This window comes from Microcebus murinus, chromosome 4 (assembly GCF_040939455.1).
Source record: "Microcebus murinus isolate Inina chromosome 4, M.murinus_Inina_mat1.0, whole genome shotgun sequence".
In the NCBI taxonomy this organism is placed as follows: Eukaryota; Metazoa; Chordata; class Mammalia; order Primates; family Cheirogaleidae; genus Microcebus; species Microcebus murinus.
In genome coordinates, this window is record NC_134107.1 from 37,527,366 (window position 1) to 37,671,544 (window position 144,179).

General features: G+C 37.4%; 2 protein-coding genes across 3 annotated transcripts; both read right to left on the reverse strand.

The window, feature by feature from the left end:
* Positions 1-20,514: 20,514 nt before the first annotated feature.
* On the reverse strand, positions 20,515-88,687 carry BBOX1 (gamma-butyrobetaine hydroxylase 1). 2 transcript variants are annotated; one of them, XM_012744653.3, is made up of 8 exons: positions 88,586-88,687; positions 79,237-79,490; positions 77,886-78,000; positions 57,862-58,060; positions 33,290-33,395; positions 28,010-28,206; positions 22,402-22,568; positions 20,515-21,044 (listed from the first exon to the last, which is right to left on the reverse strand). In XM_012744653.3, exons 2-8 carry the CDS (start codon positions 79,453-79,455, stop codon positions 20,884-20,886), a joined length of 1,164 nt encoding a protein of 387 aa, XP_012600107.1. In that variant the 5' UTR covers positions 79,456-79,490; positions 88,586-88,687; the 3' UTR covers positions 20,515-20,883. The 2 variants fall into 2 exon arrangements, with proteins under 2 accessions (XP_012600107.1, XP_012600105.1); XM_012744651.3 differs by lacking the exon at positions 88,586-88,687 and adding an exon at positions 88,188-88,333.
* Positions 88,688-123,132: 34,445 nt separating this feature from the next.
* On the reverse strand, positions 123,133-125,709 carry FIBIN (fin bud initiation factor homolog). The gene has a single exon (XM_012744654.2). It carries the CDS (start codon positions 125,298-125,300, stop codon positions 124,656-124,658), a length of 645 nt encoding a protein of 214 aa, XP_012600108.1. The 5' UTR covers positions 125,301-125,709; the 3' UTR covers positions 123,133-124,655.
* Between the last annotated feature and the right edge of the window lie 18,470 nt (positions 125,710-144,179).

Here is a 144,179-nt window from a genome sequence, read left to right on the forward strand (position 1 = left end):
CAATATTCTTAAATTTACATATGTAAAGTCATGCAAGCTGCAACTTCCCTGTCAAAATTACTGGCTGCCAAAATTATAGTTGTGCCTTCAGCTGTACCTATTGATATTTAGAATTTTAAAATTTTTATAAAGTAAATTTTGTAGAATGTAATGTGTTTACTGCCTTTGTGAAGTGGTATATAATTGTGTAATTTCTGTGTGCTTGGGCTTTCAATGCAGTATTTACATGAAGCAACACATATTGATGTTGTGGGGGGGGGAGAGGAAAACTGCACCAGTGCTAAGAATTGTCACAGGCCTACTTTCTAGGGAATAGTGAACCTAGAGTCAGGGATAGGTTTTGGGGATGTCCTTAAATCACCAAAATTGTGTACAAAATTATGTGTAAATGGGAGAAGAGAGTCCATGGTACTTATCAGACCTTCAAAGGGTGTGTGGCCAAAGAAGCTTTATGATACAATGACATGATACAGAAGCAATTTATGTAACCAAAATGTTTGTACCCCTGTAATATTCTGAAAAAAAAAAAAAAAGTGATAAAGAATGTCAGAAGCTCAGATGGAGAAGGACTTTTCAAAGTCACATGCTGATAGGAGCAGGAGAGCTTTGGAAACCTGAGGTCACTCATTCAGGGTCATGGACTATGTATGTTCTGGACAATATTCATGTCATTTTGGCCCCACTCTGCTTCCCAGTCCTGTGCGCTATTCCTCCCTTGCAAGACTGTGCATCTGCTTTTATCTCATTGTCCAGTCAACATTTATTCATTCTCCTATTGTCCTTTCTGATATGTATCCCATGTCCCCACCTTTAGTGAGTGCCATTGTCCTCTCTATCTTACAACTGAGTTTACTCAGCATACCCCAACCCAAGCAAATGCATCCTATACACACCACACACATGGGTTTGTTCCTTTTGGTCATTAGAAATCACATTTTTTCTTCTGTGTGCAGAGATGTGCTTGGTATGAGCTCTCTATGAATGGAGAGAACATGGCAAAATCCAGAGGTTAAAAACTTTGCAATTCTTGGCAATGGAGGGACAGGATTCAGTGGATTCGGGAGGGAAATTATCCCCTGCCAGGCAACACTAGGGAGATCTATTTTTCTATTTTCACCTAGCTTGTGAAAGGAAATAGTGTTTGATAAAACCTTTGGGTTAATTTCTAGTGTAGACCACTAGATGGAGGCCCTGCCTAAAGAACGCACTCAAAGGCCAGGGCGCTGTAATCTGCAAGTTTCCTCTTCAGAAAGCTGAATTAAGAGCACCAGGTGAAACACGAATTTATCCAAAGGGCTCTGTAATCATATCTTGCTGTGGAACATACTTCCTCTGTCACTGCTTGAGCAGTTCTCCATTTTCTTACTCAGAGATTGCCCCAAATATGGGTCACTCAGTGCTGCATGGTTCATTATACTTAAACAACTATATGAATTTTTTTTTTCCTTTTTAAAGGCTTTTTCCTTCTGAATGTCAGAATGGCCAGCTTAGTCCTTATTTTCCATTTCATGAGCTTAAGTGCTGCCTGTCCTGTGAAGAGTTTTATTCTTCCTTAAAAGAACCCTTGTAAACACAGGTACTCCTCCCACTGTGGGATTTTGAGCCTAAATAGACAGTAAATAAACTCAAACCAATCCAAAGATGGCTAACCTCTCTTTCTGGGGGTGGAGTTGAGTTTTTCTGACCGATACTGGTTACTCCATAACTAAGGCACTTGGGACAGGCTTCATTTTTATTGTGAGGATTACTAGAAGCGAGTGTGCATTTACCCTGCGAATAAAACTCCATTAACTTAAACATATTATAGATCAACTTATTGAACTATAAACTCACAAATATTTGGCATTTTCACCAAATAAATCTTCACACTTGAGATATACAAGTCAACTGCCGATTCACAGGGTTTGCCTGTTTCCCTTTTGCGTGTAAGAAAGCAATTAACTTTACATTTGACAAAGAATGATTTGTTTTCTAGCTTAGCCAGATGAAGGATTAGGCTCTACTAATGTTAGCCTTGGGAAAGCTTGAGACCAGGTAGCCTCCGAATCCCTCCTTGCTAGGCTGGCCACGGTCAAGGTGGCTAAAAGAACATTGGAGGCTGAAGACATTCCTCTCCAGTGTCCTCGATACTCAGTGTCCCTGTCACGGCTTGGCTTCCCTTTTACCTGTGCACCTCTTACAGTCAGCAGCAGAGGACATTTGTCAATTTGCCTGCTTGCCCACAACCCCGGTCAACGACTGGGAAGAGGGCAATGTTATCCTACCCCAGAGGACTAGACAAGGGATGGTTCTATAAGGATTGACCAGGGTAACCTAAACTACTCCAAGTATTTAAAATATAGGAAGTTTAACAAAAGTAATTAAAACACAAGTGATGAAACAGCTGTGAAGTCTAAGTGGGCAGGAAGGCAACCTATAGATTAGTATATGAGAAGTCTTGTTACTACCCCAGGCTGGAAGGGACAAAGAGAATAGGTGGTGGTCGCTGAGCCTAGGGGCTGAAATCATCAGTTAGAAACTGGAACCACAAAAGGCCTGCCAGCAGGAACTAGAGCCCTGGGGTAGATACATTGTCTACTTGAGATGCTACGGAGACAAAGCTGGGAAGGGACATACCTTGGCTTTTCCCTGGGTTGGCTCTCTAATCTCCCAATAGTGCTTAACAGTGACATAGTATTAGACCCAGATATATGCTCCAAGAATATTCTGCTCAGTTATATTTTATTGCTCACATTATTAGTTTTAAAAAGCTTTAAAAATTATTTAATGTACACAGACTTATTGTAACTTTTCAAAATGGATTTCTAGAGGAATTTTTTAAATACTTGCTAAAACAAATCAAAAATGGATTTTTAAAAATAGTTTAAAATTGATCTGTCAATATAATAAAACTTCATTATATTGTAATAGAAAGCAATTTGTTGGTCAGCAAATAAGTTTTATTTAATAATGAGACCTAATTCTCCCAAGAAGGCTTCCATGACTGTTAGCCTCAGAATAGCTCTTTGCTGACTCTGAGTCCCCCAAGAGCAGTCGTGGGGGAAGTGCCCAGAGCTCTTATCTCATCTCTCTTCTCCTTTATCCTAACCACTAGGAACATCTTATCTCCTCAGCAGGGAGCTTTAACCCCCAGGGCTCAGAGAGACCTGCATTGTACTTGTTATAGTTTTGTGATGCACAGCAGACTACTAGCAATGCTAAAACCTGGAAATTACTGAGAGAACAAATTGGTAGGTCCCTGAAGGAGAAAAACATTTCCCTTCTCTTGTCTGGATTACGGGCTATCTATTCCTGTAGATTATACCTCTATGCTTTCCAGTTATGAAATTTAGATAACCAGAAAAGATAAAACAAACAAAAAAATAGGCTAGAAAACTTAAAAATGCTAAAGCCATTAAAATGAACAAAACCAGGACAAAACAAGTCAAATCAAATCACGATGAGGCCCTAAGAAGAATGGAGATAAGAAAGCAGTATAAATAATAACAAAGAGATAAAATAAACCAAGGATAATGAAAGTACAGTAAAAGAGCTAACACAAAAGGAATAAAAGATTCAAAAAATAAATCCAGCTAAAATGATACAAAAGTATAGGTGTGGGTTTGTAAAAATCACATCAATTAAAGAGAACGTGAAGTCGGCAGTATTAGGAGGTCCATGTCTTACCTGGTCACATGAAAACAATTTTGGTCTTACTGGCTAACTGAGATCTATAAATTCTAGAGGCCTTGCAGGACCCATGGAAAGGACTCCAGGGCAGAGGACTGCCAGGACGATGAGGTGAATGCTGGAAGGCAGCTTAAACCCACTAAGAAAAACTCTCTTAGGCCAGACTATTTAGGCCACAGATCCTGGTACAGTAGATGGTTCCTTAGAAAAAAACAGCAAACACATTACATGTGACCAAAATGTTTGTACCCCCATAATATCCTGAATTAAAAATAAATAAAATAAAATAAAAAACACCTAGTCCAATCTCCTTTCTACAGATTTGCAAACTAAGACCTACATTGAAGAGAAAGGAGTCATGTCAATGATGGGAGAGGTGACAGGTAGAGCCACAGATAACATTGCTGGTGAGACATTATGATTGGTAGCCCTGTACAATGAAAGATCCCGCCATCAGCACTTTCTTAAGAAGTCTTTTTCCTTATACCCAAAGTGTGGCACTGACACAGGTGTGTTCCATGTACCTCGCTTGAACAGCGGTTTCTCATTAAGGTCACAGTTAGCCCAGCTGGCCTAGGAGTGACTCAAGTTGAGGCAGCTGTGGCAAGTGGGGAGGGTAGTCCTGCAGGACCCTGGCTGGGCTTGGTGCAGCTGCTGAGAAAGCTCAGTGAGGGGGAAGAAAGTCGCAGAGCGCACAAGCATTCTTGGCTGGCCCCGGCTTTGCCTGGGGATCTCTGGCTGGCTGCCTCTGGGAAGGGAGCAGTGGACACAGATCTGGTGATGGGGGTCAAGGCACATACTTACGGTAAGACTCAAAAGTCCCTGTGGGTCTCCTAGGTTGTGCCAGTTCTGGAGCAAGGGAATGCATTAGCTTCCTATTGCTGCTGTAAGAAATTACCACACATTTAGTGGCTTAAAACAACACAAATTTCTTGTCTTACACTTCTGAAAGTCAGAAGTCTGAAATGAGTCTTAACTGGGGCTAAAATTAAGGTGGAAGCAGGGTGCATTTCTTCTAGAGGTTCTAGGGGAGAATAAATTTCTTGGGTTTTCTAGTTTCCGGGGCCCGCCTACATCCCTTGGCTCATGGCTCCTTTCTCCATGTTCAAGGTCAGTAACATAGTATCATCAAATCCCCCATCCTCTGGCCCCCTCCACTTTTCTCTCCACTATCTCTGCTTCCTACTCTGATTCTCAGGCATCCCTTTTTTAAGGACCTTTGTGATTACACTGAGCTCACTTGGATAATCCAGGATAATCTCCCCTTCTCGAAATCCTTAATCACAGCAACAAAGTCCTTCCTGCCACATAAAACGACTCATTCACAGATTCAGGGGATTAGAATGTGGATGTCTTTGGGAGGCTATTATTCAGCTTACCAAAGAGTTTTTCATTTCCTATAATTTCAGCAGATGGCACACTGTCCTTACAGAATTGCCCACTCTGAAGCTGTTCTTCAGCTCCTGGTCCTCACTGCTCTCCTGTTGGGAGGTGGAGTAAGCCCTGTCTTGTGGCTTCCTTAAGTAGTGAGGATTGAGTCAGCTGCTTTAGGACTAGCATGTGACTTCATTTTCTTTGGAAGTCTCAGCAGCTTAAGTCTCTGACTGCTTAGACCAGGCATCCTCAAACTATGGCCTATGGGCCGCATGTGGCCTACTGAGGACATTTATCCAGCTTACCGTGTGTTTTTGTTGCCGCTGCCTGTCCTGCTTAGCAGCCAACTCCTCTAGGGCCCACAGTGCACATGTGTGGAATGTGTGCTGCACTCTCCAACGGCCTCCAATGGTCTGAAGGACAGTGAACTGGCCCCCTGTTTAAAAAGTTTGAGGACCCCTGGCTTAGACAGAAGGGAGCTGAGCATTGGATAAAAACTTTATGGTACCAGACATGTTCACTGAGCAAATGGATACTCAGTGCTTACAGGGTACTGAATACTGTGCTGGGCCGTAGAGCCTCATTGGTAAGGCTGATTGTTCTCAGATATTGTTGATTTTGTTTTTTTTTTACTGTCTCCCTCTGTGTGCTAGAATCTAAACTACATTAGAGCACAGATTTTGTCTTATTTACTACTAAGCCCTGATGCCCAACTTTTCAGGGGTGTTGATGGTAAATTTTGAATAAATTTTAGCTGGTTCAGGGAAAATCTTGAGAAAAATCTTTGACCTCAGTGAGCTTGTAGTTTAATATGCTTAATCAGTGGTTGGCTAATTATGGCCCTTAGAAAAATCTAGCCCACTGGTTGCTTTTATAAATAGTTTTATTGGAACACAGTTGTGCCCATTTATTTACATAATATCTTTGGCTGTTTTGTGCTTTAACAGTAGAGTTGAGTGGTTGTAACAGACTGTATTGGTCTCAATTCGGGGCTACATATTTACTAACTAGCTTTTACAGAAAAAGTCTGCCATTCCAAATAAATGGTAACTATACTGAGTATAATAAGATCTATAACAGGATGCCTTAGGAGCTCATGAGAAAGGCAATAATTTTGTTATTCTTGGAGTTTCTCATGTTGCCAATGTCAGCATCCCTTTAGAGAGGTCCTTTAGGTTATAATCATCTGTCCATAGTGGTTGTCATGAAGAACCCATTGTTCCAGTCTTTGTGGTACCTTTAGTTCCTGCATGTTTGTAGCTTTCCAGTCACCTTTGAGAATCTTTGCTGTGGTGGGAACTGTAGTGTCTAGGATCTAGATTCCTTGGGTGGGCCATTCTGTCTCCTTTTCTAAGGTCTTTCCACCTTCCTGCTGTACTGTTGAGGAATAGGGTTTCAATTCCTGCTGTGTGTAAATTTTCCTATTTTCCCCCAATGTCCTACAATTGTTTCCTATGACCTCATCATTTCTCTCTCTGTCCCCTCACTTTTCAGGTGGTCTAACATAATCTAATTTCTTCAAAAGATTTAGACATTTATAAAATACTTCAACTTCTAATTTTCTCCTATCAGAATTGCCAAGGCAAGGAATTGCAAGGCTTGGTTACCAGTTTGGAATAGACATTAGGTGGAAATGGAAGTAACAAACAAAAATTGATATTGATATTTTAGGAACTTACCCTGCCTTCTTTGCATAAGCAGTGTGGACTATATCCAGAAGGAAATACATTTTAAAGGAGAGAACAGTTTTAAGGAAGAGAGTGGCAGGATCAACTATCAGCATGATATTTAATAATTTGCAAGTGGTATCCACATTAACTACTGGCTGAGCAGCTGGATTTGTGTTTTGGAAGTTGATCTGGCTGTCAAGGGCAGAATGGATGGGAGGTATCCCTTCAAGATCAGAGAAGTCCAGGCATGAGAGTATTACACTAGTCTAGGAAAGAGATGATAAGGGCCTCTACTTGGAAGTTGACAGTGGGAATGGAGTGGAGTGTACAGAATCTAGCACCATTATAGATGTAGACTCAAAGGGAATTGGTAAGCAATTAGATGCTGAGAGTGAGGGAGGAGAGGCATGGGTTGCTTATAATTTGTGGGCTTGGGCAATGGGATGGATGTTAGAAATCTCAAGAGACAGGGTGGAGAAGCAGGTGTGAAGTATGTGGGAAGATGTGGAATTAACTTTGGATGGGGAATTGGAACTTCTGCGCCACCTCTGCAGTCCTTTTTTTTTAATTGCTTAGTAAATCATCCCAGGAAAGAGAAGGCTCCTTATGCAGGAATGGCGAACATCCCTGCATCAAAGAAACCATTCTGTTTTATGCAAGCCCAGTTTAGGGGCTTGGAAGCCTGCATACCATGATGAGAACATAACTGTTTCCTATGTTGCTTTTTGCTAGCCTGCCAGTATTTCTGTATGTGAATTTTATTTTATTAAATTTGGAGTTCTTCTGGTATAATCTCTTTCTCCTCTGTTTTAGATCCATGTAGTTCTATGTGGCATTTAAGATTACATAAAACTACAATAAAACCTTTCCATTCTGATTCTATTAAGAGTTATGTTTTCTTAATTTTTTCCCCTTCAAAATAAGTTTTATAAACTACATAAAACACAACACATGCTTGTTGTATTTATTGTGATTCTATATAGAGAGATTTCCTGACAGAAAAACACAGATAAAAAGCACAGGACAAAGATATAAAAAGAATATTTAAAACTATATTTCTTCCTCTTTCTCCTTTCTCTACTTCCCTATCCTGTTCTTTTTCTCCCTTCTCTTCCTTTTTCCCACTTTAGTAAGTACTAATTACCATGCAGTAGCCTAAATGCCCTTCTTTGCCTAGTATTCCCAAAATAGAAAATAGAGGAGGGGTTAAATGATGCGTTTATTAAAAAAAATCAAAACTTTTCCAATAAAATTGTGACTATGATTCAGTCCAAATTCCTTTTTATATAAGTGGCTGAATCAAACTTAGAAGCTCTTTAGGGAGTAAAATGAAATATTAGAAAGCAAAATCCTTCTGGTAATTTAACAGTATTATAGCCTGTGTTTTTGTCTTTCCATTTGATCCAAAGCCAGAGGTGGGCAGATTGCTGAACATATCAATGTGATTTTGGAGACAGTTATTATTTTTCAGTTAATATTAGTAGCCAATAATATTCATTGGATGTGCCACAGTTTTTTCTTTAATAGTTAATTTTTTTTTTTTTTTTTAGTTTTAGAATATTACAGGGGTACAAAAGTTTTGGTCACATTAATTGTCTTTGCACTGCCCAGAGTCAAAGCTATAAGCATACCTATCCCCTAGACAGTGCGCACCCCACCCATTGCGTGTAAATTTACCTGGCCTCTCCTCCTCCCCCCTCCCTTCCATTCATCCCTGAGGAATATTACTTCCATATGTGCACATAAGTGTTCATTGATTAGTACCAATTTAATGATGAGTACATGTGGTGTTTGTTTTTCCACTCTTGTGATACTCGCTTAGAAGAATGGGCTCTAGCTCCATCCAGAATGACACAAGAAGTATTAGTTTCCATTTTTTTATGGCTAGGTACTACAGTTATATCCACATGTAGGTTTTCATGTGGACATAAGTTTCATTTCATTTGGATAAATACCAAGGAGTGCAATTGCTGGGATAGTATGGTATAGTTTATTTTTTAAGACTCTAAGATGTACTCTGTGCACTTCAGTCAAACCCTGATGACAACTAGGCAAATCAACTCATCCAAAATAAATGATTTGACTGAATAAATATAATTGTTATGATTAAATGTTTTGGTCTCTCAACTTCCAAGACATGTGTTTGATGCAATTACTAGGATATTCATCGAGCAAGGAATTTTGTCCTGAGACAACAGTTACTTGATGACTCTGGGTCAGAGGTAGAGGCAAATAAATGCATTGACCTGAAAGTATTAATATGTAGCAGTCAAAGTAAAATCATCTTTTGAGAAAGAGGAAGCCTTCCTCAAATGCACTTTAGTCTCATCTGTGGGCATATGCAAGCCACAGCATTTCATTTTTTCCAGTAACTTTAACACCTTTTGTTTTTACCACTCTCTCTTGTGTTAATTTCTTAGACTTAGCTAATTTCTTCCCACTTTTTTTAACTTTGAAATTTTTTGATCAGCTTCGTTGAAGACTATTTCATATACAATAAACCACAGCCATCTGAAGTATATGGTACGCAGGTGAGTTTTTACACCAGGAAAACCACAGCCACAATCAAGTCACAGAACATTCCCATCACCCCCCAAAGTTTTCTCATGTCCTTTTGCAGTGCAGCCTTCTCTCTGCCCCAGGCAATCCACTGATCTGTTTTCTCTCCTTATAGGGTAGTTTGCATTTTCTAGAATTTTTGTATTGATGGAATCACACTATGTATTCATTGATTTTTTTTTTAAATATTCATCTGTGCTGTTATATGTAACATAAATTTGTTCCTTTTAATTGCAGAGCAGTATTTCATTGTATAAATATACCACATTTTATTTATCCGGTCACCTGTTGATGATCCCTATGTATCTGGTTTTTGGCCATTGGCTATTGTGAATAATGCTTCTATGAACATTTGTGGGCAAGTATTTGTGTGGACATATGTTTTCATTGATCTTGGATAAATACATCTAGGAGTTGAATGTCTGGGTCCCATGGTAAATATGTTACAACTTTCGCTTTGAGTACTTATAGGTATTTTAAAGACATCATGAAAGAAAAACTCGTTTTTACATTTACCCAGTTTTTACTATTTGGATGCTTTTGTTCTTTCTTAAAGACCTGTGTTTACCTCCATCAAATTCGTTCTGTCACTTCCTTTAAGCAAGTCTTTTAGTGTGGATCTTCTGGCAGTGGATTCTTTCAGTTTATTTTACATGAAAGTGGCTTTTTTTAAACCTTTATTTGTAAAGGCTACAAAATTCTAGGCAGACAGTTTGCTTTTAGTTATTGAAAGCAAATGATGCTGTTTTCTGGTACTCATGATGTCTAAGTCTAATGGTTATTTGAATCCTTGTTCCCCTTTCTGTAATGTGCTTATCTCTGGTTGCTTTCATTTTTTTTTCCTCCTTATGTTTGGTTTCAGCAATTTGACATGATGTGCCTAGATGTGATTTTCTTCATGCTTATCCTGTTTAATGTTTGCTGAAGTTCTGGAATCTGTGGATCAGTATATATGTCCTTTACCATATTTGGAATTTTCCAGCTATTCTTCAAATAGGTTTTCCTTCTCCATTCTGTCTTCTTTGTTTTTTGGGCTAAAATCACACATATTATTGGCATTTTGAGATTATTCCATGTTCCTGAGTCTCTCTGTGTTATTTTTCAATCTTTTCTCCTTCTCTTTTTCAGTTTAGATAATTTTTAATGATTTATCTTCAAGTTTACTGAATATTTCTTTTGTTATTTTCTCTTATGATCTTCAGCCCATTCAGCTAATTTATTTCCGGTGTTGTATATTTTAATTATAAAACTCCAATTTATTTCCTTTTTTAAATTTTCTATGTTTTTACTGAGATTTCTTCTCTTTTGATTCTTTAAACTATATTTTCCTTCTTTTTATGAGCATAGTTAGAATAGCTTGTTGAAAGTCATTGTCTGATAATCCCAAAATCTGGGTGTTTTGGGGGTTGACTTCTGATGTTTTTCTTTTCACATTTTACTGGTTCTTCATATTTTGAATAATTTTGGATTGTTTCCTGAATATTGTGACTTTATGTTAAGACTCTGTATACTGTTTTAATCCTCTAAGGAGATTGATGTTTTTGTTCTAGCAGGCACTTAACTTGCTTAAACTCAGACTGGAAAGTCTGTTCCACCTATAGTGGAAGTTTAAATCTCAGATTAGTTCTTTTAGTTTGAGATGAGTTGTTTGAGTGTATTCAGCACATATATTTCAGAATTCTTACCTATTATTTGGGGACCTCCTTCATTAGATTTCTACCGTCTAAAATTGCCTCTTCTATTTCTTGTGACCATGGATTCTCCAGGCTCCATCACTCAGTTCCTCAAGTGAGCAAGATGTAGGACTTTCTGAGAATGAGTCTCCTTATATCATGTCATGATGGCTTCTAGCAGTTCATCTGAGAAATGATGAGGGCATGAATTAGAACAGAAACTGGGAAGCTCTTTTTGTTGTTTGAATAAGATCTGGTTTTGGTAGCCTCAGAATCATTCTTCTTTTCAGGCAGGTATCAGTTCACATGCAGATTCTTCTAGATGCCACAGAGTTAAGCTGCTGCTATCTAGAACAATTGCTTAAGCACTGCTGTTGAAAGAGATGTATCATTTATAATAATTTCCACCTGCCTTCTTTTCTCCCTAGAGGAAACCTATGGCAACAATTTAGTTGCGTCTTGCCAGTTATTCATATATATGTATGTATACATATATGTAAACATATATAATAATAATGCATTCTGATTCAGTTTCTTCACCAGATAATCCTAGTAGGGAACAATTTAGTGATGGCTTCAGATGTGGGCTTATTCAAACTTGAGATCAGGTCTTTTTTTAACTCCTGGGAGAGAAGGTACATTATTCATCACCACCAATACTTTCAATTGTATCCAAGAAAATGTAGAGGACATTCCAGAGATGATTAAATGGTGGCTTTCATGAAACTTTCATTTTAATTCTAGTTGAATCCAGTATTTCGAAGGTACTGCCTAAAACTTGAAAACGAATTATTAATGTACAGGGGTGAAAAATAAAAACTACTAAGTAAGTTTTCTTTTCACTTGTGTATTTATATTCATTGCATCATTTTCCCTGTCTGTCTTTGCTCCACCGTTGATATAAGAATGAAGTCTATATATCTGACTTCCCTCAAAATAACTAGAGTGGGAAGAACTGCAATTTTATGTAAGTGTATTAAAAAGGAAATGTGATTTATGCCTTAAAACAAAACTGCATATCTATGTTCATTGCATCTTTTGTACCCTCCTACCCCACTTCTCATCAAAGTATTAGGTCTCTCTGTGTGTGACTTAACCCAGAACAACTTGGGTGGCAAGAGCTGTCATTTTGCATAAGTGCATTAAAAGGAAAACTTTATGGTTTATATCTTTTAATATATAGTGAAAAATAAGCAGCTGGGTCAGCACATTGAGATTAATATTTCTTAGAATCCGTAGCAATACTTGAGTTGATCAAGCATCAGTGACAGTTATGTTTTCCATATGGCTTCCAGATTTGTAAAGCTTAGCTCAGGGCTTCTGCTTACATCATAAGCAAATAAGTGAAAGCACTCTTTTTGCCCTCCATGTAAATGTCTTATTATTATATTGATTTCAGTAATTTGAGAGCATTTATAACCACAGCATCTTCCCAGCCACATGATAGGATGACCACTGGAAGTGCTACTTTCTGTAAAAATAAAAGGAAGAGAAAATTCCTCTCTTATATCCATCAAATGCAAATTTTGGATCATTTCTAAAAGAGAAAGAATTTGTACCCAAAAGTGGGCTATTAAAGGTCCCTAAAGCTTTTTCAGTCAGAAGTGAAATGAGTCCTTTGGACCAAGTGATCCGAATGCTGCTTCTTAAAGTGTGCTTCAAGGACCACCTACTGCCAAATCCCTGCGATGCTAGTTAAATATCCACATTCTTAGACCTAGGCCAATTGAATCTAAATGGGAGTGGGCTGGGGGTCAACATTTTCAATAAGCTTCCCAGGTGAGTCTAATGTACTCCACAGTTTGAGAACTTTTGTACTGATTCAGATTCTCATGCTTGTTAGACCCTCCAATGGCCTCTGTGCCCTTTCACATTTGTTCCTGAATCAGTTCTGGGCTTACTTCAGAGGAAATGTAAAGTGAATCCATTGGTCAGACATTTGGAAACTGCCAGGAGCCAAGCTAATTCCACATGAAATTGAAATCCTCACAGTGTGAAACAGTCCAACGAGAACTGAACTGGAAACCAGAACTCGTGTTTGAATTCTGGCTCTCTCACTCACTATATATGGCCATGGAAAGTAATTTCTCTTCTGTGATTATGTTTGCTTGTTCATAAAATGATCAGCATTTTCCAAACGTTAGTCAACTGAGTACTACCTTCGAAATAGTGCCACCTGCACTATTAGTAATATTTTTCTTTTAATAGTTATTAAAGTTTAATTTGAAAAGGAACTTTATGTTATTATTACAAATGGAAAACCAACATCACTTACCATGATTAGACAGTTTTAACTATAAAATATGTAACAATTAAGAATTGTAAAAATGTCTATCCCTGAAGCTCTAAAATAATCTTAACTACTACTAACTATATTGTTATCATACTTTTAGAAATAGTGAATTTAATGGTATTTGAGACTATTTTCTACTTTATAGGTCAAGGATTTATTGGAATGTCATGCAAAGGGTTATTTCATTATTTCTAGGGGGAAAGGGAGTCCAAGCTTATGAAGCAATTTCTGAAAAATCAACCTTGGGTGATTGTCAGGCAAAAATTTCATAATAAAAGTTATGAAAAAACAATAGCTCCCCCAAATGGCTTTTAATGTTACTCATATATTTAATTAAATGCTCATATCAAGTATACAGTATTTAAGCAAGAAATATTTTCCTCAATAACATCTGCTACCTCCATCTGTTTCTTTTTTTCAAATCTTTAGAACTAAATTGGAATTAGAAAAAAATATTACAGTTTTGACAGAAATGAAATTTCAACTCTCTTCACAGTATACTCATTGTGCTTTCTTTAGGTTAATGGATGGTGGAGATGAGGAAAGTGGGTGTTTGTGGTGATGAATCTGAGGATAATACCATATAAAGGAGAACTTTCTATTAATAATAATTTTAGAGTATACTCTAGGACCTTACACTGTCCTATTCATACTGTTCATCTTAATGATAAAAAGGGGGCAGCCTCCATTAAGACTTGCCCAATGACCATCACTAAAGGCATTTATTATGGTTTGTGTACATGAAAACAAAATAATTGGTTAATCAAAACTAGATCATAAAAATTAACAACTTTCTGTGGGACTAACTGATCCCCTTGTTCACCAGCAGCATTAAAGAAGTTAAGGTGATCACAAACTTATCTTATTTGGATATAGTGTTCTACCGAACAGAATGAAAAGGCTGGGTCTTCTACTGGGAAAAGAGTAGCACAATCTTGCCTTTTTCAGAGTATAAGCAAGATAAGAGATTGGAAGTGTTTTGAAAACCTGTAAAGGCTAATAACCTAAGAGGTTATATGGTTTTTCCCTTCCAAGAGTTAATAAGAACTTTATAACAATGGTTTCTTAACTTTTTTTTTTTATGGGGATCCCAGTTACCTATAAAAATCTGATAAAATCATGATACTCAGAAAAACATGTGTGGCACACACCACATGCACAAATACACAGCACTTAAAATTTCAGGGTGTTCATGAACCTCCTCAAGTCAAACCCCTGAGCCTAGAATCCCATGAAATAGAGAGCAAGATTTTTTGGTTTTATAATGACTGGAGTTTGATATCAACATGCTAATACTTATCATGCCTGATAGCAACATTATTAACATAGAAAAGCCTCAGTGCTATCTACTAACATTAAATAAAAGAAAAAAGTCCTGTGATTTGATCACGTTATTCCATGTTTCAACCAAAAGAAGCTGGAATAAAGCTTGTTCTCCTCAGAGATATGACTGATAGATTAATGTAACCAAATACTAATACTTGAGAACCCACCTACTGCTCAAGGTATTGTGATGTTTTATTTTACCTTCACTTCTCCATTCTCTGATGCTCTTCCTTTTTGAAATGTAAATCTGAGTTTCTGGCCCACATCATCTTCCTTCTCCCTGAAGAACTTTTAACATTTTTTTGCAAGGAAAATCTATTGGTAACAAATTCCCTCAATTTTTGTTTGCAAATGTCTCTATTTTCTTTCACTTTTAAAGGATTGTTTCTCTGGGTACAGAATTCTAGGTGGATTTTTTTTCTTGTATCACTTTAAATATTTTGCTCGACTCTCTTCTTCCTTGCTTGCAAGGTTTCTGATGATTAGTATGATATAATTCTTATCCTTGCTCCACTGTAGGTAAGGTGTTTTCTCCCTGACTTCTAACGAGATTTTTTTATTTTTGATTTCTGAAGTTCGAATATGATATACCTAGGTGTGGTTTTCTTGGTTGTCATTGGCATTTATCCTGCTTGTTATTCTCTGAACTTCTTGGGTCTGTGATTTGGTGTCTGACATTAGTTTGGGAGACATTTGTCATTATTGCTTCAAATATTGTCTCTGTTTCTTTCATCTCTTTCTGGTATTCCTATTTCACATGTGTCCAAGGCATAAGGTTTGTTTTGTTTTGTTTTTTTGCTTGATGCTGTCATGCTTTCTTCCCTCCTTTATTATTATTTTTTTCTTTTTATTCCTCTAATTGGCTAATTTCAAATGACTTGTCTTCGAGTTTCCTGATTCCTCTTCATGATTGAATCTGCTGGTAAAACTCTCTATTGATTTTCAGTTCTGTCATTGTGTTCTTCAGTGCTAGGATTTCTTTTTGGGTCTTTTTTATGGTTTTGATTTTGTTATTAAACTTCTAATTTTGTTCATGTATTGCTTTCCTGATTTTGTTTAGTTGTATATCTTGTTTTCTTGCATCTTGTTGAGCTTCTTTAAGATGATTATTTTCATAATTTGTCAGGCAATTAATAGATTTTCATTTCTTTGGGGCTGATTAATAGAACTTTATTAATTTCCTTTGATGGTGTCATGTTTGCCCTCTTTCTTTGCGATCCATGAAGTCTTGTATTGGTGTTTGTGCATTTGGAGGAACAAATACCTCTTCCAGTTTTTATAGACTAGTTTTGGCAGTTAAAGACTTTCACCTATTGGGTCCTTACCATAATGAGATTATCTCCAGGATCACAGTTGAGCGGTGTTGGGCCAGGTTGTGTGACTGCTGATGGGTTTGCAGTGTGTTCTGTGATTGGTGGGCCATTACTAGACATTGGGAAGATGTGGATCTTGTCTGGTCCCTGGCCCCTGGGTGGACTGGACTGCTTCTAGGACCTGGGACAATAAGGTTGAAACTGGGACAGGGTCCATTTTAGGATCTGCAGCAGGGCTCTTGCCAGGTTACTGGGTGAATTTCTGAGTTGGTTCCTGGGCAGGCAGAACTAGAACTAACTCACAGGGCTCCTTCAGAATCTACAGCTGAGACTGGGATCTGCAGATATGCCTCAGGTGCATGGTTATGTGTGCCAACTGCTGGATTTCTGGAAGCCATTTTCTAGGGCTGCTTCAGGATCTGCAGTCTGACTGAGGTTGGCAGGCCTGCTTCCTGGGACATGGATGGGTATGTCTCTTGGCTTGTACCTGGATGGGCAGGAACACTCCTGATCTGCAGCTGAGAGAGGGCTGGAGCCACCCTGCAGGCTGTTTTAGAAGCAGTTGTGAGACTGAGGTGGGCAATTCTACATCCAGGAACATGGACAGGCATGCCTCCTGATGGACCACTGTATAGGCAGGACTGTTCTAAGACCATGGCTGGGAGGGGCTGGCGCTGGGTCATGGCTGCTTCAGGGTCCTCAGCTGGTACTGGAGTCAGCAGGCCTGTTTCCTAAGGCATAGGGTTGAGGGTGTGACTCCTCCTGGGTCCTTTGGGAGATGGTGCTGGTTATAGGACCAAGGCCAAACATGTATCTGTGTCTACAGGAATATGGGGCTGTGTCTGGGTCTGTCTCTGCGATCATAGTCAGCGAGCCTGACACCTAGATATAGACCTGCCTTCTCAAAATAGCCCTTCTTGGTCTTGGCTCAGCTGGGGTTTTCCAGCTGCTTCTCTGGAGCAGCTCCCACAAAGACACTTTTGTTTGTGGGCGGTAGCCACATTATTGTTTCTGTGGGAGAATTTGGTGGGGTACCTCCTATCATCTTGCTGACCCATCTTGAGCTGAACTTTGAAGTAGGAAGAGAAGTTTTCAAGGTATAAAGGTAGTAGAGAGGGCTATTCCAGATAGCTGGAAAATATGTGCAGAGACCCAGAGGTTTGCTCCAAGCCATAAAGTCCAACACAATTATATTTTTATTACAAGAAATTTTGGCTCAAATCTATCCCCAAGATGATACTTAGCATAAAAGAATAGTTTTATTTATAAAATATCTCTTACTTCATAGTTTAAATTCCTGAAGAGAAATTACGCTCAGCATCACTCAGTTTTTCTATAGAATTCCTTATTTTGCTTAAATTCTCTCTAAAAATTTTCATGTGCTTACCTTTTAATGGTTAGGTAGTGGGAGAGATAGAAACCAATGAAGATACTTTGTGACATATCATTCTGGTGACCTGTGGAGTTATTTTGATTAACTAGCCAAGCAGCTAACATTCTCCAAGTCAATTCAGAGAAGTCTAGCAGAGAGTAAGAATCCATACTGCCAAATCGAGGTAAATTCTAATCCAAGTTATATCAGGTCTATTATGAGTTTGGGGTGAAGTCAAATCTTTAGATGGTTACATCCAGGAAACCTAATCATCTTCAGTCAGCACTAGCTGCTGTAGCCCATAATATGTCATGTTCTATATAACACTTCAGAAATTGTTGCAACTGCATTCAATCCTTCTGTGTCTCCTTTCCAGGGCAGAAATAATATTTGCAACAGAGAAGAAATAGCCAGTCCATAGGGTGGTGGCTTGGAATGCTGTCTTCTAGAGACAAAATATGGTATGCAAGAGGTTTATCTGATTTTGAATATAAGCCTTACTGATTTTCTAAGTTCTGAGTGTAACTGATTCCACAAGCTAAGCCAATATCATTTGCTTATTATCATCAAACCCTTAGGGTTGTGACTTTGGTCACATCATTAAATGTCTCCAGGAAAACAAATGATTTCAACTACCATCTATATACTTTCCAAAAGTAGATCTCTAATCCAGATCTCTGTCCTGTGTCTATGTGTATATATATCCAACTGCCAAATGGATTAGCTCAGGGGCAGCTCAAGCTCAGATTATTCAAAACTGAATTCATTTTCTTGTTGAACTAGCTTGATTCTGCTATTGTGGCTTCTTTTCCTGTGCATAACCAATTTTCATTAACTAGAAACCCCTGAGATGACCTGGACATCTTTCTCGTTCTTTATATGGAATGGGTCAAGTCCTGTAGATTTAGCCTTCTAAATATCTCTTAATTCCCTTTCCCAGTCTTCTTATTTAATCCTTCTTAATTTTTTATCTGGCTTCCTACAGTAACCTCATAACTAGATTTATGGCCTTTAGTCTTGCCCATTTATAATTCACTCCACAGCGAAGCCAGATGGATCTTTAAAAATGCAAGGCACTTAATGCTTAAAAACCTTTAAAAGGCTCCTCATTGCTTGCAAGATAAAATACTAACTCTTTTATGCAACATGCATTTAGACATTTCATGACTTGGCCCCTGTCTCTGTTTCCAGCCTCACATATCTGCTTTCACCCCAACCACTCTCTCCCTCTACAACATTTGTTATTGTAACTAATAATAGTTAATGTCTATTGAGTGCTTACCCTGATCCTGGAGCTATGCTAAATGTTTTATATCAATATTTTCCAAACTTCACTGATGATCTATATCACCTGGGATCCTTGCTAAAAATATAATTCCTGGTCCTCATCCCAGATCCACTGAATCATAATCTTCAGGGAATGGTCTGGGAAGCTGTATTTTTTTTTTAAAGGCACGATGGGTGTGACTTATTATCTGAGAAATTTGGGAAAACACTGTTTCACATGAACTTTCATTTAATCCTCATAAAAATTTAATGGGAGAAGAACTGTTATTAGTCTTATTTATAGATAAAAAAGGAGGCTTAAGGAGAAAAGTTATTTATTTGTCCAAAGACACATGGTTAACTGATTTTTATTATTTTGATTTGAACCTAGGCATCCAACTCCAGAATTTACACCACTGCCATGATCTTGATCTTCTGTCACTTGAAAGTCAACACATGCCCTGTTTTCACTCTCAATTCTCTGTGCTTCTTCTGCCTTTAACTTGGAGTCATTTCCTCATCTTTGCCTGGAAAACTAATATTAACTCTCATATTCAACCCAGGCTAAAGCTTTCCTTAGCCTCTCTGGTTCGCCTTTGTGGCCTTCCTGTGAACCATTCTGTTAACATGGCACATCATCACCTTTATCTTTATTTGCTTCCCTACCAGACTGTAAGAAGGCACATTTCAAGTCCTTCTATATCCTTAGTCTATAAGAATGCCTGATTTATACCATATATCTGCCAAATGAACAAAAGCGTAAGAAGTCACTTTAGCTGGGTAAGTGCATGGGTTTAGATGCTATGAATGGATGAATCAAGGGTCACTCCAGAAAATTACTTGTTTTTAAGTGTTGACTGTTGCCCTGTAGAACAAGGCCATTGAACTCGCCTGTTTTTATTCTAGGAGCATTTTAGGAGAGATGGGATTGAGAACTCAAGCCATTCCTGTTGCAGTTCAAAGGAGTCAAACTAAAGTAGCCCAAATCAAAGCCAGCTGATAGGGAAGGATAATGAAGGCCCCAGAAAGGGACTGTTACAAGGGAAGGGGCATCGGGACTGGTGATGTGGACTTGATACCAAAGTTCAGAGTGTCGAGGGGTGTGACCACACAGTCTAAAGGTGCTCTTGATACAGACTTCCAGTGCCACGAGCACACTTTGTTGGTATGGAGCAAAAGTTAAAACATGGGTGGAAGTAGTGTTCTCACTTGGCCTTAAGGCAACAGGTAGAGCTCTGCAGTGGTGGCAGTGATTAAGACTTTTAGAATAGGATGTTTGGTTAGGTCAAAACATCTTTTGAGAGGAGGGGAACCTACAGTGTTCTGATTTCAAGATTGTTCTTTTTTAAGCACCAATGGAGGCAAGAAAGCTTCACTTTCTCTGCTGCACCCCTTTTAATAAAAGGATTTGTTCTGTAAAATTTGGATTCAGTCACAAGGCCAACCTCAAGGATCCAGAAGACCACATGTGGCCCCAAGGCTGCAGGTTCCTACCTTGTTGGACTCAACAGGAGTGAGACTTCCATGGCTGGTAGTGACACTTGCCTTTCATTGCTGGGACAAGGCAGTGGCTATGAAAGAGGCAGAGACCAACAGGTGAGGCCGTCCAGAGATTAGCAGACATCCTGTTTATTCCAGAGTGGTGCATGCATCTTGGTTTTTCCTTTCCCAGTTGTTAGTTGGAGGCAAGGAATGAGGAGAACAGATTCACAGACAGGTGTAAGCAATTCTGGCAGTCCTTGAGAGTGTTTATTTGGGGGAAGAGAGAATTAGTGAAACTAGAGTTTCTCATAATTTGGCATGCTTTGGTTTTGTTGTCATAATTTAGGTATTAAAAGGAAATGCTGAGATCACCAAGCAGGTGAGGTCTGGAAACTTGAGTAATTGAATTTTATAATAAAAGTAAATAAAACAGATCTTTGAAAATATGAAGCTTTTTCCCAAGCAGGCTAAAGATGGGTCATATGAAATCATGAAAAATGAGACTCTGTGGGCAACAGAGCAGAGGCATGTTTTATTTGAAGCATAAAGTTTATTTGAAACAAAGGCTTTATGTAAAGAAAGGTTTTATTTGATACAAAAACTATTTGTAGCCATTCTGGAGACACTCATATATGGGCAAAAGAAATTAGAGCATGCATGCAACAGAACAGAAGGAATGCTTTATTTGGAACAGTGCACACTGCTAAAACATCTAAAAAGTTGACATTGTATATGATTACAACGAAAAGAATACTTTTCTGAGAGAGGTTACATGTTCAATGTTAAAGAAATTATAGGTAAATGACACAGATCATGGTCTGTGAATAACTGCCACATCTTACAAACTACACCCATTGGAATCTTACTAAAATGATAGACGGGATTTTCAGTTTCCATTCTCAACACTCTGCCTTAAGATACGAAGCCTTGACATGACCACATCCCAGTCAGCATAAGCTCCTTCTAGATGGCGAGATATCTCAGTTCCTGCTTCATAGCTACGTCGGCCGTGAAGTAAACGCCAGTTATCAAAAGTAATCACGTCCCCTAAATAAAAGGGTTTTTCCAATGTGAATAATCATGTGTTTAAGTGACTTGCAGAGCTAGAAAATTTAACAAGCAAAATACTACTGCTACTTGGTTCACATTAAGAATTACTTATTTCTTTACATAAAACTGCATGTTCACTTTTCTACACAAATCAGGACACTGGATGCAAACTGCTTTAGGCTATAAACTACATTGCTGGATAGGCTCCTGTAGACAGTTTAAACATTTATACCCCTGTAATATTCTGAAATAATAAATAATTTATAGTGATGCTCCCAGCTTTCAAAAAAATCATTGAAAATATTATCTGTGTGTAAAACTTTTGAATTATTTTTACTTATTGAAACTTATCTTTTAATTAGAAATGTTTCTTCCCAGTTTAAAAGCTTCAAATAACAGACAGGTCAGTGACATTCTTGGTTTGTCTTCTATGTTCCTAGTATTTTATGTATATTATTTCTAAGCCTCATAAGAATCCTAAAGAGAATGTATTATCTCATCTCTTCATACATAAAAAAAAAAAAAACCCAAGTCTTTGAGAAATTGAGTGATTTGCTAAAAGCTACACTGCCATTAAATGGTTTGAGCTTGGATTTCAACTGCTTTTTAATATTTTTTGCCTATAATGTTTTCATTTTACATGTTGCCACTCTTAAAATCAGCCTGCTGTGACCACATGGCAGTGGATACATGGAGATTCCTATTTTACCTTATTATTCCAAAGAGCAATCAAAAAATAATCGCAAGTGAAAAGGATCAGGGAGAAATTATGCTTTTTCCTATAGGTACCAAAAGCCTCAAATTTAATGGCACTTTGCTGTAAAGAGATGGTCCAGAGAAAAAAGTAATGCTTTTTGCTTATATATTTCAAGTAACTGGAATACTTCAAGAATTACTTTATTTCTGGTAGTATTATCTTTGCTAGTAAGCCTAATGAATAAACATTACTCATGTACTTTACAGTGAGAATCATGAGGATAATTTTATTTCTCTACCAGGACAGAATTAAATGCAAACCTCAATTTGTATTGATAGGCTATCAGGATAGAAACATAAAACATCAGTCTTAATATCGCACATGAGATTTTGTTTGGCCTATGGATTGCCTTTCAAGTATTTATTCTTTAGGGTGGAAGCCTTTAATTTTAGAGTGCTTAAGATTATCTAGTAGCTTATAAGAATAAACATAGATGAGGGCCAGGAGTCTGCTATTTAAGTAAGTCTGTGGCTCACCAAGAGCCTGTTGTAAGTGTTCCATGTGCCATACTTGGAAAAAAAACTGCACTGGATTCTAGATGGTTAAGGTCGAAGAAAACCCATGCTTTCAGTTGTTTGAGAAAATGTATTCACTGACCTGGATTCATCTTGAAGGTAAACTTGAATTCTTTGCTATTCATGAGGCCAACAAACTCCTTCAGAGCAGCATAAAAGGGCTGAACTCTTTCAATAGGTACATCAAATATTGTGTCCCTAGTTGCATTATTGAAGTTGATGCGAACCACTTGTCCTTTATCATCTAACCTGTGATTTTTAAGAGAAAAAGTTAATATATAATTTCCAAAGTATCTGTTTACATTTGTAAGGGTCAATTCCTCTTGGAAGATATTTCTGAAACACTGTATTTAAAAATCCAAACATGTATACAGAAGATCTTAAGGTTATCTGTGGTACAATGTATTCCTTTGTTTTTTCATTTATTCACTTAGCAAGTGTTTTTTGAAATCTTACTACCTAAGTTCTAGGAGGATTCAACTTAAAAAAAATGTTACTGAGAGATTCAAGTTAAAATTTTTGTTATGCTTAGTGAAATGTATTCATTCATTGTTCTTTAAAACAGGTTTTATATGTTAAAATCCTTTTACGTTGTAAGTTTATAGGTCAATTGCTTTATGTGTTTCATCTATTGGGGTTCTAAGTATGGTTTTATTGGGAGTGTGTGATGGGAAGAAAGTTTTGTTCTTTAAAAGTTTGAAATACATGGTTCTAATTCAATTTTTATTTATAGATGGGGAAACTGAAGCACAGAAAAAATAAGAGACTGCCCTTTAGGTCCATTCTTTCTGCCTATCTACCTATACTACCTGTCTTAGTATATAGGCTTCTAGAAGACTGGTACTGTATCTAATTCGATGTTGTATTCCCAGCAATCAACATAAAGTCTGGACATGATAGGAAGTTAATAAATATTCATTGCATATGCAACTCTGTGTATTTTTCAGTACCCTGGGAGAATACCAAGATCTTTTTAGTACCACGAGAGAGCTTAATGTTGTGTTCTCTATACCTTTATTTAGAATATGGATTATGATCATGACAACATAAAGTAATACAGCTTTTAATGTAAGAAAAGATAGCATCATTTCTTGGATTTGAGCTATGCTAATTATAATTAGTGAGACATAGACATAACCCAGATGTAGAGGCAAAAAGGAAGAGAAAACTTTTTTTTTTTAGCTTATTGGGAAGGTGGACTTTTAGCTAGTCCTAAAGTGTCAACCAAGTTTATCTTTAGGTGAAACAGAAGGAATAGATGTAAACTGAAAGTGGTCAAGGATGGTGGCAAAGTGCCTAGGATTACTCCCAGGAGCAACGTCCCTGGAGGGTGAGCCCAGGAAGTGGTTATTAGAGCCAGCAACTGACTGGGGCCCAGGCCTGGTGAGTCAGACCAATCTCATTGTCACACATGCCTGGGTTTGGTGATTCTTGCTTGGAGTCTGGGTCACACTTAGCTGACCAGCCACACAGAGTGAACACTGTCAACAAATGAGGGTACAGGAGGAGGGGTGCAATTGACTGTCATATACAAATTGTGACTATCAGGGCCTCTGTGCATCATGCCTCAGATGAATGTTAGATTCTCTGAACCAACGGCTACTGTAATGGTAAACTCCAAAGTTGGTGATTAGCACCAATCCTTTGCTTAATGGTGGTGTCCAACTACCTATTGAGCCCACACTGGGAAAGAAAGTAAAAGAAAGGAACAGATTTTCAAAAAGGCTTTTGGAGTTTTGAAACATGAATTTACATATAGTGATAACAATACAAATATGACTCAATAGGTAATGAAGCACCGCCACCCCCCCACATACATATTTCCACATAAATAAAGACTATTCTCGGCCTGCAGGATGTGGCTTTATGAACAAAGAATCAAGGAAAAGGTAAGTCAGTAGAAAAGACTATGAGCCTCCAGAATATAGGAGCATAAAGGAGAGTATATGACCTTTTAACTTCCCCTTTAGAGTTCATGCTGCTGGTTTCAGACCTCCTTCACAGCATTTCAGGCCTTTTGCCTTTTAAACTTAAGATTCTAGTCCTACTGCTCCTGACCCACTTTCCTCTTTTATCCTTGTTATATATTCTGTAAAAGTAATGTTACCCTCTTGTAAAATGCCATGTTATTGATGAGATGTTGTGATTGGGAACTTCTGGGGGGATCTGCCATTCCACCTGCCCTCATGATCTGTTCCTCCCAGCATAATCTCACAGTTACTTTATTTGAATGGTTATGCAGTTATGAGCTAACCATTTGAGTCCATGTGTATATACTCATAGATCAGTGAAAGGAACTTTGTGATGAAGAAACAAAATGGAAATCAGAATTAGGTGCTAATGGTACACTACATTAAGCTTTCATCTTTATGAGTACACATATATAGATAAATAATAAACTTTTTTGTGTATAACTTAATCCCTGATTCCTTTTACCTGGTGTTTACTTTCTATCTCAGAAGACAAGACACAAATTCTTCATTTAGCATTCTCAGCAAAGAAATGAGGGAAAAGGGAAAGAAAATTTGGTTTAAAAGTCGAGAGGGGACATTATTCTTAAAATTGAAGAATGTTAGAGGAGGTGAGTGACTGGTACTTTGAAGATCAACCTAAGATGTAGTAAGCAGGAACATCTATACCTAACAGAATGAAAGGAAGGGTCTAATGTAAGGTTGCATGCCAAGGAAGGGTAAAAAACCAAAAGAAATGAGAGTAACTGGCTGTATATTAGCTATAGATAAAGGACAGATATTTAAATGTAAACCAAGAATATGGTGACTGTGAACCAGCAAAAGCAAAGTGTTATCAATGACTGCTGACAGAAGAACCCAATGAAAGGATTATAGAGTCATCTCTCATCAGAGTTATTGCTGTAAATACTCCTCATTAGTTACAATATTGCATCTCATTGATAGATGGAATTCTTTATGCAACTTCTTGAATTTGTTATGGGAATGTAACTAACAGTGTTGTCTACCATGTCATATTTTATGAGAATCCTCAGGAAAAGTCTATTTCAGACATATGAAGCATCTTGAATCTTACAACTGATTACGTTCTCTCTTTGCTTTGGTTTCTAGAAACGCAGAGCTGAAATAGAAATCTATCACTAGTAAACATGTTGTACTTGATGCAAATCATAGCTAGCTAAATTTATTTTGCATTTTCTAAGCTAGGCTCCAGAGTAGGAGCTTCCATATTAACTCTATAATTACTACTTCAAAGATACGTGGTAGGTATTGATTTTTTTGTTTTTTAACTTAAAAAGATACTGTGGATTAAGCAAGAGTGAATTATTAGATGAGAGATGATCAGCTGGCAAGTAAAACACTTGGATTCACATGATTAAATTTGTAGGAAATAGGATTGCTTAATCCCACCATCATTATTTTTGCCCCAGTTTCTTGAGTGGCCTATTTTTTTTTTTTTTTTATTGCACTGAATTATAATGAATTCAGTCAGCAGCCTAAAATATGTTTTTGTACTAGACAGGACATAAAAATTTAACCACAAGGAAAATTAAATTAACCCAACACTCAGGAAAAGGAGGCCCTCCGTTAACCAAAAACTGTCTTTATTTCATCTCCTGTTGTTAGAAATATATTTCTACATGGATTAGTGTTACCCACTTTATATTCTCTAGGGATATTGCAGAGACTTTGCAAATGGCCAAATTCCAGAATGTTACTACAAAAGTTTCAAAGCCATGTTAAGTCATGATTCAGATGGTAGATATTCAGTTAATCTCAACTGATAGCTAAATTTTTGCCTCTGTTCTGTAATCTTGCAGAATTTATAATCCTGTCATATATCAACAAAATTTTTACTTGTCATGGATTTTGAAGGTAAAGTTTGACTAGTTAAGACTATGATGTCATTACATAACTAAAAATCTTGAGTTATTCTCTATCCTACCTCAGTGACTGATAGCTCAGGAAATGCCTCAGGTTTTCCTGAACTAGAATTTATTCTTGATGTCTATCTTTCTCTCAGACCCCTCATCCCATCTACCAGGAAAATAATCTGTGTCTACCTGCAACACAGTAGTCAGGGTGATCCACTTAAAATATAATTAAATTTATATAAATGTAAATGTCTTTCCTTTGGTCAGAATCTTGCAGCAGCTCCCTATTTCACTTAAAGTGTTCTTATAATGGTTAACAAGACTCTACATAAACTGGTCCCTCTCTGCTCTCCTTCCCCCTCTCTGCTCTCCTTCCCCAATACTCTTACCCCTCACTCTGCTCTAGTCCCACTGGCCTCCTTGCTGTTCCTTGAACACCCCAGACATGTTCTTAGGACATTCTAAGAACTTTTGCTCTAGAAGCTTCTGGAAAACACTTCTCTTCATACCTTTAAACTTTTGCTCAAATCTCATTCATTAAAGCTTTCCCTCACCATATTAAATGATGCAAGTTCCCATGCTTGCTGAGTGTTTGGCCCTACAGATTCTGATTATCCTGCCCTACTTTTTACTTTTTTCTTAGGCACTTGACATTTTTTAACATTCATTATAATTTGCCTATTGGTTTAAAAGTTTTTAATTCTCTCCTCCCCCATTAGAATGTAAACTATATGAAAGAAGAGATCTTTGTTTTGTCCAATTATGTATCCCAAGTACCAAGATGAGTGGCTGGCCTCAATAAATATTTGTTAAATGAATAAATGAAAGCTGTATGTGTCTATCAGAGGGCTGGGTTATATACTGGCGGGTTGATTATTTATTAAATGAGTTTATTTTCATACTATTTGGCTATTTCTCTTAAAAGAAGAATATAAACTCAGTTTTAAAATTGGAAACACTATCCCTCTCTCATTAACTAGGGTCTAATTAAACTATGTCCTAGAAACACAATGGAAGATATTTCTCAAAGGATAAATCTGTGGTCTCTGTAGGTACCTAGAAAAATCATGATAAAACCATGTTAAATGGGAAAAAAGAACACAAAATGTTAAAATGTTCCGTGTAGGGAATATATGGTCTTTTTTGGCTTAGCATGTCTTTGGGAAGACTCCCTGTTTCATTCTCAGTCCATGTGGTTCAGAAGAGGCTGGCCATGTTCCAGAGTTGAACATGTGACCTGGACATGACCAATCAGAATTCTTCAACACCCCCCCCCCCATGGTGATTGCTTCAAGGACAGACTTGGACAGGAATTGGACAGTGACTCATCTAGCTGTGTTGTAGCTATTGGGAAATAAATGCATTCTTTGTGCTATGATTACTAGCTCCAAGGACAATAAAAACTTGGAGCTTCTGCTGATCATCTTTGAAATGAAACCAACAGAAGATGACAAAACTAAGTAGAAACAAGAGACCAATTTTAGATGACATTGTTTAACTCTTGAATCTACCTATTTTGAGTTATATTTTCTCACTTCTGGCTGAATGGGTTCTGACTGGTATAATCACATTGATTACAACTATGTACAACTTATATTTTAAAAATGAAGTATACATGAAGTCTTAGTTACTTTTCCTCTAATATTAAGAACAGATTTCTTGTAATATGATAGAAATTGTTATGGTGAAAAGACTTTTTTTCCCTTTTAGTCTAAATTTGGATTAAATGGTTTCAAAAATAAATCTCTAGAGTTCATTGAAGCTTTGTGCTGTTTAAACTTTTGGTTAATAGAGCTTTTGTCATCAATTGATTTATTGCTATGGAATATTTAGAAATAGTACTTACTCTATAATTTTGTGTTTTGATTGTACAGAGAAATCACAGTAGTCCACTCCAATGTCTGTAAAGTCCACAAAGGTGGAGGACAAAATCTGGAATGCCCAGGGATTTTTTTCCTTGAGCTTTTGGCATACATTAAACCCATCTACAATTTCTGAATCACCTCCTGTGACTGTTTGCTTTATGCAATGCAGAAGTTGAACCTATTAAAAGAAGATCATAAACATTATTAAAGAAATATTTAATTTAATATAAATATTAAAACTAATATTTAAATAATATCAAATAAAATAAGTAATATGCATGTGCTTTTTTTATTTTTATTTTATTTTATTTTATTTATTTTTATTTTTATTTTTTTTATTTTTTTTTGAGACAGAGTCTCACTTTTGTTGCCGTGGTGTCAGCCTAGCTCACAGCAACCTCAAACTCCTGGGCTCAAGCAATCCTCCTGCCTCAGCCTCCCAAGTAGCTGGGACTACAGGCATGTGCCACCATGCCCGGCTAGTTTTTTTTTGTATATATATTTTTAGTTGGTCAATTAATTTCTTTCTATTTTTAGTAGAGACGGGGTCTCGCTCAGGATGGTTTCGAACTCCCAACCTCGAGCAATCCGCCCGCCTCGGCCTCCCAGAGTGCTAGGATTACAGGCGTGAGCCACCGCGCCCGGCCGCATGTGCTTTTTTTGATATTGTGTTAAAGAAAGATTTAAAAAGCTATGAATGAACCACAGTCATCAAACCTTTTTTATTTGTCTCTTGTGTCAGCAGAGAAAAGAGTCGGGGAGGAAGACATTGCTTATAATCAATCCTGTGTAGTTCAAACATGATACAGTTGAAGACACAGGCATAATAATGTTCATTAGTAAACAAAAGGCACAGCTCATGAAAGCTGCAGAGAGTGAGCACTCCAACTGGAGTAGGTAGGGAAGGATTTACAGAGAAGGTGAGATTTAAGCTGGGCAAAGGAAGATGAATAAGATTTGGGAAATGTGGAATGGAATGAGAGGTGACAGTGATAATGATGTGAAAAAACGGCACAGTTCACTGGGTAACAAAACATTTGGCTGCAGCAGGGCCACATAAATGGGAAGAGTAGATCAGGATGGAAGAGTCATTTGAGGCCTCCTCATGCACAGTCTTAAATATCTGATGGATTTTTGAACTTGTACAAAGAAGGGAATCATTGGAGGCTTTTGAATGTGAATGTATGTAGTCATAACTGAGCTGCAAAGTATTAATCCAGTGGTGTTACATAGGATACTTTTTTTTCTTTTTTTCAGAGGGAACTGGTCAGAGAATCTTGAAAGTCTAAAGAGAATCTCAGATTTATGGGTAAGAAGGGAATGAGGTAGGGTAGGACTATGAGGATGGATAAACCTAAAAGGATAGTAAATATAAATTATTTTAACTAAGATTTTGGGAAAATGTTTAATATTTCATTTTGAAAGCAAAACATAGTAAAATTAAAAAAAAATATATTGAATGGAGGTTTTCATTGGTTTTGTGACTCCTTTTGATTAAGTCAGCATGGGTGAGTGATTTTGAATACCTAAATTTAGACTCTAGTTTTCTACTTGAAGATGCTAATGCTATTTAGCTGTAACACTTCATTCTTACTGAAATAAAATAAAAACCATTGTCTGATTAAGTTATTATAGAACAGAGTAGGCAAATATGATCAAATACCTAGACTAGGGGGGCTATCAATCTTAGTAGAAAAAATATCCATTTAGCTTGATTTTTTCTGTAGATGGTCTAGAGCAGTGCTGTGCATCAGAACTTGCTGTGATGTTGGAAATGTTCTTCTGAGCTGTCCAATCCAGTAGTCCCTAACTCCACATGGCCACTGTGAACTTGAAATGTAGCTAGTGTGACTGAGTAACTAAAATTTACATTTTATTTGACCTTAATTTAAACTAGAATTTAAACGACCATTTGTGGCTAGTGACTATCATATTAGACAGTGCTGGTCTAGAACATAAACCCGGCCTCTTCTCTAAAATCACATGAGTTTCTCCCAATTTTTATAATTTTGTATATACTTGTTCTCAGATTGTCATTGTGTTATGGTATTAATTACTCCTGACAACAATCCTTAAAATTTGATACTTTTATCTCCATTTCACAGATGAAAAGACTGAGACACAAAGGTGTCTGGCCAGCTGATAGGAATTTGGCTAAAACGTGATAAAACTGGTAGTCAAATCTTGGCCCATTTGCATCAAAATTTACATAAAGCAAGTGTCTTTCCTACAAAGGGGGAAATCCCTTTATATTACTCTTAATAATCCAGTATTATGTGGTATGTATGTATGTGCTTTACACATTTAGAGGAAATATTCATCCTTATTTTATGATGTTCAGAGATAACTGGTCTAAATTAATAATGGTTCATGCCGGGCGCGGTGGCTCATGGCTGTAATCCTAGCACTCTGGGAGGCCGAGGCGGGCGGATTGCTCAAGGTCAGGAGTTCGAAACCAGCCTGAACAAGAGCAAGACCCTGTCTCTACTATAAATAGAAAGAAATTAATTGGCCAACTAATATATAGAGAAAAAATTAGCAGGGCATGGTGGCGCATGCCTGTAGTCCCAGCTACTCGGGAGGCTGAGGCAGGAGGATTGCTTGAGCCCAGGAGTTTGAGATTGCTGTGAGCTAAGCTGACCCCACGGCACTCACTCTAGCCTGGGCAACAAAGTAAGACTCTGTCTCAAATAAATAAATAAATAAAAATTAATTAATTAATAATGGTTCAATCCTTAAATTAATGCTATTTTGTCAAACTTGAAAAAATATGTGCATACAACAATCAGTCATTGTAGAAAATCATCTCACCAGGGCAATGAGGGATGAAGGAACATGATGAAAAAGAAGAGATAGGGTGACCTCAAATCTACCAAATTCCAAGAAAGCAAAACAATAATAGCATAACTTTGTCTTTGGGAAAATCAGAGTTCTCTAGTTCCTTTAATATTTTGTAATAATGAATTTACAGAATATTTCAATGTTAATCTTTAGAAAGGTCAGCTACTGTTATTTACATATGGGTAGGCCAAGTAATATATTGTACAAAAGTATAACTTTTGCACAGTTACACTTTCAATACCATTTTATGAAAGAAGAAAGATGATGGAACCTGACAACACTTTCACCACTAATTTAGAAGGTAGATATAAACCTGCTATGTATAAAACCCAATTTTATTTCATGTGAATCGTTCTGAACCAAAAATATTTTTTCTACATATTACTTTATAGCAAGCATGTGACTTTTGGTCCAGAGGAAGACAATGAACAAAGTAACATAAAGATGTGTTCCCTTAACCCTGTCTCTATGATCCAAATTGATCAAACCAAACTCTCAACAGGTAACTCACTACCCAGACCATTTCATCTGTACAGAAAATACATTGGCAGCTTCTATTTGCCATAGAAATCTCAAACTTTGATGCAAAAACTCCTGAATAATTCAAAATGGAAACTTGAACAATGGTACAAACAAGTGCCTGCATTTTATTCTTCTACTAGAACCTAGACATTTTAGGAACCATCTGTTACTTAAAAATCTCCTATCAAGTCATTCAGCTTTGAATGTTTCATTTGCTGATGGAGACAGGTGCAACAAAGTTTGCCTCTTATAAAATATCTGTTATGTTTCTATGATACCCAAGGTACTGTATTAAGTCTCGAGTTATAAAGATGCAAGGTGCTGTATTAAGTCTTGAGATAATAAGTTTTGAGATATAAACCAGTACAAGGTTCAGTTCCTGTCTTTAAAGAGTTTTTAAAAGTATGACAATGTCTATAAATATTCTTTTTCATTATATAAATTATGGTATTTAGAACTCAGGACTGGTATGGTGTGATGCAAAATTAGATGAAGGCCTGAGTTCAAGTCCAAGTTCCCCATTAATGAGACACCATCTTATAAAAGTATTTAACCTTGTGCTTCATTTCCTTATTTAAGATAAAAAGACATGATTCATCCTGTCTGCCTTAAAGGAACATTAAGAAGAATCAAATGAAGTAATGCAAATAAAAAGGCTTTAAAAAAGTATAAAATGCTATGAAAATGTCAAGCATTATATTAAACTTCAGAAATATTTATGACATCATTTAACCACTTTTCCTTAGGCTTTCAATTTTAACTGAGAAACAAAACTTACACCCACAAAAGAAGATAATTTAAAAATTCAAACAGAACTGTCAGTTTTCTGATTTCATTCTTCCAGCTCTATTCCATCCACCATCTTCAATCTTTCTTTGGCAGATGAGCCGAGCTGATTAGTTTGGCTTTTAACCCCAGTGTTTCAGAAAAATCTCTGAGCCACATTTAGAATAAGACCCCATTGTACGTCTCCTTTCCTCCCAACCCTCCCCCCAAAAGGTGTCTACAGGGATCATTTTACTCTCATCATATAATTCAAAGAAATCTTGCAGTGTTTTATAATCAACAAAATAATGTAAAACACGTGAGGTCAAATACTAGATAAGCTTAGCTAATACTGGTGACAACAATGGGTAAGAACAAGAGCACAGAGAAAACATGTTCTGTCAAGATGATGAAAAAAAGGATTAATTTTGATTTTGGCCCATTTCTCCTTTATTAAGTTGAGAATTGCCCAAATTTTCATTTACCTTTGAAGATACAGAGTTCTATGTGTTCATTTAGTCCACCTGAGCTCTAAAAATAGGGACAACATTATCTTTTAAAAGGTAGTTTTCTGACCATTTGTTTTTTCATTTAGAAAACTGGTGATATTGTAAAAAATGGTGAGGCAGAATGTCCATCCAGAAATTCTCCTGGGGATTGGTGGTTCCATACTGAGCATCATCCAGCTTGACAAGGGATCTGACAGATGGGATGTGGGGTGGTTTCCCAAAATAGCCGTGGTTACTCTGTTCTTTTTATTCATACCTTGCCTACTTCCTTATCTCTTGAATCTGGGCTAGATTTATGAATTTCTTAGACCAATGACATATTGCAGAAGTGACTAGCCTCAGCCTCAGGAAGCTGTGGAGCTCTCTGGAAACTCTGCCAGTGACCATGTGCATTAAAAGAAAGAAAGAAACAAATGTTTTTAAAAGGATGCATGAAAATTTCCTATCCTTTAGGAATGTTATATTCAAGTTTAGGTATAGAGATTTTGTGAGCTTGGTTTGTGTTTGGAGAAAGATTTATGTAAGACAAATTAGCTGGTGAAACATATAATCTTCTGGACTCAAAATATAGAAGGATATTGGTCCTTGGCCTGCCTTGTGGAAAATATGTTGAGGTTACCTTACCCCAGGTGGGTGATGGAGGGCCGGATAATCAGTGTGAAAGCTTAGCTTCCCAGTTGTGTAAGCCACATTGTTTGCATCGATTTTGTCTTGCACTTGCCAAGTATGTCTGTAAAATACAAGAAACACATGTTTAAACTGGTTGTCACTAAGCCAGAGGAAATGTGTTAGAATGAATTTGATATGTGGGGGGAAATGGAAACTTTTCAGTTTATAAAATAATTACCATAATGCCTATGAGCCAGAAAGGGAGTCTGACTTTTCTTTGTCTGCTGTGACTATTTCAGAATTAGCATCTCCTCATTTCTCCTCTCCTCTCAACAAGAGTATATTAGTCAGACACATTAGTCTGTCCTACAGAGTTCATAAAATTTATATGGAATTGTAGGTTATCTTTTTTAATAGCCTTAATGCATTCTAAAAAATGATTTAGTGATCTAAAATTCACATAAAATAAATCATTTTAAAGTGAACAATGCAGTGTGATTTAGTACATTTACAATGTTGGCAACTAACACCTCTGTATACCTAGTTTCAAAACATTTCTGTCACTCCAAGCCAAAGCATTTTACCCAGTAAGCAGTTTCTTTTCATTCTGATCATCTCCAAGACCTTGACCATCACTTAATTTTCTGTTTCTATGGATTTACCTATTTTGGATATTATATATAAATGAAATTATGCAGTATATAACCCCTTGTGTCTTGTTTCTTAGCATAGTATTTTCAAGATTGATCTATGTTGTAGCAGGGATATAGTACATCATTTCTTTTATGGCTGAGTAATATTCTATTATATGGATATACTACAATTTGTTTATCCATTTGTCCAGTGATGGGCATTTGGGCTGTTTCTATTTTTTGGTTATTGTGAATAGTGCTGGTATAAATATGTATGTACATGTACTTATTGAAGTACTGGTTGTCAATTTTCTGGTTATATACATAGAAGTGAAATTATAGGATCATATTATCAACGCTATGATTAACTTTTTGAGAAATTACCAAACTGTTTTCCATAGTGGCTGTCATTTTACATTCCCACTAGCAATGTGTAGAGGTTCCAATTCCTCTGTATCCTCACCTACACTTATTTTCTATTTAAATTTTTTTTATTCATCCTAGTGAGTATGAAGTGGTATCTCATTGTGGTTTTTTATTTGTATTTTCCTAATGATTAATGATGATCAGTATCTTTTCATGTGCTTATAGACCATTTGTATAATTTCTTTGAAGAATCATCTATTAAATTTCTTTGCTCAGTTTTATTTTATTTTTTTATTTCAGCATAATATGGGGGTACAAATGTTAAGGTTTCATACATTGTTCTTGCCTTCCTTCCTCTTTGCTCAGTTTTAAATTGATTTGTCTTTTTTGTTGGGTTGTAAGGGTTATTTATATATCTTGGGTACTACATCCTTATCAGACATGATTTGGATTGGCAAATATTTCCATCCATATGATTTGCAAATATTTCCACACATTCTGTATGTAATCTTTTCAATTTCTTGCTAATATCCTTTGATGTCCAAAAGTTTTAAGTTTTTATAAATCCCAATTTATCTATTTTTCTTTTGCTAATCATGCTTTTGATTTTATATCTAGGAATCCATTGCTCAATCCAAGGTCATGAAGATTTACCTCTATGTTTTCTTCTAAGAGTTTTTTAGTTTTAGCTCTTATATTTAAATCATTGGTTGATTTTGAGTTAATTTCTATATATGATGTAAGTTAGGGGTCCAACTTCATTCTTATGCATATGAATATTCAGTTGTTCCAGCACAATTTGTTAAAGAGATTGTTCTTTCCCTATTGAATGATATTGGCACTTTTGTTGAATATGAATTGATTATAGAGCATGGGTTTGTTTCTGGACTCTCAATTCTATTCCATTGGTCTATGTGTCTATTCTTATGCCAGTATCATGCTATTTTGATTACCATAGACTAGTAGTAAGTCTCAAAATCAGGAAGTATGAATCATTCAATTGTTTTTCTTTTTAAGTATTATTTTGTCTGCTTGGAGATGTTCACAATTTCATATATATTTGAGAATAATTGGCTTTTCTATTTCTAAAAAAAGGACATGGGAATTTTGGAAGGGATTGCATTGACTCTGTGTAGACTTCTTTGGGTACTACTGACAACTTAATATTATGTTTTCTAATCCATGAATACAGGATATCCTTCCATTTAGTTAGGTCTTCTTTAATTTCTCAGCAATGGTTTATGGTTTTCACTGTACACATTTTTGACTATTTTGGTTAAATTTACTCATATCCCACATGTAGGGATATTTTTTCATAATGAGCAAAAGTAGGATTTTTTTACCTGTTCTTTGGGATTAAGGATAAAACTGGCTATTTTATTCTGTTTTTCTCATTTAAAATTAGGATGGAAAACTTGGTATATGTCTTTCACTAAAAGTAAAACAGCCATACATATGTGGCCATGAACTGGAAACAGACTGAGTGAAAGGAGATGAGGGGTATATATAGCCTCCTGCAACTCATTTCAAGTATGAGTCAGGCAATCCATTATATCGCAGTGACTGTAGCCAAGAAATACATGTTCTCTATGAAGTTCATGTCATTCCATAGCTCATATATAATACAGATCCAGACTTTTGTCAACATGGGCATTTCAAGAATAATCAACCTGTGAGAAGGGATTTAAAAAGACCAAAAAAGGGAGGGGGCGGAGCAAGATGGCGGATGAATAACACCGCCAGACAGAGGGTCTCTGCAGAAAAGACCGATTCTAGCAGAAACTAGAGGAAAGAAGCAAGAAGACGAGCATACAGCGGACAAGGGCCGGAAGGAGGGGTACCTGAGACCCCGGGAGACTCCACGGGAGGAGGCTGCGGAGGAGAACTGGAGGCTGAGACCACCGGAGCAGCCCGGAGACCAGCGGCAAGGGTAGGTGGATCTGCTGTTTCCCCTCCCCTGCATTCGGGACTGCTGGTGGGCTCCCCAGCGGGTGGAGAGACCTGCGGACATCAGCCCAGAGACTGCCGCCGCCTGCCAACGGTGAGCCTGTAGCAGACGTGGCACCAGGTTCCAAACTTCCTCCGGGCACCTCCGTGTGCACGGACCCGAGCCGCGCGGCAGGCGCCATATTGCCTCCTCCTCCCCTCCGCCGACCCTACCCGCGGCTGCCCAGAGAGACAATACAGCCACCAGCCGGAGGCACCTCCAGGGAACGGGACCTTCCCGTTTGGGACCCCGCCCGCCCTCCCAGGTGCTGCTGGCACCTTGTTCCCAGGAAAACGGTGCCGACTCAGAGGCTGAGAGACATAGACCCAGCTTGGGCTCCCTGTGGGTGAATTAGGACCGGAAATCCTCTCCCTGGTGGGAATACAGTTTGAACTCTGGGACCCAGAGGTCGGACCTGCAGACCAGAGCCCCTGCACTGAGGGCTAGCATTGCCCAGGGCACAGAAGGGTTATATGTGAACAGCCTACTGAGGTCTGTGTGCCTCCAGGGGCGGATCGGGTCCTAGAGGGCAACCCTCCTCCCAGGAGGAGGCCGTGCGCCCAACCCAGGTGGCGTTCCTGTGCAGGGAATCTCGCCGCCGGCATCACAGTCCGGGGAGGCCTGGTAGCTTGTGGTCTGGCCTGCTGGCAGAGGCCCAGGAGTAGCTGCGGAGTTGGGGAGGGTGGAAAGAAGCGAGGCCTGCTGCAGACTGTGGGTCTCAGACAGCCCCACCCCCACACCCAGACTTTCTGGCTGAGCAGGATCATTCCAGCCCCGCCCTGACAGCTCTCCCTGGAAGCAGAGAACAGAACTTTGACCCCTGCTAACGGCCTGAGGGCAAGCTTACCCAACCCAGCTCCGCCCAGAACAAGAGCTGATAACAGGACTCAAAATCAACACCATAGCCTGTTCCTCCAAGCAAACGCCACCTACTGACAGGGACAGCATCTTTCAATATACAGGGAGTGGTCCAATTTCACCCACAGGCACCACCTAACGCCTCAGAAACTAAACAAGGTGTGTGAATACCCAAACAATAACCTAAGGAAAGAAACAACAACTGATCGACATGGGAAGAAATCAGAGAAAGAACTCAGGAAATATGAAGAACCAAACGGAAAACACACCCCCAAAGAGGAGCACCAGCCCCCTAGAAACGGTCACCGACCAAAATCAGGCAACCAATATGACAGAAGAGGAATTTCGTATGTGGAACATAAGAACACTCACCCAGCTGCAACAACAACTCAATAACCAACACCAAGAAACCACAAAAAATCTCCAGGATATGAGAAAAGAAATAGACACATTGAAGAAAAGTGTAGCCGAACTCCTGGAAATGAAGAATCAATTCAAGGAACTACAAAATACAGTGGAAAGTCTCAAGAACAGGGTAGATGAAACAGAAGAAAGAATCTCAGAGCTTGAAGATAACTCCCTCCAATTAAATAAATCAGTCACAGAAATAGAGCAGAAAAACAAGAGAAAAGAGCAAAGCCTACAAGAGCTGTGGGATTATGTGAAGAAACCTAATGTGAGGGTCATAGGGTTACAAGAAGGGGAAGAAGACAACACTCAAGGGTTGGACAAGCTGTTTGAAGATATAGTAGAGGAAAATTTCCCAGGCCTTGCTCAAAATCTCGATATACAAGTTCAAGAAGCCCAGAGGACCCCTGGGAGATTCAATGCAAACAGGAAGACGTCACGTCATGCAGTCATCAGACTGACCAAAGTATCAACTAAAGAGGCCCTTCTAAGAGCTGTAAGACAAAAGAAGCAAGTGACATACAAGGGAAAGCCAATTCGAATAACATCAGACTTCTCTAATGAGACTTTACAAGCAAGGAGAGACTGGGGCCCCATTCTCACTCTTTTGAAACAAAACAATGCCCAGCCTAGAATATTATTCCCTGCAAAACTAAGCTTCATATATGAAGGAGAAATAAAAACATTCTCAGACAAGCAAAGGCTCAGAGAATTCACCAAGACAAGACCAGCCCTACAAGAAGTACTTAAAACAGCGTTATGCACGGAACATCATAATAATAACCCACGAATATAAAAACAACCAAAACCCAAAGATATTAAAGGCCAGATATTACAATGGCTCAAAACAGAAATCATAGCAACAACATCCAACCCAACAGAATGATCAGTAATCTACCTTACCTATCAGTTCTCTCAATAAATGTGAATGGCTTAAACTCTCCACTCAAGAGACATAGGCTGGCTGAATGGATAAGAAAATACAGGCCAAATATATGCTGTCTTCAGGAAACACATTTAACCTGCAAGGATGCACATAGACTAAAAATAAAAGGGTGGAGATCAATATTCCAAGCAAATAGAAGCCAAAAGAAGGCTGGTGTGGCAGTTCTAATTTCAGACGATTTAGTTTTTAAACCAACAAAAGTAGTAAAAGACAAAGAGGGTCATTATATAATGGTGAAGGGCACAGTCCAACAAGAAGAGATAACAATTTTAAATATATATGCACCCAACTTAGGTGCACCCAGATTCATAAAGCAAACCTTACTGGAGCTAAGCAAATGGATTAATAGCAACTCCATAATAGCCGGGGATTTCAACACCCCACTGACGGCACAAGACAGATCCTCCAAACAGAAAATTAATAAAGAAATAATGGACTTAAACAAAACTCTAGAACAATTGGGTCTGACAGACATCTACAGAACATTCTACCCAAAATCCACTGAATATACGTTCTTCTCATCAGCTCACGGGACATTCTCTAAGATTGACCATATCCTAGGACACAAAGAAAATCTCAAGAAATTTAAAAAAATAGAAATCATACCATGTACCTTCTCAGATCACAGTGGAATAAAACTAGAAATCAACCCTAACAGAAACTCACATTTCTACACAAAAACGTGGAAATTAAACAACCTCCTACTAAATGATTACTTCGTAAATGAAGAAATCAAGACGGAAATAAAAAACTTCTATGAAGAAAACGACAATGGAGAGACAAGTTATCAACTCCTCTGGGACACAGCTAAAGCAGTTCTAAGAGGAAAGTTTATCTCCATAAATGCCTATAACCAAAAGGCAAGAAGATCACAAATAGACAATCTAATGAAACGACTCAAAGAGCTGGAAAAAGAAGAACAGACCAACCCCAAACCCAGCAGAAGAAGTGAAATCAACAAGATCAAATCAGAACTAAACGAAATTGAAAACAGGAAAGCTATTCAGGAGATTAATAAAACAAAAAGTTGGTTCTTTGAAAAAATAAACAAGATTGACACGCCATTGGCTAAGCTAACGAAAAGCAGAAAAGAGAAATCTCTAATAAGCTCCATCAGGAATAAAAAAGGAGATATCACAACTGATCCCAAAGAGATACAAGATATGATTTATGAATACTACAAAAATCTTTATGCACACAAACTGGAAAATGTGGAGGAAATGGACAAATTTCTAGAAACACACAGCCTCCCTAGGCTCAACCAGGAAGAAATAGATTCCCTGAACAGACCAATCTCAACAGCTGAAATAGAAACAGCAATTAAAAATCTCCCTAAAAAGAAAAGTCCCGGTCCAGATGGCTTCACACCTGAATTTTACCATACCTATAAAGAAGAACTAGTACCTATCTTGCAGAAACTATTCCACAACATCGAGAAGAACGGAAACCTCCCCGACACCTTTTATGAAGCGAATATTACTCTGATACCAAAACCAGGAAAGGATGCAACAAAAAAAGAAAACTACAGACCAATATCCCTAATGAATATAGATGCAAAAATTTTCAACAAAATCTTAGCTAACCGAATCCAGACACTTATCAAAAAAATAATCCACCACGACCAAGTGGGCTTCATCCCAGGGATGCAGGGATGGTTCAACATACGTAAATCTATAAATGCAATTCACCACATAAACAGAAGCAAAAACAAAGACCACATGATTCTTTCAATAGATGCAGAAAAAGCTTTTGACAAAATTCAACACCCTTTCATGATACGAACACTTAAGAAAATAGGCATAGAAGGGACATACCTAAAAATGATACAAGCCATATATGACAGACTCATAGCCAACATCATACTGAATGGGGAAAGATTGAAATCATTCCCACTTAGAACTGGAACCAGACAAGGCTGCCCACTATCTCCACTTCTGTTCAACATAGTGCTGGAAGTCTTGGCTACAGCAATCAGACAGGAAAATGGAATCAAAGGTATCCAAATAGGGGCAGAAGAGATCAAACTTTCACTGTTTGCTGATGATATGATATTGTATCTAGAAAACCCCAAGGAGTCAACCAAGAAACTCCTGGAACTGATCAATGAATTTAGTAAAGTCTCAGGATACAAAATCAATACACAGAAATCAGAGGCATTCATATACGCCAACAACAATCTAATTGAGAACCAAATCAAAGACTCAATTCCCTTCACAATAGCAACAAAGTAATTAAAGTACCTAGGAATATATTTAACCAAAGAGGTAAAAGACCTCTACAGGGAGAACTATGAAACACTGAGGAAGGAAATAGCAGAGGATGTAAACAGATGGAAATCCATACCATGCTCGTGGATCGGCAGACTCAATATCATCAAAATGTCTATACTACCCAAACTGATCTACAGATTCAATGCAATACCTATTAAAATCCCATCAGCATTCTTCACAGATATAGAAAAAATAATTTTACGCTTCGTATGGAACCAAAGAAGACCCCGAATATCAAGAGCAATTCTAGGCAACAAAAACAAAATGGGAGGCATTAATATGCCAGATATCAAACTATACTACAAAGCTGTAGTAATTAAAACAATATGGTATTGGCACAAAAACAGGAATATTGACCAGTGGAACAGATGTGAGAATCCTGATATAAAACCATCCTCATATAGCCATCTCATCTTTGACAAAGCAGACAAAAACATACGCTGGGGAAAAGAATCTCTCTTCAATAAATGGTGCTGGGAAAACTGGATAGCCACCTGTAGAAGGCTAAAACAGGACCCACACCTTTCACCTCTCACAAAAACCAACTCACGCTGGATAACAGACTTAAACCTAAGATATGAAACTATTAGAACTCTAGAGGAAAAAGTTGGAAACACTCTCCTAGACATCGGCCTGGGCAAAGAGTTTATGAAGAAGTCCCCAAAGGCAATCACAGCAGCAACAAAAATAAATAAATGGGACATGATCAAACTACAAAGCTTCTGCACAGCCAAAGAAATAGTCATGAAAGTAAACAGACAACCTACAGAATGGGAGAAAATTTTTGCATCCTATGCATCCGATAAGGGACTGATAATTAGAATATACTTAGAACTCACGAAAATTAGGAAGAAAAAATCAAATAACCCCATTAAAAAGTGGGCAAAAGACTTGAACAGAAATTTTTCTAAAGAAGACAGAAGAATGGCCAACAAACATATGAAGAAATGCTCAACATCTCTAATCATCAGGGAAATGCAAATCAAAACCACAATGAGATATCACTTAACCCCAGTGAGAATGGCCTTTATCAAAAAATCTCCAAACAATAAATGCTGGCGTGGTTGCGGAGAGAGAGGAACACTCCTACACTGCTGGTGGGACTGCAAACTAGTTCAACCTCTGTGGAAAGCAATATGGAGATACCTTAAAGCGATACAAGTGAATCTACCATTTGATCCAGCAATCCCATTGCTGGGCATCTACCCAAATGATCCAGTGACACTCTACAAAAAAGACACCTGCACTCGAATGTTTATAGCAGCACAATTCATAATTGCAAGGCTGTGGAAACAGCCCAAGTGCCCATCAATCAAAGAATGGATTAATAAAATGTGGTATATGTACACCATGGAGTACTATTCAGCTCTAAGAAACAATGGTGATATAGCACACCTTATATTTTCCTGGTTAGAGCTGGAACCCATACTACTAAGTGAAGTATCCCAAGAATGGAAAAACAAGCACCAGATATATTCTCCAGCAAACTGGTATTAACTGAGTAGCACCTAAGTGGACACATAGGTGCTACAGTAATAGGGTATTGGGCAGGTGGGAGGGGGGAGGGGGGCGGGTATATACATACATAGTGAGTGAGATGTGCACCATCTGGGGGATGGTCATGATGGAGACTCAGACTTTTGGGGGGAGGGGGGGAAATGGGCATTTATTGAAACCTTAAAATCTGTACCCCCATAATATGCCAAAATAAAAAAAATAATTAAAAAAAAAATAAAAAAAAAAAAAATAAAAAGACCAAAAAAGTAATTTCATGAAGCTGTAGAATGTATAATATCTTTTGACTAGGAAAAGACGATGCTGTTGACACTGTCAGTAGGAAATGACTATTCAGATTTTCTTTTCAAGAGTGGTGATGGTTTCACATTGATTCACCTATATTCTTTTTCCTAGTTTCTCCTGTGATCAAGGGTAAACTGACAGAGTTTTGTTGCAGCCAAGATCTGGCTGAGATTCAAGGTGTAAACTTTAGCCAGAGAACAGATATTTTCTTTGATGTTAACTGGCTTCTGTAGGGACAGGGCCTGTGACTTGGCATCACCAGAGCAGTTCTGCGTCCCTCTAAGCTAAATGACAGGGATGATAAACATTTTTTAGCTCTAGAATGTCTCAGGCACAGTCAGGGATGTGTAACCTAGAAGTCGATGCTCATACATTATGATAAATCCCAGGAAAGGAGCTCACCAATTCCAATCATAAAACATTCTCCTAATGGTTAAAGCACAAATCTGGAAAAATCCTAGGAATGTCATCTGGTTTACCTTTCTACCTGCTTGTAGAAGTAAATCATGCCAAGAAGGCTGTTGCTGATTGTTGATGCCTTCGTTTTTACTTATCTACCCCAAATCCAAATATCCAAGAAAACACAGCCAAAGAAATGTGAACGTGATCCACTGGCCTTTGTAGGAACTATTCATTTTTAAAGTTCAATTCTGGGGCTTTAGTGAGATGAGGGTGTATTTGAATGCACCTCTCTTTAGAGACAGATTCTAATATTATTCTAAGTAAGGCAGCAACTCAAGCAAATTACAGAGAATTGCCACGACTGAAGCAGAGGCGTAGGACCAGATTCTTATAAAACTGAAGAGGCAGCTCAATTCACAGTTGCAAAGATGTGCAATTGCCATTAACTTTAGTCATCAACCCAAATGCCCACGAATACACGTGTGGATTAATAAAATGTGGTATCTGTGTACTATGGAGTAGTACTCAGCCTCAAAAAATGTGAACTATTATATTCTTTGTAACAACCTGTATGAAACTGGAGAGCATTTTTCTACGCAGAATATCACAAGAATGGAAAAATGAACACTGCATGTACTCACTATTAGACTGGAACTGATTGATCAACACTCCTGTGCACATATCGTAGTAAAACTCAGTGGAAACCAAGTAGGTGAAAAGGGGGAGAAGGAGATGGGTAAATTCACACCACAGATACAATGCATGGTATCTGGGTGATGGGCACACTTAAAACTTTGACTCAAATGGCACAAAAGCAATTCATGTAACCAAAATATTTGTGCCCTTGTAATACTGTGAAATAAAAAAAGAAAAAATAAAAACTGAAGAGGCAAGCTTAACACAGCATCTTAATCCAATGGTATAGATTTGTTTGCTGTTGTATTGGGGTAGATAATTGAAACTCTGCAAGTAATCTTGCTTTTATCAAAAATGCTATTTTATTAATCCACTCATGAATTGATGGGCACTTGGGTTGTTTCCATAGCTTTGCAATTGTGAATTGTGCTGCTATAATCATTCAAGTGCAGGTGTCTTTTTCATAAAGTGACTTTTGATCTTTTGGGTAGATACCCAGTAGTGGAATTGCTGGATCAAATGGTAGATCTACTTGTATCGCTTTGAGGTATCTCCATATTGCTTTCCACAGAGGTTGAACTAGTTTGCAGTCCCACCAGCAGTGTAGGAGTGTTCCTCTCTCTCTGCATCCACACCAGCATTTGTTGTTTGGGGACTTTTTCATAAAGGCCATTCTCACTGGAGTTAAGTGATATCTCATTGTGGTTTTGATTTGCATTTCCCTGATGATTAGAGATGTTGAACATTTTTTCATATGTTTGTTGGCCATTATTCTGTCTTCTTTTGAGAAGTTTCTGTTCATGTCCTTTGCCCATTTTTTTTTAATAAAATGTGGTATATGTATACCATGGAATACTACTCAGCTTTAAGAAACAATGGTGATATAGCACCTCTTGTATATTCCTGGATACAGCTGGAACCCATTCTACTAAGTGAAGTATCTCAAGAATGGAAAAACCAGCACCACATGTACTCACCAGCAGATTGGTATTAACGGATCAACACCTAAGTGGACACATAGGAGTAACATTTATCAGGTGTCGGGAGGGTGGGAGGGGGGAGGAGGGGATGGGTATATACAACCACAATGAGTAAGATGTGCAATGTTTGGGGGATGGAAATGCTTGAGGTTCTTACTCTAGGGAGGAGGAGGGTATGGGCAATATAAGTAACCTTAACACTTGTACCCCCATAATACGCTAAAATAAATAATAATAAAATAATAAATAAATAAAATGCTATTTTAAACAAACCTAAGTATTTCCACTGAGCTATTCTTATTCTCAACTTTTCATTAGAGCTTTCTCTTACATTTTCTTGTCTATCCAATAGTTTTTTCAAAAGATCCTATACTTTATGATTTTTAGAGGATATATTGTGGGATTGGTTTGAATGCTAATTCACCAGATTTACCCAAACCTAAATGGCCAATCATAGATATACATGATAATAACAGTGTTTTGTGACAAATCTGAATCCTTCAGTGCTTATGAAATGCTCAAATATTGTTTTTTGTGAGATTTATTCTTTATACCTTTGGTGATAGATTTACACTCTTTTGCTTAGTGGTTCACACTTGGAAACTCATGCTGGATTTATTTGTAATCTTTTGCTTTTTTGAAGTACTTTTTATATGAAAAGATTTTCTATGTGTGCAAACCTGGATTTATTATTACCAGCAGCTACAACCTTCAGTCCACCTGCTGCAAGCTTTTCTTATTAGATTATCAAGATTGTCTACTTTTGAGCATCATTACTTACCCCATTGGATCCAAAATACAATGTCCTTAAGTTTTTTTAAAATTCAATATAAAAAATGATCCCCTAGCTAAAATAAACAAAAAAGAGATTTTTTTAGTCAACCATCCAAAGGAGTATTATATTGTTTATTATAGTTGTGATATTTCCACAAAAGAATTCCTAGATGCAGTCCCTCACTAGAGCTCCAGATATTTGTTTTTCCATTATCATTTATTAAATACTTATAATGGACCAGGAACTGTGGATTCAGAAGTGAATGGAATAGACATGGTACTTGTACTACATGGAATTTACAGTCTATAGGGAAGATAAGTTAGTGTGATTTATCTCCCAAAGCTAAAGTACAAGATGCTATGAGAGTGAGGAATTGAGATTATATGGAAACCTGAAGACTGAGTAGGTTTTCCGAGGCAAAGAGAAGGATAGAGGTCATTGCAGGGAGGAAAAATATCATGTGGGAAGGCTGGTGGAGGGAAAGAACATCTCTTGTGAGAGGAAGTGGAATGGGAGAAGTCCAATATGGGCTGGAGTGGTTGAGACGGTTTGCTCTGTGGCTACTCTTAGCTTTTCTTCAAATTTCTGCTTCCCTTAAAGTATGTAAAATCCTATAAAGTCTTAAAAAAATCTTATTACCTTAGGGAACTAAGTTCAAACACATTCTTTATCTCATGATGTTAAAGCCACTGCCAAAAATGTTTGTTGAGTAAAGACATAGATTCTAGAATAGTAAATTTTCCTGATTTAGTCATCAATCATTATTATCGTCTTATTTCTAGGGTGGAGGAGTGCTTATAGTTATTTGTAAATAAATGGCAAAATTTTAAGAGTTGTGTTTTAAAAAGTCATTATCTTTTCAGTTCTACTTGTATTATGGACATTCATTGACATTGAATTCATTCCTGAAAATGAAACATTTCATGTCATTATTTAAAGGTGATAATTAGTGTCTCCCAACACAAACTAGAAAAACAAAAACAACCTTTCTGATATCCAGTATTGTTCTTACTCAGTCCTTTAATGTGATGTAAAAATCTCCATGATACCTAAAGATGTAAAGTAAACAAGGAAGATTCTGTGATGGTGACATGATTTTTAAAAAATCTCTCTGAATTCTCCTGACAGAATATTTATAGTGAAAACTCAAAAACTCATGGACAACATCTAAACCAAAGTTAGATGACAAGATGTTTTTTTTCTCCCATGAACCAAAATATGAGTGGGTAGAGACAAAGCTTTCAAACGCACAAGACTTATGTGGTATCAGCAACTGTGCAGGAGAAAGCAGAGGGAAGCAACTGTGGGTACATGATGGATCTAAAAACATTCACCAATCACTAACAGGCATTCACTGGGAAGTACAGTGGGGCAATTCGAGAATGGCAGTTGAAGTTGGGAGGGGATTTCCATATTCCAAAAAGCTGAGTACAAGAGGTCCATGTAAGGAATTGGGATAGTCTGGGATTCGTGAATTCTAGAAACTGACCTAACAAAACTGCTTTCCATGGTAAAGCTTCCTTCTGAGAAAAAGAGTCCATATTGACCAGCACAGGAACAAAAAAGAGAGGGAAAAGAAGGTCCAGACAAAAACGAAGGAGAGGAAATTGAAGGTCTTAGAAGGTTACCAGCCAGTTTTGAAATATAGCTTAAACCATAGATCTAAAAAAGATTTTGAAGCATGTCTCCTTTTAATAAGTATGGAACACCAGTTTCACATAAAATTAGCAACAAGTTATAATTAAGGTTCAAACACGAATAAGTAGTAAAATAGTATATCTACAGACAATACACGCCAGAAGGACATACCCCCCAAATATGAAAAAAATTATATTTTTTTAACTTTTATTTTTGTGACTACTTCTAATAAATCCAGAAGTCTTTAACAAAAATGCACGATATATGAAAGAATAAGCTATATCAGAATTAGAAACTCAAAAGTGGGATAATATATTTAGGAAAGAAAAAACATTATTAAATAAAGACTAAACTAGGAGGACAGCAAAATCAAATAAGCATAACAGATAATGCCTTTAGGTAACTAGGAGTTAAAAGGGAGAAAATTTAAATATAAAAAAATGAAAGAGATAAAAAGGATTTGAGAGAAAATGACAAGAGGACCGGAAAAGAAGACTTAATATATGCATAATAGGAGTCCTCAAAAGAAGAAACCCAAAGCAAAGGAACAGGAAAAATACTAGAAATTATAATTCAAGAAAAATTTCTTGAAATTATGAAAAAATGATTTGAAACTGCACATTGAAAGACCAAATCATATCCTCCCTGAAAAAATTCCCCAGAAATATTAACACCAAGACATAGTTTGTAAACTGAACTTCAAAGAAAAAAAATTTTTTGAGGTATTCAGGTAAAAATATCAAATTGCTCATAAGGAAAGGAAAATTATATTACCAATAAAACCATAGTTACATATTAAAAATGCTTTGAGCCAAGCATTTATATTTAGCCAAGCCGATTTTCAAATATAAAGGCCTTAAACTGCTGTCAGCAGGCAAAAATTCAGAGAATATTGTTCCCATGAGTTCTTCCTTAGGAATTTATGAGAGAATGGGCTTCAGAAAAACCAAAATAAATGGAGATACATTGATGTAGGATTGATTCTTAGCAGTACATTTATGTTTACTTGAACTAATTGTAGGGGAGAAAAAAAATAAATATTGAAAAACTAAAAAGTAGAAAAACCGAACTGTAGTGCTAAGGACTGTACACGTGAGTGAAAATACTTTAAACCAGGAAAGAAGGAATGTCATACAATTTAGGAGAGCCATTACATCTGGGGAGAAAAGAGGTTTGTGATTAGTTGTGTTATGTGGATGGGTTTTGGGGTACCAGGCAATGTTGCCTTTCTTGACCTGGGTGGTGTTTAAGGGTATTTACCTTGTAATAATTCATTAAGCTATATATTTGTTATATGCAATGTTTTGTATTGTAGTGTACTATGAGAAATCATAGTAACAAAGTAGAATGGTGGTTACCAGGGGCCGAGGTAAGAAAAGAGGAGATAATTGGTTAAAGAATATAAACCTGAGGTTATGATATGAATAAGTACTGGAGACGTAATGCATAGGATGGTGTCTATAGTTAATAATAATGTAGTGTATATTTGAAATTTGCTAACAGAGTACCTGTCAAATATACTTGCCACAAAATAAAAAGATGTGGCAAAACAAGCACCATATGTACTCACCAGCAAATTGGTATTAACGGATCGACACTTAAGTGGACATATAGGAATAACATTTATCGGGTGTCGGGTGGGTGGGAGGGGGGACATGGGCAATATATGTAACCTTAACATTTGTATCCCCATAATATGCTGGAAAAAAAAGATAACTGTGAGGGGATGGATATGTTCATTAGCTTGATCGTGCCAATCATTTCACAGTGTATACATTTATAAAGCCATCCCGTTGTACACCCTGAATATATACAAGCTTTGTCAATCATACCTCAAAAAAGCTGGAAAAAAATAATAAAAGATGTAAACTGCAAAAGAAGAAGTTTTTATTTTTAAGTGTTTAAATGTTTTTAAATCCTCTTAATAAAAATAAAGTCAGGTAGTGATAGAAAGATGACAACCACCTCTAAAAACATAAAGAGTTATAGCAATTTGCTCCAAAGGAAATCCAAAAGGCCTTCATTATGAAAAACTAATAATGTAGAGTATTGCAAAAAATGAAATAATTTATGCGAACTCCATAATAAGAATATTTATTAGAGTTTTCTTTTTGGTGTGTGTGGGTAAAATTGTGCTTAATTTATTTCATCAGAACAGGAATTGGATACTATTTTGATTAGTAGCATGAAAGATTAAATTCTCTCTTGTGATAAGTTACCTGATTGTATCAACTGTCATTTTCCCTTTGCATAAAAAGTTGGCTATAATTTGAACTTAAAAGAGGAGAAGGGAATGACTATTCTGGTGCAGTCATTGTGACTTAGTTTAAGGAATTTCCATGCAATCTTATTTCCTTGCATCTGAACTATAAATATGACTATAAAAATTATCAACTGCATTTGACAGTTGACAATTGTGGCATTAGAAACTATGGGGGAGATGCTATAGTAGATAACAACCACCCTCAATAGTAGCGTGTTGTGAAGGAAAGATTGTAGGCCGTTGAGTCAAGTAAACCTAGGTTTGCAGCCTGATTCTTCTGCCTCAGTTTCCTTGGGGATAATGATTCTTAAAGAATTGTAGGCCTGGCACAGTGGCTCACTCCTGTAATCCTAGCACTCTGGGAGGCCAAGGCAGGCGGATCGCCCAAGGTCAGAAGTTCAAAACTAGCCTGAACATAGGTACTACAGTAATAGGGTATTGGGCAGGTGGGAGGGGGCAGGGGGGCGGGTATATACATACATAATGAGTGAGATGTGCACCATCTGGGGGATGGACATGCTAGAAACTCAGACTTGTGGGGGGAGGGGGGAAAGGGCATTTATTGAAACCTTAAAATCTGTACCCCCATAATATGCCTAAATAAAAAAAAAATAAATTAAAAAGAAAAGAATTGTGAAGATTCAAAAGAATGACTATAAAGCACTGTGCTCCATCCTTAGTACATAAGAGGTTCTTAATAGAAAATTATTTCTTCCATCCCACTAACAGCTGCCTGTCCCAGCTGTAGAGAACATAACTAAGAAGGGAGACAGAGGACTTGTTGAGAAGCAGTTGCCTTACCAGCTTATCTTATAAATTCCCTCAAGTGATTTCTAGAAGAGCATAAGACACAGAAATTACTTTTCCTTTCATTCATGAGATGACTTCATACCCAAGTGGTTTTGTTGGCAGCAACATTAATTACTATGAAGCTTAATATTACGAAGGGAACCCCAGGGACTGGCTCTTGGCTGATAACATAAGCTGAAGTTCACAATGACTGAAAGAACATAGCTTGTTACTTTGCTTAAGAAACCCTGATACTTACTAGAATACACATTTTAAAGGTCCCCCCACCCCCAGACAGAATGGTACTATATCTAAAACAAGTCATTACGAAGTCCCAGTGTAAATTTTTCTATTTTTACAAAGGAGGACAGGATTACAACTAAATTCAGAACTCAGACAAGTTTTCTCTGTTTTCTTCCCACATTTGAATTGATTCTAGGTTGGTTTTTCATAACTCATAAACGATTTTTATTCAAGAAAGGCTGTGTGGTTTTTGGAAGCCATATTTTGGTTAGAAACGTCAACAAAATGGGCAAACTTTTTTTTTTTTTCTCTCTGTTCATTCCCTACACTTTGCACATGCTTTCTGGTAACATGTGTATCAAACAAGTAGCTGTTTCAAAGTCAGATTTGGAGGCAGTGCTAATGGTAAGAGGAATTTCTTAGAGGCTAAATGCCAAGGCATAATAACATCTTTCACTCGTACATCCCCAATCTCTAATACAACCTAATGTGTGAAATGCTGCTGTGCTGGCTTGCAAGACGGATTTCAGAAGTGCTAGCAGAATTCTCGTCAATGCTGGAAAACTATGTAGCTGTACTTCCCAGAGGCTGTTTCAATATTGTTAATTCTTAGCCGGTCTGGCTGGCCGATTTGACAAACAGCTTGCGAGAAACATTTTCTGTTTGACTTTGTTTTATGCATCTGATGAATCCTGAATGCAAGGCATTCGTACAGATATAAAACTGGGTAGTAGTATATAGCATTGTACATTTTTTCTATCAAACTTTCACCCAAGGGCCTCAAAAGGCATCTCAGGTATTAAAAAACTTCTGTAGTAAGAGTGAGACAAGTCTTCAGGGGAGGAGAATCAAGAGATCCAGGAAATTACACGAAAAGCTCAGATCAACTTCTCACTGACAAATAACCCACACTGAAGCCGTGACTAGACTCCGTTTCCTTGTTGGTCCTCTGGGCAGCTCTCTAGGCAGTAATGAAATATAGGTGCTCTGTGACATTGGGTCCTAAATTCTTTCCTAAACTTTTTGGAGATAAATGTCCCAATGTGTTTATTTATATTTTTCTGCTATAACTTGTGGCCTTACAAGTTTTATTTAGGAATTATATGGCTTCCATGCAATGCTCCACAAGATAAATCTATTTCCAAGATCCATATGTTTCCTTTCTTTTACCTCCTTTCCTCATTTTCTTTTACCTTCTTTATTTTATTCCTTAAAGTTAATGTTTCAGCATTATTTTTCAATTTTACCCCATTATTCTTATCAGTCTAACCCTTGCTACATGTAGCAATGCAACTTGCTTGTGCCAACAAATAAAACATTCCTAGAAAAAAAGCACATCTGAACTTCTGGGCTCAATTCTGGAAAGAAGGCAATCTTTCTAGCTGAGGTTGAAAGTTATACTTTTTTCTGCTTGACTTTCTGAGGAAGAAGACTCACTTTGAGTTGCCCATAAGGTTAATTTTTGGATTAAGGACTTATAAGTGTTGCTGTCTTGACTAAATGGAAGTTTTCAAAATCTTAGCACACATCTCCTTTCATTAAAATTTCCTGAGAGATAACTGTGTGTTATCACTGAGCTAGTACTACAGATACAATCCTGATTAGTTCACCATTTCTGCCTGCAAGGAGCTCAGTGTGACAGTGGCAATGGCCATGATACATGCCTGTCTTAGTTTCAAAGGTTGTCCTGACTAGTGGAGCTACAAGCAAGGCAACTAGTTAATACACAATGCAGGTGATAAACACTTTTTAATAAAAATGACACTGAACCCCTCCTTCCAAATCTTTCTTTTCTTCTTTCTCTTTCTCTGTGTCACACACACACATACACACAACTGGGCTAATGAAAATAATAATGCTCTGACCTAGCCAGTTTATTTAGTTGCCCAACTAGTTAGAAAAGGAATTTTCAGGGTATGATTTTTGTCTTTTTAAAGAAGATCGTCTGAACTTCTCAATGTTGTTTTATCAGAATTAGTGTCTCAGAAGATCGTACATTACCGCAACCAAGCAAACACACGGTAGTGACATCTTACACCAGTGTTGCTCATTTTCTTCTATATTTCATGCATAACCACTAAAAGTAGAGTCTTCAACAAAAAGTAGAAATTGCTTTACTTTATGTTATGAATTTATGGGAGAGAGGAGAATTTCCACTTCCCTTTCCTGATGGGTCATCCAGGATGCAAAACTAGCTCATTTGGGTAAGGAATAAAATAATCATTTTGCTTTATTGTAATGCCTGGGCTTGGGGATGAGGTACTGATGTTGATCTCACAAAGCAGAGGCTGGGAGAGGCGATTTCTTCCCTGAAGCTGCAAAAGCTGCCGGATCAAGGGAGGATGTAGCAGGGGTAGTGATTGGAAGGGAGGAGGAAAAAGGTTAGCAAGTCAAGTGAGATGGCCAAGAAAGGCTGAAAAGCAGCCCTAAACAGAGGAAGACTCAGCACAGGTTGTCTGTAGGCAGAATAAAAGTCCGGGAGATAGGAAACCAAGAGTGAGATACATGCAGCCAAAAATTGTTTTAAGTAGGGAGGGAAGCAAACTGAGAAAGGGACAGTGGCTGGAGGCAGTGTGGGGGTGGCTAGGAATGGGGAAGAATGGTGTATGTCAGAAATGGCTTGTGTTGGAGTTGGATTAGCTTGGCCATAGGGAGGAAGAGCCACATGGCACTGCATAGTCTTAATTAATGTAGTTATTAATGCCACACCTACTTACACAAGATAGCGTGTGTCAATTTTGAGAGGTCTGGCTTCATTTTGCCTAAGGCCATATTGTTACTGGATATTGCCCCACTTTGACCATGCTTAGCACCCTGCTGGGAGAGCATCACCCTCCAGTTATCTACCCCTTGGAACTGCAGTTGGCAGATATCGACTGTCATTTTCCCTCATTTGTTATGCCAAATGTCTGGGGTTACTTTTCACTTTGTGCCTTAGTTTTATGGAATTTTTATTGGTGCAGATTATTTAGATGCAGCCAACTCAAGTATTTACATTCGTGCATATACAGCAATCACACAAGATAATTTTCCATGAAGCAGAAACCCAAATCTAGTTCAAAACAAAATGTCTAGCACGGTGCCTTGTGCACGCTAGTATTCAAGAAAGATATTCTCTGTTTGATTGACAGCAATTGTACTTTGGGATTTACTTTGTAGGGTACATTCTTGAAAACATTCTAACTTAATTGTAATTGTTGAAGATGGTAGTGTGTAGATATAGTTTACAATGACTGTTTCCCATTGGATTAAATCATGTCATAAACTTTAAATAATTTCTTCAAGAATATCACTGTCCCAAAAGCACTCCAGAAAATTATTTTTATTAATTTCGGGGGGACTTGGGGGTAAGGATGTGGGATAAGGCTTTTTGGCTCCACTCTTAAAACTACATTGCCCCAAATCAACGGTTTAAATCCTCCTAAAAAGGATATCCTTTTACATACTGCTCCATATCCACATATATTTATCAAAATTGACAATGGGAATTTCTTTAACCAGTTCTCATTCTTTTCTCCCAGGAAAGCTTTCATCATTATCAAGGCAGTAAAGTTACTGATCAGTTTCACATGGTTGCATAAAAATATATTGTCTAGATGATGTGCTGACAAAATAATAATAAGCATCTGAAAAATACAGATGTGGAAAATGATGTATACTTTTGTCCTGAAAGCTATTATCATGTTGATTTAGTTAAGTGTAGGTTTATAATTATGAAATACTCTAATAGTTATTGCATTCATCTGCTGGTTTATAGTCCTTTAAAAACACCTATGCACACATTTATTTGTTAAACATTTATTCTTTGCCTTAGTATGAAAACTACATGAAATGCTGAAATCCAGTGTTTTTTGTTCATCCAACCAACTACTTAACAATTGAGATGACAGCCAAGAACTAAAAATAGCTACTCTGATTCTTGTTTTAGATCCATGCATTTAAATTTCTTCAAACTAATAACCCTGCTTGAATGGAAAAGTGCTAGGTGGGTATGAGTTTCCTAAAAGAGGCATGTTTAAAGTGATACCAGAAACAAGCTATTATTGTTTCTGGCATCTAAGAAAGAACAGTCACAAAGTTCCTTGAAAAATCTGCCTGGAAGGCAAAGCGTACTTTTAACCTGCTGTACTTTCCTTTCTTTGTCTCTCCCATTATTTTAGTCCTTCTTTTTCATTATTTATTGCCTTCATTTATTCATTCCTTTCACTCACTCACCAACTTGTTATTTTTCAAACAAGAGTGAGATACTTTTCTGGTGCAGAAACAAAGATGTGAAAGAGAGGGACCTTTGTCCCGGCTACTCCAGAGGCTGAGGCAGCAGGATTGCTTGAGCCCAGGAGTTTGAGGTTGCTGTGAGCTAGGCTGACACCATGGCACTCACTCTAGACTGGGCAACAAAGTGAGACTCCGTCTCAAAAAAAAAAAAAAAAAGAAAAGAAAAGAAAAAGAAAGAGAGTGACCTTGTTTAAGGCAGCTAGTGGTTTTGTTATGAAGATAGGTCACATCCAGGCACAACCACAGTGGAAAAAAAAATGTGGTGAATGTCATTTAGTACACATCATTGTGAGTACTTAGTGGATGTCAAGAACCCAAGTTCTAGTTCAACTGAACCCTGCCCTCTTCTGAAGTTCTCCTTCCTCTCAGCCAGAGGTTCTCAGCCTTGGCTGGACATGAGAATTTCACCGATGGAGTTTTGAAAAGACCTGAGACTCAGGCCAAATAACCATTCCCATTCAAAAGAAAAAGAAAAAAAAAATCACTGGAGATGGGACAAAAATGTCAATATTCTTTAAACTGGCTATTGTTAAGAAACAATGTTTTAAGTATCCCTTTTTATCTTTAAATCTCATGTTACCCAGACTTCAATTTCACTTTCATACATTACTGTGGAGAGGAACAGAAAAGGAGGATAATTTTAGAGAAAATATTCACTTTTCTTATTCTCTTAACAAAAAAACTAAAAAATAAACAAGCAAATAAAAGAACAATGACAATAGCAACAAAACTCTTCCGTTAATCCTTGAGGATTAAAAATTGCCAAAAAACAGAATGGAGGGGTCTTGGTAATCAGTGGTGGAAGTAAAGGTTTCTTGGTCTGTGTGTAGTTTGAGAGATTCAGGAATGAAATGTGGTTATCTAAGGAAGGTGAGATGGAGTAGATTTAACTCATCTAGTTAGATGGGAAGGTCTGTAAAGGATATGGAATAATAGTAAAAAGGTCTGATTTGTTTTGACAACGGATCTTTAGTATTTATTCCAATAAATTTCACAGTATTAAATTGGTGCCCAAATTATTAAGCCCCGTTATGAAACCTGTATAAACAAAACAAAACACAAATCATAAATCAAGACTAAGACTCCAACCCTCATTGTGATGGTGGTGGGGGAGGATTGGGGAACTCCAGCAAAGGGCCCCAAATTTGGCCACTGTTATGAAATGGTGAAGTCTTTTGGAATAGATACAAGTTTGTTGTTGGCAAATAAAAACTAAGTAAAACAGCTTACAAAGGAATTATTGTGAAGTGCTCTGTTTAATTCCGGTGGCTGAAGGCATCTTTTCCATGTGTTGTTTTTATATCACTTATAGTGCGGTAGAGTAGAAAGCCCATGGATAGAATAAGATTCAGACTCTTTTTTTTTTCTTCACTAACCATGGGCACTTGGGTTACAAATTAATCACTGGGCAAGTGATCAAGTATTTTTGATCCTCTGTTGATCTACAAACAAGGTCTTCCTCTAGATTAAGGGTGGCAAACTCAAAGGCCCTTGCAGGGCTGGAGAGGGGGGAGGACTTTGGCAAACTAGAAAGTGAGTCTTTGCTCTCTTCAAGGCAGCCTCTACTTATATCCAGCAGACTGTTGGCACATAAGCCTTTAGGCTCAGTTGTTGCTAGATTTTATTTTATTTTTTTTATTTTTTTTTTTTTTTTGAGACAGAGTCTCACTTTGTTGTCCAGGCTAGAGTGAGTGCCGTGGCGTCAGCCTAGCTCACAGCAACCTCAAACTCCTGGGCTCAAGCGATCCTCCTGCCTCAGCCTCCCGAGTAGCTGGGACTACAGGCATGCGCCACCATGCCCGGCTAATTTTTTATATATATATCAGTTGGCCAATTAATTTCTTTCTATTTATAGTAGAGACGGGGTCTCGCTCTTGCTCAGGCTGGTTTTGAATTCCTGACCTTGAGCAATCCGCCCGCCTCGGCCTCCCAAGAGCTAGGATTACAGGCGTGAGCCACAGCGCCCGGCCTAGATTTTATTTTTGAAGAAAAGTCAGGTCCATATTTAATGTAAAATCTCCCAGTTTTTAAGTGTTGACAACTAATTCCATTTTCTTTCTACATCATGTGGGCCAAACCAAACATGTGAATATAGTCTGTGTGCTACCGGTTGTAACCTTTCAATTTTGAAAGTTCTTTTTACTTTCATTGCTCTCTACTCTGTGAGCTTAAGAATAATTGTACGAATCTCATGTGAGGAGCTCATCCTAAAGATTAGAAATAGAGTTATACCCCTACTTCTATATAAATGTTTACTGTGGTTAGTGTTTCACTATCCATAATTAATGTTACCTCCCAGGAAATTCTTATGCAAATAGCTTCTTGTTCCAAGATTAAAATTAATTATATCTCCTGTTACTTATTAAAGCACATAAGCTTCATTTTCTGAATGTTTGTTTTATTCATATCTTTTTAACATGTCTGGTGGCTGATTTCACTTCCCCAGGGCCCAACTTTATTTTGTGTCAAGCCCTGGGAGGTAAAAGTTTAATCAACTTCAACATTTATAAAGTTGAATATTTTATAAAGTCTTGGAGAAATATACTGGTGGGATACCCCATCCCACCAGTTATGGACTGAACTTTTGTCCCTTAAAATTCATATGTTGAAGAGCTAAGCCCCAATGTATTTGGAGATAGGGCCTTTAAGGAAGTAACTAAGGTTAAATGAGGTACTAGAGTGAGGCCCTAACATGCTAGGACTGGTGTCCACATAAGAAGAGGAAGAGACGGCAGGGGTGTGCCATGCACAGAGGAAAGACCATGTGAGGACACAGTGAGAAGGTAGTCATCTGGAAACCAGAAAAATAGATCTTACCAGAAACCAACCCTGAGAGCACCTTGATCTTGAACTTTCAGCTTTCAGAACTGTGAAAAAATACATTTCTATTGTTTAAGTCATTCAGCCTGTGGTATTTTGTTAGGCCAGCCTAAGAAGACTAATATATCAATACCACCTATAACTAGCCTGATGTCTTTGGTGCCTCATGTTTTTGATCTTTTAGGCTCCTTAAAAATTCTAGTCATCCTTAGAGAAATACTACTTTAGACTCCTATTTCCATCTGACTTCCTGCTCAAGAAACCTAATGTAAGGAAATGATAAATGCCTAAGGTGATGGATACCCCAATTACTGATTTGATTAATTCACATTTTATGCCTATATCAAAACATCACATGTACTCTCTGAACATATACAACTATTATGTGCCCATAATAATTAAAAATTTAAAAAAAGAAAGTATGGAAATTTCTGTATCTTCAATCCACTGTATCAAACTTTCTTTGAGATGGTAGAAAATAAACTGTTTGGTGACTCACCCATAAAATGTAAGATATAGGAAACCAATCCTTTTTCCAAGTTTTAAAACTTCTCCTCGTTTGTCAGATGCTCCTGTGAGTCGTACGATACCTACTTTCTTGAGGCTGGAGAGCCACTTGTATGCATGTTCATCATTTCTTAAAACATCTTCAAAATCCAGAGTAGGTAGCTGGAGCTCTGAGCCCCAGTACTGACATTCTGTGAATTAAGAAAATTAAGAAACAAGATGGGATGACATTGTCTTCACATATAATGATGACCTCAGAGGAGGGATTAATTCATTAGGGTCTATCTTTGATTTATCATGGAGTTTACTAAATGTCAGTCATATTAGAGATACCCAAGTCACCAACTAGGCCTTTCTTCCTTGGCACCATGCCAATCTATTATATGTCCCCTGCCTACAACTGTGTCTGGCTCATAGCAGGTATTCAATATGCCCCATTTGTTGAGAGAATGTTGTTTAGCTTATGGATAGTTCTTGATCTGTATATCCCAGGGCTTCTCTGCCTGAACACTACTTAGAAATAACTTTCAGATAGTGTGTGTGTTAACAACCAAGTTTTATTGCTCAACTCCAAATAAGTGATAAAATCGGAATGGTGGACTAGAACATTATGCCCATTCTTGGGGTTGGAGGTGCTTTGCCATGGTAGGTACAGCTCTTTCTTCCTTTTATTTCACCTGATATGAAACTATCTCTGGGCTCAAGTTATTCTTTGGAGTCAACAAGAAAAGATGAAGGTATGTTCCTGGGATGCATAGACCCTTTAGTGACAGTGTCACACAAGATCGGGTCAAATGCCTTCCCTTAGCTCTCTCATTCCTGATAATGAAACACTCATAAAAATGTTTACTTGAGAAAACAGAAAGAAAAACAAATGTAAAAAAATAATTGTTTTGGCAAACTGGGCTCTCCCCAAGGAAGGGAAAATACAGGAAATGGAAATCTACCAAGGAAAACAATACAGATATTACCAACTGCATTCAGGAGAGACCTAACTCTAGCTAATTCATTTGATTTCTTTCTTTCTTGGGAAGGAAATTGTTTTGGAAAGGCAAACTCTCCTAACAAGTGACAGAATGAGAACTTGTGATCTCAGTGTCATCCTGAGCAATGCTTTACTTTTCTAACTGGGGAATATGTCATGTTATAGAAAACAAAACCAAAGCCCCCAGTTTAAGAATGAAGACTGGGTCAATGCTTCTTGCAGTAGTTGTGGACTGAGAATTATTCCCTCTCTGATGTCAGCACAGCTGTTTCTGCAGAAATAGGACCTTTTTTAAAGGAGTCAAATAGTAGCTTTAGTAGTAAAAGATACATGCAGATGCAGGGAGCCACTTCATGCTATTTCACCAGTTAGTTGCATAAGGACATTTTCAGAGGTGAGTAGGTGTGTTTATGTAGGAAAAGCTAATCAGCTCATAAATGCATATATTGCCAAAGTTTCTGGGTTATTAAGCATAATAGCTTGCATAATGAGCCAGAGTTTCTGGGACTTTAATTGCAAACAGTAAATTAGGCCTCCCTAGTGGCTGTATTAGTTTTTTTAGACTATGCTAATATTCTTTAGTATTGAACACATTCCACAGGCCCAAGTCAATTACTGTATCTTCTCAGAAAGAAGAACTGGTATCCAGGCACTTGTTCCTAATTTCACATTTTAGCTCTTTCTCCCTTCAGGCTAACCAGAACTGAAGGAACTATAGTCTTTCCTATTCATTTTTTCCCCTTAATTTTAATTTTTTAAAAATTTTCAGCGCTGCTTTTCAAGTGCTTCTGACATTTGAGAAAACTTTAGAATTTATTATTAGCCAAATCATCTTGGCAAAGAGAAACGGGTCAGCACAAAGGCCATGTTGTATTAGACCAGAACAAGTTAGTTAAAGCAATAACAAACAGGCATGAAGGCTTCAGGATAATGATTATAAATTTGGGGGGAGAGAGGGTTGAAGAGTGGTTTTATATAGGTTCTTGGTATTCGTTGATTATATTAGCTACCCAATAATCATTTGTTGGTTGGTTTATCTTTTCATTAAGCCTGATATTTTACCATGTCACAAGGCACTGTGATGGGCAGTAGGTTTTAAGGAGCTCACGGTCTATGGGTGAATTGAACATGGAAGGTCACAATTAAAACACAATATCATAAATGCTATAGTTGAGGTATGTTTAGGATACCAAAAAGGTATGAGGTCTTCTGATGTCTTATCTAATGTTCTTTCTGTGATGTCCAGCTACTCTTTAACATGCATGAAATTCCCCAGGTCTGTTCCTAATGCCTCAAATATTTCTTCTTAAATCAAAGAAGGTTGGTTTTATATGAAAGAGCCTTTTCTCAAAGAGGCAATTGATGTATCTTTGTTTTGAATATTGGATTATGTGGCTGTTTGCTTTGCCACTCCCATTTTGCTCATTGCATCTACAGTCCTTGGGTTGTAATATCTGATACCAATCAAAAAGCTCTGCAGAGAGAAGATGATAAATATTATAAATAATGCACATTGGCTGCCTAACCAGAAAGATCATTTGGTTTCTAGTTAGGAAAAAAAATTCACTCAATCAGTTTAAGGGCATAAATAACAAATCACCATTTCCTCTTTCCAAAATTTATACTTAAGCAAACTATTAAAATAAATATTAAAAACAGCTTTGAGCTTATTGAACCTCGAGTGGAAATCATGGACTCATAGAGTATTAGAGGTGGATGGATTATTAGACATTCATCTGGCATTTCCATATTGGCTTTAGGATTTCCCACCACCATTAGTTCTTATCATTGAACAAAAAGGTTGCCTGAACTTCAATTGAAGATTCTTCTAGTTTTCTGGCACTGTGTTGATCTGCCCAAAGACAGGTTTTCCATTCCTATATAGATTACTGGATAGAAATAGCTATTGTCTTCATGACTCCCTATAGTAAATGTGTTGTCTTTATTATAGAGGTTTAAGTGATTTATTAAAGAACATTTATTATAATTATAAAAATTTATTATTTCCTATTGAAAGTAAACCAGCCTAGAGATTGGTATAAATTATAGTGCTGTCTAAGAGAACTTTCTGCAATGTTGGAAATATTCTATATCTGCACTGTCCAATACCATAGCTACTAGCAACATTACAACTGTTGAGACTTGAGACCTGGCTGGTGGATTTGAGGAACTAAATTTTTTACTTCATTTGATGTTAATTAGAAATAGCCACATGTGACTGGTTCTGTATTAGACAGGAAGGACATGCAGAGAGAAAAGAACATGGAGGCAGAGAGGCCTGAGTTTGAATCATTGGACTCTTACCAGAAAGTTTCTTGGCTATTTTTTGTGTGCCTCAGTCTCTTAATTTATAAAATACAGATAATTATATTTACCCCATAGGTTCTTTCTGACCATGTGATGATATTATGCCAAGAAGCCTAGTGTAGTGCCTGATGCATAGTAGACCCATAAAAACAATAATAATAGCTAATATTTGCTGCATACTTTCTAGCAGTCAGGGCACAGTGTTAGACACTTTCCATACATTATTTCTTTTAATCTCCACTGTAAATATATGGGATAGATAATTTCAGTATCACCATGTAATAGAGAATGGAACAGAGGTCCAAGTCATGCAGCTAATGATTTGCAGAGCTAGTTAGTCAAATCCAGGTGACTGATTCCAAAATCTATAATTGTAACAACCACATATAAAATAAACAGTTGGTGCCTTAAAAGTACCTACTACCCTCATAGGTACTTTTATGTCCTATGTCTGAATGGCCATAGCTTATTCTGTCTCTTATGAAGGAAGAGATAAGAAAGAGAGCAGAGCAAGTTACAATTAGGAACATTTTGTCTCAACTTGTTCAAGCATGAGTGTTTAAAGATAAACCTTGGCTTCTGGTCAGAATTTTAAGTGCAGAAAAAACATTATGAGCAGTTTTAATTGCACAACACTGCAATAATATTGTTATTCACCTTTTGTGAAATGAACCATGGCTTTGCATACTTAAAAATTGCTAGCTTCTTTTCTTTTTATGCCAGCATGTTTCAGTGATCCGTGCCCTTTTGGTTTTATTTGAGGCCATTATCACTTTCCAGAGAGTTTTAGTGCTGGGTGGCAGGGAAATATAATAAAGATTGGAAATCCATTTTCACAAGGTATAATTTATTTAAACTTTGAGTTTATGTTTTGACTGCTTTGTGGATTCAAGGAGGATCTGTTTAGGGCATACACTATATACTTTTATAGCATGTTTTAATGAATTTTTGTTTTTATATGAGTCATTTTCCACTATAGAACAATACACACATTCATACAAAATATTCTTTGTTTTAAAAGCACAGGAAAGTTTAGATTGTTTTAATAAATATGTTACCCTTTAGATGTGTACAGTTAGCAATATTGTAGGATAATGCAAGACTGTCAATATAATAGGCAGCATAGTTTATAGTATAAATGATTTCAAATTTACAGGCTTTTAGTATTTGAGTGTAGCTACAATGGTTTTTAAGTTCTGCAAAGTGTGTAATTTTCCAATCATAGCTCTCATTTTAGAGTGTCCATTTTGGGGAGGAACTTTGCTGAAATCAGAGACTAAAGGCCACACCCCCTCAGAACCTGTGTCCCAATATGAGCCACTACTACACTGGGTTATGCTAAACATGACTTCCAGAGAGAGCATTGTGACTAACCAGTTTCCAGATTCATCATGATGACCTGAATGTAAAATACTCTGATTTTCAGGGATACAGGCATACCTTGGAGATATAGTGGGTTTGGTTCCAGACCACCAAAATAAAGTGAATATTGCAATAAAGCGAATCGCACAAATTTTTTAGTTTCCCAGTGCATATAAAAGTTATGTTTACAGTATACTTAAGGTTTGCAATAGCATTATGTCTAAAAAAATATACCCACTTTAATTTAAAAAATGCTTTATTGCTAAAAAAAATGCTAATAATCATCTGAGACTTCAGCAAGTAGTAATCTTTTTGCTGGTAGAGGGTCTTGCTCAATGTTGATGGCTGCTGACTGACTTAAGGTAGTGGTTGCTGAAGGTTGGGGTGGTTTTGGCAATTTCTTAAAATAAGACAGTAGTGACGTTCACCACTTTGATTAACTCTTCCTTTCATGAAAGAGTTCTCTTTAAATACAATGATGCATTTTACCCACAGTAGAACTTCTTTCAAAATTAGGGTCAATCTTCTCAAACCCAACCACTGCTCTATCAGCTAAGTTTATGTCATATTCTAGTTCCTTTGCTGTAATTTCAACTATATCCACAGCATCTTCACCAGGAGTAGATTCATCTCAAGAAACCACTTTCTTTGCTCGTCCACAAGAAGCAACTTCTTATCTGTTAAAGTTTGATCGAAATTGCAGCAATTCAGTCACATCTTCAGGCTCCATTTCTAATTCTAGTTCTCTTGCTATTTCCACCACATCTGCAATTACTTTCTCCACTGAATCCTTGAACCCCTCAAAATCATCCATGAAGGTTGGACTAAACTTCTTCCAAACTCCTGTTAATGTTGCCATTTTGACTTCCTCCCACAAATTATGAATGTACTTGATGGCATCTAGAATGGTGAATCCTTTTCAAAAGGTTTTCAATTTACTTTGCACAGATTGAACAAAGGAATCACTAGCTGTAAAAACTATAGCCTTATAAATTGTAGTTCTTAAATGATAAGACTTGAAATTTGAAATTACCCCTTGATCAGTGGGCTACAGAATGAATGTTGTGTCAGTAGGCGTTAAAAAAAAAACAAACCATTAATCTCCTTATACATCTTCATCAAAGCTCTTGGATGACCAGGTGCATTGTTACTGAGCAATAATGTTTTAAAAGGAATCTTTTTTTCTGAGCAGTAGACTTAGAATATTCAGTAAACCATGCTATAAAGAGATGTGGTGTCATGCTGGCTTTGTTGCTCCATTTATAGAGCACAGGCAGAATAGATTTAACATAATTCTTAAGGGCCCTAGTATCATCAGAATGGAAAATGGGGATTGGCTTCAACTTAAAGTCACTAACTGCATTAATCCATGATAAGAGAGTCAATCTAATTTTTGAAACTTTGAAGCTAGGCATTGACTTCTCTTTAGCTATGAAAATTCTCGAGGCCATCTTGTTCCAATATAAGGCTGTTTGTCTGCACTGAAAATCTGTTGTTTAATGTAGACACATTCTTTAATAATCTTAGTTAGATTCTCTGGATAATTTGCTGCAGCTTCTCCTTCAGCACTTGCTGCTTCACCTTGCACGTTTGTACTATAGAGAGAGGTTCTTTTCTTAAACCTCATGAACCAACCTCTACTAGTTTCAAACTATTTTTCTGCAGTTACCTCACTTCTCTCAGCCTTCACAGAATTAAAGAGGGTAAGGGCCTTGCTCTAGATTAGGCTTTGGCTTAAGGAAATATTGTGGCTTGTTTGATCTTCTGTCCAGACCACTTAAACTTGCTCCATATTAGTAATAAGGCTGTTTTGCTTTCTTATTATTTGTGTGTTTCCTGGAGTAGCACTTTTAATTTCCTTCAACAACTTTCCCTTTGCATTCAAAACTTGGCTAACTGGTGCAAGGGGCCTACCTTTGGCCTATTTCGGCTTTTGATATGCTTTCTTCACTAAGCTTAATAATTTCTAGCTTCTGATTTGAAGTGAAAGATGTGTGGCTATTCCTTTTACTTGAACACTTAGGAGCAATTGCAGAATTATTAACTGGCCTCAGGAATAGAGAGCCCTGAGGGGAGAGAGAGATGGAAAAATGTCCAGTTGGTTGAGCAGTCAGAACCCAAATATTTATTAAGTTTGCTGTCATATATGTGTATGGTTCATCGTGCCTCAAAACAATGCAATAGTAACATCAAAGATCACTGATAACAGATCACCATAAAATAATAATAAAGGACAAATTTAAAATATTGAGAGAATTACCAAAATGTGACATAGAGACATGAAGAGAGAACATGGAAAAATGGAAAAACGACACTGAAAGACTTGCTTGAAGGTTGCCACAAACTTTCAATATGTAAAAAATGCAATATTTGCAAAGAGCAGTAAGGGGAAGTGCAATAAAACAAGGTCTGCTTGTGCTAATATCCCTGCAATAATACTACATTTTATTAAATCAACCAGGAAAATCATTCTATGATATCTGCACAGAAACTTTAACATTCAAAGAGTAATTTAAAAGCATTTCCCCATTTTTTCCCAACTGCAAAACAGAACTATCCAGGGAACCAAAAGAAAATAGTTTCAACTAGCATAAATCATTGGTGAGGGGAATACATTAAAAACAAATTTAAATTTCACACTTGGGCCTAGATATATAAACAGTATGGAAAATGATGGAATATTTAAGGTATGAACCACCCTTCCTAATTTAACTTATGGCCTTACTAATAAATACTTCCTTGAACATGTGCTTCACACACCATAAAATTTATGAACAGGCTACACAGGCTTTCAAGGAACCATTTGTACCAGGTTTCCTTCTCAGGGTTAAGCAGCACATTCCTGGATCCTGAGTTGTGTTTCAAAAAAGGAAAAGACACAAAGAAGCTCTTTAGTTAGAGATTCATGAGTACAGCATGCTGGGTTGCAGTGTGTTATTTCAAGAATTTAGAACCTTCTGTCCACCTGCACTAAACTGAGCTGTTGGCCCAGAAATAGCTTATCTAATGGGTAGGGGATCAGCTGATCTCTCCCTGTCTTTTCCTGTAAATAACTTGCAGGGGTCCTACTGAAAACAAAATCTGACCCTTAGTAGAAGACTGGCAGCTGGGTGAAAATATTTTATTCGTTTGCTCTATGGGGATCCTGTCCTGTCCTCTTTGGATTTTTTTATTTTCTTTCTTGTCCACTGAAATCTACATGCTTTTCAAGATTCTGGTCACTTGTCCTGTCTTACACTGAGATCTTCCAGAAGCTGACCCTGAGATAAGGTTTGAATGCAAGAAATGTATCACAGTACCCCTGGAAGCACTCACATGAAATGGGGGAGTAAGACAGGAAAGAAGGCTTCTGGAAGGTGTTGTATTGAATGCGTTATTGCTTTTGGCAATGGGGGCTCTGCACCACCAGACTTCATAGAGACACTGTCGAGTATACCTCAGAGGTGTCTCACCTGGGTGTAAGCAAACTGAGATGCACAGGCTGCCAACACCCCTGGCCTTGTTGGTTGAGGGCTGCTCAACTGGGCATCCACTCCTGGGTCTTTTTGGCCTTCTCTGGATGCCGTAGGCCAAGCATGCTCCCTCAGGCAGACAGGGAGAGCCCCGGTCTTGCAATGAGAAGCTGCTGGCATGTGTGCGGCAAGTGCTGAGGGGCCATGGTGGGCACCAACAGCCTCTGCAATGCCCTCCTCCAGAAACCTCCTGAATCTGACTTCTCTGGGTGCCCCTTTGTACCTCAGTCACAGGGCTCGCCATATATAATGTTGGAATCTTTGATTTATTCCATACATGTTTGTTGAAAGACTTGCTAGGGCAAAATCACATTTGTGAATAAATAAACAGGTATGATCGCTTCCCTTGTTGGGGGAAAAGTGTGCATAAACAAGGAAGCAAATAGATAAATACATAAAAATAAAAATGTTGGCAAGTGCTTTGAGGGTTACTAATGGGGTATATAACGATGATAAACAGATGTTGGGAGTGGGATGGGAAATTTCTTTTGACAACATAGTGGTTAAGAATGGTCAAGCTGAGGAGAAGCTATTTAAGCCAAATCCTGAGGGGTGAGGGAAGACAGGCACGCAAAGAGGAGAAGAGTGTCCAGTCGAAGGGACAGCGGGAAGATGGGGGATCCTCTTGCCTGAGGAACTCAAAGCCACTGAGGCTAGAACTGAGACAAGAGGGGATTGCATCAGATGAAGTAGAAAAGTAAGCATGGGTGGGGGCTGGCAGGACTTCATCTCTGTCTCTTCCACTAGACTGTAAGTTGTTTGTGAGCTGGAGATCATGTGATTTATCTTTATTTTCTCACCAATATTGCCCTTTTCCTTTTTCCCCCAACCCTGGTGTGTAGTCCAGGGATAGCACATAGAAGGTTTTCAGAAAAGTAATACGTTCTATGTTCTAAATAAATGTTTTCTTTTTTATTAATGATGACTGGAGACTAGAAGTGACCTCTGAAAAATGGGATTGTGTCTGAGCACATCTTAGTATTTTAAAAGATTAAGAAATCCGTAAATACCCTTTTCTCTAGGTAATGACCCTAACCAACTTTGAAAGTCTCCCTGAGAATGTACAAGTGAGGATTCTAAATGAGTTTAAGCTGCTCGAAAGGAGAGAACCACATTTTTATGTTGGACTATTAGGTACCTGGCATGTTCTGTATGCTCAGCGCTATAACGAGAATGAACATCTAGCTGGAGAAAACAAGAACAACATATAAAACAACAAAGAAACAGTAAATGGCAGTGTATGATAAAGAATTTAAAAAATAATGACAGCTAACATTTATTGAGCACTTATGCTTCCAAGCACTCTTCTAAGCACTCTATATGGATTGGTTCATGTGACCCCCACAACCACCCCATAAGAGATGCTCTGTCATTGTTACCATTTTATAGATGAGGAGACAGGTACAAGAAACTTAGATAATTTGTCGAACATTTCACAGCTAAGGTGTCAGAGCTGGGATTCCCATACAATTTGACTGAAGACATTGAGTAAAAGAGTTGTCTGGTAGAAGAAAACAAGCACTAAAAGGTGCCAGGAAGAGAGATTATTATTCCAGGCTTCTTTAGAGTTGGCAGGGAAAACAGATAATTCAGTCTTGCCTTCTATCCTAGCTGTGACTATCTTCTCTGACAGCCATGAAAAGATGATATCTTTCAATGACACAGCACACACATCCCATGAAGCAGCTGGCTTTAGACAGCTCCAATTGTCACAGCTTCTTCCTCATGCTGAGCTACAACATACCTTGGTGATCTTCCATTTTTATTTTTTTCCTTTTTTTTTCGTGCTATAAACCCTAATTCTGTGCTCCAAAATTACAGAATATGGTAGACTTGGGAGATGTGCATGAAGACAGCCACTGTGCTAAATATTTTTTTCCAAGGATACATAGCCTCTTTCTTCTCCCACCTATCTTCATGATTTCTGGGTGCCAAGCCCTCCGCACCCTCTCTGCTCTGCTTTGGATGACATGTTTGAGTTTGCTGATGCCTCATGACAGTGTTGGCATCTTGAATCAGACATAACACTACAGGTGTGGTCTGGCCTATGCCTGCACAGTGAGCTAGCTGCTACATTTTTTATTAATGCAGCCCGTATCTAATTAGGCTTTTTTGGCAGTCTCAACTCCGTTGATTCATCTTAACATTTCAGTCTACCAGAACACATAAGAATTGCCTGTTAGCCAAGTCTTTGTCTCCTGGACTCATGCACTTCATTTCCTAAGCTAGTTCATTGAAAACTTACTAAGCACATGTAGAGATGGGGATAAAGGCCCCGTCTGATAGGGACATAGTGTCAAAGTTAGTCCTGAATTGAGAGTCAAAGATGGCAGATCTGGATTCAAATCCGAATTCTGACACTTCCCATCTGTCTGATCTTCAGAATGTGAGAAATTCTCTAAGTTAAGCTTCTTTATCTGGAATATACAGGATGAAAAAAAAAAAAAAAACCTATGGTGTTGTTGTGAAATTTAAATGAGATGATGTCTATGAAGAACTTAGCACAGAGTGCCTGCTGCCTGGTTAAATCTTCACTTGAACCAAAGCTGCTAAATGTGGCTGGAAGAAAACACACTAGGATGACTGATCTTACCGTATGAGTATTAATCTCTAGTTAACTGTATCTTATACTTCCCTAGCCTCCTATTTCTCACTCTATCTATCCTTAAACCTCCCACCTTCCTCATACTTACACTCAGCTGGTGACTGCTTCTTATTTCAGTGGAAAAATGAAGGATTCATAAGCTAACTCTTATACACTCCTACCACCACATGCACCAACCTGCCAGGGACTGTGTCCTTATTGCACTTGACATGTTATAGATATATTTGCAAACTTACTGGTCTCTTTCTCTACCAAAATGTAAACTGCTAAGGGGCAGGGTCTTTCTCTGTTTTGTTCACCACTGAATCCTCAGCACCTAGACTAGTGCCTGGTATATATTAGCTGGTATAATGATTGATATATGAGTGATATATGATATAAGTATAATGAGCGATAAATGCACAGTGCATGATAGATGCTCAGTAAATGATAGCTGTTACTAATATTAGTTATTTCTCTGGATTTAAGCTGTCTAGTGGGGAAAAGAGTCAGATACACAAACAATGACCATTCAATTCAGTGCAGTAATTATAGTGACAGAGAAGCCACACAAATTGCTGTGAACACATAGAAGAGGAGGAATATAGGAGATATTTAATAGTATGAATGCTCTGTAGGTATGAATGCTCTTTAGTCAAATCTTGGCTCTGCTACTTCTTGTCTCTCTGCGTTTGGACCAGTTATTAATTTCTATCAGCCTCATTTTTCTCATGTGTGAAATGGTTGTAATAATAATGCTGCCTTTGTGGAATTATTCCTAGTATTAAATAAGACAATGCATATTAAGCACTGAGCTTAGTGACTGCCATATGGCAAACGCTGTAAAAAATGTGAAGGAGGAGGAGTAGGTTGGGAATAGGAGAAAAAGCAGGGGAAGAAAAAGAGGAGCATATGATGTGGGTGGTTCAGACAGAAGGTTAATAGCGGAGGTAGTGCAAAGACAGAGCTAATAGAACTTTTTAATAAATTGGATGGGAGCATGAGAGATAAAGATGAGACAAGGATGAGCTGTTACTGGAGAGACAGACTTACCATCAGCTGAGATGGAGAAGGCAATCTATGGAGGAGAATTACCTTAGACCATTTGCTCCCAGCAGAGGGTTCATCATTCCTCTGGTTTTGATCATTTTTTTTTCTTATTGGTCCAAGTCAATCACTTTATTAATCCCCTTTTGGTTGTCCATCATATGTTTTGATCAGTTTATTCTGGGCTAGAAACTTTCAGAATGTCCTACTGAAGTTAGAGCTTAGCGACTGTGCTTCCTCTTTGTATGGGCACATTGTTTTCTTTATATATTTGTTCTTTATCTTAATAAGATTATCTGCCTTTGTATGGTGATGGGAATATACTTATTTTGGGCTTAGAATTTTTCTTTTTCTTTGCCAAGCATCTAGCATATACGTGACATATAATATATAGGATGATTGCTGTTTATTCAACCCTAGCTATCCTTAACTAATAGATAACAAAGCCTCTTTCTCCCAAGTTTGTTGGTTATTCCAGCTTAACCAAACATTTCTATATCTTTAATTAAAATTAAGTTCATAATTGACCAGTCTTTTCACTGACTTCTTTAATCCTATTTAAATGAAATTACCTACCAGGTAGGTAAAGTTTGGCCAGGAATCAAACCAATGTTTGGATGACTAAAGATTTTTTTTTTTCATGGCAATTGTTCACCTTTGAGATACCCTCATGTTTTTATTCAGGAATATAACATGATTACTTTTCATGTAAGAAGAGCTCAAGCATCATTATAATGGCATGGTTGTCTCTCTCCATTCTGTCTTTACCCAAATGCTCTTTATTGTGCCTCTGTTCTTTTGTTCATGGGTCTCTAGGAGGAAAAGGGGAAAGGGAAAGAATCTAACCAGTTTTGAGCATCCACAGTATGCTAGGTGCTATGCTATGCACAGTCTTTACAGTTTATCACTTATTCTTTATCCCCAAGGTTGAAAGGCATTATCTCCTTTACGTATAGAACAAGTGAGGCTCACATCATTTATGAAACTACTTTCACAGGGCAGAAAGTCAAAGCCAGCTCTGCTGACCACAAAGTCTGTGCTCCTTTCATAATACTATGTTGTTTTCATGGGTGAAGAGCATTCTTGACATATTATACTCTTTCACTTTCTCTCCTAACAAAATTCTTTTTGAAAAATGCGTATGTTTTCATTGTTATATGATAGCCTTGCTGTTTTAGTACTCTCAGTGAAATTATGTCTATTTCCTGGGCTTACTTTCTTTTCTATTAATACATACATTTTGTGGTTTGGCTTCGGGATGAATGTAAATATAGGGTAGGATTATTGGTAAAGGGCCTCAATGGGATGTGAGTAGACCGTGTGGGATGGGTAGGTAAAGTTTGACCAGACAGAAAGAATGGAATTAGTGATCTAGGAAGCAGGCAGAGCTTGGGCAAAAATAGGAATCCACTTGCTTGTGGAGGGGGTACAAGACTGTGAGATGATTAGAAAGCCTCAGTGAAGACTTTTATACTGTAGGCCATGAGACATCAGAGCAAGGGGAAGGAAAGATGACTATAGGCATCAGTGGGCTTACCCTTCAGAGTTAGTTGTGCAAGCTAGATGCGAACAGAAAGGCCAGGAGATGATAAAAGTCTCCAACTAAGTTTTTGGCCAGAGGGACAATCTATAAAATTTTTCCCTCCATAACCTCTTCATAAGCTATCAGTCTTCTCCATGCAAAAAGGCAATAGGCATGGGAATGTGAAAGACTATGAGAGGCAAAGAGAAAGGAATTTTGATAACTGAACCCTGCATTTTTAAAAATAGATATACTGTTCAAGAGGGTCAAGAAAATTCTCAGGAATGCTGTCTATAGTTATTTCAAGGAATACTTATGAATAAAAAGTGAGTTAATATGTATTTGTGTAATACTGCCTTTCACCCAACATTGCACTTCTGAAGAAGATAGATAGATACCATTATTACCTCTATTCTGCAGATAAAGATTTGGGGGCATAGCAAGGTTAAACAAATTGCTCAAGATCCCAGACCTAGCAAGACCTAGGGCCAAGAGCACTCTTAATTTCAGTGCTACCCTGCATTTTTGATTAAGAGCAAAGTTACAGACTGAGAAAAATACAGAATTCTGAGAAAAAGAAAACAAAGAGATGAGAGAACTCATTGAATGGAACAGAACTTAAACATTTTTTTATTTAGTTTGCTCAGCTAGAAATTTAAAAAAGCAATAGAATATATAAATAATAATATCAACTTTTTAAAAAAATCCATTTTTTTCCCCTACAGAAATAGCCTACAGCTATTCCATGGGCACATTTGAAAGTTTGGGTCTAGAATTTAAAAGAAGAAATGTAAATATGATGAAACTTACTGCAACTCCAAACCTAAGGTTGTGTAGTTCTATGTTCTGCCATCTTGAAGAAGCAAAGTGGAGCCAGAGTGAGAGGTAATTGTTTCTGCATCAGTTTTCCCTTTATTATTAGCTGGTTAATCTCCTGATAGATAGGCATTAGCAAAAATGCAGGCTAAATTTATCCCTTATGTGTAGGTTTGGTAAATGTGAAACCAGCATATAAAGTAATCTAACTTCATTTTTTGAAATTGCAACACTTTGGTAATCTTCTAAATTTATAAATTCTAAATTTAAAGTCCAAATGCCAATGTTATAAAACATATTCTGGGGCTGCAAGAAAAACCAAAAAAACAAAAAAAGTAAGCCTAGCTTGTAAGAAATGGAAGCTTATCACTCATTAAGGAAAGCCCACTCTACTTTTATCCTGTTTGTGGAAAAAAATGCTAAATTTACTTTAGTGAAAATATAGAAAATTATTTTTCCAAGAGTAAAAAGTTAGTATATTTTCCTTAATTCTCAATGTGTCAATTACATGAAAAATATATGAAAAAGGAATGGACTGTAATAATTCTTTCTTGAAATAGATTTGCTTTAGGTTCTCAAAAATATCCTTAAACTTTTCCAAGGCTTTTAAATATTTTAAGATACCAGCTTTTCAAGGACATGCCTAGCACTAGCATTGTCTTATGAAGTTGTTAAATAATAAGAAAATAATTTTTGAAAAAGGATGTAATTACTCTATCTCTTACCTAAACATTTAAAAAAGTAATAGATGTGGTGAACAGGCATTTGAAAATTATCTATAATGTATCTGGTTGTAAAATAGACTTATTTTAAATATTTATTTCTGAGCATGCAGTTATGTGTTTTCTAGCTGCAAGTATGGGTAGAGTTAAAAGGAAAGAGGAAGAGAAGTTTACCTGGAGTTTACAAGTGAAACCAAGAACTAGGCATATGGCTGTGAGAACAACCTCCAGTTTAGCGACATCTGCTCAAAGCACAGGGCACTGCAGGATCCTTCCCAGGCTCTGAGTCTCCCATCGTGAGTTTACTGTCAGAACAAGGGCAGCCCTATCCTCTGTAGGCACATTAGACCCTTTATATATGATGCCTGATTTTACTAAGTACAATGCATAAACTAAGTAGGAATACTAGATTATATATAATCCAGAAAAGGATACATTGAAAGGTATCAATATGGCACAGAGAAAAAATGAAGCAAAATACACATTCATAAACTTATATGTATGTGAGATAGCTGTATTAATTAAATCAAAATCCCAACGGTCCATTTCTCTGAAAGTCAATAGGTCCATTTCACATATGACAGGCATAGCAGAATAGAGAGAGATTCGCTTTTTAAATTTATGAAGTCTGTGGGCTGATGTACAGTCTCACCTGCACATCAGAGCACAAGTCTGGGTGATCTCAGGGAAGGAAACTTTATTAGGTCTGTCTTGGGGAGGGAACACATTTGCGTAGATGACATGGTGGCTTGATAGTTCTGAGGCAACTGATTTAACAGGACTGTTTGGAAGGTGTTCAAACCTAGCAGTCTTAATATTGTTGGGACATTGTAACAGAAACAAAACAAAACAAAACAAAAAACAGCCTTCCAGTTCTTTTGCTCTTTTTATAATTACCAAGTAATAGTTCAAACAAATAGCCTTGATCTATTGTTAACTTGCACTGCAGACCTCTGGATGCTAAAGAATGGGATGGGCCAAAGCTTAGAGATGGGAGTAAAATATTACATAGGGGTAGGCATCTTTATTGTGTATGCTACTTGCTAATTTTAAAAATATGTGATTTTTGCTTTTTGACAAGGCCCTGCAAAAATGGCCTCTGCGTCAAACCAACTTTGTTCTTTGCATTATCATAAAATCTTCATCTTCAAGTAAACACATGGTTCTCTACAAGAAAGGGAGAGCTTTCTATTTTTTTCTCACCATGTGCAAAGCAAATAGATTTTCGAGGGTCCTGACAGTTACTTGAGAGTTTTCAGTTCCTCCTGTGAAATGTTCCTTTTGAAACAAAGGAGGGAGTTATAGCTACAGGCTGAAGAGTTGGAATCTGATTCAGTAGGTGGTAAAGACCAGCTCTACTGTAAGAGGGGCATATAGAATTGTAGGGAAATGTTCTTTTCTGACTGTGCAGTGCACTGAGTCCCTGGATTGCTGAGAAAACTGAGCAGACTGTCTTCACAGAAAAAAGCTTTTCTTTTAATCACAACTTTTTAAATCTCAATTTTCAATAACAAATATTATTAAAGTCAGAGATTAATATAAAAATAGTTCAGTACCAATTCAAGGAGATAAAGCATTCATTCATTCATTCACTAATTATTAATAAAAATAACACATGTTTAGATTCATATATATAAGGTCATACCACATGGTGATTTTCTTTTTTCCATTTTGGTCCTGTCAATTATATGTTGGGAAATTTTGCATCTTAAATTAGTCAAAAAATGAGTGTATAATTATGTCGAAATTTTGTATAGAAGCTAAAATACAATTAGTACATAAAAAATATTCATGTTTCTAATATTCTATTAAAGTCCCTGATTTCATCCAGATGTTTGGTGGCATATATACACTAGGCTTTAACAGTCAGGTATTCAGTTGGTAGAGACTAGGGAATAGGATGAGCAACTTCCCGTCCTATAGGTCAGTGTATGTTTCTCATGAATACAGATTCTACCTCCATCCTCTCTGCCTCTTATGCTGTCTTTGTCTCTCACAGGACCATTTCTAGACCATGCTGTGGACACCCTGCTCCCAGTCACTCCCTAGGTTAGTCCATCCAACAGACAAAGCTATGACCAAGGTCTTCGTATGTCACAGATCTGATTACTTCACTCTGTTCTGCAAGATAGATATAAACTAAGGCCAAAGGGGCACATTGGAGGAAGGGACAATGCAACAAGAGAAAAATAAAGCCTAGGAGATGTTCACAAACTTGTAGGCATTTGAGAAATTAGACTCATTTGATCAAAATCAGAAACACACAACTCTGAAAATATAAAATGCAGACTGAATAATTAAGGCAATCATTTTCTTAAACTTCTCACAGTCTTGAGCTCATTTCTCTGGCTTTGTAGGAAGAGAATCACCCTGAGGAAGTAATGGAATTGGATTCCTCAGTTCTCGTTGGGAAACTTCCTTGCCTAGGGGTCTAGGACTAAGCAGTGTATATAAGCCACTTTATGGTTTGTTCCCTTCCTTATTCTCTGTCGCCTGACAATTTTAACTTCACCAATATTAAACTAATTGCAGTTTCTTAAACCCATCCTATATTACCCTTCAATAATCTTCTAAATGCCTTTTTCTCTGTTAAGAATTTTCCTTACTTTCTATCTTTGCCTGACAAACTGATTAATTCTCCAAAACTCAGCTCAAGCATTACCTCATTTCTGAGGATCATTCCCTCATCTCTTCAAATTCCTCCTTATATGTCTTCACTCGCCTACCCTGTGTGGCTTTAATGTACTTAAAATAATGTATTGTACTTACTTGTTTTCATGGCTATTGTTCCCTTCTAGACTTGGTAAATCCTCAAGGAAAGAAATCCATGTCTTTTTTATCTTGATATTTCCTTACAGAGTTTTTGGCACAAAATAAGTACCCAATATATGTGAAACTGGATAGAAATGAGGGAATGATTATTATCCATGTCTTCCTTTCAGCTGTTATTGTCCCATGACAAAAGTATTTTTGGATGATGATCATTTGTCGTTTTATTTTTGAGTTCAACAGCTAGTGCCAGGGGAAGATCAAGGAAAAGTGGTCTACATCTTGACTCCAGATTTTAAACAGCCTGTAACCCTCACTCCAAGGATTGTGCTTGCAGAATAGGAAACATTGCCACTGTAACTAAAAAACAATATCCTTTCGCAAATTTGAGTTTGTTTACCTGCTCTGTAGTATAAATGTTTGAAAATATGCAATGACCGTATCAAATTCTTCAGGCAAAAAGCCATAGGACCAATATTCCGAAAATATCCCATTAATTTCTTCTTTTATTCACCAACTGCACAGCTTGAGAATATATTTTAAAAATTCGATCTTGTTTTAAACTATTAAAGTATTTTCCAGTGTCTAAATAGCAGCCAGTTCTCCTTATTATTATTCATGATTGCAGCCTGTCATTGTGACTAGTTTTTTCCACTACTTAACTGAGTATAGTATCATTTCCATTTTGCTACTGCCTGATAGTACAGAGAAATGGAAGCTATAAAACTGTACTGACCAAGAAATATTAATGGAGGGGGGGGTGACCAGATCCTTTTACAATGCTTAAGAGCTTAAGCTGTAATAATAACAAGTTGGCTTTTATTTCCTGAAGTAATCAAAAGAAGAACTTGAAGGAAATGAAAGTAAAATCCAACAGGACTGCAAAATCAGGTCAGAGTTACAGAAAAATATTTTGAGTACCAGAAGAAATCTAAAATAAGTAAAAAATAATAATACATTCCTGATACTGTTATTTGACTCAGATAATTGCTACTAAGTTATATAACTGGAGACTTCTTGAAGAATTGAGCAAAGAAGGCAGGAAGGCAGGAAAACTATCTTTCCCTCAATACTCATTTGGAGTCAACCAGCTAGACAAAAGGGAAAATGGATTCATGGTTTAGAGAGAAAGCAATAGAACAAAACCTTGTCAGCTGTCAGAATGATGACACTAAGGGAATGGGGGAACCAAATTCTTGACAAGACTACTTTATGCCTGAAGAGAAAAGGGACAATATCATACCCTGTTATTGGTAACCACGAGAAATGGTGAAGCTACGTGGTTCAAGTTGATTAAGTAGTAACATCTTCATACCCAGTAAACTGTTGTAAGTCTAGCATTTAAAGCCATGGAAAGTTACCACACGTGTTTGAGAATTTCAGATTTCAGAGGAGTTAAGGTAAAATCTCTATCTTGATATATGACCCAGAATTCCCAGCAGAAGTATTATAGAATTCAAGAAGGCTGGTTAGTTGCTCAAAGGGACAGTGGTTTAATATACCTGGTTAATGATAGAAAAGAAAAGTCAGGGAAACTTGCCTTGTTAGTGTGTTTGTAGAAGCCAAGGTTCTAGTAAATAGGTAAGAATCATTTATGCTTTTCAGTTTGCCTTTCACCCGCATAGTCTCATGTAACAAATCTTCAAATCATCAATGACTCTGCTTCAAGTCTATTATTGTGTATCTCCTAAAAGTTATGTTATAATGTTTTTCTACCTGTTTTAAGTATTTATTTTATTTTGTCTCTTAGCTTAACAATAAAGTTCTGTTTTTCCATTGAATCCATCCTTTGTAGCTTTTCCAAACATTTTTCTGGTCACAGATTCCCCTTGCGATGTACATAAACTCTTCCTAGACAAATGTGTCTGTGTGCACTTGTGTGTGTACTTGCATGCACACACACACACACGCACTCACACACTCACATGCATATTCAATGTTGTGCAGACCATTGCGTGGGTTTGTGGATCCCATCATTTCATCTGTGGATACAAGGTTAGGAATTTCTGCTTTGTTGACTTGTATTGTTCTGGCCTTAGACGAAATTGTTAAAAAGGGCAGGTCCACCTCTAGTTCATCTTGTACTTCTCTGCAATGAACATTTATGGAGTGTCTGTGGTGTGCTGTGCCAGATTTAGCTTTAAATGACAAGAATACAAGTTTGCTGCACTTATTTTGTTTCTTCCTTTATAGAATGTCTAGAAGTACTCTATACTTCTTTTCATCTCTTCCCAAATGATCTTTGTTGGTAAAACTTTAAACATTCCACCTAAATTACAATAATAGCTTAACCAAAGTATAAAAGTTTGAATTTTCTACTGAACAAATTCTTCTTAGAAGATCCTCACTATAAGGATTTTAAAAGACATTGAGGAACTTGGCAAGGTTACCTGGCAAAAACAATTCTCTTCGGAGCCGTGCTCTGGCCTGCTGGGAAAAGCATCTTTTCTTCAGCCAATCAGCTTGGAATTCACTGTAATGCTCATCGGGCCATGTGATATACACCTTGTAACACAGAAAGCAAATATTACCTACATGTGTATTATGCGTCTACCTACTTAAGTTCTCTGCTGTTGCTCTGTTTCTGACTGTTATTTAATATAATCAGGGAATCCAATTCTTCCTTGCTTCTTTTTTTTTTTTTAAGACATACAGTAAACTTAACTTTCTGGAAAACAAGAAAATTGCAAGCCAAAGGGATACATCTGAACTCTGAAGCCCCTAAATAGTATGCAAGAAATAGAGTCTGATTAGATCTAAAGTTCTTGTCCTATGGCCTCTGAATCCATAGTCCCCAGACTTTCTGTGATAACTGAAGCTAGATAACAATTAAGACGCTGCCAAGGGTATTAGAAATAGTAATGACAATAATGAGGAGAGCAACAATAATAAAAATAGTACCATTTGAGTGTTTACTACATAACAAGCATCGTAGGCATAACTCATTTAGTCCTCGTAACAACTCTAGGGAAAAGGTACCACTATTATTCTCAATTTTTAGGTGAGGAATGTAAGATAAAATAATGTTTCTAAGGTCATATAGGTAGCGAGCAGTGAAACCTGGGAGTAAGTCCTTAAGTTGAGGTGTGGGTGGACAAGACAGTATTAATAATAAGAATCCTAGTAAATTTGGAAGACAGAAACATGGGGGGTTGGCTGCATCTAGTTTGTAGTTTTGATAGCTGTGCTTTTTGGGAATACCAGAACAAGCCTTGTCTATCTGCCTACTGACTTGTTGGAAAAATATTATTCAATACTATGTTTTGAGCACTCACTGTATGCCAGGCACTATGTTAAATACTTTTACCTGTATTATCTCAGTGAGTCCTCACAACATTTCTATAAGTTAGTTCTATTTGTATTTCTATTTACAGATGAGCAAACTGAAGCCCAGGAGCATTGCTTTTATTGTAGAAATAGTTTGATTGTGTCTGCAAGGCTGCCACACTCACTGAAAAAGTCATGAGCAACACTGCAAATTTTATTAAAAATAGTAGTAGTCATAATAATAGGAGAAACTTCCATTTACTGAGTTTCCTTAATTTGTGCTAAGCATTATACAAACATGGCTTCATATATATGCTTTATATATATATATATATATATATATATATATATATATACACACATACATACATATATATATATATAACCAAATAAAAAGTAGTTTTTTAAATTATTGTAGACTAGCCCCTTTATTTAATTTGGGAAAGAAGGGAGAGATAATTTAGAGATGAATACCTTTCTTCTGTCAAATGTTAAGTCTTCAATACCAATGTTCACATCAAGAGCTTCAATGAGAAGTTTCCGTGCTTTTGCAGAATCCAGATAGCAGTCGGAGCACTGGCAGTTGTCTCTCAGCCACACTGCTGGGTAGAGGGATTCCGCACCATCGTGCCAGAGGATCTGCATCAAATGAGCCCCATCCAGTGCTTCTGCCTTTTGGATGGCACAGTGCATGTTTCCAGTCTTCAGCAGTAAATCTCACCAGCTACCTGCAAGGACAAACCAATGTCAAAAGGAATCTCAGGCAGATCAGATCCAAACTTGACCTGTAAGAGTGTGGACACTTCAAGTGGACTCTGGCCTCTGCTATTCGGTCAGTTGTCAAACTCTGAGGTTTGACTTATCAATGCTGCAACATTTGTTCTAGTAAGAGTTTTTCTTTTCATGTGCAGTAAACACAAACACAGTAACCAAAAGTAAATATGATAAAAGTGCTGTGTCAGATGAAAAGAGGAAAGGAATTTCTTGTTTTTCTCCCAGGCATTTGAGATAATCAGGTCAGAACCAATGACATGGGCACTTTTGTAATTATGTTTGCATAAAAGCTCTGGAATTTTTGAAGGGAAAACAATGTTCCACAAATTCAAAGTGTAGCAATCATATCTATGTTATTTTAACTGATGCCCATTTGCACACAGCTTTTGGAAAAAAATGCTTCTGTGTACTAAATTAGTAAACTTGTTCTAATGAAGAGAATGTTAATACAATTCATTTATTTGGAGGGATATTATAATCAGAACATTCACTTATTTAGTGTGTTTTCTCAGTGAAATATAAAAGTCCCTGGGCTCCACAAGGAACTTGTTTTGTTTGTTCTCTGAGATTTTATGCTTTAATACACATCAATACAGTGTACCTTAACATTTTGATTAGCTTATTTTGAGCCTTTCTGGAATACTTTCAGGTTCATATTATTTGGGAATACATGACTTCTTTTTTTTATTAAAAAATCCACCAAATTTGAGGACGTGCAATATTTACAAGAAAGGTGAAAGATAGGTACCACAGTATTATGAACTTAGCCCCTATGTCTATCTTGACTTCATAATGACATATATTTGCTCTTCAGAAATCACACCAATGTTCTACCTTTTACTTTCTTCATATATGATTTTCTAGCATTCTAAACTTATATGGATGAAAAGTAGAATTTATATGGAAGAAAAAGAACTTCTTTCATATAATGGTCAGTTCATCCTTAATAGAAAATGACATCAGACAATGGAAACAAGACTTTATTGCCTTGAAAGGAACAGAGGCAGGCATACACACACACACACACACACACACACACACACACACACACACACACACACATACACACACACACACACACACACCCCAAATGACTGCTTAGAAAAGCCCTTCTGTATAGCAGGCACTGTAATAGGCATTGGAAACTTCGGTGATAAGCAAGATAAAATTTCTCCCTGTCTTGAGCTTATAGGAAGACTTTATACAACATTAAAATAACTTAAACATACTCTACACAACACTAAAATAAAATGACTTTTAGGAGTTGTTTTACATACGCTTCTCCAAATCATTGCTTGGTTGATTTAGTCAGGTTATGAAGCAGAGTCAAAACATAAAAGATTGCTTTTTCCATTTAGCCTAAACTACACTAGAGTTATCTAATGGCTGAATGGGAGAAATACCATTCATTGGGCATATGCTTACCCCTGCTTGGGAACGCTTATCTATATTTTCTTAAAAATTTGTATAGTGACAGGAGAGTACTATTATTTTAAAAATCATCAAAAATTATAATTTAGATTAAAGCTGGGCATTTAGCTCCTAAGTTTGAATAAGGAGTTCTGTGGAAGTCCTAATCAGTTTCTCTATGGCCTGGGTAAGACATTTGGTTTTCCTGATAGGAAAAAGTATAGGCTGGCAAGTTTTCTCATGTACTTGGTTTCAAAAGACAATGATGGTTGCAGTAATTCTGAAATAATATAACTAGATCCTGAATCACATTATACATAAGGACAGAAAAAGAAATATAGTGAATTTTATCTATTTCGGGCAAATATTTTCTGTAAAATACTAGATCGTACATCTTTCAGGATTTGCAGCTTACATAAAGTCCCTGTGGCATATTTCAGTCTTATTTTATTAAACCCTATAAGACTTTATCAACTATTCTTAGTTCATGGCATGCATAAAAACAATCTGTAGGCCATATCTAGCTACTAGGCAAGAGTTTGCTAGTCCTTCATCAAGTTATCTAAGTTATATTTTTCTTACAGTGGAATACAATCATGTTTAAATGCAGAAAATAGTTCTCTTTTCCTTCCATATATATAAAGTTGAACTTATCAGACAAATGTATATTTATATGTGTGTGTGTGTGTATAAAATATCTTCTCTGTGCATGATATACTAGTGGGTACGAATATGACCTCGAAGTTACAAACAAGGAAAAGTGAGACGATTATGAAAGTAAACAAAATATAAAGCTGAGGAGAAATGGCATTGACAGTTGCCTGACAGGCTCCAGGACAAATACTTAGAGAAGATGACTACTTGAGTAAGTCTTAAAAGATCTGTGATTAACATTGTTGAATGCATAGCAGTTCCACATTGTGTCCTTTCCTCACTAATAAAATATTGATTTCTTTAGAGCAAGCATGTGCCTAGTATGTAGATATATATTTTTTAACTTCCTTTATAGCTTAGTGTGTGATATAATTATGGCCAATAAAATGTATTTGGAAGTTGCTGGGTAGGGACATTTTTAAAAAGATAGCAGACTTGGCTGCCCATGCTGTTTTCCCTAATTTTCTTCCATTTCTTTCTTTCTGAAATGCAAATGTGATATTGGGGGTGAAGCAGTCATTTTGCAACCATGCGGCGATAAGCAGAACTATACAGTCTAAAAGGAGTCAAGGTTCCCCATGATTCTGTTAAATCACATTACCAGTAATGGACAGCCATGTCTTGACTTCTTTTTACATGAGAAAAGTAAATCCCTCACTTATTCAAACCTCTATTTGTCAGCTCATCTGGATACAGATATGTTAGATCTCAAGAATAAATGTTTGTGAAAGGTTATTCTATGCTAAGGGGAAAGGCTGAGACAAACAACCAAGATGTGGCAGTGTAGACAGAGTTTGAGCAATAGAAAATATCTTGTATGGCTGGAGCAAAAGGCTCAGAGGGGAAATGGTCATAAGGCATGTTGATACCAGATCATGAAGTACCATGCTTAGCAAGATAAGGACTTTAGGCTTCATTCTGTTATGAATGGGAATTTTTAAAATTTTTGTCCAGTCAGGAGATTGACAATGAAGATGACAAGGACAGTGTGTATGGTGTATTGAAAGCAGGAATAAGACAAATAGTTTGGACCTTTTTGTAGTCATTTAGTTGACAAGAAATGAGAACTGTGGGAGTAGAAGTATATATGAAAAAGACAGGAGGATAGATACGAGCAATGCTGCAAAGATATATTTTAAATTGTGCTGCGTTTATGTCTTCATAAAAATGTTACTGTTTTATTTGGCTGTTTTATTAAAGATCTTTTCTTGAAAGAGAATGACTTTGTTCATCAAATCAATAGCAGGAGAAAAACAAAAAAATTCACAAATATGTGGAAATTAAACAACACATTCCTTCCTGAGCAACCAATGCATCAAAGAAGAAAATCAAAAGAGAAATTTAAAATATCTTGAGACAAATGAAAGTGGAATACAAAATACCAAACTTATGGGGTGTAGCAAAAATAATTTTAAGAGGGAAATTCATAGTGATAAATCCCTGCATAAGAAGAAAAAAAGATCTCAACAACCTTACTTTACATATTAAGGAACCAGAAAAAAGAACACATTAAACCCTAAGTCAGCAGAAGGAAATAAATAATAAAGATCACAGCATAAATAAGTGAAATAGAGACAAGAAAAACAATGAAACTAAAACTTGGTCTTTTTGAAAAGATAAAATTGACAAATCATTAGCTAAACTAAGAAAAAAAGAGAAAAGACTCAAATAACAACAAAATGAAAGAGGAAACATTACAAGTGACATCACAGAAATACAAAGGATCATGAAAAATTACTATAAAAAATTCTGACAATTGAATAATCTAGAAGAAATGGAAAATTTCCTAGAAACATAACAACTTACCTAGATTGAATCATGAAGAATACAAAATCTGAACAGAAGGATAACAAGTATAGAGATTAAATCAGTAATCAAAAACCTCCAAACCATGACAGGTTTAGGACCTGATGGCTTTACTGGTGAATTCTATCAAACATTTGAAGAATTAATGCAAGTCCTCAAACTTTTCCAAAAATTCGAAGAAGAAGGAGTACTTCCAAACTCATTTTATGAGGCCAGCATTACCCTCAAACCAAAGCCAGACTAGGACAAAGAATAAGAAATTACAGTCCAATATTCCTGGTGAACATAGATGTAAAAATCTTCAACAAAATACTAGCAAAATGAATTCAGCAGCACATTAAAAGGATCATGCACATTAAAGCATAAAGTGGGATTTATTCCTGGGATGCAAAGAGGGTTTGACACATACAAAACAATAAATATGACACATTACATTAGCAGAAGGTAGGATAAAAAATAGATGATCATCTCAATAGATGCAGAAGCAGCATTTGATAAAATTCAACATTCTTTCATGGTAACAACTTTCAATAAATAGGTACAGAAGGAATGTACCTCAACACAATAAAGGCCATATATGATAAGCCCACAGTGACATCAAAACATTGCATTGGACATCATAAATATATACAAATTTTACTTGTCAATTATACCTCAATAAAATCGAGGGAAAATAATAAAATAAAAATATTAGTTTTAAGTATATTGACAGTGAGTTTACAATAATAATAGTAGTGGAGGTAGCAGCATCAGTAGAAGTGATAATTTATATTTACTGAATGCTTTCTTTGTGGCACTCACTGTTTTAGGTGCTTCATGTATAATAACTCATGAAATCTTCATTTCATCTCAAAGGAAAATCTGCTGTAATTACCCAAATAAGCAGACATAGGAAGAGGCTAGGAAATATCAGCATACAGATAATAGTAAAATCCATCTTAAGTTCTTTCAGAAAGAAAACAATTAAAAAAAAATCTTTCTCATTTATTTATTTATTTTTAATTTAATTAATTAATTTTTATTTCAGAATATTATGGGGGTACACTTTGGCTACATATATTGCCTTTGCACTGCCCAAGTAGGAGCTACAAGCATGCCCAACCCCCAGACATCATGTACTGTAGCCATTAGGTGTGAATTTACCCATCCCCTTCTCCCCTTCCCACCTGCCCTATGCCCTATGAATGTTACTTTCATAGGTGCGCATAAGTGTTGATCTAAACTAAGTGCATTTTCAATAATGTGTTCATTAATGGCTTTGAACATTTTTTGGTTGAAAGGATTTTTAAACAACTTGAAATTTGAAACATTGATACTTAACGAATACACTCTTTGAGGGGTGCATTTTCCACCAGGAGGAATACCGTTCCTGTACTTAAAGATGGTGCTGTGCCCACATCACACCTACTGTTGAAATGATCATGTCTCAAACACTAATTACATTCTGGACTGCTATTCTGAGCTTTCTGTCTCTATTTTTCCTTTTTCTTTTCTATCTCCTACTGTAATAAGTGGGTTTGAACTGGAGAGGGAAGAGCATATTTCCAGCTATTAAGACAACCTGAGACCCTTCCCTTCAATCCATCTGGCCAAATGGATATCTTGAGAAGATATTCCAAGAGAGGTGATGTCAGGTCTGTGGCCAATGGGAAGCTGCCCAAGGCACATGGGAGGGTGTGGAAGAACTGGAAAGACTTGGGTGTTGCTGAAGTTAAATTATTTGGGTATCTCTGTAGGAATGTGGCAGGTCATTCTTTCTCTTCACAATCCCTTCACAAATCCCTTAAGCATAGCAAAATGGGAACATAATGTCCCATCTTAACTTTGTTTGAATTATTTAAAGCTCTACAGGGGCAAATGTGATGAAAATTTAAAAAGAAAAAAACATCAAGAATCATCAGTATTTAAAAGCAAATTCTTTCTGAAAATTTATAGGCTTATACATGAGTATAGGAATTACTTGTGGAAATCTGTTTTTGAACTTAACCCACAGCACTTGTTAGAATTGAGCTCAGTTGAAGCATCAGGGAAAAAATTTTGTTAGATGATAAGCTATTGCGTTTCTCTGAAAAAAAGAAAAAAGTAGATAATCCCAAATATGATATATTTTTATTAGTGAGATTTCTTTGCTAAATTAAAGAACACCTATAAAATAAAAATTATCATTTTACACTTAATTAGCAGTTTGATTCTCCTTAAGATTATAAGTTAGTTTATGAAATATCAGATTGGTATTGGTGGGAAGGAGTAGTTTTGCCTGTTCTGAAAAGCAGCCCTTGGATTTTGGCAGATTTCTATCTGATGGGATAGGTTTCTTTCCACTTCATATCATCACTTGATACGTGTGTGTGTGTGTGTATGTGTGTGTTTTCCTAATTCACCTACCATATTTTTTCTTTTCAGAGTTATGAAAGTTTGGGATTTCTGTTTGGTACAATGAAATTATTTCTTTTCTAGATTATTCTACTTCAGTGATGGAAGTTGGTTTTATCTTTTTCTTTCTTTTTCCTAATATCACAAATTGAAATTTGTCACCTGATTACTCCAGCACTATTTGGAAAACCAAGAAAGTAGCTCTGAAAGTTATTTTATGCAGTGATCTTGGAAATAAGAATAACTTAGAACTAGAACTTTTAGAGCTGGAAAGAAACAAACTGTGACATTACTGGATTCAGGGCACTCATCAGACATGCAGGGAAAGTGGAAGCTCAGAGATGCAGGGTGTGATTTGTCCGATACCACACTGCTGGTTAGTGTGAGAGATTGCCCCAAATCAAGGCTTGACAGCTCAGCATACACCTATAAAGTGAACATTTTCAAATTCTAATAAAAGAGAGTGCAAAAATTCCTCAGATTTACTACTAATTTCAATCCTAGGCTTTAGAGGGAATTCAGAGGAAGTTGATGTAGGAACTTGATAGTTTCTACACATATAAAATTGTAGGAGATCAATAATATGTACCTGAGAATGCTGACTCATCTACCAGATTATTCATCCCTCAGAATAAAAAGTTATAACTTTTTGAATGTTTTTAGTAATAAAAGATAAAAATAGCATGGACCTATGTTATCAAATGTCAGTATCTGTTAATTTCCATCTTCTATTCCTTAGGGTAAGTTATCAGATCTGCAAATCATATAGCAGGATCCACTAATGTGTTTGACCTCTTGCCTCTAGATGGTAGGATCAGAAAATGATCAAAAAAAAAAAAAACCATGCAAATTGCATGGTGTATGTGTGAGGTGTGTGTATAAAACCATTTATTCAGCAATTACTATGTTCTAGCTACTCAGTTGATGCTTTCTTCCCCTATGCATTGACTTCCAGAGAACCCTGGAAGACCAGTGCCATCACCTCCATCTTACAGATGACCATGAATTTGGAAGGGGGAAGTAACTGACATGAAAACAAAGGAAATAGGAATTTTGGCATACTACTCCACCATGGAAAACGTATGGCTGAATACTTTTCCAGGTGACAATTTCAATTTACCAAAAATGTACTATTTAAATAGTAGCTAAATCTCAAGATCTTTGGTTGTTAGCTAACCTTATTAACTGACATTTCAGCTCTCGAGGAGAGGGCAGGGAGAAGTCTTCTGGACATTATACCATAAAGCCTTAAAAATTATTATTCTTTTATATTTAAAACTTTAAATCATAAAACTCAATTAATTTCCACTTGGTAAGATAGAAGTTGACCAGACTATATTTGTGGTGCCAGAACTTTAATACCCTTTCAATGCAGACTATGAACTCTATTCAAGACACTTGCTACCTAAGACCCTTCAGCTTAGAGATTTTTTAATTTTAAAATGTTTTCTATTGTTTTTAAACTTTAATAAGTGGCTGGGTAACTTAGTAGTTTGTAAATATATTTTCATGTGAATAATGAATTTTATAAAGTCATTAGAAAAACCAGTCAGTCCATTCTCTTGAGTAGGTTCACCATTCTGCCTATCTTGTTTAAAGTATCAAATTTCATATGAACACTTCCTTTGTAAAATATAAAAAGGAAAACTTTAGCTTCACTCTGGTAGAATTACCATATTCAGATTGGAACTCAAATTATCAAGGCATTTGTTTACCAATGTAATACAGAGTACTAGGTCTAGATTTTAGAAAGACTTTTAAATACTTTGAACCAGAACATATATTCATTATGGGAAATCTTATTTTTTTAATTAAATCAATTCAAAATACCTGTAATATATCTTCTCGAGCTTCATTTGGGGAGCAAAGCAATTGAAAGCATGCACAACGGCTTTAACTGACCAGCATTTTAAAGAAGCAGGTTATATTCAGCCTTTGGGGCTTAACAAAGTGTGGGACTATAATAGGCAGTCACCTTTCTTGGGGCTGGATTGTGGATTATTCAGGGAACATTTTGAAAATCCAGCCAGAACTCTTCTTCCCCCCATCCCCAGTCTGCTTTGTAGACAGTATTCTCTCTGTCCCCTCTGTATACTTTCTGGATCAGTTTAAGGATTGCAAAGTAATTTGACTACCAGACTAAGCCAAACATAATTGGGAAAGGGAAGCTGCCAAGAAACAATCAAATCCTCTGCATTCCAAAATCAAGCCTATTCCAAATGCCTGATGGACCAGCCTCATCGCAGCCCACATGGCTGTGAGCTATATGTGACTGGTATTCCAATGAGATGCTCTCCCAAAGCCCCAATCCACAGACCTGAATCTACAAACCCTTCAGATAAGGGAAAGTTGACTCAATCTTACCTGTTGGCAGATATGATTTAGGCACCAAACCATCCCAAACTTACCAAGTAAAGAAGCTTTGTTCCTTATGTCCTTTGGAGAGAAAGCCTTCCGGTGGCCGTCACATCCCAGGATCGATCTGCCCCCACTTTCCAGTCGGATGTGGTACTTTTCCTTGGAAGCCTGTCTGCTCCTGGCAGCTCCACTAAGGCCCTGCCCCCAGACACAGCTGAGGTTTGCAAATGAGGAAGGATGTCTCAATCTGAAGGTGTAGCAACTCCTGAAGGGAGTTTGGAGGTTTTGTTTTTTTTTTTTAAAAAAAAAGAAAGTAAAGAACTTTTATGGCCTAGAGGGGAAGCAGTTAGCAAGAGAAAATACTTTGACAACTACTGATTCCCAGAATCACAAAACCCCAGGACTCTGTTTAGAATCTTTTTTGAATAGAAGGAAAAGCAGTTCTTACCTGTCTTATCTCCTCTCCCTGGACCAGCAGCAGCAACAGGAGCAAGTGAGCAAGGTGTTCACTTATTTCCCACCTGTTCACAGTGACAGATCTTTTATTGCACAACACACTTGGAAGAGAGAGATTGAGATGTGCATGTAATAGGGAGGAGCTAGCAGCTCTCACCTGAGCAGAGGTGAGTTGGTATCTACTTGCACATATTAATAGAGTATTCTAATATGAAGATCTTTGGAGGGAGCTTGATTAATTTTAAGGAAGGCTGGGATTAGTCTCCTAAGCCTGGTGCCCTGCTTTTTCTGCAGTTTTGGCTAGAATAAACAGTCATTACCAGAGAGCATGAGGCTTTTCTGAAGGCACCTGGTTGCCCAATGACTTGACTCACAACACATAGTCCCTAGGGCAACAAAAGGGAAAGGCCAGGGTAGGCAGCGTGCCAGGGATTCAGAGCCTGGCTGCCAGGCATGTACTTGGAGAGTGACCAGTAGGGGGAGGGCTTGTGGGACCGGCCCCAGCTCCTAGTTCCTAACATAGTCCAGATTACATTAAAAGAGAGTCTGCAGGTGCCATAGCAACTAAAGTCTAGGAGAGAGATGCACAAGTTTTCTGCCTTCCTCCCACCCACTACCACCTTCCCAGGTGAACACAGAAGCAGCCTCAGCCTTCAACTTGTTGTGTCTTGCCCAAAGAACTCACACAGCGGTGAGTGAGACTCAGGCAAAAAAGGAACAAAAGATCTAACCACAGAGAGAAGTAAAATGAGGCCCAACTCTCTGGTGGCCTCCTTTGTGGGACAATCCACCTGCTTCCAGAATCGTCTTGTTCTCTCCCTTAATGATGGTCTGTTAGCTCCCTTCACAGTTAAATTTAAACTGTGTCCCTGCATCTCTGGTCCCCTCCTCTACGCCTTCTATCTTTCTTCCCCCAAGTCTCCAGGTTAAATTACTGACTTTTCACTGGACACCGGACACTCAGTCTCCAGTGAAAATACTGGCAAGTTTTGTCATCCATGCATGGGAGGAGGGTGTGGGTATGTGGGTCGTTGCCTTAAATGGGGCCTGAAGTTATAGGAATGCCAGAAGCAATCATTAATTATATTTTAATAATTCATGATATAACAGAAATACAACTATTTATTTCATGCCTTGTGCTTTAGTAATATTTACTAGAATATGATAAATTCTGTTCCAGCTTTAAGAAAGTTGTTAAAAAAATGTGTTCCATGTACATGGTTTCTAATGGAATGAGTAAATAAAACAAAACAAATAACAAATAAACCTGTTAATAGTTAATGTTTAAAAACCTGCACATAAAGAATCAATTCCCACAAATAGGCAAATAAAACAAACAGACAAATGAACAAAACCCTGCTCTTCACTGTAAGAAGCCTTTCAAATGAACATGGGAGTGTAGCTATCTCTTTGATACACTGATTCCATTTCCTTTTACCCAGAAGTGGGATTACTGAATCATATAGTAATTCTATTTTCAATCTTTTGAGAAACCTCTGTATAGTTTTTCATAATGGCTGTATCAATTTACATTCCCACCAAACAGTGTACAGGGTTCCCTTTTCTCTATATCCTCTTTATTACTTATCTTTTGTCTATTTGATAAAAGCCATCCTAATTGTGTCCGCTGATATCTCATTGTTTTAGTTTGTATTTCTCTGATGACTAGTGATTTTGAGCATTTTTAAAATATACCTGTTGGCCGTTTTATTTCGATGTCTTCTTTTGAGAAATGTCTATTCATATCCTTTGCCTGTTTTTCGATCAGGTTATTTGTTTTCTTGCTATTGTGTTGTTTGCATCTCTTAGGGACTGTATTGTGGATATTAACCCTTTGTCAGATGGATAGTTTAAAATTATTTTCTCAGTTCCATATGTGTCTCTTCACTCTGTTGATTGTTTCCTTGGCTGTGAAGAAGCCTTTTAGTTTGATGCCATCTCATTTGTCTATTTTTGCTTTTGTTGCCTGTGTTTTTGGAGTCATACAGAAAAAAAATCATTGCTCAGACCAATGTCATTGCAGCATTATTCGTAATAGCCAAGATAGGGAATCAACCTAAGTGTCCATCAATGAATGAATGAACAAAGTACACACACACACACACACACACACACACACACACACACACACGATGGAATTAAAAAAGAAGGAAGTCCTGTTATTTGTAACACACAGATGAGCTTGGAGGACATGTACTAAGTGAAGTAAGTCAGGCACGGAGAGACAAATACTGCATGATCTTACTTATATGTGAGATCTAAAAAAGTCAAACTCATAGAAGCAGAGAATAGGATGGCGGTTACCAGGGGCTGGGGGTGGGGTGATCTTGGTCAAAGGGTACCAAGTGTCAGTCAGACAGGATGAATAAGTGTGGGAGAGCTATCGTACAGCATGGTGACTACAGCTAATAATATATTGTATATTATTAAACATTTCTAAGAAAGTAGACTATAAATGTTCCCACAACAAAAAATGATAAGTGTGTGAGGCGATGGATATGTTATTAGCTTGATTCGATTATGTCACAGTATACATATGTCAAAACATCACATTGTACTCTGTAAATATATGCAATTTTTATTTGCCAATTCTACCTTAATTAAAAGAAATTTTTTAAAAAGTCTCTTTAAGACTGAAAAAAGGTATGCGTTTTCCTGAGGACGTGCTCTATCGGTGTCAGCCCTTGCTGTCTCCAGCCTGTCTTCACACATGACCTGTCAGCGCACTACCCCAGAAGCAGTGAGCAACGTCAATTTGCTGGATTTCAGGTGGAGAAAATGAGACCATAGCAGTTCATGAACTACAAAAGGTCACAAAATGTAAGAGACAGCAAAGCTGACACTTTGCCCATGTATTTCTAATTCTTGGATAAATACTAAAAGTGCTTTTGTTACCAATGGTGACAGGACCCAGGAACAAACAGCAAGCCTGATCCAAAATTTACAGAAGGATCCAGCAGGGTAGGTAGAAGGAGCGCTTGTCACAGAATGGGGATTTGTTCTGAGTCCTTCCAAATGACACGTATTTTGCGAGAAAAAATATTGGTAATCATCTTACTTATGAAAATGAATAACCAAGTTGAGAATTTTTAGTCATTCAGTCTCCACTTTAGTTAGTCAGTGCTGACTAAATAGTAAGCTGTCAATAAATGGTAATTACTAATATTATTTTACTTGAGCAGTGGTACAATTTGGTCTTTAAAATAATTTGTTTCTTTTTATATTCACTCTTAGTAGAACAGGAGTTCCATGAGGGCGCTTGGACCTGTATTTAGTACCATTCTTAGATCAGGAATAGGGGCCTCTCTCCTGGGCCCTGTATTTCAGAGGCCTCTCTTCTGGCCCTCTTCCGTCTGCACCACTGCCCAACGGGTGTTTTAGTTATGGGACCAAGGGACCCACTTAGAGCCGACATCATCCCCTATTCTGATAATGCTTTGGGATCCAGGACCCTGAAATTTCAGACTCTTAAAGACTTGTGTCTGCTTCCAGGGTCTGTGGGTGATCACTTCCTTCCACACAGACCACCATGGTTGTCCTGAACCCTTGGTATGTGCACCCCTAGGCACAAGGGGGTAGTCTATCACTTATGTGTGTGTGTACATAGGTAGATGAAGCTTAAATGCGTGTGCTAGGCAGCGGTCCCCAACCTTTTGGCACCAGGGACCAGTTTCATGGAAGACAATTTTCCACCAACAGGGGCAGGGAAGTGGTGGTTTGGGGATGATTCAAGTGCATTACATCTATTGTGCAGTCAAACCTCTCTGCTAATGATAATCTGTATTTGCAGCCACTCCCCAGTGCTAGCATCACCGCCTCAGCTCCACCTCCGATCATCAGGCATTAGATTCTCATAAGGAACGTGCAACTAAAGCCTTCACATGCGTGCAGTTTACAGTAGGGCTCCTGCTCCTATGAGAATCTAATGAGGCTGCTGATCTGACAGGAAGTGGAGCTTATGCAGTGATGCCAGCAATGGGAAGCAGCTGTAAATAAGAGGAAGCTTCCCTAACTCACCCACCGCTCACTTCCTGCTGTGCAGCTCTGTTCCTAACAGGCCTGGGACAGCTACCAGTCCAGGGCCCAGGGGCTGGGGACCGCAGTGCTAGAGTGTCCACATGCCTTCAACGAACTCCTTCCCAGTGCCTGATGAAAATTGGGATGGGATGAGGAGTGGAGAGAGCCAGGACCTCAGGCTGCAGGCTAGCAGCTAGAGTTCTAGGGAATGGCTCTCCCTTCCCTTCCAAATTCTTGTGGAACAATAAGAAATCTGCGACTAAATTCAAATTTGGCCTTCCAGGTTATTATGAAGGTCTATTTTTCAGGGTTGGGGGATAGAACATATTTTATTCAACAGCTAGGTTGTTATAAGCAGTACTGTGCTGGCAAATGCTTAACAAGAGGCTTCCTGAAAACAAACAAACAAAAAAGAAAAACCAACTTATAGTATTGGCCATTTACCATAGTGTAAAAATATTCCTACCATGGCTGATTTCAAGCTACCAGTAGGACATTTCTTTTTTATTATTTTTTATTTCAAAATATTAAGGAGGTACAAATGTTTTTGTTACATGGGTAGCTTTTATAATCCTTAAGTCAGGGCTATCAGTGTGCCCACCTCCCAAATGGTGTTCATTGTACCTGTTAGGTAGGTTTTTACTCTTCCCCTCTGCCCCCTGCTTGATTTCCAATGACTTTTACTGCTCTCTGTGCCCATCAATTAGTTCCAAATTATTAGAGAATACATGTGGTATTTTGTTTTCCATTCTTAAGATATTTTACTTAAAATGCTAGTCTCTAGTTCCATCCAAATTGCTACAAAAGACAGCAATTTATTTCTTTTTATGGCTGAGTATTACTTCATATATACCACATTTTGTTAAACCACTCATGAATTGATGGATGCTTGGATTGATTCCACATCTTTGAGATTGTGAATTGTGCTGCAATAAACATTAGAGTGCAGGTGTCTTTTTGATAAAATGACCTGTTTTCCTTTGGGTATCCAGTAATGGGATTGCTGGATCGAATGGTGACATTTCTTAATGTGAATTTGGAAAGAGAGGCATACAATCAGCTCTCTCAAATCTATAAGACCTCAAGCACACCACAGTTTATAATTTTAAATATTTAGATGTGGTACAGGAACCTTAATTTGTACCTCATCCTGGGCCACCCAAATGTTAACCATGGACTCTAGTGCACAGAAAAGTGGCAAAATTTAGGAGACCCTTAATAAATACCTCCTGCATAAAAAGACCCTATTAGTTGTGTGACTTTAGGGAAGCAATTCATCTATAAATTAATATGTACTTTACAGAATTCTTGACTAAATGAGACAATTCATGTGAAACATCTAGCACAGTTTTTGGCATGTTATATACAGCTAATAAATGTTGTTGAAAGAATGAGTAATAGACATTCAATAAATTTTAATTTCTTTTTATCATATTTGGGGGAAGTTCAAGTGTTTTAGTTTAAGCTATTCTTAGGTGTTTGTAATTTTCTGCAGTGGTCCCTAGGTCATGACAAATGCCCATTTCTTTTAGGTTCTTTTCTTGGAGAACCCTTTGTGATAGATATCTCATTTTCATAAAGTTCCCAGGGGAACAGTGCTCACACAATGTTACTCATTTTAGAAAGTTTGGTAAAATTCCATCTGGCTACATGTCCGTTATCTGAGCCTAGGGGGAGAAAGTCTGTGTTTCATGCTCTGACTTTGTTCTCAGCTGTATTTTGTATCCTGGGATAGTGGAGAGAAAAAAATGGCTTTGAATTAATACTTGAGATTTAGTCATTCCATATGTTGCCTTCCATGAGGAATGTCTTGAGTTTTCAAAATGAGCATGTGAGAAATAAAGAAGTGAAAAAGAATCAGCAGTGATATTCTCTCTCTCCTCATTTGTTTGGCTGATTGACTAAAGCTTAATGATGAGTGATAATTTGATTGAAACAGTTATTACCCATGAACGTATTCCATTAGTTAATATTTTATGCACTTAATATAAACATTGTCCTTTTCTCAGTAATTTCTAGTAGCAGATATTTTACCCCTTATGAGGAGTTTTTATTCCTCCCGAAGTATTTCAGTGTTGCTACCATGCCCGAAATGACCCATTTTCTCCCTCCTCAATATTTTCTCAGCAGTTAGATTTTTTTTTTTTTAGCACTTCATAGTGCCACAAATAGCCTTTTGTTTTACCTACCAATTCCAAAGAAAAAAAATTGCTTTGGCTGGGTTCTGTTTCTATAAGCTCAAATCCCTAGGAAAGGAATCTCTTCTAAACATAGCAAAGATCTTATCTGGGAGTCTTTTTTTGTACTATCAAAAATTGATCCTTTCTTCAAAGGATTTCCGGAAAGGAGAGTCCTGAGATCAGATCATAAAAGTGTTGAAAATTCATCTTGAATGGGCTACTGAATGAAAACACAGATCCATCTATATGGATATCAGATTAAAGGTAGAGCCCAGGAAAATAATTAGTAAATTTAGAAATATACAGGAATTGTGATTTGGAAGAAACTTAAACATTTTCTGATACAATGATCCTTATTTTATAGATGGTGAATATGAGATACTGCTAAGCTAAAGTAAAATCAAAGAGCATCAGGGGACTTTCTAGACATTTTCATCTTTATATTAGTTGGAATTAGTTAGTAATAAGGTAGTTATGGTATATACATAAATAACTACAAAATTTCAGTGGCTTAAGACGACAGAGGGACATTTTTCAAATATATGATATGCCTATCATGGATAGGCAAGGGCGTCTGCTCCATGAGCTTAGGAATTAGGATTGATGAAGTGTCTACCACCTGGAACATCACCAGATGCTAAGGCAGAGGGAAAACAAGCCTAGCTAATCATATCTAGAATTTAAAGACCTGCAAGTGTGACATATCACTTCCACACATTTCATTAGTCAAACAAGTTAATGGTCATGCATCTTTTCAAGGAGGTGGGGACTGTGATCCTACTGTGTTTTGGGGAGGAGGAAAATTGGAATATTTTTGAACAGTCACTGTATCTGCAAATCCTTATTACTCTTACAGTCATTGACAATTTTCATATGTGTTAATGCATAGACTTAGATAGTAAACATGGAATGCACTAAGGCATAGTAAGACTTTAATGCTTTGAAAATGCAATTATGAAAAATGCATCCTAGAATATTACCATGTAATTAACTGGCTGAATAGTTCCTTCCATTCTAGAGACCTGGCTGAATTAGTGAGACCCAATCTGTTGTGGGATACAATGATAGTAAGATATCTAAGGAAAGGATTAGTTGAAATGTGAGGAAACATTGTCAAAAAAGAGCTAGAGGGGGAAATCTGATAGCATTCTTCCTGTACCAGCCTGAGGATTTGGCAGTACAGATAGAAGTATTAGTCTCTATAGTACATTTCTAATGACATTTGAGTCCTACAAATTGTTTTCCTTGCTCAAACCATTTTTGCACCAAAATTTCACCAGCATCTCCTAGTTAAAATTGAGTCCCTTCCTGTAATCTTTTCCAATGCAAATGTCCTTTGAGAGAAACATTGCTTTGTCACTCATGTTTATTGAGCATTTGTTGTAGAGCAGACACTTTAGTCAGTGTTTTATGCTTTGTTTTGTTTAGTCTTCACAAAACTCAGTAAGATAGATACTATTATTCTTACTTTACAGGTCAGGAAACTGAAGCTTGGAGAAGTTAGATAACTTGCCCCAAGTTTACTAAGCTAATGATTAGTGAGGCTAGGATTCAAATGTAGTTTTAACCTCAAAACCTGAGCTCTTTATTATATAACAATGAAGAGACTAAAATGACTACAATATTCATTTACTGGTTTATTCAATGAGCATGTTTGAAAGCTCACTACGAGCTCCTTGAGGAGTTTTTATTCTATTGAGGAACACAGATAATAAGTTAATGGATAAGATCATTTCAGTTAGTGGTGAGTACTCTAAAAAATACTAAACAGAATAATAGAACAGAGAGAAATTTGATAAAAGGATATTAATTGTGCTGATCAGGGAAAGTTTTTGTTTTTAATGGGGAAAATGCTCAAGTTGGGACCTAAATTTCGAGGAGTCAGCATTTGAGAGAAGATGAAAAACATACCAGGTCAAGAGAACGGCAGGGCTAGAGAGAGAACATTCCAGGCAGGGAAAAGACCAATGCAAAAATGTTTGTGTCAGGGATCTGCTTGGTTCATTTGAGGGACACACAGGCCACTGTGAAAGCACACAGGGATAAAGGGGGGAATGGGAAGAGACTAAGTTAGAGAGGTGGACAGAAATAAAATTATTTAGAGGTTAGCAGAGCATGAAAAGAATGGAGCAGCATCTACTCTTAGACTCAAGTAAAAGGTATACAAGGGGAAAGATGGGGAGTCTTGGAAGACAGAAATTTTTCTTTATGATTCTTTCCAAGTGCTATCCCTGTTCCAAGTTATTCTTAACTTTTATTTCCCCCAAGACCCGTTGATGTATAATACAGATTTGGTTTTAAATATTCAAGCCATTGCGTTCCTTCTAGCACCTGTTGAACACCGGGGTGGGAGATTTTCTATAGTGTTGAGCAAAGTCATGTCAAACATGCATTATTACAAACAGTTGCAGTAATGGGGTAATAATGTGAGGGAGCATTCAGCCACCTCTACAACCTCCAGAAGTCAGCATTTAGAATTTCTACATTCAGAAAAATGTGTGACAAACTGATGGCTAACTCAAAATCTGGAAATGGGGCTAAACAAATGTTACCTGTGATTTTGAGGACATAAACTGATACCTTCCTATGATTGCTAAATGGTTCCCAAATCAACACTGTAACACTAATCTGAATCTTACAGGTCCTCCTTAAAATTAATTGGTTTCTTCTGAGTCTCAAGGTAAAGGTTCAAGTGATATAGAAGATGCAACAAGTCTCTCATTTTGGGGGAAATTCTAAGAGACTCAGTGGAACCCAAAGAAACTTTCCTCACTATTTTCTTGTATTTATTGTACAAATCTTTTCTGCAAGTCAGCAATCAACTCATTGACAGATAATTTTATTTGCTGATTTGTACTTAACAAATAAAATGTTCTCTAAGCTGTTTTGTAATTGTGAGGTGTTTGTTAAATACCTCAATAAAAGAATTAAACATATGACTAGGCAGATGGATTTAAGATTTGAGAATATGCTGTGGAAGATGAATTTAAAATGTGACTGGAAGAAAACGTATGCTACACTGAAATCTCTTTAAGAACATGGTCCAACCCATGCAATTCTGTGGGCAAACTTGTATGTCTTTGGGAAAGCATATTAATGTCTTCTGCTCACTTAAAACTAGATCCTAAATCTCACATTCCTTCCTTATCCACATGTATTTACAATACTATTTATTTGTTCTTAGCTTTAAAAGGTTCTATTAGCATTCTTTGTTTTCCTAGCATGATCATTTTCCAATTAGCTTCTTAGGCTCTGATTGCATTGTTGCCCAGTGCACGATTTGAACAGTGGGAGAAGAGAGTGCACTCTTCATATAAAGCATTTGGGAAACAGACAATTTATGGATTCATTATTCGGTTAGCCAAATCTCAATTCCTCAAAATACTCTTTATTTTTTCCTACTTCAGAAAATTTGTCATGTTAAATACCAAAAGCTACTAAAAATGCTTCATCCAGACATGTGTACTTGATTTACAAATGTGGGACTGAATTTTAATTTTGAGATGCTTTTAGATTGATAAACTGGAGATATAAAAACATCTTAGTGGAAAACTTGTTTTGCTCTCCTAATAAATTACTTAAAAGGCTGGCTCACTAATGGCTTTAAAAATTAATAAACACAGAGCTCTGAGATTTACAGACTCTTGAAATACAAATGGATATCTGGAACTCATTTGTTTTAAATACATTAACATTGCTTGGTTGCTTTCATGAACTCAGTCATAGATATACACAGTACAGGTTTTCTTTTTATTTCATTCCTCTTTAATTAGTAAGAGGATTATTATTACATTATTAACTATCTCATCGATAAATAATGTTGAAAATACTTTTTGATTTATAACCTATCATATTTGATATTACTAAGTTAAATAACATTAATGATAAATGCCAGGCACACAAAAATTGAGATACATCATGTGACTATAGTAATTTATTTGTTTTAATGAGGTTATAAATAAGAGAAACTATTAAATAGAGATTATGGCTGCATAATTCCAGATAGTGAAAATCTTCGTTTTATGTTTAAATAAGCATTGTTATCTCTATCAGTTTCTTTTTTTATAAAATATTATTTGATCATAAAATTTTAAATAATACATAAGTATATGAAGTACACGATTAAAGTTTTCTCCTTAATTCTCTGTCCCTAACTTAATTTGTCAGGGAGAATCATGCTAACAATTGGGGGATTATCTTTTCAGATATTTAATGTTTATACAGACATACATAAAAGTATGTCTACACAAATACATTTCTACATAAGGCAAGTATAAATTTGTATTTTTATACAAGAAATGAGATCATGTCACATACAGTTCTACATCTGCTACAGTATGGAAACCTTTCCATTTGTGTGCACGTAGTATTGAAACAATGAGATTCTTTTTTTTTTTTTTTTTTACCTATCAGTTTGGTAAAACTTTAAAAGATTGTTAAGGCCTGTCTTTAGGAGTGTGTGGAGAAACAGGTGCCTTTATATCTAGTAGGTGGAGATGTAAATAATGATGACATAAAAAGTTACAGTATCTTTCCAGGGAATTTAGGCAATGTATTAGGGTTCATCAGAGAAACAGAACCGAGAGGATAAAGATATATACATATATATATATATGAGGAGCTTCAATATTGACATTTGCTTGCACAATCATGGAAGACAAGAAGTCCCATGATCTGACATCTGCAACTTGGAGAACCGGGACAGCCGGTGGTATAATTCACTCCAAGTTTAAAGGCCTGAGAACCAAGGGAGCCAATGGTGTACCCCCAGTCTGAGGGTGCAGCCCCGAGAGCTGTGGTGGCAGGGAATGAGTGGGGATGCTGGGGTCACTTCCGGAGTCAGAAGGCCCAAGAACCAGGAACTCTAATGCCTGACGACAGCAGAAGATGTGTATCCTAGAAGCAGAGTGAGAGAAAATTTGCCTTTTCTCTGTCTTTTTGTTCTATTTGTTCTATTTGAGCCTTCAATAGACTGAATGATGCCCACTCACAAGTTGGGGTGGATGTTCTTTTTCTTTACTCAGTTTAGTGGTTCAAACGCTAATCTCTTCTGGAAACGTCTTATAGACATATGCGGAAATAATGTTTTGCCAGCTACTTGGGTGTCTCTTAGCCCAGTCAAGTTGACACATAAAATTAACATCACAGGCAGTCTACAACACAGTTTTAATGTGCAATTCCTTTGGCCCAGACATTCCTCTTCTAGTTTTCTAGCTTATAGAAATAATTTCTCATATGCATAATGACATATTCAAAATTATTGCATCACTTTCTGAATTAAAAATATTGAAAAGGTAAGCAACCTAATGCCTATCAATGTGGTGAAATAGCTAAATTAACTAATATCTCTCTACATATTTCTCACATGTGCACTAGCTGGTAGGCATTCAATTAGTTGCCTTAGGTTGATCCAGGACTGGGGCCCCTGGAAAGACTTGCTTTTTTTCTCTCTTCTTTCTCTTCCTTTTCTTGGTCTTTCTAGTATGGTAGATGATACAAGAGAACAAGCATCTTTAAGTCAACAGGTCATAGCAATTCTACGTGTCTCTTGGCATTCTCTGAGTCTGTGGCTAAGACCAATTGCCGAAAGCCTCTGTGTGACAGGCATGCACATACTCGTTCTATTGTGGGATAAAAGATTTGAGGCTTCTGTACTGCCTACTTTTCTAATACGAGATTCTTTTTGGCTTAACTTTCTTGAATCCCTTCATCCTGTGCTCTTGGAAGTCCACCCCACACACCCTTTATGCTCTTGATATAACACTGGGTGCTCAGCCCCTTTGGGGGCCTATTACCAGAAAGATATTTCCTATATAAACACCTTTTGCAATGGCCACTTAAGCTTGAAAATTTTACACACCTTTGCTCTCACCTTCACATCACCATCTCTCTCCAAATCCCCTTCCCCATGCTAGGTACAAAAGGCAGATTAGCATGGGTGCTACCTAAGCATAGGTCTAGCCAGTAAATGAGTTGCCCATTTGATGCTGGTGCAGCCACCCCCAGGCTCCTCCAGTGGTTCTCTCATGCCCTCCTCACTTGGTTTGGGATGAAGCTGAGTGGCATCTTTCCCTCTTCCACAGGAAGTAGGGATCAAGAAGGGAGAAGAGTGCTCACTCCTGGGCCAGTGACTCCCTATTCCCACACACCTTTAGCTCTCTATCATTCTCTTTATTTAGGCTGGAGGTTGTGTGGGGGAGAGAGGAAGATGATTCAACTAGCTGAGATATGGTAGGAATTGGAAGAGCCAGTTCCACTGCTTCTAAATAAGCCTCCGTGAAACTCTGGCTCACCTTGTTTTCTGCTCTAAGAATGTGGGATATTTAACACTTCTTTGTCATCAGCATTGAGTCTCAAGAGTCAATTCTAAGGAAATGGGAAACAGTCTCAGTTCAGTTTCATGTGATTTAGCATATAGAAAACTCAGGTTTCCAGTCAAGAGCAGCCACATCACTAGGAAAATGCATGTAATTTGAGTGTCCTGAAAAGGTCCTGCCCTGGTGAAAAATGCATACTTCTAAAATTCCAAAGTAGATAGGAGTCTAGGGGTAAGCATTGTTTCTACAAGGGCTACATTAAGAGAGCATCTTACCCTCTTCTATTATCAGTCTAGCTGTCTGGCAACGTGTTCTCTGGTGGGCTAGAATTGAGTGAGTAATTGGAACCATCTGAGATGCAAGGATATCACTTATACTCACCATGGATAGTGCCAGCTGTAGCCTTCCTAGCAGAAATGCTCTAACCTACATAAGGAAATCATCATTCTTTTTGGCACATTGTAAATAACATTATTGCCTCTGAGCTAGACTTCTGGCTGTTCATCATTATGGGGACAAATATGGGCGTTGGAGTCAGAGAGATCTGGGTTGTAATCCTGATTCTACTACTTCCTAGCTGTGTGATCTTAGGCAGTTTAAACTCTGTAAGTTTGGCATCTTCATCTGAAAATTGGGAATCTTAATAACTACCTCATAATATCACTATGGTTAAATGACATAATGTATATAAAGCTATTAGCATACAGTAGGTACTTTATAAATGGTTACCATTATTATTTAAAAAAATTAAAATAAAATTACTGATTAAGTCAGTAGGACATATGCTTGGCTAGGGAATATTTGCCACAGTCCCCTAAAAACTCAATCACACTTTATGTAGGGTAAACAATTTAGGACTGGCTAATATAAATAATTTCAGCAGGCTCTATGCTATAGGGGTGGCCCCTAGTTGGCTGGTACATGGCTCTGGTGTGATTAAGGCAGAGGAATATTTCCTCCTGGGGTGTATGGGCCAAGAAGAGGTCTGGCTCTGGAATGATTAGTTTGCATATCCAAGGCAAGCTCCAGCCTGAGCCCTTTGCTATCTGTAAGAATTGGCTAGCCCCAGGAGGAGCAGAGTTGCTCCAGCCAAAAAGGTTTTTAAGATGTCAATACATCATTATATATAGAAAAATTGAAAAATATAAACAATATACATCACAAATTATTATTAGGATTTTTAGATAAGATCTATGAATCACCTATGTTAAAGTTATAAAACCATTTTTTCTTGTTGTTTGGACTCAGGAGCACAGGACTGGATGAATCATAGACTTTAGTCATGATGCACTTTCACCACTGGCTTATGCATAGTCTTACTTGTATCATTGTCATCTCTTTGTTTATAATTATTTTCAACAATATGCAAACATTTAAGGACCCGTCACCCAATATAATAGCTAGAATATTGCTTTAAAGTCCCCTTTGCCCATCCTATCATAGGTAGGTCGCAGTTATCTAGCACAGAGAGATGCCAGACTATAGGGGAAAACCCTGACTCTTATGCTGTAAAGCTTTTAATCTGCATGATTTAGATTGTTTCAGCTCTTTTCCTGATGTGACCAGAGCCCAGAGTAAAAGAGCAAAGTGACATAAGAAGGTTTAGTCCAGCCCTATCTTGTTAATTGATTCTTCTTAGGAGAGGGTAGCACCAGCCTCTTTTTTGCAGTAATCAGATCAGGTTCCAAATCTAGCAGCCATATGACATGAATATTCATTTTGGGGCAAGCACAAGCTCATTTTACAGCACAATCAGGGTGCTGGGGTCTAAAGCTTGTGGTTGATGAGTACAACTGACAGCCTTAAGTGTTTAACCAAAGCTGTTTTTCATGGAACTTTGCAGGAGGCCAGCTCCTTATCTGGGAGATCAACTCGCAGTAGATTGATCTTGGAAAGTTTATCTTTACGTCTCAATCCTGGTCATCTATAGTCTCTCCATCACTTAGTATTGTCAAATATTGTTATATAATTTTATTTTGTGCAATAAATGAATCTAAAATAGTATCTTATGTTGCAATTTGTGTTTTCCAGATATCTGTTAAAACGGAATATTTCCTTGTATGTGTATTGACCATTGTGTTTCCTTTAATTGCTCATTCATGTCTTTTAACCATTTTTGGTTTTTTGTCCTTTCCTTATGATTTCTAGGTGCTTTATATATACTTGCTATTAATCTTTTATTAGTTATACATGTTGAAACTATCGCCTTCCGGTTCATAACATGTGTTTTCACTTTCTTTAACACATCTGATTAGCAAGTGGTCTCAATTTTAATATAGTTAAATTAATCAGTGTTTTCATTGACTTTGGTACATTTTGTGTGTCAAGAAACCCTTCTCTGCTTTAAGTCAGAAATAAATTCACCTATTTTTTCCACTACAATTCTTTAAAAAATTGTTTAACTTTTTAAAAAATTTGTAAAATTTTTTACAAATTTTTGTTTGGCTTTTAAATTTTAAATTATTTTTTATTCCAAAATATTAAGGGGATAAAAATATTTTTATTATACGGATAGCTTTTATAATACTTTAGTCAACACTTTGTTTTGATCACTTGAATAGTGTTCATTGTACCCATTAGGTAAATTTTTGTCCCTCCCCTCCTACCCATCTCTCCTAGTTGATTTCCAACAATTTTTACTTCTTTTTGTGCCCATGTGTGCCCGTAAATTAGTTCCAAATTATTAGAAAGTACATGTGGTATTTGTTTTCCCATTTTTGAGATGCTTCACTTAGAATAAAGGTCTATAGTTCCATCCAAGTTGCTGTAAAAGACATCAATTCATTTCTTTTTATGTCTGAATAGTACTCCATGATATACATATACTATATTTTGTTAATCCACTCATGAATTCATGGGGACTTGGGTTAATTCCACATCTTTGCAATTATGAATTGTGTTGCAATAAACATTCAAGTGTGGGTGTCTTTTTGACAAACTGATTTCTTTTCCTTTGGGTAGCTACCCAGTAGCAGGATTACTGCATCGAATGGTAGATCTACTTTCAATTCTTTCAGAAATTTCCATACTGTTTTCCATAGAGGTTGTACTAATTTGCAATTCCATCAACAGTGTATAAGTGTCCCTTTATCTCTGCATCTATTGTTTGTGAACTTTTTAATAAAAGCCATTCTAACAGGGTTAAAATAATATCTCATTGTAGTTTTAATTTGCATTTCCCTGATAATTAGTGACATTGAGCATTTTTCACATGTTTGTTGGCCATTTGTCTTGTCTATCTTCTTTTGAAAAGCTTCTGTTCATGTCTTTTGCCCACTTTTTAATGGAGTTTTGTTTTTTCTTGCTGATTTGTTTGGGTTTTTTGTAGATTCTGGATATTAACCCTTTGTCAGATGTATAGTTTGCCAATATTTTCTCCCATTCTGTAGGTTGTCTATTTGCTCTGTTGATTATTTCTGCTGCTGTGCAGAAGCTCTTTAATTTAATCAAGTCCCATTTATTTATTTTTGTTGTTGACATAATTGCCTTTGGGATCTTCTTAGACATAAATAGGCTGATATCTGGAAGAATTTTTACTACATTTTCTTCTAGAATTTTTATGGTTTCCTGCCTTACATTTAAGTCTTTTATCCATCTTGAATTAATTTTTGTAAGCAGTGAGAGATAGGGGTCCCATTTCATTCTTCTGCATGTGGATATTCAATTTTCCCAGCACCATTTATTGAATAGGGATTCTTTTCCCCACTGTAGTTGTTGTCTGCTTTGTCAAAGATCAGTTGGTTGTAAGTAGATGGTTTTATAACTAGGTTCTCTGTTCTGTTCCATTGGTCTATGTCTCTATTTTTGTACCAATTTTATACTGTTTTGCTTACTATAGCCTTGCAGTATAATTTGAAGTCTTTTACTTTTTAAATTTAAGTCTTTAATCCATCTGCAATTGGTTTTTGTGTGGCAGGCAAAAATACAATTTTATTTTTTCAATATAGATAATTAATTGATGATAGCCTTTTTATGCCATCATTCATAGTTTCTCAGATTTGAGTTTAGCATTCAACTAAGATTCAAATCATAACTGGTACAGCATGAGACACACCACTTCTTCCTTTAGATAAATTCGCCCCATCATTGCTGCTTTGGACTGAATATTTGTGTGTCCTCCCCTCTCCAAATACATTCACGTTGAAACCTAATCACTAATGTGGTGGTTTTAAAAGGGAGGGCCCTTGGTAGGCAATTACTTCATGAGGGCAGAGCACCCATGAATGGGATTAGTGCCCTAATAAAAGAGACTCTAGAGAGCTCCTTTATCCCTTCTGCCATGTGAGGACACATTAAGAAGAAGATGATGTCTATGAACCAGGAAGGAGGCCTAACCAGTCACTGAATCTGCTGGTGCCTTGATCTGGGACTTCCCAGTCTCTAGAACTGTGGGAAATAAATTTCTGTTGTTTATAAACTACCCAGTCTATGGAATTCTGGTATAGCATCACAAATAGATAATTACTCTGAGGTGGGAAACATTTTCTCCTCACTAATGCTATCTTATGTATGTATTTATTTATTTATACCTATAAAAAGGATGAATGATACCTGTTCTTTGCTTCTTATATTCTTCTTAATGTCAAAAATTTTGCTTGGCTTTGTTTTCGGTCACATCTCTTAAAGAAATTGTCTTAGGGTAATTTTCCTAGACTGAGCCATACACTATTGCCCCAATGCCTCCCTTTATGATCACAATCAGTAACTGGAGATGAAACTTATGTGCCTTGAGTGTCTCATCTTCCTCAGTAGAGGTTTTATCACGGGCATTCAAGGCTCACTTTGAAGAAAGCATATGTTTGAGTGTTCTGCAAATTTGCGGAAGGACACACCAGGCTAAAGTAAAAAGCTACAGATATGTTATTGTCTGCATGGCATATGCATACCCAGTAGAAGCATGGGGTGGTGTTCAGCAAGTTCTGTGGCCTCACTGATGAAGACCAGATCTGCTGTGGCTAAAAGTTTCCAATAACATTTTCCAGTAGTTTCCAATAACATTTTTTTCCCAGGGGTAGGTTTACTCTCAGGAACAAGTAAAAATATGACTTAACAGAGTTAGCATATAATCTGGTTTGGGTAAACTTTTGAGCCACATAAACTTGGATCATTTTTTTTTTATCACAGTCTATTTTCTCACCTATTTTTAAAATGTATCTTATTGAACAGATGAAGAGTTTTCCAGAAACACAACTGCAATCTCTCATTTTTATTTAACAGACTTTTGCACAACTGCCAAATAGAATTGATCTAACACTGGATAAAAGAGGTACTATAGAAACCCAGGAACATAATGAGAAAACAAATTTTTTTTTTCTGAGCTTCAGAAGGCAAAAACTCAGCCTACATTATTATCTTCAATGTCTATTCCACATGCATTCCTCCATCTGAATCTACTAACCAATGTTGCTATTAATTCAGAGTCTGTGGTTGAACCAGAGGCCTGAGCGAACAGTGCAGTACATTATAGCCACTTCATGATGACATACCACCTACAAACATAGGCAGTCACTTTTGAACATTTCACTTGTAGATACTTGCCAGAACTCCTAATAACATAGTGGGACACATAATTTGTCTAAGAAGTGTTTAAATGAGGAGTTGCTGAAAACTTATCTATTAAGATTCCAGAATCTAATCTTGTGAGCACAATTTTCTGAATGGTGGTGAAATATTCTGATATTATATAGTTACTACGAGTCTGACAAAGCCCTATTCAAATCATTTAAATTAAATTGAAATCTGCTACAGTTGCTGAGTATCTAACACAGACTAGTTCAATTTTGTGAACTTCATTGAGAACCTATTATGTATGAGGTGCTGTGCTGGGTGAATTAATGAAAAGCCATTTTTGTTGCATTCATTCTACTTCAGGAGACAAAAAAGCTTCTTGGTAGCAAGCAACAAAATCACCTCTGACTACTTTAAGTAAACCTCTGGTTTAACCACAGACTCCAAATTAATAGCAACATTGGTTAGCAGATTCAGATGGAGGAATGCATGTGGAATAAGCATTGAAGATAATAGTGTGGGCTGGTTTTTTTCATTCTTTTTGATAGCAGGATTTTAGGGGCTCACATGAATGAAATGAAAAGGCAATTTTAGGAATGGGAAGAACCAAGAACATGAAACTATCTATCCATCATCTATTTATTTCTATTTATCTATCCACATAGCACCTATCCATTTATCTCTATTTATCCATCTATCACAAATCTATTATCTATCTCTATCATCTATCTTCTTTTTTCTTTTATCTATTTATCTATCTATATCACACACACACATACACACAAACACATACACATCAATCCAGACGCTCAAAATTCAGGAAGCTGGGACCACTCAGCAAATATTCCTAGCAGGAAACAGCATCTGTACACTTGTGATTTTGCCACTATTGCTACTCAATCTTTCCCATAATGAGAATGATTGCCACTAAAAGGCCCAGAAGAGTCTGATGTCTAGTCACATGCTTGTCCTGGCAGTACCAGAATCTGGTCTCCTAGGCTTCCATAGTTTGGCATTCACACACCAGGAATTACCCTTCCTCCAAGGTCCAATACAATAAGAAAAGGTAATTTCCCCAAAGGAACTAGGGGGACTATTGGGAAAAGTGATGACACTGAGCACTGGCTACTGCAGGCAAGATGAACATTGCCATGCTGCATAGAGATGAAGGAAAATGAGGACCATAAAAGGACCATAGAATTCATTAGTGAATTAGAAGGTCATTATCGTTGATGATAGATGGAGCAACACTGAAGTTCCCCGTGAGAAGACAGGAAAAAATAAAATAAGATGGCCACATAAGAGTTAAACTATAATATGAACACTTTAGGTTTAATAGGCCAGCAATAGGCAACATTACATAAAAGAGACAGAATGTTGTCCAGGCCAGTAAGAGAGGACTAAATTGAAGGCATTACCTTATCTAAAGAAAGAATGTGTCATTCAGAAGCAATGTTGGTCAGCAAAGGAGCAGCAGAGAGACACAAGCCAGAGAAGAGCACCCTGATTAGGTGATGTAAACAGCCATTTTTCTCAGGCAGATGCATCGTTATCATGAAAGCAGACACACTGGTATCCTTAAACATTCCAATCACCTGAGTTAACTACAAGGGATCCAATTCTTTGCCCACCAAGGTCCCTTCGGATAAATTGACTTCCATGTAACTTTCCTGTAGGGAAAATGCAACAGAAAGACATGGTTTAAAAGTTCTATTTCTTTTTTCTAACACATACCGGGGTTTATACACCCAAATCAGCATGAGTCAGCATCCTGAATATAATCAACTTTACAAAACTGCTAGGGTTGAGTTTCTGGAACTGCCAGGCTGAGGGTCAGAGCCTGCATTTATTGAGTTCACCAGAGTAAATGGCAAAGGGAGAGGATGCTTGGCAGCCAGCTAGCTGATTTTCCCTGGCAACAAAACTACTTTGTTTGCCTGCTTTGTCTCAAATGTCTTCAATAGGTAACTTTTGAGAACAGAGACTCAGTGAAGAGATGGTTGGATGAAACCAGACTACAGATGGTTAAAGCATGAACCAAGTGACTTAACAATCATACTACTTTATACTTAGGTTTGTGTCTTACAGTTTTTAGAGCATTTCCACTTAAATTATTTCATTTGACTACTTTGTAAGGGAAGCAAAGATTTCAGAACCCACTTGACAATCAGGGATGCTGGCATGTAGAGACTATGTGATTTACAGGTAAGAAGTGGCAGGGACAGAACTCTGTATCCTGCCAGTCCAGACCAATCTCCTGTCATTGGTCTGTAGTTTCTGTGCTCTCTTAGGCATTGTGTTGATCACCATGGGGTTATAAAAGGTGAGTGGGGCACTGTTCTGGACCTTAAAGAGCAGGCAGTGCTGTAAAGCTGCACACTTAAATTATTTATTTTTGTTTTTAAGCTTTAAGAGGTATGAATTCAGTCACTCACTAACCCAATCTAAGCATTAGAATTATAGTGGGAAATAGGAAGATTTTTTTCCCCCTCATCAGCCTTTTAAATCTAGAACATATTCGATGTCCACTTTGTTTGCTTCATTGCCAAGGAGGTAGGGAACTTCAAATTTTTGAATGTATGATAAACCAAGCACAGTCCCAGGGACTATATAAGCATTGTTTTACAAAATCATCTCAACTATTTTATAAGGGAACTTTGCTAAATCAAAATCTTTTGAGAAGACTCCCAGCTCACTTGTAATTTACTTTCCAGATATCTGTTTATTTAAACAATAAACTCCACGACGGCAAATGCTATCTGTCATGCCCTCGACTGTAGTCTCAGCACCTGGCATAGAAGGTACTCCATAAATATTTCTTAAATTGGATACAAAGAATGTATCCATTAAAGATAAATGGTTAAATAATGTTTCCAATGTCTGGTGTGTTTGATCAAAGATTCAAACAAAAGTCTGAATTAATCTAGAACGTGTACGTACTTGTTTTTCTGAATCTTGTTATCTCTCTGTATACTGAGTGATAGTATTTTTCTGTGAAAACTCATCTCAGAATTGAATTTCTATTTCTTTCATGCCAACAATTTATCTATATATTTATATTAAGAGAGCCAAAACTAAGCTTTAACTAAAGACTAAAACAATAATTTAGAGAAAAATTTAAAAACAGAAAAACTGAAGATGCAAATATATGTGTGTGTATATATGTGAGTATGTATATGTGTGTATGTGTGCATGTATGTATATATATATATGTATGGGTGTGTGTGTGTGTAAGAGCATAAGAAATTTTTTTCTTTTAATGTAGATTTCTAGCAGAGGAATAGGGTAGATTTCATACATTTTTATTGAGCAGTTTTTTGTAAAGTTAATGTTCTTACAATTCAGGAGATTCCTTACCTACTTAATCAAGTAGGTAATTAGCAGTTGGATCCTCAGCAGGTTGCTTTAAAAACATTTGTAAAAAAATTTTCTTTACCTTGCCACCACAGAAAGTTTAAAGGGATAAAGTCACTTTTAAGAGAATGGTCAATTGAACAGTAACTTGAAAGAAAGAGTTTTCTCACTGTCATCCTAGACATAACATGGAGATTTTATCAAAACCACCCTTCACTTCCCTGAACTTCCTCCCCAGATCTAATCCCCTTAATAGGAACTGCTATAGCAACATCTACTTCTCAGTTACTGCATCTGTCAGAGTTGCAATTATCCATATATATATTAAATCTACAAACATTTATTGAGCATCTGCTTTGTTCTAGACACAGGGGTCACAGCAGGAAACATTACAGACAATGCATCTGCTTGCAAAAGTTATAAAGAAAATAAAACAGGGTAATGTGATAGAAAGGGGAATTAGGTAGAGGCCTACTTTAGATATAAAGTGTTTTAGCTATTTATTACTGCATACAAATGCCCCCATATTTTGTGGTTTAAAAAAGTATCAATTTAAATTCCCCATAATTCTTTAAGTGACTGGGTTCAGCTGGCTGGTTCTCCTGCTCCACATTGTGAAGACAGTTAACTCCTGTGGCTGCATTTAGCTTGGAGCTCTTGTGGCCCTGGCTTGTTCAGTATGGCTTCTGCCTTTTCTGGGTCACTTTTCATCTGGGCTTTTTTATCAGAAGTCTAGCCCAATGTTCTGTATACATTAGTGGCTAGCATCTAACATGAAAAGAAGGTAACTTCCAGGCTTTTAAAAGTATGGGCTCAGAGCTGGCACAGTGTCATTTCTACCACTTATATTAGTCAAAGCCAGTCACACGGCCATCCAGATTCAAGGGGAGGGAAGTAGATGCCTCCTCCAGATGGATGAAGCAGCAGATTATTTATGGCTATCCTGAATTCATCAGAGGGTAGATGATTATTTGCTTAAAGACCCTTTTCACCAGACTTTAAGCTCTAAGAAAATAGGGATAATATTTATTGTTGTTCACTATTGTTAATACCAATTTCTAGCACTGGCACCCAGTGAATGAAAGTGCCATCCTCAATAAAGGATGAGGAAAGCAGATACTTGGTTTACCTATCACCTCTCCTCATCTTATGATCATGAAAGGCATTGCTAATGGATCATAGAGTTCTTTCTCATATTCTGCTTGACACAGTGATCCAATCAAAGTTGGATATGTTTTATCACCATGGACAGTAGCCCCTAGGGAAGCTTTAGAATGTGAGAAGAACTGGGCTTGGAAAGATATGTAGAATTTGGAAAGGCAGAAAAAAGGAACCAAGGTTTTCACTGGGTTGTAGTCTTCCTTTAGATGAATTGAAACAAGGAGTATCCTCTTGGCAGATAAATTTAAAAATTATAAACAAAATATCACTCCCCTTCTGGGTAGATGCATCCTCTTGGGGTATGTGGTTTTGGGAACAGACAGCAACCCATGTATGAAGAAAAAGGAGCCCCTTTCTCCAGGCATATTTCTTCCTGATTTAGAGCATGTGGCTTGACTCAATGCTTTGATGAGTCACACAAACTCTCAGTAATATAAGGCAACTTTGAGAGGGCATTTGAACACGAACAATCTCAAGGAGGCACACGTGGAAGTTATGCTTGAGTTCTTAATTTTCAACTCTAGAGTTCATTTTTCTTCTAAGCAATGATCTTTCAGGTTAAAGACATATACCTATGATTCTTTATTTTAGGACCAGTTGATTCTACCCTACAATTAGCTGGGTTTTACAATGATGACTAGTGAGCATCCAACAATGATTATGTTTCCTCCCTGTCAAAACCACCAAGTGAAACATGAAAGCACCAATCAAGCAGATGTTTTGTCTGCAACATGCCAAACTATTAGTTAGACTAAATCAACTCCCCTCATCCCCTTTCATTGTCTTGCCAAAGTGTAGAGGAAGCCCTAATCAATGGAAGGACCAGAAATCAAGCCTTTTTGTTTGTTTGAAGCCAAGGAGATAAAATTAACCTGTTGATAGATGCTTTTACTTTCCAACCAGATGCTGGCACATTGTAATCACAATACTATAAAAAGCATGTGAATTTGCATCAGGACACCAAGAACTCTCTAGTGTTTCTATGTTCCAATATATTAGACACAAATTTGTTATACAAATCTTTCTAAAATTCTGTTTCTTTATGTCTTAAATCCTATACTACACCCCTTACTTTTGGGAAGAAATCTTGGCTTGATGTTCAAGATCCTCAACATAACTATTACCTCTCTCTTATCTACTACTCCCTTATGTTTTACATATTCCAGACCAGTGTTTTGCAAACTTGGCACTATTGAAATTTTGGGCTGGATAATTCTTTGTTATAGGGCGTTGCCCTGAGCACTACAGGATTCTTAGAAGCATCCCTGGGCCTCTACCCTTTTCCTTCAGTGTCATGCTCTTTCCCTAAGGCATGTGGTTCCCCTCTTTGATAAACTTTTTGTTGGTAAGTGAGATGAATAATGTGTTAGTGCAGTTTTTCTCTTTTTTACTAAGAGCGAGGAGGGAGATAGCATGAGAGGGAGAGGCCAAACAGGCAAGGGGAGGGGGAAAGTGTGGACTCCAGGTGTTCATCATTTGACCCTTTCATGTTAATAGGACAAAGATTGCTTGCTGTACATCACTTTATATTTAATGAAATAGTATAACTTACTTGCCAGACCATATACAACCTAGACTCTCTAACTTCTTCTTCCTCAAAATTCTATGAGATAGGGGGATATTTTCTCCATTTTTACAGATGAGAAAACTGAGGCCCAGGGAGTTATAGTTATTTGCCACAGATAACCCATATAATAAGGAGGGAAGCTATGATTCAAGACAAGACAGGTGGTGTCCAAAAGCCTTGTTTTAACCTATATTTAACTTTCCAATGATTTAGGAGATATTATCCTTGAGACAGTTTGCTTTGGTTTCATCTTCCTGTTATTAAAAGATGGATCACCTGGGAGAAAAAGCCAATTGAATTTCCATTTTCCTTGTGTATTTCCATTCCAGGGGTTTCACTAGCCTTTAATGACTTTCTCAGGCCTTCCTCTCGAGAATGAGACCTTCCAGGGCTGAGCTCAGCCCAAACATGAAGCTTTTGGGAAAGAGTTAGGAAAGTCTGTTCAGCTGTTTTTTTTTTTTAGAGGGAAAAAAGATATAAAGTACCGTTTATCCCATTCCCAAAATAACTTAGTGTTTGTGCCTTCAAATTCATATGTGGTCAGTCCTTTATGAGAAAGTACAGAGTTAGTTGAAAAGGACTTCAATTTAAGACCCTTCCCTCCTGTCCCCTTCCTGAGCATAGCAGTGAATGTAAAGCCAACTGCTTATCAGGTGGCTGGTGAACTTGGGACACACAGAAAGGACTGAGAGTGCCCTACATAGAAAGTTCATTCACCATGGCAGCTTTGAGTTCTCATTGGCCTTTTCCCTTCATTCTCACTTTGCTCCTTTTCCCACACAGAGTCTTCTCCAGGTTTAATATTTATTCTACCTAAGTTACTTATTAGTGCCAAATTTAGACAAAGCACTCAACTAGGGGTTCATTGATTCATCTATTCAAATATATTTATTGCATTCCTACAAAGTGCTAGATATGGCGCTAGACATTTTACATATGTTATTTCATTTATTCACCTGAATAAACCTACGAGGTGAGTATCGTCATTACCGATTTATATAAAAGAAACCCAAGGTATGGTCGGATAAAGTAAATTGCCCTTGGACATTAATATGAGTGTAGAACTGAAATAAAACCCAAGGGTTTTTCTGTCTGCAAAGCCCATGCTTTTAACCACTATAAATCATTTCTTCCTAGTAAAAAACCAGAACTGGGAGATCTGAGCTATTGTTTATGTTACATAAGGAAGGCTAGAAGGAAGTGAGGGTGTAGATCCTGTCAAAGGACCTACCAGGTATTTGATTAAGTTGATGTGGAAAAGGGATAAATGGGGGCTGCATGGTAGAAGATACAGAGAGAGAGAGTTCAGCTCCAAATGTAAAAGGACTTTTTACGAGTCGGAACTCTCCAACAAATGAATGCATTCCCGCAGAGAGAAGGGAGTGCCCCATAATTTGAAGAATTCTAGCATGGGCCATATAATCACTTGGCAGGGCTGTTTTTTATAGGGAGGATTCAGGCAGCTGATGATCAGGTGAACAGAATGAGCTTGGCCCTGTGGATTTGTGACTCTGTGTGATTATTCCCTGGCCTTAGTACCTGGAGTTTGTAGGAACTGGAATACATTTCTTCACCTGTTTCGGTGTCAGCTTCCAGTTGTTAATATTATTTCTATCTATGATGTTCTCAGACTGTGTAGCTCTCAGGGCCCAATACTGTGTCTAGGGGAGTAATTACAAGTATGGTTTTATTATTATGTGAGCTTGACAGAGGTTAGCATAATGTTGAAATCTTGTTTTGTCCTCAGGTTGGCTGGCTCCATCCCAGACACTTGAACCTGGGGTCAAGGTCTTCTCATGGTAATTTACTCTTATTCCTTTTTCAATTTAATCCAAAATTTGTTTTATGTATCTCCTGGGGTCACTGAAGAAGAACTCTCTCTCTCTCTTTCTTTTTTTTTTTCTTTTGTGACAGAGTCTCGCTTTGTTGCCCAGGCTAGAGTGAGTGCCATAGCATCAGCCTAGCTCACAGCAACCTCAAACTCCTGGGCTTAAGTAATTCTGTTGCCACAGCCTCCCGAGTAGCTGGGACTACAGGCATGCGCCACCATGCCCGGCTAATTTTTTCTATATATATTAGTTGGCCAATTAATTTCTTTCTATTTATAGTAGAGACAGGGTCTCACTCTTGCCAGGCTGGTCTCAAACTCCTGACCTTGAGCGATCCGCCTGCCTCAGCCTCCCAGAATGCTAGGATTACAGGCGTGAGCCACCGCGCCCAGCCAGGACTCTCTCCATATATACCCAGACTCCTAATCTGAAGATGTCTTGGTCCTTCCAGAGCTACAGTTACATTAGAGGGTGGAAGGTCAGCTTGATTGGGAGAGGCTGATAGCCAGAGGTGGAACTGTGGCAGAGCTGGGGATCAGGAAGAGCAACAGAGAAGGGCTGGCACAGGCATCAGGTGACATTCTAGACAGGTTAGTTGAGCAGTGTACAAGCAACCCTTGTAAAAAGCTGTTGCAAGGATTACCTGTGTTAAATATATATAACATACTTGGAATGGTGTTGTTGGCACATAAGAAGTAGTACAAAAATGTTGTCTATTTAACTGTTGTTACTATTATTATCCTCTGAGTCTAGTATAGCAACTGCACATAGTAGGTGCTTAATAAATATTTGCTGACTGAATAGATGAATGAATAAATAGTCCCCTTGGAAAATAGTTGTTTTTTTTTTTTTTTTAAACAATGATTAAAAGGCAAAAGTGGTTGCATGTTTTGGTAATGGCAAGATTTTTAGAGGAAATGGGAAAGCCCTTTAAAACCTGACATCCTGTTAGTATTATGCCGTTATTGTGAACTGTCAGTCCAGATTTTTCACAGTGATTCTTGTTATGGCAAAACTCTCGGACATTAGAGGGTCTATGGAAAATGTGATTATGGGATGAGTATGTATTATTAATATGGGGTTTGCCAATTTCTAGGGCTGAATGAGTTTTTGTTTGAGCCAAACAGTTAAAGATTGTCCTTTTTCTGCTTTTTCAAGTGCCCCAAATGCCTTTAATTTAGAAAGGAAATATGGTTATTCATTCCTTATATTTATAGCTAGATATAAGCAGGGATAAGTGTTCACTAGGCCAGATTGTTTGCTTTTGTATTGAAGGGGGTACAGATTCGAGTCTTTTCTGGGTGCGGGACCACCATGACCTACTCTGAATCTTTGTTCAACTGAGCAAGACTTCTTTGCTCACAGGCCAGGCAGAGGGTGCATTGGGAGAGGCAGGCAAGCTGGAGAATTACCAAGCTGCCTCCTCCCTTCAGGAAAGTCATCAAAGTTACATGCAGGTGTCTCCAGGTACTCTCAGTGAAGCCCACTTGCATCAGAGCTGGAACAGGGCTTGGGTCAGTCCAATCTACCAGCCCTGGCAAGGTCTTGCCCTGGAGACTACAGAATCATACCAGGCAGTGAAGGGCACAAAATCATATGGTAAGAGTCTAGGGTTACATAAAATGGTTCGTATTGTCACTCTAATGCTTTCCGTATTGAGATCACTTTGAGACTGTCACCACAGTTGGGGTCTGGCTTCAGTCTTTTGGGCCTAAAAACTGTACTTTGTCAGGGCCTACTGTGTAGTTAGTTCTCAGTAGTTAATAGTCTTATTCTCTTTTACTTGGTAACCTATTTGCCAAGTTTTGAGAGCTCTCTCACTGTAATTGTCTATGTACTGGGATTCACAGGTTTCTTTAATTGGTGTCACCCCCATGCTCAAGGCATAAAGCAAAGGCACCATTAACATTTGGAAATAAAGGGTAAGCCTATTTTTTGTTATTTCTGCTACAGCATTCATTCTCTTAGTTGAAATAGGAAGGCAGTATTTGTGGTGTATAGGAGTTTCTCTTATGTGAGTGGAACAAACACATCTTTGGCTTCTGAAGAGCCTGTCTAGAAGGAGCAAGACAAGATTGTTTCATAGGAAATACATAGAATGTTTAAGGTTTATTTGAAACATAATATTTTTCATTTCAACCAAAGACCAAGGTATCTCTTCTTAAAAGAGGATCCTCGTTGAACTAACTACACAGTACCAGACTGTGTGAGAATAGTGACACTTTTTCTCAGTCTCATAGCAAGTCCTTTCCACACTGGCTCATCATATCCTTGCAAAAACCCTGCAAAGTATGTGTCATATTCCCCACTATATGTTGGAGCAGCCAAGAGGTTACACAATTTGCTTAGATTTCCCAGCTAATAAGTTGCGGGGGCACAATGTGAATAGGGTTCTGTCTCCACTTCTCATGCTCCTAACAGTGATTCCATCCTGTCTCAGGCAAAGAGGGAAAGGGAACAAGGGAGGAGAGAGCAGGAGGGAAAGAACTTGGCAGAGGCAAGGGGGAGAAAGGAACCAGGGCAGGAGAAAACTCATGTTTGAAGGGTGGACAAAAATGTAACTCAAAACAACATGAACTCACTAGGTTTTCCACTCTTTATAATGTAATCTGTAGTAGAATCTTGTGGAAAATGTTAGAGATTGACTCGGTGGGACTGCCAGTAAAGCCTACATTTTGAAGGTTGAGGGGAGCAACCTCACTTGCTTGGTCTTAGATTGAGAGTTGGGAAAACATCAAAGCAAGAGAAGACATTTAGGAAACACATTTCTTTAAATGCTTGCAGGAGGAAACTTTTCACAACTGGAAAATGCAAGCCTTTACTGCCAACCTTGGAGCATGGAGAATTTACCTCATTAATCATTGCTGTCAGGTTTCTTTCTGTAAACAGCAAGCTGTTGACATACAAAATATCTTCTGTTTTTCATGGAAGAGCAAGAGGGAAATGGTGAAATATACAAGTCATCAAAGTAAATGCTTGCTAGAGTCAAAATAGAATGTCACATGTCATTATTAAATACAAGGCAATGCAAAAACCTGAAGTCATTGAAAATCCTCAAGAGAACACTTTTATATCTAGGTATAGCTTATATAGATAAGCTCTTGTGAAGAAAAATGCAGGGAAATGGTGAAATATACAAGCCATCAAAGTAAATGCTTGCTGTAGTCAAAATAGAATGTCACATGTCCTTATTAAATACAAGACAATGCAAAATTCTGAGGTGACTGGAAATCCTCGAGAGAACATTTTTATATCTAGAGATCACTGATAAAAGGAAGCCGTCTAAACATTAGTGCTATCACAGTTGTTTCTGTGCAATAGTAAATTGGGTGAGGCATTCCTGTGGTTGAGTGCAAATCTCCACCATCATAGATCTGTCTATTCTAGCCCATCAAATAGGGAAGACGTGGCTCGGGCTGGTGGGACAGACTTAAGGCTTAGAAGCAGAAAGGTCATCTGAGATTCGTATATTAGCTGATACAATTGGGAAGAACAGCTTAATCCCATTCATACATATCCAGATATCTTGAGAGCAGGGAGGGGAAAGTGATCAAGAATTAGAGGGAGGCAATGCTAACATTGAATCCAAAGGTGAAGGAGGAGAACAAATGGAATCAGTTTTGGAGAACTGGATCAATGTAAGAGCAGGCTGGGAAGATTGACACGTATTTTTCTTGGGCAAAAGCAACAGTTGGCCATATTTGTGCAAGGTGAAGACCAGTTCCTTTTATTTTCACCACTACCACCTTAGACTAGGCTTCCATCATGCATGACTGGCATGATCTAGCAGCTACATGACCAATTGGCTTTCTGCTTCCACTCTTGCTTCCTTCCAGACTAATCTCTTTCCATGGTGGCCTTTTTGTATAAACCAGATCATATCTCTCTTCTGCTTAGATCCCTCCTGCCTACCCCACCTCTGTGCCTTTCCATTGAAATTAGAATAATATGCACATTTCTCATGATGGTAGTCCAGTTCTTCTGTTACCTAGCTACATTTCTCATCTCAACTCAAATTATTTCACTCTTTCTCTGGTTTATTCCGCTATGATCCCACTGGGTTTTTTTTTCTTTTCTTTTCTTCTATCAAACATATAAAGTTGTCTCTACTTGACAGACTTTATACTTGCTGTTCTGTTACCAGGAACCCTCTTTCCTCTGACATTTACATTATTGGCTTCTACTCAAGATGTAAGGCTCAATTCAAATATCTCCTGTTTACTCAGAGAAGTCTTTTTAAACCATCTTATCTAAAATAGTACATAGCACTGTCTAATATTAATACTGTATGTTTCTTAGTTTGGGAGACCTGCAAGGACAAGAAATCTTCATATCTGAATTCAGGAATTACTGACATAATAACTTGGTGGCTGTAACCATTAGGGCACCACCTGCCAAATGGTGAAAACTGTGAACTACCCTTGCTAGTTCAGCATCTGTAAAACATTGTTACAGGCACCATGTTAACACATATGAAAGTTCTTGGAAAATGTAACAAGAAACCAGTTGCTCTTAGGCAAAGAAACACAGAATGACACAGGCAGGTGTAAGAAATTTATACTTTACTCAACATAAAATCAAGCAGAGAAAGAAAAAATTTCTTTGAGAGAACTTGGGTTTGAATTTTTTCAATTAAGGAAGTTATATAAGGAAAATACTCATTTCACAGGCCATTTATCATAGATCCTAGAATGCGAAGAGAGTTAATAAATCATGTGTCCAACCTCCTGCCTTCAGAAATGGAAAGCATCATTTAGTGGCCATTAGGGAAGTATAGGAGTCAGACTATGCATTTGAGCCTTAGCTCTGTTCCTGTCTAGCTGTGAAAACTTGGGCAAGTCTCTTAGCCTCTTTGTATCCCAGTTTCCTCATCTGAAAAATTTAGAACATATAATATTTACTTGAAATATAACCCTAGGAGGTTTATATAAAATAATATATGGAAAACACTTTGAGCAGTGCCTGTTCAATAAATATTATTTTGATCTTCATTTTGCAGACAAAATAGCTACATTTCAGAACAGTTAAGAGACTTGTTCAAAGTTGCATGGCTAATACATTGTGAGGCAAAATCTAGAATCTACACCTTTTACCTCCTGAAACCTTGTGGATTTAAAATCTAAGCATTTTAAAGACATTTAGGCAGTTAAACACATTTAATACCTACAATGGACATTGGCAACAAAACAGTGTGTTCATTATATCCACTTTCTAAACAAAATACACATAGATATGCATGAAAAGTATGGAAAAAACATATACCAAAATGCAAATAATGGGTGTATGGCAGAAGGAGTTTGAGAATACGAATGATTTTGTCTTTCTTATGCTTATTGTATTTTTCATGTTATTGGCATTTAGCAGATATAACTTCTGTAATCAGTAAAATATGTTATTAAAAAGGCAAAGTTAGCAACAATAACACTAACAGTAATAATGAAACTCCTATATCTCTTGGATGTGTGATTATGCCAAATCCTTATTTTATTTACACTGTGCTATGCTTTGAATGTTTGGCCCCTTCAAAACTCATACTGAAATTTAATTGCCATGGAAACAGTATTAAGAGGTGGGGCCCTTATGAGGTGATTAGGCTATGAGGGCTCCACCCTCATAGGTGGGGTTGGGGTCAGTATAAAAGGATGAGTTTGGCTTCTTTTGCTCTCTCTTGCCCTCTTGCCTTCTACTATGTGAGGATGTAGCAAGAAGGCTCTTGCCAGGTGCTGGCACCTTGATCTTGGACTTTCCAGCCTTCAGAATGTTGAGCAATACATTTCTGTCCATTATAAATTACCCAGGCTCAGACATTTCTGTTATAGCAACACAAAGTAGGCTAAGACACACTGCTTTATATTTCCCAGATAATTGTAATTTAGACTGTTGCTGAACTTTCATAGATCCTTGTGCATACTCTAATCCCCTACATCACTGTACCCGATTATTTTCTTTAGGTGTCAGTTTCCTCACACATCTATAAACTGTTTCTGTCCTGGCTACCTCATATGGTATCATATTAAAAATATTTGCTGAATGACATATCCATCAAAATTCTGACTTTACAAAGATATTCCTAAGGACCACTCCAATTCCCAAATTGCTAAGGCGATTTACAGAATCCCATTCTCTACATGGGTGAATTACTGTTACACATTTCTGTATTCTATTTCTAACCAAGACTTCTTATGTCTCCAATCATTATCCCTTTTATAGGAAAGCATTTGTGAGCCACATTTAGCATTCCTATTTTATATCCAGGTAACATCCCATATCAAAAAGATTTTAATAATCATCCTCTGAAAAAATGCCTCAAGGAAATTTGACTGTCCTGCCCCTTAGCGTGACTTCATATTGTTCATGGCCATTTTTATAACTTATTAAAATAGTTTATAATCTAAGTTTCAAGGCTTCTCTCAGAACGTTTTGAGAAAATTTCCTTAGCAGAGTTATAAATGAGAGTTTAAAAGCCAATGAAAAGCGTGTGAACTATTGGACAGCTTCTCGGTGCTGCCATGCTTAACGCACCTGCCAGACTTGGACAACGTCTGTGGGCCTGGCTTTGCTTGTTGCAGAGGCTAAAGTAGCCTGGTGTCTTTCATCAACAGACTCCAGATAGACCGATACCTGCAGACTGCTTCAAAATAGGTATGTGGCAGTTTTCACATGGTGAGGTTGAGAGAGGGGGAATTAGTAGTACTGAACAATGCATTTCACAGAGAAAGTAGCAATGAGAAATTCTATAAACAGCAGAGCCACTTAGCTTCTGACTGCCAGACATTATCAGGAATCTGAACCGTACTGGACAACATTGGGAGTGGATGGCTAGAAGCCCCAGTGGACCTCTATCCTCCACATTCTTCTTTCATTTGCTCATATATCCCACTAGATAATCATCACTTAAAATGAGAGCATAGTAAAGTATATAAGGCATCACACAGTTTTAATCTTGAAAAACATACCTAAGCTTTTCAGACCTCAGTTATAAAAATAATGGTGCTAATAAAAATAGTAATAGCAACTAACATTTATTGAGGATTCTCTGTCTCAGGTACTATTCTAAGTGCTTGATATATATTACTTCCTTTTCTAAAATGCTTTCCTTACACAGTTTGTTATTAGAATTAAGATAAATGACCCAGGCAAAACTTCAGAGTCTTGCCAATAATACTGAGTTTCCAAACAGTTAGTTATTTTGTTATTGTTCTAACAAACAACAATAACAACAACAATAAATGCCGCTTGTTCCAAATAAAACTCTAAAAGGCTCTTTTAAACTTTTGGTCCTTAGATGAAGTCCTAAGGCTTTGTTACATCCCAGAATTACCCACAGCCTAGCTCAATGCCTGACACAGATTAAATGGTCAACAAATACTTATAAAAATAACTAAAAATCCTAAATTGTATGGATGTGTTTGTAAGTGGATTTTGCAGAGAAGAGAGTTTGTGGTTTTCTTCAGATTCTCAAAATATTTCATGGTCTAAGAAAATAATGAGCCACTGCTTTAAAAGAGAATCCGTCACTGGCGAGTAACGAAGCCTAATGAGAATGATGAAGCAGGGAGGAAAGATTTGAGTGGGGCTGGCTCCCCACCATAAGAGGGTTTGGAAAGGCCTGCGATGCTAGCCTCTGGGGTGGCAGTCCAGGACTGTTGCTTCTCCCCACCTGGAAATTCCCATTTGCCCTCTGAGGCCATTTACAGAAGACTTTGTGGGATTACTGGCCCTACATCTAACCTTGAACGGAATGATTTAATGCCAGATAATTTTGTTCTGGTTTTGTAGGAATCATAGAATGTTTAGCACTGGAAAGAACCTCATACATGATCTATTTCAGGGTTTTCAAATTTATAGCAGATGTGTTGCCATTCCCCTTGCTGCACCCATGGAAGACATATCTAATTAGGGACAGCACTCCTGTAGCTTTTGAATCTTTCTTAACATAATATCATATGCAACCAGTACCAATTGATTGAAATTAGAATGCACAAAAAAAAATAGTTTTCCATCACTGTCACATGTCCAATATCCTCCTATTTCAGTTGGGAAGATTGAGGAGATGACATTTGATATGTCTCTGGGTTAGATCTGCCCACTGTGAAGTGAGTGATAAGAGACTTTTGAGACACAAAGGGTTGTGGCTTCAAACTACATCTAAGCACTAAATATCATCTTCTTTGCCTTTGCTGTTATTTTTTTTCTTCACATTTTTAGAATAAAGAAAGAAACTTTTAAGTGACCTTCTTCCCACATATAAATCTAGAAGGCAGCTAAAGAAATTATGAATGATTTTAAATATTATTCCATACATTGTTTTTTTTTTTTTATTTTAAACAATAGGTAGTTAAGCAAAGGTTCAGGCCTCTCTCTCTCATCTCTCAGTATCCTTGAAAAAGAACAGTTTTGGGGAAAGTCCTGCCTTAAATTCAAGAGACCTGGGGCTGTTGCAACCAGCTGAGGATGTCACTTAGCCATTTTGGGCCTCGCTTTCCTCTATTGTTACCAGAGAACATTGGATACTTCATAGGAATAGGAACCTTGCTCCCTCATGTATGGGAAACAAAAAATGGATTTTGTTGACCAGAATGTGAAGATTTATTTATTTTCTCATGTGTGTGTGTGTGTGTGTGTGTGTGTGTGTGTGTGTGTATTTGCGTGCATCTATGTGAATAAAAAGCAAATTTAAGGTAAGAGTGAGGACTGGCTAGGGCAAGACATGAATTAAAGTACATTTCCAACTTTTTAAGCCATTAATTAAATAATGTTGACCTGGATTTAAAATTATTAAGCATCATTGTAGTTCTCATAACGTAGAATAGACTGTCTTCTCTGCAGGATGAGGGCATATCAGGTATGAGCTTTGTCATAAACTTGTCCAGGTGAGTCTATGGAGAAAAACTAGAGAAAATGGGAATTTTTAAGCACACCAATAGAGATCAAATTTAAAGTTCTGGCACAGGTTAGATTTTTTTTTTCTTTTGAGAATAGTAAAGGTGGCTGGGGAGAGGAAAATTGCCAAATATGTAGCTATCCTTCTGCCTTCTTTATCATATACTCTAAGTAAACTGGCTTAAATCCCATCCTTATCTCTCCTTTGGCATTAGTCCCTTTTGGAAATATGAAAGTTACAGAGGTAAATTAGAAAATAAGCCAGTATTATATGAAAACATATTTATTGTCTGCATAATAAAACTTAGCTAAGGAGTTACTAGAATTAGAATTCTCCCTACTTGAAGTACAAGTTTCTAATAAGCCAACAGAAGCAAAACCCCCATATGAGAAAGAATACATTGGAACCCTAAATCATAGGTATTTGGGGATATGTTTAAGCAATCTATCTACTTCTCTGTAATTTACTGTAGCACTGATGACAAAGCATAGACATACAATGAGAGGCATAGAGAATCGGCACATCCACTCGAGTGTGCAACCACTGCAAAGCTTGAACTTCTTACATGGGGTCACTTTAACTTACACATAGGCACAGAAGCACTTCAGAAATCTCCTTGCAAAGGACGATTTGCATATAGTTTCTTGACAATACTTTAAAAAAAAAGAAAAACCCAACTCTCTGACCATGGTTAATAAATAAGAGAGAAAAGGAGAAGAAACAAGCTACTGCCATGAGCTGGCAGGCACACGGAGCAGCACCTTGGACCTCATTTGAAAAACAGGCAACTCTGACAGCTTTCAGAGCCCAAGAGAGAAGGCTGGAGGCCGAAAGGAGCTACACATTATAATCTTTGGCTATTTCCACATAATCTCCAGATGGAGAAGCTTAATCAGTCCCTACCACATAAACTGAGTCCTTATAGATGTGGCTGAAACAAGTATCTCTGCAGAGTTATAAAGCCCTCTAGGAATGGCAATTGGTCTTTCCAGGTGATATAGCCATAACAATCACATAAATAATGTACAAAAACAAAACCAAAAAACAATATTACTCAACTCTAAACTTTTTCTTTCTTTTTAAAGATGACCTCAGATTCATTCTCAAAGTGCAAATCTGGATATTAAAAACAAAAACAAAAACAAAAAAACTAGGTATAAGGGAAATGTAGCCCCATTTTCTATCTCCCACCCTCCGCAGTGAGGCTGATTCGATCCCCTCTCCCTCACATCTGTGCCCTTCCTCCTATACTTTAAGATAGTCATTTTTCAGCCGACCCAGCCGGGTCCCATGGCTCCTGATGGTGAGGGCCAGCAGCTCGTATTTGTCCCTGAGCCCCACAGAAATGTCCAGCGTCTCCTTCAGCAGGGACTTGGTGTGGACCAGCATCCCCTGGAAGTCCTCGTTCAGCCTGCTGTCCTGCCGACTGTCCTGTTCCTGGCCCTGCTTGAACTTGCTCTCCAGCTCAGTGAGGGACTTGTCGGAGTTGGAGTAGGCGTCCCCGATCTGGTGAGACTCGCGCCGCAGGTATTTGCCGTAGCTCTCCTCCCCGTCCAGGTCGTAGGAGATGCTCTTGCTGATGCCCTCCAGCACGCGCCCGGCATCCTCCACCTGGCGGCCCAGCACGGTGAACTCCTCCCGGAGCGTGAGGCTCACCAGGCTACTCGCCTGGCTCCCCTCCCCCTGGGAGCAGCGCCGGTGGTCACTCACCCTGAAGAGCAGCTGGCACTTCTCGGGGTCATCGTTCTCCTCATAGTCCCCATCGGGCACGAAGTAGTGGTGCAGAGTCCCATTGGACATCTCCGGGTACAGGGGGCCGTCGAAGTAGCCCTGACACAGGTAGCAGAAGAAACTCATCCAGAGGAACTTCAGGAACACCATTCTGGACATTCGGGATGACCGGGGACCCCAGGAGAAGACTGTCCGCCCAGGCACAAGGAAGGGGGTCTCCCTGGGAGTCAGTGCCCCCCTGAGACGGCGGCGTCCGCCTCTGTCCTGGCCGGCTGGCTGCACCCTGGCCCCCGCTCCCCAGCAGGCTTCATGTGGCTGTGCCGCAGCGCAGGGTGCACCTCGCTGTGCGCCGGCTGCCCTGCTGCAACCCCCGCGCGGGCTGTCCCGGAGCCGATTTGCAGGCGAGGGCGGGACCCCTCCTGCAGGCAGGACGCTGGCGCTGCTACCCGACTCTCAGAGTCCCCCTTGCTCCCGGGAGATGGAGCGAGCGTGTAGCTGCAGAGAAAGGCTCCTGCCCTCTGATGCTATTTCAATTCCTGGACTGGGTGGGAATGTGGAGCTTTTCCTTTGGCTACAGATATCCTGAGGATCTCTCTGCTCTCAAATTACAGCTCATTTCGTCACTTGGAAGCCAGGGAACAAGTTTGGAGAGAAACCTCTCACCAGGTCTCTGTTATTAAAGGTACAGGGTCTCTTTTTAAAGACTGGAAGGGGGGAGACCTGGCAAAATAGAATTTCGTTTCCCCTGAATGGGAAAATGAAAAGAGAATTAAGTAAAATTTCCAAAGCAAAAAGCCTGGTTTGCTATTGGCATACTAGAGGAAAGAGTGATTACCCTTGAGAGATGCCATTTCACATGTCTAAATAAATATCAGTTCAGTTGGATTTGTGACTATGTCAATTTTTATCTTTAAAAAGTTTGTGACTTTGAAGGCAAAATTAGAATGTCAGAAATAACAGTTTTGTTTGGCAATGATTTTTTTATTTAGAGTTAAAAACAATACTTTGGAAGCAATAAAGATATATAAAATTGGCCAGCACGCGGTGGCTCACGCCTGTAATCCCAGCACTCTGGGAGGCCGAGGTGGGAGGATTGTTTGAGCTCAGGAGTTCCAAACCAGCCTGAGCAAGAGTGAGACCTCCGTCTCAACTAAAAATAGAAAGAAATTGGCTGGACAACTAAAAATATATAGAAAAAATTAGCTGGGCATGGTGGCACATGCCTGTAGTCCCAGCTACTCAGGAGGCTGAGGCAGTAGGATTGCTTGAGCCCAGGAGTTTGAGGTTGCTGTGAGCTAGGCTGATGCCATGGCACTCTAGCCTGACCAACAGAGTGAGACTCTGTCTCAAATATATATATATACATATATATATGTGTGTGTGTGTGTGTGTGTGTGTGTATTGATTGATTGATTGATTAATGCATAGTTGCTTGCATGTATGAGAACAGAAGCTGATAAATAAAATTTTGTCAGTTTTATGAGTAAAAGAACAACTAAGATCACCGTTTAATTTGATGAAACAATGCTAAACTTCTGCATTGAATCTTTAACTTAATACTGTCACAGCTATTGCCTCTTTTGAGATCCATGAAAACTTTTGAAGAATATAGGGCTGATACTATTCTCTCCATTTTCCAGATGGAGAAATAAAAGGGCACAAGGTTAAGAAAATTGCTTATAGACACACAGTTAGATTATAGTTGAGCCAGAACTCATTAAGTCACAGGGTCTTTTAATTTAATTTTGGGAAAATAACACCTCCCCTCCCCCAGGTTATTTTAGTTTCTGAGTTATGAATTGATTGGCAAATGGTCATTCTAAAGTCCATTCATTTGTTTGATGAATATTTCTTGAGCATTTATTGTGTGCTAGGGTTTGGGAATACAGCAGTGAATGCAAATAAAGACAAATCCTTGCCCTCCTGGAGCTTACATTCCCTGAAACATAGGACTAAATTAATATAAATAAATCAGATACATTGTATGTTGGACAGCAGTAGGGTTGTCGAGGAAAGAAAACAAGGAAGGGGTGAGAAAGTAGAGGCTGGCAGCATTCCTATTTCCATGGGTATTTTCTCTTTCTACCATGAGATGTAACTGATATAACACTCATGTTAATTTGCCAGTGACCCGGACCTATTTCCCTTCCTGGGTCATAAGGGACTAGTTTCATCATTCAGAGCCATAGTTCACTCAATTCTGGGACTGTCACTCTCATCAACACATTCACGGCCATAAGCAACCAAGACTCCTGGATAGACAATGAGAAGTCTAGCTACATAACCCGATCTTTTGTCAATGTGGTATCACATGTGTAGACTTTTTTGAGGCATGTTGACTATACATTTTAATTCTTATCCAGATACTTGACATCATGAAAACATAGACCAAAGGATTTTTCTTAGTGTTTATGCCAAGTAGAAGACCAAGGCCTATTTTCACTCTATTCCAGCAGAAAACTATAACCTCTTCCAGTTGAGAGACTGGACTGTTGGACCTAAGAGCTACATTGCTTCATTCCTTTTTCCCTGGGACATTCAGAAATGACAACAGATGGACTCAAATTGGCTGCTTGGCCAAAGAAGAGAAGAGGAATTTACTCTGATTCATTCCACTTCTTGCACAACCTCTCTCTGACTTACAAATCAATTCATTTAAGCCAATCTATATTAAGCACTTACTCCTTGCTCTCTACTTGCAGGTACGATGTTAAGATAGCTACAGATGCAAAGATGTGCACCAAAATGTTTTGGCCTACAAAGACCTTGCACTCTGTTGGAAGGTCAGCCATATGGACATATAAAATCATAGTAAGAAAGGTGAAGAGTATTTCCTTTCTAACTGAAATTAGATTATTAGATAATCTCATATAAAGATAAAAACTCCATGTCATGTATTAGAAAGGAATCATTTGTGTGCAAGTTACTAAAAGTCCGCTTTAGTCTGACTAAAGACAAAGAGAAATTCATTCACTTACAGAAAGTCTAGGATTAGATTTTCAAATAAGGTCTGGCCCAGAACCTGGTTTTTCCTCCCACCATTTCTTGGTTCTAGTTCCTCAGTGTATGTTCATTCTTGGGCAGTCTCTTTCATTTGTGGTTCCAAGATGATACCAGTGTCTTCTGGTAGGGGGGCTCTATGCTTCCTTGTTCATAGCTAGCAGGAATGACAGGTTAGATTTCCTGGTAACTCAAATTCAGGTCCCTCAAGTCAGCCTCAGTGGGCACAGTTGGCCTGATCTGGATTATAAATATATCTTTAAACCAGTTTTACTGTAGTCGGAGGTTTGGGATAAGCCACTTGGCTTAAAACAAAAGGGCCCAGTTCTGCAGCTGAAGGCAAGGTGCCATGCAAACTACGTGGCTGGGTGATTTAGGGTCCTGTTTAGGAAAGGGGCAGTATGAGAGTAGATTCCGAGGAAATAACTATATGTATTTTCCCCACCTCGTGCCTCTATCTTTATTAAACACATCTTAAAGACACTGCCACCCTTTTGTAGCAGTGTGCTTGCTAGTATGTTTGGCAGTTGTATGTACAGGGGAAAGCCCTCATTTGTAGAGGAACACAAAGTTGAGAAAACATGCACAGTCCTGTACCATTTTATAGCATTTCATCATACAGATACATTAGATGCAAATAACCCCCAGAAAATAGGAAATAAGAATCTAGTAAAAGAATTGAGGTGATGAGCTTTTCATGTATTGCCTTTAACATAGTTTACTTAATTAAAAGTTTAAACAGGCCGGGCGCTGTGGCTCACGCCTGTAATCCTAGCTCTTGGGAGGCCGAGGCGGGCGGATTGCTCAAGGTCAGGAGTTCAAAACCAGCCTGAGCAAGAGCGAGACCCCGTCTCTACTATAAATAGAAAGAAATTAATTGGCCAACTGATATATATATAAAAAAAATTAGCCGGGCATGGTGGCGCATGCCTGTAGTCCCAGCTACCCGGGAGGCTGAGGCAGAAGGATCACTTGAGCCCAGGAGTTTGAGGTTGCTGTGAGCTAGGCTGACGCCACGGCACTCACTCTAGCCTGGGCAACAAAGCGAGACTCTGTCTCAAAAAAAAAAAAAAAAAAAAGTTTAAACAGTTTATTTTAGTATTATTTTTTTCTGAGACAGAGTCTTACTCTGTTGCCCAGGCTAGAGTGAGTGCCGTGGCATCAGCCTAGCTCACAGCAACCTCAAACTCCTGGGCTCAAGCGATCCTTCTGCCTCGGCCTCCCGAGTAGCTGGGACTACAGGCATGCACCACCATGCCTGGCTAATTTTTTCTATATATTTTTAGTTGGCCAATTAACTTATTTCTATTTTTAATAGAGACAAGGTCTCGCTCTTGCTCAGGCTGGTTTCAAACTCCTAACCTTGAGCAATCTACCTGCCATGGCCTCCCAGAGTGCTAGGATAATCACAAACAAAAAAATCAAACTTCCTACAGTCATGAGCCACCATGCCCGGCCTTTAAATAGTTTATTTTTTAATAATGGTTATGTTTAACAACTGACTTGCGAAATTCCTAAAAATGTAACAATCAGCTCTCACTAGATAGTGCAAGCCAGCTCCAGCACATCATGGACTTTTGATCCTACACTTCATTTTTAAAAGGTCTTTATTTCTAGGTTATTCGTATATTCCCAGTTCCATGTTGGGCTGGTCTGCTAGGGTTAGAGCTAACTAAGGTGGGCTTCTGAGGGTTGACCTAGAATAAATGAAGCCAGAGGAAATGTCCAAGCACAGACATAGCAGATAGAGGACTTTGAAGAGTAAAATCAAGAAACATTATCTGCTGATAGGGACAATAGTTGCATTTAAAGCTGAAAACTATAGCCAAAATTAAAGGACAGGAACTGGGTAAGTTTAAGAATAAAGGAAGACCTCAAAAGTAATGGCTGGAACCATATAAGTAAGTAGATGAGGACCGCTGCCCAATACCAGCTGCTTGTATATGTATAATCCCTGTCACAGGGTGCCAGAAGGGTTGGCTAGTTTAAGATTTGCTTATCTTTTATCATTTTTAGTGCACTTTAAAATTGTATTTCTTTAGACCAATTACCACCTTTTAGAGAAGCAGGAATTTAGGCTGGCACCACGAGCCTAAAGATCTTTAAGTCCCTTTGCCAAAGGTTTTTGTGATCTCCTGTTTCCGATTATAGTAATAATAATACTTTTATAGAAAAGAGGCTTGTATGTATTAAGAATAAAGAGATTTGGGGTGATTGGGTTTCATTGTGTAGCCTAGAAACCCCAAAAAAGACTCTGGGAGGCAGAAACCTTCATGCTTAACACTCCCCAGACTGTCAAGCTGAGTCCCCGGACCATGTCAAAGAATAAAAATCAACAAGACAGTTATTCTGGACCAGAGTCAGGGATCTGAGGTGGGATGAGAGAAGAAAGGAAGAAGAGAAGGAAAAACAAGGACACAGTATTTAGCACTTGGACATTTTTTATTTTTATCAACTAAGAGATCATCAGTAGCATTTATTGAGCAGCTATTGTTTGCAGAGGGTGGGGAGGAGAGAGGATGAGAAATAAATAAGAGAAAGAGAAAGAAAAGAGAAGTACAGAAGGAAAGAAGGTAGTAATAAAAGAACGAAAAGAAAGATGAAGGGAGAGATTGAAATAAATTTTGATCATCTAGTCTGCACTATTTATTTGTCATATTAAATCAGCGAAGTGGTTATTGTTATTTACTATAAGAACATTGGTTAGGGGTCAGGGGACAGCTCATTAACAAGGATAATCACAAACAAAAAAGTCAAACTTCCTATCAGATATAGGCAATAAAACACACCTGTGAAAACAATGAGAATGCTTACAAGGAAATAGGCATAAAGTGTGAAGGGAGTCTGGTCAGTTCTGACAGTCTTTCTGTGTTAGTCAGAATATGCTATGCTATCTTGTGGTAACAAACATCACAAAGTGCTAAGGCAGAATTCGGGTTTACTGCAGGTCAAGGTCACTCAGCAACTTTCTTTTATATGGCAACTCTGCTGCACCATCTGCGACATGAAACCTTCATAGTTGATGCAGCAAAGGAAAAGGGCTCTGGAGAGTCTTGTGCTGCACTTAAAGTGCACTGGATTGGGAGTGACACATACCACTTTTGCCATTGGCTGGTGACATTGCCCCACCTTGGTGCAAAGGAAGGGGAGGGGACTTTCATCCTTTCATGTGCCCAGGAGAGGAAAACCAGATGTGGATGAGCCCTGGATATCTTTATCATACTTTCCAATAGGAAAAAATACCTGTTAGAAATTCTAGAAATGCCAAACCGGAAATGAGTATGTAAATTGTGAAATACAGTCTATCATAACACAAATATTTCATATCTTCAGCCAGGATAGAAAATACAAGCAAAGAAAAAGACCATAAACACTTACTTTACTGTCCCTCCCAGATCCAATGAATCTGACTCTTGCCACCTGTTTCACCCATGAACACAGGACACACTTAGTCATAGGAGAGAGGAGCTGGGGAGAGTCAGAGAAGGAGAAATAAGGCTTAGAGTCTGCAAAAAGGGAAGGAGGTTGAGGGGACTGGGTGTCCAGGAAGCCGGGGGGGGGGGCATCCTATGAGGTGTGAGGATGCTGAATCAGCTTGGCTGAAGGGCAGTAGTCTGGGGACACAGGCCCTAGACATAGGTATGTGAGGGGAATAAAAGAGTGGGTACAAAAGCAGCAGTTAAATCCTCAATGAGGGATGTGATCATTGACAATGAAAGCAGGAATTCATTCAGAAGAGGAGAGTGCTACAGAGAAGCTGGCCTTGTGCCAAAGGAGAAAATAGTGTCCTTCTGTGCAGCACCATCCTATGCTCAGATAAACACATGATAAGGACTCAGTCATTCGGGAGAAATTTTACCCTCCATGTTTTGGCTCTTCAATGGCTTCCAACCACAGTTAGACTAAAATTCTATCTCTTTAGCCGGCCAACCAGACCTTAAATTGTTTCGTCCCAGCTTTTAAATTTCCGTCTCCTGGGACTCCTGACTTTACCGTGCTAAAGCTATACAGGCTTCTTTTAATTACTTACATCTCATCTCAAGGTCTTCACTCATGCAGTCTTTCTGCTTGGAAACCACCTTTTCAACTCCTTTCCTGGCTAATGCCTACTTGCACATCTGAACTGTATTGTCACATCCTCTAAAAGCCCCTCCTGGATCTCTGAATATTAATTCATTCTCCCATCATTCTCTTTCATAGCATTGTGTTCTTTTTCTCTTGGAACTTTCCATCATTATAATTATACTTTAACTTATGGATTTATTTGTCCATTTTTTTTTCCTCTCCAGCTCATTTAAAACTATGTGAAGATGGGCTGTGTGTTCACTTCCACCTTCCTGGTGCTTAGCACAGCGACAGGATCACAGGAGGTGCTCAATGAATGTTGTTGGCATCCTAGGGTGAGTTGATCACTTCCTACTTAATATTTCAACAGATGCTTTTGTGGTTAGTGTTTCAATGGTACTTTTTCTTTGTTCTTTTAGAATGTATATTGCATTGTACTGGACTATTTATTAACTTCTCCATCTTCCCCCACTAGACTGTGAGTTCTCCAAAGATGACAGTATATTGTATTTACCTTTATGTTCCCTGTGACTAGCACAGAGCCAAGCATATAACCAAATAATTGTTATTTGTTGTGATAGCTAAACTGTAGAATTTAAGGAATTCTATTATTTAATAATGGTCAGATAATCTATTTGAGTCCATGTTTTGTCTGGCCAGTGATGGTCTCACATTGGGTCTGAGTAATTCTGGCAGGAAAGAAGGGAAAGAGCGCTGTGAATTCCAATAGTTAGAACATTCAGAAGAGAATATAACTCAGAAGAGATATTTTGACCCATACTAAGTAAACTATGCAGCAGTCTTTACATATGGTCCTAGAGCCTTGTGGTCTGTAAACTAGAGAAGTATCAGACCACCCTGCAGGGGAATTTGCTATTTGTCTGGCAAAGATTTTCACTTTTCTGCTATTGGAAGTGCATATACTGAGTTATGATCCAGCCAGGTTTAGAGAAGAGTCAAAACTTTTTTATTTCCCCTCTGTGGGCACTATTTTATTTTTCCTTGACTTATTCTGTTTGAGCTGCTATAACAGAATACCAAAGACTGGGTGGTTTATAAACAGAAAAAATTTATTTCTCGTAGTTCTGGAGTTTTGAAAAGTACAAGGTCAAGGCACCAGAAGATTTGGTGCCTGGTGAGGGCCCACTTCCTAGTTCACAGATGCTGATCTTCTCTCTGTGTCCTCACATAATAGAAGAAGTAAAGGAGTTCTCTGGGCTCCCTGTTATAAGGGCGCTAATCCCATTCATGAAGGCGCCACACTCATGACCTAATTACCTCTCAAATGCCCCATCTGCTAACACCATCATATTGGCAATTAAGTTTCAACAGATAAATTGGGGTGGGGGCCCACAAACATTAATCCTATTACATAATTCTCAGGTTCAAAAGAATTGGGCAAATAAGAAGAGGCTGAGAGGTAGAATATGAGAGAGAATATACCAATCTCAATTCTACAAGCACTTCAGCAATCACAAAAGGAAACGAGGAGGAGTAGCAGAGATCTATGCAATCTGTTGGGGACAGGGAGGAGTGTTATACAGAGCTTGCAAATGGATACAATGATTGGAAGTACAGTCATGCACTCCATAAAGATGTTTAGCCAATGACTGCATGTAGGACAGTGGTCCGGCGAGATTATAATACCATATTTTTACTGTACATTTTCTATGCTTAGATACACAAATACTTACCATTGCATTACAGTTGCCTACAGTATTCAGTACAGTAACATGCTGTACAGGTCTGTAGCCAGGAACAATAGGCTACACCATACAACCTAGGTGTGGAGTAGACCATAACATCTAGGTTTGTGTAAGTGCACTCTATCATGTGCACACAATGACGAAATCGTCTAATGATGATTTCATTTGAACATATCTCCATTGTTTCTCTGAACATATCCCCATTGTTAAGCAATGAATGACTGTATACGATGAGGGTTATAAAAAAGGCACTTACCAGAACTATAACGATTTGGGAAAGTGAAAGCTCACATTTAATTGGGAATAGGAAAAAAGTCAGGGGATATTTATTAAGAGCCACTGGCTGAGGTTACTAAGGAACAATGGGGCTGAGTCAGTGCACTCGGCTGTTTTTGGTCTTAACACAATTTATAAAGGAGGCTGTAAAATGGCTAAACTGATGACCCTCATAAATTAGCTGGGGCAGGGGGTGGGGAGATGTGGCAGGGTTAGTAATGGCATCTCTGTTTTATTTGTGGGAGAGCAGGAACATCTTCCACTACTGCATTTCTTGGTTCTTGGCTTCCTTTTCTCGAGATCTTGAAGATTTTAAAATTGTCTTGCAGTGAACATGTCCTTGATTATGTTTTTAATCGAAATCCAAATACAATTTTTAATCCTAAAGAAATGCAGTTGGAAGAGGATGATAGGGACTGTTTTGGAGATGAGTCAAAATGGGCTTGTCATCATTGCCTTTGGGAGCAGAAATCTGGACACGCCTCGGAGGGCTTATTTCCAGATCCTAGTTCCAGGGTGGACCCACTTTACTCCACCTCTTAATTTGTAGCTTTGTTTATGCTGCCTAATAGATACCCACGCTCTGCTTCTCACTTTCTTTACCTGCTCCTTATTTGGCCCTTATTACTGGCAACCACGATGACCCCAAATGTCAAACAGATGGAGGGAGAAGAGTAAGCTCATCCAGATGTTTGTTGTGTAGCAATTCACTTAAAAATGCTCCTTAGATATTAGATCTTAATTTAGGGAATAATTTTGTTTGCAACTGGGATGCTCTGCAATCTAACCAAGTTCAGAGTAGGTACTCTGCAAACATTTGTTGATAGAGTAAGTGAATGATTAAAAAATAAAGTGAGGTTACTTATTTAATACTGAGCCTATGTTTCAAACCATGGACTTACAGGACTCAAGATATAGACTTGAGACACAATTTGTCTTAATCTGTTTTGTGTTGTATCTTGTGTTACCTAAGACTGGGTAATTTATAATGAAAAAATTTTATTTGGCTCGCAATTTTGGAAGATGGGTCCAAGGCCAGGCAGCCCATCTGGGGAGGGTCTTGTGCTGCTTTGCCTCATGGCAGAAAGCAGAAGTGGAAACAGTATGTACAAAGAGACACACAGGAGAGGCTGGGCTTGCTCATAACCCTCTCTCCCAGGAACTAGTCTGTTCCCACCAGAGTGAGAACTCACTAACTCCTGCACGAGGCATTAATCTGTTCATGAGTGAGTTTCCCCCATGACCTGAACATCTCCCACTAGGCACCCCCAGCTTCTAAAAAAGCCATATTGGGAATCAAATTTCAACATGAGTTATGGTGGGTGCAAATCAGATACAAACCATAGCACAGTTCGCTAGCGTGGTCAAGACTCTCCAAAAATGGCTTACATTGAGGGTAACTAAGAATTATTTAGACAGGGGAAACATGCTCATTTACTAATGAACTGCAATTTTCTTGTTCATAATACAGAACTTGATTTGTTGGTAGTGAGTCTGGGTCACAGCCTGTGTTACTTTTAGATGCTTTCGAAGCTATGTGAAAAATGAACAGGAAACAAAACAACAGAGAGAACTATTAAAGAAAAATATGATGGACTTGATTGCAATAAAAATATACACAAAACTCATTACAATCACAATGAAGGGAACTGGGACATTTGCAACAAATTTTGACAGGAAATGGTTAATCTGCTTAGTGTATATTTTGTTCACAGAAATCAATAAGAAAATCACTAGGACCCTAAAAGATAAATGAACAAAGGACATGAATAAGAAGTTTCCAACAGAGAAAATCACCCACCTATTAAATATATAAAGTATATAACTTTGCAAGTAATACAAAGCCAAAAATAAAAATGAGATTATATTTTTCCTGATACTTAGTATAAAGAAATATGTTTACTAATACTATATGGACACAGAAAAGCAAGCATTCTCATATATTGAAAATGTATAAATGTGTCTCATATAAATGTGTTTGATCTTTCTACAAAGCAATATAGCCATTTCTGTCAAGAGATTTAAAATCTTTTTTTTATCCTTTGGCCTAGTAATTTTGCTCCTAGAAAATATACCAGAGAAACAAATAGAAATACTTAGAAAAATTTGTGAGAAAATACATTCACTGCTGCATTGTTTCTGAGAATATAAATCTGAAAATAAATAAGATGCCCCAAATGGGGGACGGGGGAAGCTAAGTACATGGTCCCATATGTTGGAGATATTTTGCATCTTTTGAAAATTAAACTTAAAGATATTTTTAGTAAAATGGGAAATGATGATGATATAATAATGCATAAAAATAATTAATAAAACAACAACAAAAACAAGAATACAAAGCCAAGATGGTAGCATGACAAAATGTAGCAGGCTTACTTCTATGGAGGAATTATTAATAGGTAATAGCCATATTCTTCTTTAATTTGGTCTGAATTCCCCACATTTTTTCACAATAGAATATATTATAAATTTTAGGAAGAAAAAAGAAACAAAGAAAGGGAAATAGTACAAAGAGATGGAAAAACTTGGGCCACATTCTAAAAGCACTCCTTTGATGGGGCTCCTGACTTCACATTCTTCAGGCAGAAGCTTCCCTGACAATCTGATCCTGTGTCTGCGGAATGCAGACTCTCATTTGCATTAGTTTCCTACAACACTGGATTCTGTAGCCAATACACAAACCCTTTAGATTCAGGAGACTCTGGTAGATTCATTCCACAGTAAAAATAAAATTCACATGTTCCATTACTATGGACTTTGAGGTTAAGTTTCTAGGTTTTCGTGGGTTGGAATTTTTATTGCAAGTATTGGGCTTGGGTTGGAGAGCAAGTTGCAGAAAGATGCAATCACATGTGTTATAGGATATTATTTTGTGATAAAGTCTCTCTACATGAGGCTAGTTGGAGAGCTAACCAGAAATCCTAAAGTCCAGGAATTATGGTCAATTAAAACAATCCAGGAAAACTGGATTTAAATTTATTTTCCTTTCTCATTTCCAGGTCCCTTGTATATTTATTTATTAAGACAATTGCTTTTCTTCACCATCACATAAATGGAAGAGATTTCTCTTAGGTAGGTTCATAGCCAAATTTGTATCCTGTAATGTACATGAGAAAATTTTTAAAGTCCTCATTGCTAGGTAGCACATTTTTTTTTTCATTCATTTCTTTTAATATAAATGAAGGTTTCCCTCAGGAATGTTAAACCAAGTCTGAAAATGTATGATTGTCCACATGCTAATATTATTGTAAAGAAAATGGAAGAAAAGGTATAATTTCTTTTTTTCAAAGATGAAAAATAAAGATGGTAGGTTTTAATAAAATTTAACAACAAAATTTTTCTTGCTCCTAGCATTAATCATGGAAAATATCATTTGAAATATTTTTTCAAAGCTATGAAAAAATAAAAAAATGAAATTTGGATTTTAAAAATGTTTAAAAATAGAGCTTGCACCACCAAGGAGTTCTGTCAAGTAACCAAGTAACTAATGATATTTAGAAAGACTCTTAATAATCTCTAAGCTAGAGAACACTGATTTTTTCCCCCAAATATACCAGTGTCTGTTACAAACTGACAGCAAATTATAATTTATGAATAGTGGAAACACTTGGAATTTATAATAATATTGATGTGACAGCACAGTAACATAATAGGTTTGAAGATGTTTAATATAGAGAGAATGCAAAATAAAAGTATCTCAGTCTTTTTTTTTAGAGATTCTAGTTAGTATAAGAAACATCGAGTCACCTCACGGTGGGGTATGTTGCTGAGGTCTATGTATATGTTTGGATAAGATGAGCATGAGACTTTTTGCCCAGGATAAGTCATCTTCATTTTTTTTCTCCTCTCCAAATGGTTTATTGACAATGGCTTTATCTCAAAAACAGGAGCCAAGTGGAAAAGGACAAAATGATCCCAAGAGAAAAACAATATTCTTGTCATGAATAATACACGTTTTAAAATAACTCAAAGTTATTTGTTATTAAGAAATTTGTTTTCTACTTGTTTTATAGAATGATTTTTCACAATCTTTAATTGGAAGAAAATATTTCTTATTTTAACCTCCTGAGTTCTCCTTGGCTCAGGTATGGCTACATTCTAAAACTGCTTGAAGAAAGAAAGGGATTAGCTGTGGAATGGCAAATTCATTGTGGTTTGTACTCATGGCTGTGAGCTCCAGGAGCTGACAGGGAAGGAAAAAAGTAAGCATTCAGGCATTACAGCTATATAACACCAAGCATCAGGCTAGATTGTAGGTGCTTGGCAATGTGTAGGCAAATGATTCTATGTTTTGCTCTTATTCTAGATATTTTAATATGTTGGGATCCTGGCTTTATAACCCTAAACAAGAAGAGGCTTCTAGGTATTTTAATTTGAGAAAGAACACCTATTGGTTGAAAAATGCCACTCCAAATAATCAAAAACAAAATATCATCACAACATATTGGCCCAAATATTACAGGTAAACTTAAGACATTAAACAAAAAAATCACATTGACATGTGCATCTGGCCAAGATGGAATAACAGAAATTGAATGTACTTTCCAACCTGAAATAACTAAAATACCAGCAGAACATTTTAAACAACAGTTTTCAAGTCATTGGGCACCAGGCAATGGAGGACAGTGACTCCTGAGAGACGGGAAACCAGACTCATGTGGAGAGGGGTGACCCAGGTGGAGGCCAGTGGCCTCCTTGAGTTGAGAAAATGGGGCTAGAAGTCAAAATATCAGCAAACTTTGTTAATTGACAAACTGTTACTGTTTCTAAAAATTTATGTGGAAATGCAAAGTATAGTTGAAATAATTTTGAAAAAGATGAATACTTTTGGATTACTTATACTACATGATTTTAGAATCTATTAAAAACTACAGATATCTAGATAGTGTTATATTGACATCAAGACAGAGAATAAGGCCAGTAAAAAAGAATAGAGAATACAGAAGTAGATCTGCATATTCATGGCCAATTGATGTTTGACAAAGGTATAAAAGCAATTCAATAGAAAAATAATAGTTTTTTCCCAAGTGGAACTAGAATATGGGTTGAATATCCCTAATCAAAAAATCCACATTCTGAAATGCTATAAAATCAGAAACTTTTTGCATACCAGTGTGGTGGAAAATTCACATAGTTACTTAACACAAACCTTATTTCATGCAAAAAATTATGAAAAATATTGTATAAAATTACCTTCAGGCCATGTGTATAAGTTGTATATGGAACATAAGTAAATTGAATATTTAGACTTGGGTTTTGTCCCCAGAATATCTCACAATGTATATGCAAATATCCCAAAATCTGAAAAAATTTAAAATCTGAAACACTTCTGGTCCCAAGCATTTGGATAAGGGATACTCAACTGTAATTGAATATCTGTAACAAAATGAACTGCAATCTGTATACATAATCATACAAAAATTTACCTAATACCATATACAAAAATTAAATTGAAATGAATCATAGGTCTAAATTTTCAACCTAAAACTGCAAAGCTTCCAGAAGAAAACATAGGGGAAATCCTGTGACTTGGGTTAGGCAAAGATTTCCTAGCCATGCCATGAAAAGTATAATTCATAAAAGATAAAATTGATAAAAGTGACTTCATCAAAATTAAAAGCTTCTCTTTGAAAAGACTTTATTAAGAAAAGGAGAACAAAAGCCACAGACTTTGTATTAAGAATATACAAAGAACACCCAAAATTTGATAATAAGATGACAAAAAATCCAATACAAATGAGAAAAAGATTTGAATAGACATTTAACCAAGGAAAAGAAATGATTAGCAAATAAGCATATGAAAAACTCTCAACAACATTAGTGCTATGGATCAAACATTTATCCCCTCGAAAATTCATGTTGAGATTTAATCCCCAATATGTCAATATTGAGAGGTGGGGCCTTCAAGACACGATTGCCCTCATGGATGAATTAAACCAGTGGGATGGTGGCTTTATGCAAAGAGAAAAAGAGGCCTTATCTAGCACCTTCAGCCCCTTTGCCATGTGGTATCCTGTGCTGCCTTGGGACTCTGCAGAGAGTCTCTACCAGCAATAAGGCCCTTACCAGATGTACCCCCACAACCTTGGGCTTCTCAACCTCCAGAATTGTAAGGGAAATCAATTTTTTTAAATGAGTTACCTAGTTTCATTTCATGTATTCTGTTTTAAGCAAGAGAAAATGGACTAAGACAATTAGTCACCTATAAAATTCAAATTAAAATCATAATAAGATACTACTGTATTACATACAAGCACTTCTAAAGTTTTAATATGACAATAATGAACCTAAAAGGATGGGGAGTAACTCAAACTCTCACACACTGTTGGTAGAAATGTAAAACTGTACAACGGTATCGGAAAATAGTTCGATAGTTTCTTAAAAGTTAAATATAAATCTATTATATGGCCCAGTCATTGCACTCCTAGATCTTTACCCAAGAAAAAATGAAAGTATGTGTCAATACAAACTGACACGTGAGTGTTCATAGCAGTCTTATTAGTAATAACCTCGAACTGGAAATAATCCAAACGTTCATCAACATGAACATTGGTAACAACATGTTTACCATGTTACTTTAACATGGCAAACAAATTGGAGTATATTCACAATATGTAATACTATTCAGCAACAAAAAAGAATGAACTGTTGATAGCTGCAACGACATGGAAGAATTTCAAAATAGTTATGCTGAATAAGAGAATCCAGAGAAACAAAAGATTACATATTGTATAATTTCATTTATATGTAATTCTAGAAAATACAAACTATAATGATTGCAGGAGAAAACTTTTGGGGATTATAGATTTGTTTGTTATCTTGATTGTAGTGATGGTCACACAGTTATATACTATATATATATATGTGTTTGTCAAATGACCATATTTCATACTTAAATATATACATGGTTTATTATGTCAATCAAACCCCAATCAAGCTGTTAAAAATATTATCTTACCCAGAGCAATATTGTAGATATTTGTTAAGTGATTTTTCTTGTAGCGTAGTTGGAGAATCCAGAGTTGAAAGACCTAGTTTCCCACTCTTTGCCTTAGTAAGAAAAGGTTCCCTTTCCTATGGGTCCAAAACAAGCCACGAAAGAGGCAGCCAGGAAATGAGATGGTGGTGACTCTGACTCAGTAAGATTGTTCTTGCCATGATGATATAAGTTGCCTAACTCAAAATATAACACATGATAAATCCAGCAGTAGGGTGGACAAGAACCATGGTGAGGACACGAGAAGCTAGAACCAGCATAAGACCGATCACACACTGGTAGTGGAAATGTAAAACTGTACAACCACATTGGAAAATAGTTTGATAGGAGTCTTTACTTTTTTAGAATATGTTACGGTGACTTAAAAAATTCTGATGGCCTTGCTGCTCTCTAACACCTCCAGATGCAAGAGGCCCCTATACTATATCAGCTACTACTAGACCTTGAAGGTATGGGGTATTTCTTTTAGGTGCTTATCATTTTATTAGACTTCACCCAGGAAACAAGGCCTATGATTTTCTGCTTTTGGATTTGAGTTTATATTAGAAGTTCTATTGCTTTCCCCTATTCCCACTCCAGGGCTCTATTCTTGGAGGGGAAAAGGTATAAGTTTACCACATTCTGTCCAATGTGACAGAATGAACACATTGGATAGAATGTGTCCGTATGTTGGACACATGCCAACACATTGAAAATTTTCTTCCTGTCTCTTCCAGATCATAGAAGTTCTGTGTATCCTCTCTGTAGTAGGAAATACTGGATAGCTAAATATTCCTGTAAACATATTATTTATGCCAAGATCTAAGCTGCTGGGAACTTTAAAGCCATAAATTAAATTATTTTTATTTGCATTTCTCCCATTGTGTCCCTTCACAAGTAGATTGCAGGGGACAAAAATATCACACATACTCAAGTTAGCATCTCACTAGAATTGAAAATATTTTTCTCTGGCATATTGCTTGTGTTTGGCTTTCTTTGTTCTGTTATTTGATAGCCAGCTGAAAACCTGACTCTGGGTGTGTGTGTGTATGTGTGCACATGTGTGCCTTCAATAAGTTACTGAAAGGGAAGGGGAGGGTAACACTCAATACAAATTTAAGTGATAGGCAACATTTCTGAAGGGCTGTCTCTGGTTATGACCTTCAGAACCCTCCCAAGTGTCTTCCTTGTCTACAGACTCTCATTAAGGTTGAGTGCTACAGCCCCAGCTGAAAGTTCACTGGAGTAAAATCTATAGAATCACTTCTTGGACTAAACTTAACAGACAACTTAATCGGAATGGTTAGTTGAAGTTTTCACTATGAGTCTGAACCTTGCAGAGGTGTTACCAAAAATTCCCCAGGAGAAAATTCTCAGGAGATTATCAAACTCTTCTCGAGATGAAGAAAATAGATATGGCTAAATTTTTAATTTTGTCTAACTGCTTGGTCATTGTTGTACACACTGCAAATTAGACCCTGACAACTACAGTGCAACTTTGAAAATGTGAAGTGGCTCTGTCACTTTTATTGATCTATCATTAAATATTTTTTAGAGAAATCTCGCTAATATTATGGAGATATAGCTGTATTGCAAGAGCTAACCCTTACCATATTTTATCCATTCTAAGATCTTACCAATTTTAAGATGCACCATTATTTTGTGTGTCCAAACCAAAAAAGATTGCTATAAATTAGAACAGAATGTTATCTTACTCAAATTTTTATTATATTCTTATTAAAAGTACCCTTTTAGATTTATTTAAATACAAACTTTTATATCTTTTACGACTTTCAAGGATACATTAAAAGGAAAATATAAAAGAAAGTAATTTTGTGACACTTTCCTGAAACTTCCCATTCACAGCCTACCATTTCTAAAACACTTCTCAACTTGTTATTAATATCCATGGATGATAAAATGTTTCCAACAGAGTGCTCCACTATTGTCTCTAGGATTTTCTTCTAAGCCATTTATGCCCTTCTATAAGATTTAATGATGCTACTTTTCCTTCCTTCCTTCCTTCCTTCCTTCCTTCCTTCCTTCCTTCCTTCCTTCCTTCCTTCCTTCCTTCTTTTCTTTTCTTTTCTTTTCTTTTCTTTTCTTTTCTTTTCTTTTCTTTTCTTTTCTTTTCTTTTCTTTTCTTTTCTTTTCTTTTCTTTTTGTCTTCCTTAATCATATATCTCTGGAATTTAAGTTCAAAGTTAGAAAAACATTTTCACAAATTTTAGTTTAATACCTTATCAGTTGTTCTATATAACATGTGAATTAGTCATATTAGCTTTTCATTGCTCTTCCAGATACTAGTTTCTGCTGTGTTTAGTTCTATTGCTTGGTGTGCGATTGATGATTTTCTATAAATATTTAGGTGACAAAACAAAATGGCTTCATACTTGTGGGTACCTTTCCTTCTTAGGTCATGTTAACCAGTTGATTGTTGTTTCACAAAAAAAAGTGGAATTTTTGCAACAATGATATTTGTGTTCCTAATATTAAATGTGCTGATACTTCCTTCTGTGACCTCCATAATACATAACTTTTTTTCAACGTGAAATAATAGCATAACCTTCTTAAATACATTTAAAATGCCAGTTACAGTCATCACATATAGAAACAACTATGCACATACGTCAATTGAAATGACAATAATACAGGCATCCACAAGCGTAGAGAATGACACACACCTCACGATTGCTACCTGGTTAACAGTGATTGTAAGTTATCATCTATTATAAAAACACATCCGAATTACCGAAATTTAAAGTGTTATTTAAAAATGTGTGTTTTAGAACCAAAGAAATGTGACTTTGAATACATCTCATTGGCTAAGTACTTCACATACTTTTTTTTATTTAATCCTTATAACAGTCATAGGAAATCAGAATTATCATTTTCCATCCCTACTTTGCAGGTGAGGAAATTGAGGCTCATAGAAGTAAGTAAATATGCCCAAGGTCATAAAACTGGTAAATTGAGGAACTGAGAATTCAACACAACTTTGTCTGATATGAGCAC

Excerpts from the sequence above, each read along its gene's own strand:
- BBOX1 (XM_012744653.3), bottom strand. The coding sequence starts at position 79,455 with ATGCACTGTGCCATCCAAAAGGCAGAAGCACTGGATGGGGCTCATTTG. Across the intron at positions 58,061-77,885 it reads AAGAGAATTGTTTTTGCCAG|AATGTCAGTACTGGGGCTCA; the intron begins GTAACCTTGCCA and ends CTTAATTCACAG. Across the intron at positions 21,045-22,401 it reads TACCTTCAAGATGAATCCAG|GGGACGTGATTACTTTTGAT; the intron begins GTCAGTGAATAC and ends CCTTTTATTTAG.
- FIBIN (XM_012744654.2), bottom strand. The coding sequence starts at position 125,300 with ATGTCCAGAATGGTGTTCCTGAAGTTCCTCTGGATGAGTTTCTTCTGC.